The sequence below is a fragment of the Pituophis catenifer genome, unplaced genomic scaffold (genome assembly GCF_029215685.1).
Source record: "Pituophis catenifer annectens isolate HBS135680 unplaced genomic scaffold, rPitCat1.0.hap2 SCAF_3, whole genome shotgun sequence".
Taxonomy (NCBI): Eukaryota; Metazoa; Chordata; class Lepidosauria; order Squamata; family Colubridae; genus Pituophis; species Pituophis catenifer.
In genome coordinates, this window is record NW_027256883.1 from 49,626,194 (window position 1) to 49,760,360 (window position 134,167).

Below are 134,167 nucleotides of genomic sequence, written 5' to 3' on the forward strand. Positions count from 1 at the left end.
GGAACAGCTGGCCTTCAGAAATCATGGGTGCTTCATCACTGGAGGTTTTTAAAAAGAGACTAGACAGTCACTTATCTGAAATGGTATAGGTTCTCCTGCTTGAGCAGGGAGCTGGACTAGAGGACCTTCAAGGTCACTTCCAGATTCTATTCTATTCTATTCTATTCTATTCTATTCTATTCTATTCTATTCTATTCTATTCTATTCCATTCCATTCCATTCCATTCCATTCCATTCCATTCCATTCCATTCTATTTGTGTTGACAGCAACAATAGATGAATACATAAAAGGATAATGGACAAAAGTTAATTTCTAATAATTTTTTAAGCTTTTAAGAACACAATCAATGAAAATCCAGAGTAAATTAGCATTTTGGGGTTCATATACAGTAGCCTGCATATGAACCCAAAAATTCATAAACAGTATGTGGTGGCAGCCCAAAAAGCCAATGCAATCCTAGGTTGCATTAACAAAGGGATAGAATCAAGATCACATGATGTGTTAGTAGCACTTTATAAAGCCTTAGTAAGACCTTATTTAGAATGCTGCATCCAGTTTTGGTCACCATATTATTTTAAAAAAATGTTAGGACTCTGGAAAGAGTACAGAAAAGAGCAACCAAGATGATTAGGGGTCTGGAGGCTAAAACATACAAAGAGCAATTGCAGGAATTGGGTATGTCTAGCCAAGTGAAATAGGGATGGGGTGGCTCAGTGGCTAAGATGCTGAGCTTGTCGATAGAAAGGTCGGCAGTTCAGCAGTTCGAATTCCTAGTGCCATGTAATGGGGTGAGCTCCCGTTACTTGTCCCAGCTTCTGCCAACCTAGCAGTTCGAAAGCACATAAAAAATGCAAGTAGAAAAATAGGGACCACCTTTGGTGGGAAGGTAACAGCGTTCCATGCACCTTTGGTGTTTAGTCATGCCAGCCACATGACCATGGAGATGTCTTCGGACAGCGCAGGCTCTTCGGCTTTGAAACAGAGATGAGCACTGCCCCCTAGAGTCGGGAATGACTAGCACATATGTGCGAGGGGAACCTTTACCTTTTAGCCAAGTGAAAAGAAGGACTAGAGGTGACATGAGAGCAGTGTTCCAATATTTGAGGGGTTGCCACAAAGAAGAGGCGGTCAACCTATTTTCCAAAGCACCGGAAGGCAAGATAAGAAACAATGGATGGAACCTAATTAAGGAGAGAAGCAACCTAGAACTAATTTTCCTAACAGTGGGAAAAATTAACCAGTGGAAGGACTTACCTTCAGAAGTTGTGGGTGCTTCATCACCGGAGGCTTTTAAGAAGAAAACAGCCACTTGTCTGGAATTGTGCAGGGTCCCCTACTTAAACAGGTGTTTGGAATAGAAGACCTCCAAGATCTCTTCCAACTCTGTTATTCTGCCTGCTACTGCAAGCATATGGAGGCAGAGAGATTTCCTTCTTACTTTGAATTATTATTTTTTTCTACCAAGTGGTTACTATTGCACAATATATTTAATAAGGTTTTCATTTCTAAGAAGCTTCCTCTCACCTGCTCTAATGTTTACTCAAGAGATTTTTTGAACTATCATTTTATAACCATAATTGCTAAAGTTTTTCAATCTGTTTATAGCTAAACACGTTTGTGGAACACTTCACCTTGTTGGACTCTGCTTTATTCATTTTGCTTGCAGATTATACCAGATCTTTTGACAAACCATTTTTCTTAACTGATTTCTTTGTTGATTTAAAAAAAAAAATAAAAAGATGAAAATGTCACTGCACAAAAAGGAAGACAGACGAAATCAAGTCGTCAGTAATAAATAACAAAGCTTTTACTTAAAAGTTGCTTAGAGGACACTTGAACAAACAAACCCAAGCTTTCGGAAAAGAAACGAAATAATCTTTCCTTTTAAACTGACAGTATTTCGTTCCAGCAGTGTTTGAAATTTGGTTGCTACCCACTTTTTTCCCCCATAGAATGACAGAGAAAGCAAGTGGAGGATCAAATGGATTAGACACCGAGCAAAGCACTTTGGGGACGGAAAATGTTTGAAGCCAAACCACAGACCACATTTGTCAAGCTCTTAAGAAATAAAAATGAAGGATCAAAGCTGGAGCCTTTGACAAATATTAACATTTGTCACCTACAATTACTTTTGATGTACTTCTTTTTAAATTTGATAAAGGCAGCCAAGTTCTAAAAAAAAGGGGGAAAAGGAATCTTTGCACCTTCAGAAAAATAATATAACAGCAATATCACTAAAGCAAGGAATCTAAAATGAAGATAAGGAACTCTGAAAACTCCTTCCACCCCAAATTTAGCCATTGATTCATACATTTCATGAAAGCCACATCTCTGAGCCTAGAGCTATCCAAAGGTATGGGATTTGAAGTACAGCAAATCTTACTTACTTACTTACTTACTTATTTATTTATTTATTTATTTATTTACAAGTACAAGGAAACAAGTAACAGTATAGACATAGACATGGACACAAGGAAAAAAATTGGCACAAATAAAAGGATATAAATAGGCAAAACATAGCCATAAACACATAGAATGATTACAGATAAATGGGGACAGTAGGACAGGGTGATAATTATTCAATAATGATTGAGAATGACCAACGTAAAGTTTCTCAATAAGATTTTTAAGGATTTTTTTGTTTTTTCTAACTCTCCAATATCTTCTTTAATTAATAACAATTAATTAAATTAATTAATTAATAACAATTTAATTAATTAATAACAATGCAACCTTTTGCATTTCTACTCAGAAATAAAAATTTCTACTCAAAAGAGTTCAAAGAGACTCATTCTTTATATGCTTATATAAGATGGTAGCCTCCCAGTGCCATCATAGAGACAAAACACAAATTACACAATTTCATACACAGAGTGTAGCTGATTTTAAAAAGACATTTTGTGGGTGCTCTATCTGGATCAGGATTACTGTGTATGACTTGGGAAGGCTTAAAGTTATTTTTCCCATCTGAATTTCATACACAGTTTCTGTGCTGTGGGAGATCATTTTTCTATTTTTAAGCTCAGAGGAGAGAATTTATAAATTAAACTAGTTTAGGAAAGGGCTACTCCCCCCACCTGCATAGTCATCCTGATCCAGATATCTCCACAAGCAACCATTGCACTAATAAAATCCTTAGAATAAATGTACAGTCTGTGAATTAAAATTCCTGAGTACATGTACTAGGATTAAATGCAGTAGTCAATTACTGAACTGTTGATCTGATTAATATACTTTGACTACATCATAAATGCATTTATTCTCCAGTAAATATTTTGATAATACTCATTTTGTTGCTTATCACACACACATGATGTTTAATAATTTGGCCACAGCAATTTTTATCATGAGCCTGCTTAACCTGCACATATGTTCAATATCTATGCTGTACATCTACACGTGAATATCTTGTTTTGTCTAATATTCCGAGCATCTGAATGCTATAGGCTTTTCACAAGGCTGTTAGATCAATGAACTTACAGTATTTTGTACTTGTATATTACAGTCATCATGTTTAATATCAAGACCAACTTCCTTTATAAAAAAAAACAAAGTAAGATACACTCCCAGTAGACAGTTCTTTCTGTTTCTAAGATGAAAAGCTAAACGGAAAAAAAAAGTTATTTCAGTCAATTGAGTATTTGTGGTTGGGCAGACTGAATATGAAGCAGAAAGATAGATAATTTCTAGGCTCAGAGATGTGCCTCAGCTTCGACCGGCTGGGCGCCAGTTCTATTTTCCTCACCCTCTCAATCAGGTGATTTTCAAGCCAATGCTGACATCCAGAGCAGCAGAAATCCAATTAGAAGACTGGGCTCTGCTCCTTGTTTTATGAGCAACTTGATCCATACTGAAGGATTTACAATATATGGTCTAGTTCCTAGGCATGGCTCTGCATTCGGTGAGATGCATAATGGCAACAATAGCTCAGCTTTAATTTAAGAAATCAAGTCCTTGTCAAGGGTGGTAAATCATCTTTAAAACAAACACTCTTAAAGTTTTCAAGATAAAGGTCATTCCCTTGTAATGATGTGGTAAGATGGAATGCCATGAGGAACTGGGCAGGGATTCAAAGCAGTAAAATCACATTAGGTAAGATTATAGTGGCCTCTTGTTGCTGGGATTTCGGAGAATGTTGGCACCAGGATGACATGCCAGATTATCTTTAACAGGACAAGTGTGTCCAATACATATTCTCACCTTCACTTTTAAAAAATCTAACAATATAGCCTTGGGGCCTTTCTAACCTTTCACTGCAGAATTAAATTGTGAAGAAGGGACTGATGAGGGCTGATCGGAGTTGATTAGATAAACAAAAGGGAATTCTGAAGCACTCTATTAATTGTAATGCCATTTCAAATGCTGCTGGATTGTTGTGAGCTGCTTTTGATCGTATCTGGAGGATAGTTTTTAAGTCAATGCAATATGTACTATTGCTGAAATCTTCATCATGACCCAGTGGAATAGATATTTCAACAATGTGTTATGAATGTTATAAAGTATGAAAGTGCAGGAAAACGCTTGGGAAAGTCATTAGGACTTTCAAGAACATCAACAAGGGATTTTTGTTGTTGTTAATGGAATTTCAGGTTTAAAAAAAAAAGGAGGGGAGATTAAATTCTACAGTGATGGCCACACCATCTTGCCCTTTCTGACCTGACTCCGTAGACATGACTATTTTCTTTAGTGATGTGTCTGAAGACATGATTTTGAGTGTGCTACTATAATGAACCAAATTATTAAAGCAATGTGTCCATAATGCTTGTTTTCCCCCCCCTAGATTCTCAGAAAAACTTGAAAGAAGTATGCCTGCTCCAATTAAGCAGCAGTTGTAATTGCCAATGTTTGTAATATCTCTGGCTAGTCAAATCAGTCTCCTTAAAAACTCTTTTTGACAAAGGCAGCATCTTACTTATTCTGAAAGACAAATATTTTTCCAGTAAAATAGGAAACAATTTTAACAGCTCTTCCTCACTACTTTACTTATTGTATTCATTTGGGTATGTTCAATAGGCAATGATACAGACAGATGTTTGTATTACATAGGATCAGGGGTGGATTCTACTTGCCTTTACTACCGGTTCCCAACAGGGCTGCGCATGCGCTCTCGCTTTGCTTGCGCACATGTGCGTTCTTCTGCACATGTGCAGAAGCATTTTGGTGACATCAGAGTCAGTGGGCAGGGCCTCCCGCCGGTTTTACTACCAGTTCTATAGAACCGGTGTGAACCCGGGGCAACCCACCACTGGATAGGATCCAATGCTAGAGAATTCCAACCAGGACCAACATTTTTCTATATTTTATCTTTCCATCTCATAGGTGATTGATTTGCAAGTAAATAAAGTTGTAGGATCACCTATAACTGGCCTTTCAAGCCTCTCTGTTGCCTTGCATGTATATGACATGTTCTGCCCATTTGTATTTTCATTTGTGTGCCATCGTTAAGGTTAGCTGTGGAGCAAATTTATGTATTCCACATTTTCTGAGAGAAATCTTTATTATCTACTTTTCCCTTACACACTGTGTTAATCACAGTTTCTTCTCTTTCAGCTTTGTCAGGCTCCACACTCTGTAGCTGTAGGTCACTTGATGATTTAACTATGGCGTTGATGGTGTTGATTCTTCCTTTAGTTTTTTCACCTGTTGGAAGATTGGTTATATGAGGTTAAAATTGAACGTGTGCTGTTATTCAGCATGATACTTCTTGGTCAACTGTCTGGGTGGCATTGATCTCTTGGCCAAGGTGGATGTAAGAATTTATATTTTCTATTGGCTCATGATATGGTTTTATTTCATGGCATGGGTAGAACTGGTTTTGCAAGCTTTGGATCGTTTTTTGTTGATCTTCAGGCTGACTGCTCTCCTTACCATATTGAACTCATGAGAAAACTCTTTGGTTTTGGACATGGTGGCTGATTTCCTCTCCTACCTCACATTTCCTGGCTCTTTTTGACTTTATGTTTTTCCCCATTATTACCAATTTCTGCCCTAAGCAGCACCAGCTTTTCTTCTGTCCTTCAAAAATCTTTATATTGTGACACCTTCCTTGGGATATCACTTGGTCCTCCTTTTGAATCTCAGACTTTGTCAGTCTAGCAGTCCAATCTATGAAGATTTTTCTTCTTCTATAACATGGCAACTCATTTTCTAATCATTAGGCAGGAATGGGATATGATATAATTGGTGCTACATTTGATCCAGTGTGAATTTGACACTGATATTTTTTTCCTTTTAAATTTGGAAAGGCACTCTATAATCTATATACAATAGAAATTTTATCTGATTTGTGACCTCAGTGCTTATAATTTTTAAATACTGAAATAAAGCCAGTGTGATCGTGTTATTAACGACCTCTCTTTTTGTTCAGATTCCTTTATTAATATTTGACTGATTCTGGATGTAATCTTGTGCCAGCTTGCTTCCAAGTAAACATAGAGGTGATTTTGAATGAGTTCTTTATCTATATTTTTCTTACTGAAAAGCTGAAAGGAAAGCAGTGGAGTAAGTACTTAGAGCATACTGGTGGTTAAAACTGGTTGTACAGGTTTATGTGTCTATCCCTGCACAATGTTGCCCTTGTAAAGCTTTGTACTATAACAGGTGAACTTGGATTGCCCTTGTAGTGCAAAGTTTATTTCCTGGGCATCCCATTAAAATGGTTTCTTAGACTATTGTAAATGATAAATCAATAAATAGGAGTTGTAAGAAGATGTGATTTAAAATTATTTTCTTCAAGGCAGGGAAAATAATTATAAAAGCACTCAGAAGCAAATAGCTTGAAGGAAGTCTCTGAGTATTTGCTTACACCTAGAGAGACAGAATACAGTGAAAACTGTGCTAAAAGATTATTTTCCATTTAAAAATAATGGTTTATAGTAGAAGAGGTGTTATGAAAGTTGGACCATGAAAAAATAGATAAGAGGAAAATCGACTTGCTTGAACTGTAGTATTGGAGAAAGTTCCTGAGCATTGCTTGGATGACAAAAGCGACAAAGGAACAAGTTTTTATCTTCTTGTAAATTGACCTGACATCCTTGATGGTGAGATAGGTGACATATAAATTTAATAAAATAAATAAATATTACCCACAGATCTTGCTTATACAAGTAGTCCTCATTTAATGAGCACAATTTGGATTGGCAACTTGTTCATTAAGTGAAGCAATTCCTAAGTGAAATTGCAGCAATGTTTTTCTCTTGCTTTTGCTTTCTTTTGTTTTTATAGACTTTGAAGGTCATAATGTGAGAACTGGTCACAAAGTTACTTTTTCATCACTATTGTAATAGTGAATGGTTGCTAAAATGGCAGTCACTAAATGAGGATTACTTCTAGTAAGAAATACAAGGTACCTATTTTATGCATTGGGAGCATGCTTTTTAATTCTTAAAAAATCTTGGAAGATGTATTTATTTATTTGAGAAATGGCTTCCCACATTTTGGTGCAAATGAAGTCATTGATTAAAATATACTGCTCAAAAAAAATAAAGGGAACACAAGGAGAAGACATCTGAGATCTGAATGAATGAAATAGCCTTATTAAATACTTTGTTCTTTACATACAGTAGTTTATACACTGCTCAAAAAACTAAAGGGAACACAAAACTACTGCATGTAATGAATGAAGTATTTAATAAGGCTATTTCATTCATTCAGATCTCGGATGTCTTCTGCTTGTGTTCCCTTTATTTTTTTGAGCAGTGTATATTCTTTTCTAATCATCCTGGTAATTTCAAAAGGGATCTGTTCTGTGAGATTTGATGGGATTGAGAAGAAAGCCAATTCATCCTCCTCATGGAACTCATTTTATGTATCAATACATTGTACTTCTCCTGTGTTTTTTAAACTAAGAGATTGGTTGATTTCTTTTTGAAGACATGTAAATAAAATTTATTCACTGTTGGTTGAATTTGCCCAATTACAGCTAATCATCTTTTCCAAAGATGATTATCTAATAATGAATGAGCAGGGCAGGAAAAAAGAAAATGTTTGAGAAATTATTTCATTACGGCCTTGCCAACTTTTTTGGAGATTTTGCATTTATGGTTGGAGTAAGCTAGTTTTAAGACAGCCTATTTCAATAGTTGCAGGGGAAAACTATGCAGGAAATTTTGGAAAAATAATGATGCAGACCAGTAAAAGAAAAAGTGGAAGTTAAATGTGTACATGATATCAATGAATGATAAATAACTAAAAATGAAAAACAATCAATGCTACCTCAAATGACGGGGTTGCTTCTACTTCATTAAGGTAGTAATGGTGTGGTACTTTCTGAAATGGCTTTCCTAGATTCAACTATAATGTAAAATTACTGCCCTAAAAACAGAACATGGTTGAGAAAGTGCTGCAACTTCGATTACAATTTGCAATAGAGAAAATTGATTATCTGGACCTCTTTTACTCAGGGTTCCAACCAAGGTATAAAATGGAAACAATATTGATTTCCTTCATTGAGGCTTGGATGGAGATAATATGTGCCTCCTGATATTTGATTTCTCAGTAGTATTTGGTACAATTGACCATTGTATCTTTCTGGATACTTCCAAGGGCTATGGGTTGTTGGCATGATTTTATAATGGTTCTGCTCCTTTAGTGAGACCTACTTTGATGTGTTTTTTAAAGACACCAAGCTAGAATTTGGAAGACTACAAGATCTAGTCCTACCTGGATGTAATGGTATCTAGCAATGATCTTGGAAGACAGAAAGGAGAGCTGCAGTCTGGACAACTGGCATGTAAAAGATAGCTCACTGAAGGGAAGAGAGCATAGGAAACATTTCAGAAGATTTTTGGACAGTAAAATAAAAGGAGAGAAATACTTTCAGACTTGCAAGATTCTGTTAATTTAACCTTACAATAAACCGGCTGCTAGTATTTCTGGTTGTGCTTCTTATCAGGACTACCTTGCAGGGCTAAGACTCAGGCATGAAACTAGCTTGATAAATTTGAACCAGTCATTCTTTGTTAGCTCTAGAGAGAATGCAATGGCAAACGACATCAGCAAATAGTTGCCAAGAAAACTGAATGGATTTGTCAATGTGGTTGCCAGAGGTCAACTCTGACTTGAAGACATAAATGGCAAAAAAATAAAATAAATGGTTATAGTGGTAGAGGAAAGGAAATGAGTGTTCCTTTTTCATTGTTGCATGGCTGAGTTATCTCACCTTTACTCTTTAATATCTACTGTATATTAAACTAATTGGAGAATTCATCTTTTGGTTCAGAATGAGTTTTCATCAACGTGCTGATGATACCCAGCTGTACTTCTCCACCAAGGCAAGATTGGAGATGCTGTGGAAGCCTTAACACAGAATCCAAATGCTAGGGGATTTGGATGAGTACAAACAAACTGCAATTGAGCCCCAACAAGAAAGAGCTTCTGTTTATTAAAAAATCATATGGTTCTCTGCTTCAGTTTTATCTCTGGATGAGTGGCACTTCCCTGAAGAAGCAAGTCCATAATTTAAGAGCTCTCCTAAACTCATTGGTAATGCTGGATTTGCTGTGAAAACCTTGGTTGGGAGGCTTCTGTTCTCAGCTTCAGTAGGTGAACTAGTTACAGCACAATCTACAATTGAAGGCCCTGACAATTCATTATGCCTATCATTACTAGATGATTGAAATACTTCTTAAATGAGATTGCATTGAAAACTACTCTGGAACTGAAATTCCTGCAAAATTAGCAGCCCACGTGTAAGGAAAAAGAGCTGTCGTGGCCACATTGCACCTGTGATAAGTTTCCAAGTGAAAGGGGCCTGCTTTATGCATAGTTGGCTTGTTCACTATTCCATCTGTTCCTGAGATAAAAGTGCTGGAAGCCTGAAAAAGCCAAGGATGGGAGCAACTTCTATGGTGGCTCCCATCCCTGAGGAACAACTTCATCCAAAGATTGGTTGGCATCTATCTTGGCATCCTACTAGAAAAGTTTGGACTAACAGATGGTTTTGACTTATAACTCACTGGAATGTATAGTTGGTGCTATGGATGCCACCTCTATTATTTTATTATCCAAATAATTTTAATATTCAATTCTAGAAGTTGAATAGGATTTTATTGGTTCTATTTGCACTGTAAATTGATGATAACCACAGATTCTGAGCATATGCTGTGATGAACCAATCAAGAGAGCTCTTGAGTTATTTTATTTTATTTTATTTTATTTTATTTATTATTCAAATTTCTATACCGCCCTTCTCCTTTCGGACTCAGGGCGGTAAACAGCCAAGATAAAAACATCTATACATAAAATCACAGTTAAAAATAAAGTTAAAATAATTTATAAATTTGGCCCACAATTTAAAACTTGTCAATTAAGATCAATATTAAAATTTTAAAACTAACCCTAAAATCAAGACAGACCGGCTAACTGAAAAAAATAAGTTTTTAGGGCCCGACGAAAAATCCGGAGGTCGGAGATCACTCCTATCTCTGGGGGTAGATTGTTCCATAGGGTAGGTGCCACCACAGAGAAGGCTCTCCTCCTGGGGGTCGTCAGCCGGCATTGTCTGGCCGACGGCACCCTAAGGAGGCCCTCTCTGTGGGAGCGAACCGGCCGGTGGGAGGCTATTGGTGGCAGAAGGCGGTCCCGTAAGTACCCTGGCCCTAAGCCATGGAGCGCTTTAAAGGTGATCACCAACACCTTGAAGCGCACCCGGAAGTCCACCGGAAGCCAATGCAGCTCGCGCAGGAGAGGAGTCACATGGGAGCGCCCTGTCGCTCCCATAATCCCCCGCGCAGCCACATTCTGCACCAGTTGGAGCCTCCGGGTGTACCCCAAGGGGAGCCCCATGTAGAGAGCGTTACAATAGTCCAGACGAGAAGTGACGAGTGCTTGAGTGACCGTGCGTAGGGAGTCCCGGTCCAGAAAGGGGTGCAACTGGTGTATCAGGCGAACCTGACAAAAAGCCCCACTGGCCACAGCTGTCATATGCCCTTCTAAAGACAGACGCGCATCCAGGAGGACACCCAAGTTGCGGGCCCTCTCCGTGGGGGCCAATGATTCGCCCCCAATAACCAGCGATGGCGTCAGCTGGCTATACCCGGACGCCGGCAGCCACAGCCACTCGGTCTTGGAAGGGTTGAGTCGAAGCCTGTTTCTCCCCATCCAGACCCGCACGGCCTCCAGGCACTGGGACATCACTTCCAAGGCATCATTGGGATGGTCTGGGGTGGAAATGTACAGCTGAGTATCATCAGCGTACTGATGGAACTCCACCCCAAAACCACGGATGATCTCACCCAGCGGCTTCACATAAATGTTGAACAGAAGGGGCGAGAGGACTGACCCTTGCGACACCCCACAAACAAGGTGCTTTGGGATCAACCGCTGCCCCCCTGTCAACACGGATTGCGACCGGTCGGAGAGATAGGAGGAGAACCACCACAAAACGGTGCCCCCCACTCCCAGTCCCTCCAGCCGGCGCAACATGATACCATGGTCGATGGTATCAAAAGCCGCTGAGAGGTCTAATAGGACCAGGATAAAGGAATAACCCCTATCCCGGGCCCTCCAGAGATCATCCACCAACGCGACCAATGCCGTTTCCGTGCTGTACCCAGGTCTGAAGCCGGACTGGAGCGGATCCAGATAGATAGCTTCATCCAGGTACGGGGGAAGCTGTCGCGCCACCACACTCTCAACAACCTTCGCAATAAAGCGAAGGTTGGAGACTGGATTAGAGTTAGCCAAAACAGCCAGATCCAGGGATGGCTTCTTGAGGAGAGGCCTCACCACCGCCTCTTTCAAGGCGGCCGGCAGGACACCCTCGCTCAAAGACAGCATGACATGCCCCCAGAGGACCACACTCTTTGAAAAGGATACAAATAGCAATTGCGTGCACAGGAAAAGTGTGCAAAACATTTCAGATTCAGACTGTTGGAAGCACAAAATACTTCATTTTGAGTTCAAAATAGTTACTTAGTCCAAATGTTTGCAGAACTGTTTTGAGTTTGGAACCCATCCAGAATGATCGGAGCAGCCTGCATTGAACAAAAAATAATTCTTTTTAACTCAAAACAGTAGTACAAGACATTTATGTTCAAAATCTGTATCTTGTCTTTTCAGGCATGAAGAAGTGTTCAGAGGAGAATAATTACAATTGCCCAGTCACAAGGCATTGCAGTGACAAAATGAATATGTTATTTCCAGACCAGAAGTACTTCCAAAAGGAAAAATATATATTGTAAAGTGGAGCAATCAATGAACCAATGAACATAAAACTCATTAAATGAACATGAATTTCAGCAAATATGGCATGCTTTTAACAAATAATATACAGCAGATAATTTTTATCTCATCCAAATCTACCTAGCTACTTTAGGCATGTAATCCAGTCTGAAAACACTGGAACACCTTCTTATCTTTAATATATTTACACTCCCATTTTACAGATAGGGGACTACTAGAGAGAACACAAGTTGTATTTGGTTGAAATAATCACTGAATGGAAATGATTTGTGAATGCTTGCTGGAGAGAAGAAAATAAAGATCCAATGGCAGCTTTAACATTTTAATAGATCCTTGAATTTTTTTTTAAGTTGATATGCTCAGGGAAGTGACAAATTCTGACATATCTATACAAAAGCTATAGAAACGCTTTGGGGAAATAACCAACAAGAGCATTTTGTTCACCTTTTCTTCACATATATGGGTTCTGCCTGCTTCTCTTTAAGTTTTTAAACTTAAAGTTCCCTTAACCTGCTCATTCAGGTTATGAGCAAAATTCTCTATGGATAACTGTTTTCACAAAAAAGTCACAAATAAAAGGAAGAAAAAGAGAAAAGAGAAAGAAAAGCTGCTTTAAGAGGCATTTGCAAAACTGGACAAGAATTTCCCAACCAGCTTGCATGTCTGAAAAGATAAGCTCTGGTCAACTGAGCCCCAATTCTTCTGTCTCCACTTTGTGATATGTTTTATGATCTCAGACACAGCAGATTGTTAGCCTGCAATGTTTGGAAATAGTAGATGATTAAACCTTCTGGCCAGGTGTAAATGCAACCTTTGTCTTCCTCAAGCTGTGTGAGAATCACCTCCCTTCTCAAAATTCCCACCTGGCATTGGCACCTTGAGCCTTAGAAAATAACCCCATCATATTGGGAAAATCTAACTTTACGATATTTCTAATTTATTAATGTATCAGTTTGGATTGTTCTGAGATTCAGGAAAAGTGCTGAACAAACCACTGGAAAAAAAATACAAAGAATGTGCCCTCGGAGTTGTGTATCCCCTCCTCCACTAGGGAATTTTGTTCCAGGTAAATAATAAAAAGTGTAATGATTTACTAGGCTTTTAAAGTGAACTGAAGGTAAGTTTGCATTGCTTCTCCATCTGAATATTCACTCTACCCCCTTCCCCCCAGCCCCATATACACGTCCATCTTTGTCATATGACATTCTCTTCCTAATCTTAATGTATTTTTGTTCCTTAAGAATTTGGCAACATTTAGAATGTTACCTTGGGAGTCACAAAACAATGATGTTGTTTCATACAGAAATGTTGACATAGACGATGCAGAGTAGTTGCATGTGTCTGTGTCAGGTCTCTTTCATTTCAGCCTTCAGGTACCTTTAGAAGTTGCATGGCAGAAAGATCTTTGTTACTTTTTTCCCCCTCCTTGAAGTAGGAAATTCAGTTTTGGGAATATTGCATTTCTTGGAACTGCCTTGTCAAGATTGGAGTTGTACATGAGGAGCCCTGATTGTAGTGTTGGAGATGAATCAAAAAGAGAAGGACTGGCAACATCATTTTTGATATGATAGGATAGCGATCTCTTTCGGGGATGTTCTCTTTGAATACAAGCATATGAAAGAAATAAGGTTTTACCAGTAGAGATATGGGTATTCTGTGTCCAAGTCCCATCTCTGGCTTTGAAAGCAATTTCCAGAATATAGGGTGCCAACATTATCGTTCTTATATTGGGGTGGCTTTAAAGGACAGTTTGTAGCTTGCCTTTTAAATGACATTCAAAGCCCACAAGTCTTACAAGATAATCTGCGTTAGTTATGCCCTTTTTATACTTGTCCTTTTCATCTTTCAGTTTATCAGAGTTCTTTGTGCAGCCATGCTGGTTTCTTTTGCAATCTATTTTTCTTCTTCATTGGAATTGTGCTAGACTGGGCTTTTATAATCTCATTTTTCAAAGTTTCTCAAGCTTCTTGGGTTGTTTTCCCCTTGAGGATTCTCATCCATGGAATCCTTCCCAAGCTCTCTTTACGTTTATTGAAATCAGCTTGCTTAAAGACTCTAGTTTGACTTTGTTCTGTTACTTGTGCTTGCATAATGTTGAATTCTAAAATTGTATGGTCACTCCCTGTCAAGTTTCTTGTGATTTCTATCATTTCTTCTCTGTTAGTGAGAATTAAGTCCAGTATGTCTGACCTTCTAGTTCCCTTCTCTACCTTTTGGGAGAAAAAGTTGTCTGCTAGGTTTGTCAGGAATCTGTTTGATCTTCCACTAGGTGCAGAGTTTTTCTCCCAGTTGATCTCAGGGTAATTAAAGTCCTCCATAACTATTGTGGTGTGCTTCCTACATATCTTAGTTAACTGATTAGCAAAAAGTTCATTTATTTCCTCTGTTTGGTTGGTGCCTTGTAGTATATGCCTATGACAATGTCATTCTTTTTTCATTTTATAGTGCAAATGCATTGAAGATGGTTTTCATCATTGTTCTGTTGTGTTTCTGTAGAGATGTAGTTATTTCTTATATATAGTGCAACTCCACCTCCTCTTTTATTAAGTTTGTTTTTTTTAAACAATTTAAATGGTTCTAGCTGTATATTCCATTCATGGGTTTCATCCCACCAAAGTTTCTGAAATGGCAACAATATCATATTTACCCTCATACCCTCATGTACTTGGATTTTTAATTCATCCTGTTTATTCATCAAAATTTTGTGCATTGGTATATAGACATTTGAGTCCTTTTTCACTGGACCCTATGTTTATTTTCTGGCAAAACTGATTTGTGTCTGAGTTCCCCAGACTCAGTGTTTTAAATCTTCTGTGTTTTAAATCTAGAGTATCTGATTAAGTTCCCTCACTGAACATCTCTCTTATTTCCTCTGCAAATGAATATTTGAACGAGCCAGTCCCTCCAAACAGTCAGTATTACAAGGTTTAATTTCATATCTGAAAGAGTAAAAGAAGGATTGCCTCACATGGAAAACAATAGAAGCAAATGAGACCACTCTTAAAATGGCTAGCTGAAAGCAGACGCAAAATGGCTCCATGTTATATTTAGGCCACAATTTCCATTCTTTGTAGGACAATAACCTTATTAATTGTTAAACGATCCTTGTGAATGTTCATAGCTGAGAGAAATATATTTTATGCTATCTCAACAACCAACTGGGCATTTAGCCATGAGAGGTGATGGCAGTTGCAACGCAACATGAGTTTTTCATCTCCTCCAATTCTGCAATTTAGCTCCAAGTTTTTAATCTATTATTTCCAAGTAAGCAAAGCAAAACTAGGCAAATCTGAATGCTGAAAGCTGTCAGCTACATGAGCAATGTCAGTGGGAGGACCAAATATCACAGAGTTGACAGCCTGTCAGAGTCAGAGGATATATTTTGGCCCAGTAGTCAAGTTAGTGAACGTTCTCTACAGTTCATTGTGTCCTTGGCTCTTGTGATAGGAGTGAGGACATTCAAGGGAGCCAAGCCCTCCAGCTGAACTAGGCAGAGCATCCGTATATATCTTTATTCCCTTCCATATAGCTTTTCTTTTCCCTTCAAAAATGCACACCCAAAACTTTTCTACTTTTCTCCCTTCTTCCTTCCCAAATCACTTTTGCTTTATTCTTAAGGGGCTTATATACATGAGTTTAAACATTTGGTTTTTCATTTTGTCTTGGCAGTAGTACAAGATGCTGGGAGTTGTGCCATGCTTTCACTCCCAGTGAATGAAAAACGTGCATCATCCTGATAAGAGGGTGACTGTGGAACCCTGGAAGGGAAGCCAAACCGAGCCTGCATGCCCTAGGCTATCCTGGTTTGTGAGTAAAGAACAAATCCTAATATATCAAGCTGACAAGGTTTTCTTACAAGTTTAATGGCAGTTTTCCTTCTGGAACATACAGCAGCAATGAGATTCTTTGATACATTCTAGTTTGTTGTTTTTGTTTTTAGTTTACTTTATTGTCATTGCACCTCGTATAACAAAATTAAATGCCATCTTCAGTGTACATTATACATTAAAAAAAACCCACATTCTTCACATTCTACACAATTGAGTTGAAAACCCCTGATATTGCATTAATATTGCACTATACAGTAGAATTCAATATACGGTAGTTACCGCTCTGGGATAGAAGCTGTTTTTCAACCTATTTGTCCTTATTTTTATTGTCCTGTACCGTCTACCAGATAGTAATAGTTCAAAAAAAAGGTGCCCAGAATGAGATGGATCTTTAAGAATGTTTTGAACTTTCTTAAGGCAGCGGGAGCTATAAAGCTCTTCCAAAGAGGAAGCAAAAGACTGAAGAAGACCATCTTTTCTGTGGTTCCCATGGAAGTTGGTCACATGGCTTCCCTAGTCACCTAGACTAGGAATTAGGCTTGAAGAACATACTCCAGGATGCTTTAAGTAGGAATAGCAAATAAAATCTCAACAGCAGCAAAAAACAGCATTAAGAATGCACTTAATGACCAATACTATATCTCTTAGGGCTGAGGTTTTTGTTTTGATTCTTTTAATATTGCTAATATAATTGTTTTCATATAATCCTGTTTAGGCACAAGAAGAAGCCAGCAATCCCTATGAAGCGAAGTTATTCATCAAAGGCACTCATGCTTTTCAGGAGCTGGTATCTGGTGTCTTCCGGGCTACTTGTTCCCAACAGCATTCACTGTGAATGGACGAGAACCAGGGGTGGGCTGCAGGGGGTTCACAGCAGTGGTGGGTTGCCCCCGGTTCACACCGGTTCTATAGAACTGGTAGTAAAACCGGCGGGAGGGTCCGCCCACTGACCCTGATGACATGAAAATGTTTCTGCACTTGCACAGAAGAGCGCACGTGCATGTTTGCGAAGTGCGTGCGCACACGCGGCCCCATTGCGAACCAGTAGTAAAGGTAAGTAGAACCCACCCCTGGTTCACAGGGGTTCACGAGAACCTCTAGTAAAATTCTGTGCTGTTTGGAGAACCCCCAAATCCCATTCCTGGCTGGCCTCGCCTACCCCACCCCGCCTCTCCCAGGAGTCCTCATGCAGCCCATTTTCATGCAGGTAAGTGGAGGGCATGTGCAGAGGCTCAGGGAGGGGGAAAATGGGCCTACAGGAAGCTTGGGAAGGCCAGAAACAGGTCCTTTTCCAGCCTCCAGAGGGCTTCCGGAGCCTGGGGAGGCCGTTTTTGCTCTCCTGGAGGCTCGAGGAAAGCCTCTGCAGCTGAGGAAGGGCAAAAACACCATCACCGCACCCTGGTGTAGGAGGCAGACTAGGCCACACACACCATGGCCATGCCCACCCAGTAACCAGGCAGAGACCCCCTTGCTAAAATTTTTGAAACCCACCCCTGACGAGGACCCCAGTTCACAGGTGAAAACCTTATCTGACTTTTATATACATGTTTATATCCTGCTTGTCATGACACATAAGTGGCAGCCATCTTAAATACTGACCACAAAGGAATATTGTTCTCCAAATTATAGCATTTTGAAAGGGAGAAGAAACAAAGTTGCATTTACAAACAAAATTATATTACTTCTGAATTCAATAAAGATCAAAGTACTTGAATGTAAAAAAAAAAAGAGTACAGAGTACAAGGCTATTTTTTATTTAATTTAGTAAACATATTTTAGTTAAAATAACCAGTTTAATTAAATAATTAAAAGAATCAGACATAACAAATACAAAAATATAATGATTGCATTTATTTGTTAGATATATTTCTCAGCTTTCATTGAGCAACAGTGTGGCACACTGCATTGCTTCTACCCATTTTTCCCTCAGAACAACATCATCCTTCACTAGTAGGTTGCGCTGAGAGAGAGTGACTGATCCAAAGTCACTTAGAGATCTTTCATGGCTGATGTGGGCTAAAACTTGGGTTTTCCTAGTCTCAGTCCAACATTTTATAGACAATTTAGATACCATAGACCATAAATTCTGTTGACTTCTAATAAATCACAAACAAATAAAATTATGTTTCTTGGGGTGGGGAGATGGCTATGGAAAGTTTCACAGGAATCCTTGAACTCTCTGAATTTTTATTGAATTGTTATATATTATTGGTAAATTAATCTTCCTGCATGCTTTTTTCAGTGGTTGCTGTTTGTGATGTGGGTGCATGTGGATTCCCCCCTGAGTCTTTTTTTTAATGTTTGTCACTTGCTAAAAGTAGCATTTTTTTTCTTCAAAGATTCAACTTTTTGAGAAGACTTTGTTCACAGCTAAGTAGGGGGGAGGGTTAAATACAGAAATAGTTTAAATATGAGAACAATCTTATAAAAGTATCTTACTCTTTATTAGAACTATCAAAGGAAAACATTTACTAGAGTACGCAATCTGGTAATGCGGGCTTTTTAAATATATATATATATATATATATATATATATATATATATATATATATGCATATTCTTTCTAGCCAGGTTTTACCTATGTAAACTTAGTTGTTCTTCAGCCCTAGGTTCTGTGAAATCTCATTGTGAGATTTGTGAATGAGAACTTGTGAATGAGATTTCACAGAACCTAGGGCTGAAGAACAACTAAGTTTACATAGGTAAAACCTGGCTAGAAAGAATATGCACATAAAAGCCTATGAAAAAAGAAAAAAAAAGATACATATATATATATATATATATATATATATATATATATATATATATATATATATATATATATATAACAGCATTTGAGAGTTGCTGTTAAAAATATGAAAGTAGTAAAAAAATCAACATTATTATAAATACCATGCAGCTTGTAAATGCCATTATCAGTGTTACATGGTTTTGGTAAATAAATTCAACAATAAATCTCTGGAGAATGCATTATTGTTCATATAATATTGAGACTGCATATACCAATATTGCCTACATCAATATTGCCAGTGGAGATGAAGCATAAGCAAATAGATAAATGTTTGGGGATGGGGGAATAAATGGAATTCAATTCCAGATTAGGCATACTGAATTTAAGATGGCACTTGCAAAAAGACATTGTGAAAGAAATAGTCCATAATGTTTACATGAAACTCAAGAGCGAAGAGTAATCTGGAGCAAAGTGCAACATCTAGATCAAAGCATTATTTGAAAATAGAGCTACATGGAACAGTGATGCAGTTTGGAAAGTCAATAGATCTCTTAATACACTAAATACATTGCTGTAATGTGAGAGTACTAACTATTCTTTAAATTATTAATTCAAATTGAACATGAAAATTCTTCCTGTTGCTTTTTCCAAAAAGGATGGCAATTTTAATATGACAGTCCTCTCCTCCCCTCAAAAAACTCCCCTCATTATCTGCTCTCAACTAATTTAATATAGCCCTCCTATTTTAATGGTAAATTATCTGGAGAAAAATCACCGCTGCTTTTTACAGTCTTAACAAATGTCAGAAAATGGTAATTTATGTGAAAACTTAGGTCAGAATTAAAGACCCCAATCAAAATAATTAGAATATGCTTAACATAATGCAACAAAGAATATTAGAATGAATGAATTTATTGGAATGAATGAATGAATAAATGAGAAGACTGAAGACACAACTGATAAAAAAGTAAACAGAAAAGAGTGTATTGTTTCAAACAGAGCACCCAAAGTGCCAGATCTGCTGTAACATTTCATAGGCTTCTTTGTCTTCACTGAGGACATTTTTAAAAAGCATCTCCCAATATAAGAATAGCCAAGCTACTGAGCTGAACTTTTTAGTATTATCCTATAATTTCATAACTTTTGAAGAAGGGAGATTCTCATTTCATTTCCAGGCATTTTAGTTCTTACTTTATTGCCTTGAAATTGTGTTGCCTAACTGACTCATAATAATACTTCCAAGATATTGATTTCTGCAAAAAATCAGTAGTTGTCTTTAAGACTGCAACCTTGGAAAGATATCATTTGCTCCTGCAAGCAGAGTAGCAACAAGTCAGGCAAGGTCAGACATCTGCTACTTTCCCTACTTCTTATCCATAATGTTGCAATTATCAAGGTTTTACTGCTCACGAGCATCACCAAAACCTTGAAGATGATACAGGCTGACCAATTTTCTCTTCTAGTCATAACAACTATTCAGCTGCTGCAAGGTGAGGAATGCAATGCTGTTCTAACCAAACCAATATTTACTTCAATTTGAATGCTTGCTCCTCTGCTCTATATCTGAGTCAGAGGCACAAATGCTCAGATTAAGAACAAATACAAAAACCAAGACCTTATACAAATACTTCTAGCCATTTCATTACATTCTGATTTATTTTACTTTTGATGATCCATCAAAGAAGGGAAGAGATAGACTCACACAGACACACACACACAAACAACACGTGTTGTAAATTCTTTAACGTAACATTTATTGCAATCTTTAAACATGACTGTTTCTTGTGCCTTCCTCAATTTCTGAAAAGGAAAAGTGTGGCATCACTATCAAGAATGCTTTGTATGTCAGATTTTCTCAGTAAAACACAATTCAGTCTGGAGTGAGTGAATTCTGTATTAGTTCAATCTTCTCTTTCCTGTAACGTATTTTGTTGCCACAAATACACATCACACATAATTGGGGGGGGGGGGAATTACCACTGAGAAAACTGATCTATATTTGTCATAATGTTTTTCCCCCTCCTTCCTCTTTTCTTCTCTCTGTCCGATCCACTTATTCTGCTGAAATTCTGTTCGTATGTTATTAAATTATCAAAGAATCTTATGTGGGACATAAGTGAGTTAGAAGCAACATTGTTTTTCTTTCTCTCTTCATTCTTCTTATTTCTTTAAATCTGTGTTTTCAAACTTGGCAACTTTAAGGTGAGTGGACTTCAGCCCCCAGAGTTCCCTAGCCAGTGAGGCTGGGAGTTGAAGTTAAAGAGTCCAATTTTGAAAAACACTGATGTAAAGGAATTCTCACTACTAAAATCAATGAAAAACCAGTTTGAGCATGTGTCACTGTTCAGAAAGATAAAATCTAGTAAAACTGTGGCCTTTCTGCCACGTGTCCTCTTGTGGGATCCTTGGTGCTCTCTGAGTTTAGTTGTTTGCTTGCAGAAATTTTGTCACCAGACTAAGTATCATCTTCAGTGCTTGAAAGGAATGGGGTTTGAAAGAACCAAGCACAGAGATTATCAAGGACTCCGTAGTTTAACCCCGAACTACATATATTCTCTTCCATTGGTACATATTCTTTTCCTCGTTGAGTATTGGAGAGAATTTGCATTAGAGGACCTTGTGCACACCGGAAGAAGATTCTAAGGTCAAATTCCCACCCCCCTCCAAGTTCAGAATATTTTCAGCCTCACAACAGAGGCACCATCCTATAACTTTCTTAAGAGATCATACGATTAGGTTCCAAGGCTCCATAAATTGATCCTCTACTTAAGGTTTAGGGCCATTTATTTGAATTGTGTATCTTAGTCCCAAACTTACAAAAGGAAACAAACACCAAGTTTAAAGTTAATAAAACTTCATGAAATCTAAAAGTGTTTAAAATACATTAATTGTGCAGTGCGCCCACATCTCAGTTCATATTTTTTGGTTCACTCTAACTCCTAAGCAAATAAGTAAATTAACTTAGCAGAAAACTAACAGGAGCTTTTTACATTTCTGATAAAATGAAAAAGAGAAAGAGGAGAACACAGCAGAATGACAGTTAATCTACTTGCATTTGGAAAAAATCTGTCAGTGTTTTCCTTTCTACGTAAAACTTGGTTGGTTTGGGTGTTCAATACCACTCTGTACAAAGGACTTATAGCCTTCTGTTTCAATGGCTTATTGACATAAGGTGGGGTTTGGGGCTTCTGCAGTAGAGGCAACTTCCTGTCACAGTTTCTAATAGTCATAAATCAGAACAATGGGGCTGCCTTTTTGTTCATAACACTAAGTATCAGGAGGAAATTTTTGAAGACCTTCACAGAGGAAAATAAAAGTAGTTAACCATAGCCATCATAATAATTCCTTCTAATAGTGCTTGAATTAATTTTCAAAATTAGAATTCATCTGAAGTTCTTTTCTTTCTTTTATGCAACTATCACCAAGCTAGCCAGTCAATACTCAGAAAGTGTATCAGACATAATAATTCCATTTTATAAAGAAAATTTAGTAGCTGGGTTCACACACCATTCAAAGCTATAATCTGATTTATTTGGTTCAATTCAGTACGATAAGTGAATTCAATCTTTATAACTTTATAAACTACGGTTTATGTTTTAGTGTTATATGAACCAGGCTACTGTAATATATTCAATAAATAACAAACCATGTAAATTATTATTTATTTATTAAATGAATAGTATATGCTGCTCATCTCCTTGATAAGATGATTCTGTGTGGTAATAAAAGGAAATAAAAATGTGAATTAGTGTCTCCATCATATTACATTTCCTTTCCTTCTCTTCTTTTCAAATGGTACCAGCAATGTCAAGATACTTTGAAGTTAATTCTAATTTTTTCAGATTGCTCCTCATACCACAAATAATGGAAATTATTTTCAAGTTGCTTTAAATAAATACTACTAAACCACTCATATTACACGACAAAAGAGAAACATCTGAAGAATCCATTGATTTGGTCAATTTTGGTAAGTAACTTTCATAGACAATGGTTTTTAAGTGCTATAATTTTATGTATTTATATGTTTGTAAATATTTTAGCAATATTTTTAAGGAGAGTACTTTCTACTGACTTTGCATGTTTTTTTTTAAACAGCTAATCTCAGATATAAAAAGAGCATTTCTTACCCACTAGATCTTGGAAGAAACAGCATCAAAGAGTTTGAAACTTGAGTGTATGTGAAAGGCAATACCAATTTGATGAATTTTCATTACTTGAACATAGATTTCAGTTCCAAGTTAGGAGAAATGTATGGGTAGTAAAAGCAGATTGATATATTGATCAACTCTTAATGAAGGTCATTTTTTTTCCTTGCTGGAGATTTTAAAGAATTCCAGAATTCCTGCAACAAACAGTATGAGCTAGTCAGATGCATGACCTACAAAATGTTGCTGAATTACTGCTCCCAGTGTTAAGATGGCTGATGGTTGTAAATTTGACATTTTGAGAGTCATGAGTCCTCTACGCCTGGTATAAACAAAGTCCCCTCGAAAATACGTTTTTGAGGAGACATAGGCTTGCAGAGATGTGATCATGAAGTCATTATACACCAGCCAAGGTTTATTTCAGATACAGAAGGTCTCCATTCTGTAGGTCTTCAGTACATGTACTGCATCTGAATGGCTTCTTTATTGGTTTCATTAAATGAATAAATTCTGGGGAGCATTACTTTATATATGGAAAGATTTTTCCATTGAAATTAATAGCAACTCACCCTCTGCCAAAACAAGAATTCTTCTGTACATCTGATATCTCAGTTTGTGAACTAAGGATATTAAGTTCAGAATCAATGTAAAAGACCTTTATTGTTTATATATAATAGCTAAATATTCAACTGCTGTGAGTTAAGACATTCATGAGAACAGCTAAATTTGCTCTAATATTGTGTGTTTGTGTCCATGTTTGTCTATAGTTATAGCTATATTTATTCCATGCTGAGAGTCACCTATGGTGAAATGGACAGTTACAGTATATAAATCTGATTAATAAATAAATACTTGCTGTGTACAATTGAATTATAATTTTTTTTTGCACAAGAGTTAATTCACCTTGTTTTTAAATTTAACCTTTCCTTTTAACATAAAGGTGAAATAAAATTTAGCCCAAAATCTGGCCTGAAAATTCCCTGTAAAGTGTGTATTGAAGGAAAACAATGGAGTATCTTAATCTGAGGTGGGGGCAGGACTGTGATCCAACATTGAGTTACTATGGTATTCAGACAGTTCTATCTTCTTCTTTTGTAATGCCAGTATCAGCCTGCATATATACATGATTGGTGCTTCCTTGTGAGCTGAAACCCTCCACTATTATGCCTCCATGCAATCTATAAAGGGAAAATCTCTAATGTACACCCCCTTTTTTCTTTTTTACTTTCTCCCCTCACCTCTGCTAGCCAAGCTCTGTCTGTACCCAGGAATAAGAAGCTCTTGGAGTGTTTCAGCACTCTGTCTTTCTCCACTGGGTAAATAGACAACCAAAATATTCAGGCATCTTGGCCTTTTAGTGACCCTTCACCTGACCTATCCCTAGTCACTCTCACCAACAGTTTTATTTATCTTGGGTCCTTGGTGCTCTCAATGCTGAGGCATCACCTTCTCTGGCTGCATCTCCCAGTTCCACTGCAGCTATTTGCCAGTTACAGCTGAAAGGTATACAGTCAGTTATATGAGAAAAACAATGTTGAGTTTCCACTGCTGCCTTTGATATTCCTGTGGGAAGATGATAGCAATTCCAATGTGGCCAGGACCCTTAAGCCCTTCCATCTGTACTACTCCTCTCACTGCCAAGCCATTATCTCTGTTATCACGGCTTCTGATTAGGAGGCTGTTTCCCTCTCACTTAACACACAGAATGCATACTCCAGGGAAATCCTAGTGCAGTAGCTGGGTTTCCCAGCACAATAAGTGAATGCCTCCATTAAAATAGCCTTCTTGTAGCCTCCCAAGATGATGCCTTGTCCTGGGATGAGATCAGAAACAGTGAAAGTATGATTTCATGGCTCAAGCTACAATTCAAAGAAAGGATTACTCACAGTTAGAGAAATGCACAAAAGATACTAAATCAGTCCAGAAGCTGAAAAGTAAACAAGTCCAGATCCAATCAGTGTTTCAGAGAACAAAGGCAAGAGAGTGATATCAGGTTATATTGATATACTATCAGTGAGGCTTCAAAACAACCAGTAGACTTTGTTTCCATTAATGAATTATCCATAGAAAGAGAATTTCATATTAGAATCTATAGCAATCCTTCCTCAGAATTTAATCCTGATCTGTCTTTAAGGCCATCCAGGTGTATTAAGTTAATAGCATTTACTCAACTGTGGCCTCCAAAACTCGATCTGGCTTCACACTCCGCTTCGTAAGCTTATATTTTCATGCCTCTTGCTTTCTGATGCCTAACCAAACGGGAGCATCAATCATGTGGCCTTGTACTGGTAAGTTTAGATCCTGGGCCATTGGAAATTCATTTTGGTCCAAATTTGTGGTGAGGGTCCATCTGGTGCAGAGGATCAATGGATCACTTTACCCTGTTTTCCCTTCTAAAAAGTATTCCTCAGAGGTGTCACCCAAACTAAAAGTCTAAGTTAACTAGATATTTTTTATAAACCTGTATGTATATTATTCTATATTATTTATGTATTAATTATTTATACATATTACATTTATTTATTTATTATTCATATACATATATATTATTAAGTATATTATTATATATTACTGTATATTATTTTTTTATACCCCTGTATGACCTCCCTTCAAAATGGGGGTAGCACTTTCTTTTTAAATAATAATTTTATTATACTACTATTTAAATGTTTCCTTCAATGAATAAAAATGGGACATGTCTTATAAAGTTGTCATTTAGTTGTCGGAACAGCTTCCTGTAATAAAAGTACAGGGCAACATAGACCCCAAATTCTAGTATTTTTGCAACATTACATTGATCTGAGTTATTTATGTGAAGAAAGGATCAGTTGTCTTCAGTAACCTGGAGGGCTGCTGCAAACATCCAGATGATCCCTAGAGGGCTAGAGTTATCCTCAACTCTTTATTGGAATCTAGTGGTCATCTAGGTTTTTGAAGCCCAAATTTTGTATCTTTAGTGTAATATAAGCTAGCTCTATGATATTAGCTAGAAGAAAAAGATGCTTTCCTTTCATTACAGTGGGTGCTTTACAGAGGTGGTATTCAGCAGGTTCTGATCAGTTCTGGAGAACTGATAGCAGAAATTTTGACTAGTTCGGTGAACCGGTAAATACCATCTCTGACTGGCCCCGCCCCCATCTATTATCTGCCTCCTAAGTCCCAGTTGATCGAGAGGAAATGGAAATTTTGCAATAACCTTCCCCTGGAGTGGGGAGGGAATGGAGATTTTATAGTATCATTCCCCTGCCACTCCCACCAAACCACACCCCACCCACCAAGCCATGCCAACCAAGCTACGCCACGCCACGCCTGCCATGCCACGCCCACCAAGCCATGCCTACAGAACCGCTAGTAAAAAAAATTTGAATCCCACCACTGGTGCTTTATCAGAGAATGCTTAAAACAATAACTCAGGGTTCATTTTCTTACTTTAAAAAGAAATCAATATGCATGTGATCCTGAATACATGTATATTAAAAATCCACTGTAGTGTAGCTGTTGGTTCACATGAGTACATGACAATCATATTGAACCACAATAACTAATCTAAGTGTATGATACTGGATTGGTTATTGTAAAAAATCACAGAGAGGACCTTGGGAAAATTAGGCAGAGACCATAATGCCTGCAGAAACAGAAGTATATTTTAGGCCAGGGCAACAGGGAAAGTGTGAGAAAGAGGCTCTTTTCTAATTCATAAAGTGTAAGGGGGGAAGAAGAAGAGGAGAAGTCAGTCAGGCTTTTATATTATTTTATATGTTTTATATTTCTATAGCCTCTGTCAATAAAATAGAGTTCTGATTTGTGGAGTCGGTTGTCATGGCTTACCTCACAGGGCTGACACATCATTTGCCTCTAATACAGAAATGCTCTTTTTAAGTCCTCAAAAGCCTCTTTCAAGCTAGTTTATTACAGATATATAAGATGTCAAACCCCTTCATCCACATCAGCCTATGATTATGGAAATGGTGCTCAGAAATACCCCATGGGGAAAAATATTATTGTGTTTCATAAATGACCAGAGGACTCCCTGTCGATGTTTTGGCAAATGTATGGATTTTTCAAATAGTATACTAAGGAAATGAATGGTCAATATTCATGTCTGAAAAAGTGAATTTATCAAAGAGAGGCTTGGGCCATGGAAGACTGCCTATTCTTTCTGCATACTTTCCATATTCTATAGCCTCTAGAGTAGAGTTGCCACTTCATATCGCATGCTACCCACTATCCATAGATCTCCAACAGAGAGCAGCTTTAGCTTTACTTACTCTGTGTAAAGATAAGAGGGCAGGGAGGGAATATCATGTCAGGGAATGTCTGTTGTCTAAATAGTGACTAGAAACATCCCATCTCAAATACAGGCCCATTATCAAGCCCAGCTTAAATAAACTTCACTGTGCATTCAGTGATCAACCTCCCTCAGAGCTGCCGGCTCCATTCATCACTGCCACCTTTTCAAAGTGACTCAGTGATGGCTCATGATCATTAACCTAGTAATGGTGTGCTTTACATTAAAGTGAAGGCACATCAAACAACAGGCCCTTCCTATGCATAAGGTAACTAAATGATAGAATAGACATTCCCAGGCTAACAACATACAGATGCTAACAAAAAAAAAAAAAAACAAAAAACAAGGAATGGACAATAATGATTTGGAGACAGCAGACGTGCCTGCTATTTATGCCATTGTTTTCCTTGTTAGTATTATAATAATCGATTTTCTAGGTGAAAATCAGGATATGTAAGATTGATTTTGACAAGCATGCTGGGGATCAACCTCTTTATGAAACAATATCAATAATACGTTTCTTATGTTTATAACTGACATAGGTCCAATAATCTAATAATGTTAATTATATCAAAGCTGAGGTCTAAAGAGCACCAAAAACTTTTCTAAAGCATTTCTATACACATATAATTCCTAATTTAAATTTCTGAATCCAATTTCATTCTTTGCAACAAATACTCTTTCAACTGGTCTATAATTGATCAACAGCAGTGGAAGGCAGGGAGTTATTACAGATTGGGAGATGCATAGAATAGCTCAAAGCACACATTCCAGTAGAGAGAAGTTCTTTGAGGATGGGCTCCAGCACAAGTCTGAAAGCTCAGAAGACTAAGCCTCTGGTCCCGGTGACCGACCCAGACTGGATCTTGCAACATTTTCCTGGGAATTTGCCTTCATTTGTGAGACTGAACTATCCTCAAAATATTCTGAAAGATATGTTAGTGGCTTTGAATCTCTTCTAAACCTACCAAGCATATCTGCATATTCAAGATCCTTGTAGAGCGCTGTAGTTATCACCCTACTAACTGCATGTAACATTTAAATAAAATACATATCCTAGTTAACATTGATCCAAGATTCAGTGAGTATGGGATAATCATCCTGGGGAAGTTGTGTAACAGATTTGAGTTGTACTGTATAAAATGCTAGTAGAAATGGTAACACTGGTAATAATAGGGAATTAACTAGCAACCTTTTAGCTGAAAAGAAATCCTTATTTCAATACTTTGCAGATCAGCAATAATACTGACAAGTTTTCATTATGATAAGGAAGAAACAACCATCTCTGGAGAGAAGGAATGAGAAAGAAAGAAAATGTATGTGGAAGAAAGAGAGAAAGTGCTTTGCTTCTTGTTCTTCAACATATTTGCTGTGCATATAAACGTTTGTGAGTGAAAGATTCACTTAAATGTCTTTAGATCGATCCAGATAGCTAGCAGCTTGAAGGTTGGCAGCAAGATTTCAAATTAATTTTGTGCTGTAACATTCATATAATGCAAGCCAAATGTGAAATCAACAAAAAGGGAGAAAAAATAGAGGCATTAAAGGAAAACATTCTGAAGTAAACAGATGGGCCTTACGTTCACTAGAAGGAAACATTTTGATCTCAGTGTGATTAATAATTAAAATATATTACTGTGTGTGATAAGATGACATAATAGTAAGGTCAGCTTCCACAGGTCATTTCCAGCAAATTCAAAGCTACAACAGGCTTGTGAATCAATAAGTGGCAATACAAAAGTCAGTAAAGTTATTGAGCACATCCATATCCTCCACCATATTGCTTGTAGCCTAAACTGTGGTGGCATTAAAAAGAAACAATGCAATCCTAAAGGAGGGAGGGGGGCTGGTTTGCCTCAACTAAGAGAGGAGAGGATTGGGCACACTTAAGTTGGCTTCTCTTGTGCAGGCCTTTTATGGGAGGCCTTCATGCTGTTCCATGTCTCAGATGCAGCATTTGAATTAGGCCAGCAATCTGGCACACATTGCTGTGAGCAGAACACGAATTGGTTGGGATTAGCTTTCCATTTAAGCTTTTGGCCACAGCCGTGTCTCGTAATGTGTCTGCCACAATAGGGGGTTTGTTCTCAGCAGGGGAGGAACTGCAAAACCGAGTGGGCTGGAGTTGTTTGTTTGTATTGTAGCACTCCGATATTTATTTCATTTCCCGCTCTCAACTTTCCATGGATTAAACCTCGCTTAAACAATATAGCCCACTTTGGCATTTGAGGTTCGGTTTAAAACAGCAATAAAGTTCTTAATTTCCTAAGAAATCCTCTTCCTTCCTCTTCATCCCTCACCACACCTAGAGTTTCTTTGGATTCGACCAGCCAGTCACCCACAAAGCATCTTCAAAGCAGGACTGGTATGGAAATTTCCCTACTCCTTTCATCAATATAGAACAGTCTGAAAGTTCTAGATAGCATCTGAAATTGAACCTGTCAGCCTTCCCCAGTCTGGCACTCTCCAAGTTGGAGGGCTTGAACTTCCAGAATTCCACAACCAGTGTGGTCATAGCTGAGAATTCTTGGAGGGCATCAAGGTTGGAGAGGACTAATCTAAATGGCTTTTCTTCCACTCAAGGCCCATCTGACTAAATTATTTCTTATATGTGTAGAAGTGGAAAAATTCCAAACGTAACATCTTTATTTTAGAAAGTTGCAGCAACCATTAGTACTGGACTTGTCAGAATCATGATCCTGGCCGTAGTTAAGAATAGAGTCACTTGCATCTCTGCCAAAGTTATTTACGTTGCTTTTCTACATGGTGGCTGGTTGCTTCACATGCTAGATTAAATGTGCATTATACCCATGAAACAATTGTTTCCAAAATGCCCTTATACCATGTTTCCCTGAAAATAAGAGCTCCCCGCATAATAAGCCCAATCGGGCTTTTGAGCGCATGCACTAAAATAAGCCCTCCCAAAAAATAAACCCGCCCCGAAAATAAGCCCGCCCCAAAAATATTTAAGTGCATGCGCAGCCGGTCCCCGCCATTTCCTCTGGTTAGGGTTAGGGAGACAAAGCTAGAAATCAGGTAAGACGGCAAGAAGAGCCCCGTCTTGCTCCACACATCCCAAAATAATAAGACCTCCCTGAAAATAAGCCCAAAAAATATAAGACAGGGTCTTATTTTTGGGAAAACTTGGTAATCTAGCAAATATATTTATGAGCATATGACTTGACAGGCTTCCTAACCTGGTGTTTACAGACTCATACAAATGACTATGATTCCCACTGCCCCATACTGGCTGAGGTTGAAATTTGTAGACCCAACACATTAGACAGAGAGGAAAAAGCACAGCAGTAGAGTAATCAAGAGACAGAAAGGGATCAAGGTGGGAGAAATAAGAGCATCAGCAGAAGGAAATGGAAATGATATAAACATCTTTGCTGAATTTAAAATCATGCTAGAGATCTTGATGAAACTCTATCCATAACTCTAGCAGAGAGAAGATGACCCATCTCTGGAACAACCATTGACCAAACGCATAAAGTTTCTTACTCCACAGAGATAGTCTTTTTTCTTACTTCTAACAGGTAAGGAGTTATATACATAATTACATTATAAAAATGAAACCACCCTCTTTTTGTCTCATCTGATGGAAGACACACTGCCTTTATTGTTTCCTAACTACTTCTAGTAATTCTACCACAGCCAATACTTGGCAGAACATCAGGGTACTGCTTTCCACAAATGATCAAATACGACTCCTGAGTGAACATCCAAAAGAATGGAAGGATTAAAACAAAAAGAATGAAACCTCCTCTGTATGAGCAGGTGACCTAAGCTCATGATACTCCCTTATATGTCATTTTACAAGGACAACATCATGTTATAAATGCAACTATTGTTAACCCAAGCAACCACCACTGTAGAGAATGTGAGGAGAGGAAATTGTGAAATAGCTCAATTGAGTCTTATTGTTTTGATGTTCACTCATCGATGTAATTTAAAAAAAAAAAAAAGATCTTGGTCTAGATGAACATGAGCTGTTTTATTGAAGTGGGTGCCCTTACCGAATCCACCTGCAATTCTCAGAGCTTTTACCAAGCAGATACAACCACAATAGTGAGTTTTCTAAAAGAATCCCTTGTTACTTTTTCATGGTGGCACAAACATGCCACAATAACAATTTTTTTCTGCCACGTCCACATGATGTTGTCTACTTTATCCTCAACTCTTATCTGAGCCAAATTGGGTCATCCTTAGCTGTTCCAATTTTCCAATAGAGCTTCCTGTTTTCTCCTGGCATAATTTTTGCCATGGACATAATCTGGCAGACAACACCAATAAGGATCTAGCAAAATCCTACTGGCCACTTTATGCTCCTGCAGGAATGATCCCACACTCCTATCACTGAGAACTGTCTTCCATGGCCATTTTGGCTAGGCTGCAGGAGAGACTAGACCCCTAGATTCTGGAGAGTAATATCTCATTGGCGTTTTCCAATGTAATTGTAAGGTCTTAAGTGAGCTCCTTGCAAACACAAATTTAGTACAGGGTTTTAGCACTCTTTTAAAAGTGCATTAAACCTCCATCAAGAAACAGCCTGACTGACGGGTTATGAGTGTGGAACAGATATCAGGAGATTTCCTTCCTGCTTGATCCCAAGCCCCTCCTCTATATCTGCAACCTGTCAAATACACTATTATTGGATATGGTTTTAATGCTTTTTCAGAAGCACAGACCTATGTTCAGAAGGAACCCAACTGATAGATCATAGGAAGGCTTGCACCAAGCAGGAGCACTAAGAACTCCCTCCTCTTCATCTCCCATACTGTTCCATACTTGAAACCTGTTACAGTAGAAGGGAAGATAGTGAGAACACCACCATAGAAGAGGATATCTCCCATACCCTTCTGTGCCTCAGACCTCTTAGTCAGGTAGTTTTCCAGATGATGAAACCCACCATTCTAAGAAGTCAACTACCATAGCCCTGCTCAAGCCACATTAGGAAAAGTGATGGGTAATTCTTTCCTTTTATAAAAATTAACATACTTAAAAATGAAAACAGAGGTGGGGGGAAAGAAACGGAGAGAAGAAAAAAGGGAAAGAAAAGGAAGATGAAGTATGGATTTGCATATATGGCAAGACACAATAAATGCAGATACGAAAAATGTTCAGTTGGACCCAGATACCATGCTTGATCATGCAAGATGGTGCTTTTGAGCCAAAAAGCAGACCCTACAACTGCAGGAAAAAACGCTAGGATGATAATGATGATGATTAATAGGCATAAACCAAGTCAATTTCCATGTATGACTGGTATGGTGCAAGGAACTATTTAGGAACTTCTTAGGGTACAATTGTTCACGCTTGCTTAGGCAAGCTATCCTATGTGAATATGGTAGGATATTACAGCACTGAAGTTAAACAAAATCTAGAACTGATTTACCACCTTTCATGGCTTGACATCCTTCAGGTGTTTTGGTATAACAACTCCCACAATTTCCTTCTTGCATGTCAGCTAGGAATTCTGGGAGTTGCTGTCCTATCACAAAGGGAAGAGTGATCTATAGCAGGGGTCTCCAATCTTGGCAACTTTAAGACTTGTGGACTTCAACTCCCAGTTGAAGCTGGCTGAGGAATTCTTGGAGTTGAAGTCCACAAGTCTTAAAGTTGCCAAGGTTGGAGATCCCTGATCTATAGCATGTTAATTGGGGGGCGGAGAGAAACAACAATTCTTTCAGAGCATTCTCTATAAGAAACTCCTTGGTGGGTTTATTTTTGATTAAGATATTTCTGTCCCACCTTTCCAGTTCATATCCCAAAATGCTTAAGCTGGCTACGGTTCCCTAGTTGTATAAAACATGAAATAAATAGCAAATTGTCTCTCAACCCTTGGAAGCAGTGTACAGCAAACGACTTCTTGCCAAGAAAACCACAGGGACTCATCCATGCAGTCACCATGAGTCAACAGTGATATGAAGTCTTCCCCCAAAAAACCCAAACCATAGAGCACATAAAAAAGGGAAGGATTTTGATTGTAACTGACACCTTGAGGTTTTCATTCCCAGAATTAAAAACAGATCATTAACACATAAGTAAAAGTATCATCAGGAAAGCAATGGACAAATCAAAAGATGAAAAAAAAAAACAGGTAGAAGGTTTTTTTTAATTAAGTTTTTCTTTTCAGCTATGAATTGTTGCCACAAGAGAAAGAAAGTAAGCAGATGGATAGATGGAGAGGCAGACATTGTCAAAGGAAAAAGATAATATAGTCCCAGAACCACCATAGGGAAAAACACAATGATCTCCTATGTGAAACAGATTCCAGTGCAAATCATAACTAGATAACCACTACCACCTGTCTCCAAGGCCCCCTGTCCTCAAGCTATTCAGGATGTTAAAGTAAGCATCCAACACAGGAACAGTCTTCGGATAATGTAGTGAGTCAAATTCTAGATAAAGAATGAAACAGGAGCATAATGCTAGACATTTCTCTGACTGCACCTGCTATCTCTGTGTACGTATCCAAGCAACATTTTTTCCTGGACTTCTGGGAACATGAAGTAAAACAGCCATCACTGCACATGCATGATACATAGATGGCCTAGGGAAGCTTTTGAAGCAGCTGCACCATAGGTTGTGACCACCTTACAATTTCCAGGACCAGTGTTTTGTTCTCACTCATGGCTTCTGTGAAGTATAGATCAGCCCAAGTTTCCACATCATTAAAGAAGTCACAAAAGTTCAATATTAAATGTAAATATGGCAACCAGCTGAGATAAAGCAATGAGTTGAGTCTAGCATGGGGTTGTCAAACCCACGGCCCGTGGGTAGGATGCATCACGCATTGGCCACGCCCACACCCGGTTTAACGAAGGGGGGGGAAGTCCCGATACAACATGTGATGCCGCTGTGACGACATGAGTTTGACACCCCTGGTCTAGCAGCTTGGATAAATCTTCTCATGAACGCAGTAAGAAAACAAGAGCCAGTGAATATTAATATCAACCTTGTGTCATCTAAAGCAATAGTATTTCTATGAACCTAGAACACAGCTTTATCAGTCCTCATAAATATTGATTGAATATACACAGATAAGGTCTGTTTAAACTGTCATCATTGTGATAACACATATACACAGAGACAGTCTTGAGTCTTAGTCATGGCTCCTGCTTAAAAAGATTCTCTAAAAAGTGCAGGCCTCATGAAGTATGTGTCATTTAAAGCATTCAGAGCTTCTGTGCCTGATTTGCATGGAGGGATATGGGTGGGAAAGTGGGAAGGGTTGTTGAGAATGTATGTGTTGTACATGTTTGTGGCACCAGCTTTATAGGTCAGTCTCTTTAGAGTGAATTTTGCTCTACTAAAGGTAAATCAGATAGATAGGTCCTTTTGGTAAACTTCATTCATAATGGATCAGCAAATATGGACAATTTTAAACAGCATAATCAATATTAATGCCTAATAGATCAAAACAGTCACATTTGTCCTCATATCAGTGGAAAGGACAGAGGACGGAAAAGGAACCTTGAAACATCCAATTTTCTTTCTTTTCAAGTTCCTGCTCAAAATCAAATTTCAGTATAACAGGGCTTGGGAATGTGTGTCTGTATTCCATTCTGTATAGTATCATTGTTGACCTAGGAATACTTGAATGCTCAATTTTTCAAATCTAGTGATTACAGTGACACCAAATGGTACTGAAGGGTAAAGACTCATCCAAGAGCTGCAGTTCAGTAATACACTTTTGAGAGATCCTGACTCTTGCTCAGAAAACATGGGATAGGTACTATTGAACATTGGCACAATGGAACAACCAAGAATTTTCTTCTCCTGTCCTCCACACCCAACCATTCATAGCCTGTAATGGGAGATAGACCCAGAAACACTTTGCTGCAAATTCCATCATGAAGACTATATATTTATGGCCTGATTCTGCTAAAGGTTGCATGGCAAAACTGATGGGATTGCCCTCGATAATTTCCACTTTTTGAATTAAAAAAAGGCAGGGGAACCTGTTTATGCCATTAGTCTGAAGAACTATGCAGCCCAGGCCACACATTTAGACTGTTTGTTCTATACTATTTCTATTTCCTTTAGTAAAAAATCATTTTTACTTTTTTGTGCAGGCAGACAAGCAGGGTATTTTTGTAAGTTTCATATTGTTGCTTAAAGTCAGAGAATAAGGATATTTCCCCAGGGTAATTTTTAAAATCCCCTGCCAATTTTAACCATTTTTATTTATGTTCTCCTTACCTATCTATTCAAGACATTGAAATGAATAAAATTATCTTAATAAACAATGCTTCTATTTTTCTTTAAATATCAAAAGGAAGATATAATTTTTAGAATGGCTTTAATGAAAATATAAATTTATGACACTTAAGTAGCAAAATATTAAAAATGAAAATTCTGAAGGAACAAAACAGGGGCAAGAGCACCAAAAATATAGGAAACTGAAAATGTTTTGAAAGAAAGCTGCTTTTTATTGATATGGAAAGGATAGGTTTGGAAAGCTTATAGGAACTTGATGACTCCAAGAGAGTAGGCTAATGCCATTCCCTGAATATTTATGGAGATTCTCAGTCATCCAGGTCATGGTTGTCTCAAAGGTGCTTTTTCAAAAGGCAACTGGACTTCATTTTCCTTGAAAATGTTTTGCTTCTCATTCTTGCATGAGAAGGAAAAACCAAGTCCAGTTGCTTTTTGAAAAAGGACCTTTGGGACATTATCCAGATAGCAAAAAGACATTGCAAGTTACCAGTAAGTTTGTCCTCATTGCATATTACCTCCAGTTCTAAGATGCCCGGAAAGAAAATCACCTCATCAGTGTTTTTACAAAAGAACACGCAGCCTAAAAGTCATTATCTTATGAGTTTTCAAAACCTACTTCAAGGCAAAGAATAGTCTCCTGAACAGTTTTGCCTGTGACGAATTGCCCACCTGATGAAATCAAGAACTCCCTCCCCTTTTTCTTGGCCCAGATGCAAAAGATGGAGCCCCATATTGAAGAGGAAGATCTCACTTTATTGGAACAATGATTGTCGAGTTCTAACTTACAAAGAAAGAGAAACAGAGAACAGAAAGAAAAATCTTATATGAGGATTTTGAGTTGTGGCAAGGGAAATTCTAGGGCTCTGATTTACTCTCAGGATCTTGAACCATGCAGGAAAAACTGGATAAGTTTGGCTGTGTAATGAGAGCAGTTTTTTTGTTAAGAAACTGTGCCTTGCATGAGCGTGCAGACATTGGAAATAACAATTTTTTTTCCTTCTTAACCTTCCGCCGTGAATTGAAAACCTGGCTATTTATGTCCCCCGGTCTGAACTGACGGGGTAATATATTTTAATTTTTTAAAAAAACTTTTTTATTTTTTGTGTATATTTGTTGTTTTTAACAGTCGCTTGGTCAATTGTCGTTGTGAGCCGCCCTGAGTCCTTGGAGATAGGGTGGCATACAAATTTTATAAAATAAATAAATAAATAAATAAATAAATAAATAAATAAATAAATAAATAAGAAATATTGATGGATTAAGTGCTTATCTCCAAATTACTTTGTGCAATTTCTTTTTAGATTTGTCTTAGTTGGTTGCTTGGGAATGGTTCTTCACTGTCTCTAATCAATTTCATTTTATCCTTGTAAGTGGTGAGCAACTTTCCTTTGCTAAATTCCTTTGGATCTGTCAGGATGATGTCAGGTGAGGAACTGAACCTGCTCCCTGCCTGTTATGTTTGCAAGCAATGAAGAGGGGTCCTAGAAGGAAATTTCTATCTGATTTCAGCCACTATACTCTACTGCTGCCACTTTATGAAATACTTTCTCCCATAGAAGTATGTGCAGCTGGTCACCTTGCTGCAGTTTCAGAAACAGCAGACATCAAACACCAAAACTCTTTCAACATGCTTTAGATCAGTGTTTCTCAGGGCGCTGGACGATGTGTGGATTTCAACTCCCAGAATTCCCCAGCCAGCTCTGCTGGGAGTTGAAGTCCACACATCGTCCAGCGCCCAAGGTTGAGAAACACTGCTTTAGATCCTAGTTGACTAGTTGTGGGCACCTATCATGGCTTTTATTTGGGGTTATCTCTGTTTATGATTATTTTTTACATTGTTGTGATTTACTTATTACGTTTTTAATTTTCTTTTTGATATATTCTGCTAAGAATCCTTTAGGTTATGCAGAGTGTTTAATAAACAAATCCATCCACAAGTGGCCTGATAAGCATGTAGTTTCACATGTGAAAGATCTTGTAAGTAAAGGCTTCTTTTGCATATCATTTGCCAAGGAGTAAAAAAAATAGAGGGAAATAGAATTGCTATGGAATTAGAATAATCTGTAAAAGGAAACCAGGCCACCAAAGAACACAATGGCTGGACCCCATCAAAGCTGATACCAGCCAGAGCATAGAAAAGCTCAGAGAAGTTCTGCAAGATCAGAAGATGTGGAAAGACCTGGACCACAGAATTGCCAAGAATAGGACATGACTGGACATCATCATCATCATCATCATCATCATCATCATCATCATCATCATCATCATCATGGATAATCTAACAAAAACAGTACTAGAAGGAAGGCGATTGAATTAAATAAAATACACAAGAAACATTGTACTGATTATCCTGGCTGATAGGAGAAATGAAGAACTTAACATTTTTCAGCTTTGGAAAAGCAACATGGACAAATTTATTCAAGAAATTAGCTCAATGTTTTGCATTGATAGGATTTATCTTGGCACTGGAGTGCACTACTGCTCTCTAGTGGATAATATCACTAAATGCATAGAGTCATGGACGTTATTGAGTAATCCTGATCCTTCAGTCAAACTTAATCAAGTTCTCAGTATGTAGGAATGACATTTGGTTTTAGCCTTGATAACAGATTTTTCAGAGTCAGGTTTTGCAATGGGATGCATATGCACTAGCAGGCACCAAGATTGGACAAAGTAAGTTTGTGGAAAGAACAGCATTATAGTCCTCATGAAATTTGAGAAATAGCTTAATGAACAATCCTTATTAATCAAGAACAAGATTCAATCTCTGAAAAAAAGCACCAAGAAGCCTGGCACATTTTCATACTAAAGCTACGGTACATTTATTAATGGTCTTTAATTTCTACTGTGGTGTTATTTGATCTTGCTCTATCTTCTATAGTTTAAAAGTATTTCCAATTTAGATATGCAGTAGCTAAGTTATTCTATAATATTAGCCAAAAAGAGTTAAGAATTTCCAGTACCTCTTTGTTGCCAGCTTGGGGTCATATGGTATGGTGACCCTATTTGATGCTCAAAAGGCATGTAGGAGTATCCAGTGGAAATCACCTCATTTAAATGGACCTTGCCCATTAGCATTACAAACCTGAATGATTTCTGCTTTTAAACACAGCACTGTTCTCAGCACTGCTCTCTAAACCATCCGAGTTTCTCTTTTCAGTGGGCAGATTCAATCTGCAGAAGCAGAGCACCACACAAGAACCTTGTTTTGCAAATTAATAAGGATACCCTTGAAGCTTGTAGATATTCATAACATGAGAATGGATCAATATTTGCAAGCAATGAAGTTTGGTTCATATTGCTAAAGTCATATGCAGTGGATAAAATGCCAGTTCTTAAAATCTAATTCCCGAGGCAATAAAATTTGTTTAAGAGTTCATAATCAAGTCTAACAATAATGAAAGTTAACTTTCTAACAAGCCATGCTTGTTAGTGGTTTAATAAAAACTTGAGGACTAGCATAAATTCTTGCAACTAAGCTATAATTACTTAGTTGTTGCATTTAAACTGATGATGATGAGGGGCTGAGGAACCAAGAGATCTTGGTCATGGCTATGACATGTTGTGGAGTGGAACTCCTCTCCCCTAATTAAAATAAGCTTCAAAGCCTTTATTTGGCCAAGGAAGTACTAATATGATTACTGCATGCTTTTCTTCCAAAGATAAACAGGAACCTCAGGGTGAAGATTAATCTTTTCTTCCTGTCTGAATTTCTCAATTCAAATTATGCTTTTTCCATAGAAAAATGCTATGTCTAGCTTGATGTTTCATCTTTCTATTCAAATGAACATAGGACAATCAGGTAATAATTTTTTGATATTCAGTTTACCATATTGGTTTAGCACCTTTATTCTTTTTAAAGATCTACAACCTTAATTAGTATGTCAAATGCATACTTTTGCTTTTGCTTTTAAGATACTAGTATATGGGCTTCAACTCCCAGAATACCCCAGCTAGCTGTAGCTTACTGAAAAATATGATAGGGAAAACAGCTGAGAATGGCTTCAAGAATTCTTTCCAACCTCTTTATCAGGGAAGTTTTAGAGATGTATTTACTGATGGATCGACATATAGGTAGTCCTTTAAGTTTCAAGCAAAAGATAAAATACCAAAAACAAACCCAGGAGGGGTTAGAAAAGGAGGTTAATGAACAGGAAATATCAGGAGTGCAAGGATAAGAAAAACTTGAAGAGGTCACTAAGTGAAACTTTGATTGTGCTTACGATCTTATTTTCCTTTGCTTTACAGACCTGCAAAGATAATAAATGAGAGAATTGTAAAAAAAATTCATCGTTAATGGTTGCTAAATGTGGTAATTGCTAAACAAGGACTAAATAAATTATATGAAAATAAGTTGGACATACAAGTAGTAACTGATAGTCTTCTTTTAAAAAAAATTCTGATTAATATTTTTGTTATTTTCCTTGCATTTATTGGCTGTGTGGAACAATGTATTGTTTTCATGACAGGATCACATTAACTATAGTAAAGGGAAAATCTATGTTTTATCAGTTATTTTAGGATACACGTACTTGCCTTGGCTTTTTTCCCCTAAGGATCAGAATGACACAAGAGCAAGTAAAACCACAGTGGAATATTGTTTCCAGGAATTTTCAATAGTCTCAGGTAAATCATTAAAATAGCAGATGAGAAGTATAGCGGCCTAGAGGTGAAGATGCTCGCCTCCCATGTTTCTCTATCAGGGCGCAAAGAGAAAATATCTGCTGCGAACTTCACGTGTCAAGAAGGGCATCCGGCCAGTAAATGCTCAACTCCATTCAGTTGCCCCGACTTCACTCCGAATAAAGCAATTAAAGGGTCATAAAAATAATAATAATAATAATAATAATAATAATAATAATAATAATAATAATAATAATAATAATAATAATAATAATAATAATAATTTTATTTCTATACCGCCCTTCTCCCGAAGGACTCAGGGCGGTGTACAGCCAATTTAAAAACACAAGACACAACAATGATTAAAAATTAAAATAATTAAATAGATTTGGCCGATTTAAAACCCCAAAAATTTAAAATACCCCAATTTAAAATTATTATGTTGATAGCCCGGCCTGGCGGAACAACAGGGTCTTCAATGTGCAACGAAACACCTGGAGGTCTGAGATCTCACGTATTTCTGGGGGCAGTTCATTCCACAGGGCTGGGGCTCCCACAGAGAAGGCCCTCCCCCTGGGTGTCGCCAGCCGACATAACTTGGCTGATGGCACCCTGAAGAGACCCTCTCTGTGGGAGCGGACTGGTCGGTGGGAGGCTATTGGTGGCAGAAGACGGTCTCGAAGGTACCGGGTCCTATGCCATGGAGCGCTTTAAAGGTGGTAACCAACACCTTGAATCGCACCCAGAAGACCACCGGGAGCCAGTGCAGCTGCCCGGGTGGTTGTCGTGCCACCACACTCTCAACAACCTTCGCCACAAAACGAAGGTTGGAGACCGGACGGTAGTTAGCTAATTCAGCCGGGTCCAGGGAAGGCTTCTTGAGGAGGGGCCTCACCACCGCCTCTTTCAAGGCGGCGGGAAAGGCACCCTCACTCAGAGAAGCAGTTATAATCCCCTGGAGCCAGCCTCGTGTAACCTCCCGGGAGGCCAGTACCAACCAGGAGGGACACGGGTCCAATAAACATGTGGCGGCACTAATCCTACCCAGAACCCTGTCCACATCCTCGGGAGCCACAGGATCAAACTCCTCCCAGATAATATTCTCAAGACCTGCCCCTGTCTCCTCCCCTGTACTCATCCAATCGGAGTCCAAGCCATCCCGAATCCGAGCGACTTTATCATGCAGAAATTGCACAAAATCCTCAGCGCGGCCCTGCAAGGGATCCTCCCGCACTCCCCCCCGAAGAAGGGAGTGGATCACCCTAAATAGGGCGGCTGGGCAGTTCTCTGCAGATGCGATAAGAGCAGAGAAATGGTTAGATTTCGCCGCTTTTATCGCCACTAGGTAGGTCTTGATATAAGACCTCACCTGTGTCCGGTCGGAATCGGATTGACTAGTCCTCCAAATGCTCTCTAGGCGTCTTTTCCGATGCTTCATCTCTCTCAGCTCCTCGGCGAACCAAGGAGCCAATTGAGATCGGCATCGGGTCAGAGGCCGCAAAGGCACGACGCGGTCCAAAGCTCCGGCGGGCGCACTCTCCCAGGCGGCCACCAGCTCTTCAGTCGAGTCGTGTGCCAGAGTCCCAGGAAATGGCCCAAGCTCCATCAGGAACCTTTCGGGGTCCATCAGGCGCCTGGGACGGAACCATTTGGTCAGTTGTCTCCCTGCGGCGGGGGAAAGCGGTAGGAAAGTCTAAGTGAAGGAGCGAATGATCTGTCCATGACAAGGGTTTGATATCTAGGTCCCCTCTACCAAGATCATTCAACCACTGACCAGAGACAAAAATCAGGTCCAGAGTGTGTCCCCCTATGTGAGTTGGGCCTTGAACTAACTGGGTCAGGTCCATGGCCGTCATGGAAGCCATGAACTCCCGAGCCGCCTCTGACGCCTCACCCGCAGACGGAAGGTTGAAATCCCCCATGACAATAAGTCTGGGGGTGTCAACCGCCACCCCGGCAATGACGTCGAGTAGCTCGGGCAGGGTCGCTGCCACGTGGCAGGGAGCCAGGTACGCAGTCAGCAAACCCATCTGCAACCCACGGCCCCACTTCACAAAGAGGGACTCACATCCGGCTATCTGAGGAACAGTGGTCTCCCTCAGACACTCCCTAATAATCACCGCCACTCCCCCACCCCTCCCCTGGGCCCTTGGCTGATGAAATGCACGGAAACCTGGTGGGCACATTTCAACAAGGGGAACCCCCCCCTTGGCCCAACCAGGTCTCCGTAATACCTGCCAAGTCCGCACCCCCCTCTAAAATAAGATCACAAATGAGGGGGGCTTTATTAACGACCGACCTGGCATTACACATCAGCCGCGGACCCTGGGCCTGAGACTCTGCACAACCCAGGACACGAGTCGCGCATTGGGGGCCGGGGTGCGTAATTGCTTGTAAACAGCGTGTGCGCATCCCCAGCACATGATATGGCCCCTGCGCCCATCATACCTGCCCCTCCCACTCATTGTTTCAATTACACAGCCCTTCCTATCGTCCCCCTGCTCCCCGGTTAAATTTCCTTGCACGACCCCTCTGTTGCAGCCAATCGACCCATCACCCCGCTCAGTTGCTATCTGAACCCCCCCGGGTCCACTTTTACACCCCCTCCCTTCCTCCCGGGTCCCCTTAAAATTTTGGTTAAAAATTTAGCTAAAAAACCCCTCAACCCCCTTCTCGCACCATGCCACCTCTCGGCGTTCCAAAGCCCATCATTAAGGTAGGCCCTCGATAGAGTGGAGGGCCAAACCTGCGAGAGGGGGGGTTCTCGCAGTGCACATAGCTCTGCCGAGTACATCAAGTAAGATCAGAATGGGAAAGCAGTTTGGTAGGGTCCACAGAGTCCTAGGGCAGAAGGTCTTTATATAAGCAGCAACCCGGAATCCCCTGCTCTCTCACAGCAGCGGAAGGAGTTGGTTTATACAGTCAGCGGGAGAAAAGTTTTTCCCAGCCACCCTCTCACAGTGGCCGGCCAGATGTCCAAAGGCAAGGAATTTGATGGTATCATCCCTTCTGATAAAAGATGGTTCAAACAGCCAACTTCCCTCAGGGTCCACAAAATACTGTCCAAATCCCCATCTGCCGGGAGTTTTGATGGAAATGATTCAATTAGATTTAATATGATTTGATTTGAAGCGGGGTACAAATAAAGCTACCCAGTAGTTGCCCAGTAATTCCGTAGGAGGATAGATGTATACACAAGGGAGGAGAGGGGGGGGGAGGAAGGCTTACTCCCAGGCTGATAACAGGGCCAGAAAGGGGAGGAGGAGGGGGAGGAGAGGCCACCCATGGAGGCCCCATCCCAGAGCCATCCACCGGACTCTCCAACCCCAGATCTTTCCATCCCCTCTCGTCATTTCAGCCATATCATGCCTCCGTTGGCGACCTCCACTACGCCTCTCCGCCAGCATCGAACGTCCAACAACTTCCACCTCACCCTTTTTCGCAGCCATCTTTATCCAGCTAAACATCCCCTCCCAATCGCTGCACAGCGGCTGCCATTGCCGCCGCAACTCCACCGCCAGTGCCAGAACGCCCTCAAGAAAAAAAGTCATTGAAATAGCAGCACCTTCCCTCTCTATGTCAAGTAACAGATTTATATATGGCAGCCTATATGTGTATGTTACGAATTGCATGTGTGGGAAATGAGTTCGCCTTGTTGCTTTCCACTATACATTGTACACCAAAGAAATAAAAACTGAAACTCCTAGTAAGCACATTGCACTTTTCCCACATTAGCTATGAAATAGTGCCAGGCACTTTGTAAGGTTTTGCTGGTTCTCCCTTTCAGTTCCAATATACACAGCTGCAAAAAAGCATTGGCACAGCGTAAAGCAATTCTTAAAATGAGGGGTAATTATGCCCAAGAAGACAATTTGGGCATATCCGAGTGATTATATGTAATGAAGCATTTGGTAATAGCTTGTTTGTGAATTGAAGACTCACCGTTTATGAGTTTGGGACTGCTCCTACTGAGATGTAAAATAAGAGAATTGGAGCTTTTTTTGTGAGCCTGGGAAAAAGGATAATGGGGTCAAACAGTTTAAGAACCATGGTTGTTAAGCACTGGAGTTGGCACATCACATCTTGAAGGAAGCACACTATGTTCCACATCAAACATACCTTGATTGTTCTGCTGCCATTTAGTTTACTGTCAGAATTATAATATATATTTATAACATAGTTTGATTTGGCTAGCCATTTCAACTTTCAACTTGCATTTTAATAAAAGTAAAAATTCAAATCCAACATCTAGTTTCATATGTTTTAACAATTAGATGCATTATACAAATGTTAATGAAATGTATTTAACTACTTAACTAAGGAATCTCAAGCAACCTCTTGCTTGAACATTATTAGCTTAACATAATTATCATGCAAATTAAAAGTTAAGATTTAATATGAGTCATATGTTCTATTTGAGGTCAATATAGCACTTATCATTCTTTCCAATACTGAACATCTTACATGCATTATTGTTTTTTCTTCCATTTGATTGTGTTTGATTCTTAGACACTGCATGAAGAAGCATGTTTTCTTCTGCCTTCTCAATATTAACAGGGAGAGAGCCATCCTAACAATATTCCAGAAACTGGGGTAGGACTGGATATAGACAGTAAGTCTGTAAGCAACAAGAAATCTGGCTACTGAATCTTTGGTAATTATCCTTTGAGGGGGGGAAATATTACTTTTATTATTCAACACATTATGCTATGTTTAGCATATTTCCTAACATAAACTTGATGTCCCAAATCGATTCAAAAAAATGTTTATATTTAGATATTTGATATCTCTGAATTCTTTTATAAATAAATACCAGTCTAAAAAATATTTCTGTATATATGCATCCTAATGTCTGTGGAAATAATTAACTTCAAAAGACTATTATGCAAGTCAGGAATGAATTTCCCAATCAAAACAAAAAGCATGTTCTAAAAATGTATAGTTTTGAGCATATTTGACAGAAAGTGAACGTAAAACAATTACAGCTATGTTGGTTCATGGGAAAAAAATAACCAAATTCTGTAGTTGGGGTAAATATTTTTTATTGCAACCAAAATGCCATAAAAGGATATGCAAATGCTTGAGTTCTCCAGAACTTTTTTTCAGATAAGATGTTACAAAAAAAAAATAGGAAAGAGAAGCAAGAAAATTCAAAAATTAAGCTGCATGTTTTAGATATGAGATCTATACTTCATATGAAATTATAGATTAAATGGCAAATAATAATGGTGCCATGTGGCATCTAATATTCAGAATGAAAAAAATGATTTTTCTACCTCTTTCCCAAGCCCAGCTGTGAAAAAATTCCCAATCAAATCCTGGCAAGGGCTATGAAGGAACAGCAATAAAGAAATATTATAGTCATTATAACCGCCAACTTAAAACAGTGATTTCTGTTTGGTTTGTTCACTGATTTAACAGATTTATACTTCATTCCCAAACCAATTTCTTTGCTTTTATGCTTCCTTTTAAACTGATATAATTAAGTTCCAAAAGGCCAATAATTTTAAAGCAGCTAAAAGAAGGTTAGGCTGCAAAACCATGTCATTCTTATCAATGTTTATTAAGAATTAAGCATAATATACTCAAAAGGATTTATTCCAAGTATTCCAAATTTGTATGTATGCAAATTTCATAATTATACCAATACAGAAATCTGGATATCTGGCAATTCCAAAAGTTAAGTGTTAAAACACTTTCATTAGCAAAAATATTGTCAATATAGGAGACATTTTATTAAATGAATCTCTACAATTATATATTGGTGTAGTGTTCTAAAGTATATCAGGAAAGGATAACTAAAAAAAAAACCCTTCCCTCCAAGTATTGCAGAAATAGACAAACGTCATTTCTGGAGAGGGCAGAGCCAAAATATTAAGCCCAGAGATATTTTAGCAGGGAGATGCTGAAAACAGTATGTTAGTGTAACCCTAACAGAGGAATAACGTGCCTATTCTCAAGCTTATATGTTTTAAGAAAAAGAAATTTTTAAAAATGAAAATTAGAGATTCAGAGAGGCTCCAGGGCCAGGAAAAGTTGGTATAATACATGATCAACATTGCTACAATGCAATCTGCAGACATTTGCAGTAGCTGCAGCAACTAAGCATACAAAAAAAAAAAAAATATCCCACAACCTTGGCAAAGATTGGTAATTTCACCAAATAGCAAATAATCCCACAAGCAATTTTCTTAAATAATGTTTGTATTAGTTAAGAGGAAAAGCAATCATATGCTTATAAGAATCCACTGGTGATAAATACAAGAACTGGCACTTTTGTCAGTTACAAATGTAAAAATCATGCATCATCTTTAGAAAGTAATTTAATATTTGGTGTTCCAAGTATATCATACTACAGAGTATTCAAAACAAATTGTTTTCTTATGTCCTTCCACATTTCTATTAAAATGAAGATATTAACGGAATTACCTCAAATTCCAGAGGGATTGATAGTAAAGGCAGATGACAAATATTGTGACATTTGCAAAAATAATGAATATTCTAGCTACAGTTGTTATATAATCTTGATATATATTTGCTTTTTGCAAAGTAGTTAACTAGACTTAGTATAATTTTTAACTAATTCAATATTCATTGACTTAAAACAAAATCTAAATATGACAAATTATGGCTGTAACCCTGTAGCCAGAATACCTCTTTAAAACAATAACTACCCAAATAATACGATGTATTTTGTCATTGTCCTAAACATTAGTTCATCAGGTGAGATTCAAAATAGCCTTCAAGCATAAGAGTTTGCTTGTGCAGTTCTCTTTTTATTACTAGTAACAACCTGTATTGTTTTCAAACACATCCGGAATTTCCCTGAGTTCTGGAGAAAGTATTTCTGATAGAAAATTATAGGAGGATCAATCTGTCATGAGAATGCATGCTAAATTACTTTTGCTCTCCTTTTTCTTCAAAAAAACAAAGAAACCCACTGATCATGCAGAATTACCAGCTTTCAGATTTTAAAGGCAATATGTAATACTGAAATGCTATTTAGTTATTATGTCAAATGTTTTAATTCCTCAACTTAGCTAGATTCTAGGATTTAGCTTGTTGTTGTAGTTTGACCGACATTATTACTATGAAAATTAGAAAATTAAAAATATTTGTACACAAAAGCAACTGACAATATAAAAATTAATATCATTGAAATTAAGAGTCTCTACGTGTAAAACAGAAATGCCAAGCTAGAAAATCAGGATTATCCCTTTAACATAAAGGGGTTCTGGAGAAGATATAAACAAACTGTGTTGATAAGTAATCCAATCTTACTTTAAATTTCTTCATGGTAGAAGTTGACTGTGCAAATAATAATCTGTGTTGTAGACATCAGCATTTACAATGTAACTCTTCCTGTAATGCTAGACATATCTTTACAACTACCTTTCATACCAATTTATGGGGATCCAAAAAGAAAAATGTAGTAATAATGTCACAAGCATAAGTCACTTGACATTTTAATACAAAAGAATTCTTCGTTCAATAGCCTTTCGACAGATAGGACATTCACTCATTCGATCCCCACAAAGCTGACAGGTTCCATGACCGCAGAGAAAGATCATATTCTTCAGGCGGTCCAAGCATACAGGGCACATGGTCTGTAAGAGAGAAACAAAGAAATAAATGTTTCCTTGGCTAGAACAATCATCAACTATAATAGTTAATCTTGTACACATATTTCCAGAAAACTCAAACTGCAGAAACAAATGGCAAATACTAAGGAGAGTTAACATCATTCTACCTAAAAGTAGTTTAGCTTATATTTAATACACTATTTTAATATATTATTATACAGAACTTAGAGAACTATCAAATAAGAAATCACCTAATGAAGGACTCACATTATACCATGGCGGTTACAACTGCTGAAGGTGACTATGCACTAAAGCAGAAATGGGCAGAGAGAATGAGGGATAAATAGATATGGGCATTATCATGATGGATACTTCCCCAAGCAGTAGCATCACGGTAGAACTTCCTCACTTCCCTAGTTCAAAAGAAATAGAGTTGAATTTAACACTGCTGTCTATTACGGCTTCAAAGGAAAGCCTCACAAGCCGTCTATTTTTTATAATATTTCAGATTGGTTTATTTCAAGAAAGTCAGTCAACGTTTTTATGTATGACAATAAGGTACGATGAAAGAACACTCTCCAGAATTGTTTTTTAATCTCAGGCAAAAATATAGTATTTACTGACTTTATACTTTGAAAGTAGGTATTTGCAAAGATATTTGTCCATGTAAAATAACATTTAAGATTTAATGGAAATAATGCCTCAAATCATTTACCTTTAATCTTGCATATCAACTGTACTTACACATGCAAGTTCTACTTTTTAAATTTATGTCACACTATGCTTTTCTGAGATTTAGTTTATATTTCTGTATATTTTATTCAAAAATAGTCAGGAAAACATGTTATATAAATAATATATATTTATTTACCCATTGAGTTAGTGTTGACTCCTGGCGACTGCCTGCACAAATCCCTGATGTTTTACGGAATCTAATAAATTTGAAGCATATTTTTCCCTCAATATGTGTATTATTTGAATTTTTCATTATGTAGCACTTACCCTGAAAATACTCACATAATAGTTTTCTAACAAAGTATATTATTGTCATATTTGATTTAATTTACCTGTTCCTTTATGTCTTGCAACTGCTGCTGTAATTTCTGCACATCAGCATTGACATTAGTATTATCCTTATCCTTCTGCATTACAGGAATGTTTCCACTTGCTAAATAATGCACAGAGGAGGAAATAATGACAGACAATGCTTCAAGAATCATCATCATCACCATCTTCATCCAAAGTTACTTAAAATGTTGATCTAGCCTAGTTGATATATTTCCATTTGTGAATTTTAACAGCTTTTTTAAAGCTGATCATTACAAAAAGCACAAATATATGTATCCATCCTACATACTAATCTTCTGAATTCTGAACTTTACCATCAGAATTCAGCTTCAATGTGTGAATTTAAACAAATCACTAGAAAAAGCCAATATTCATAATTGAGCTTTAAGTAGATAAATCTTTATTTTATGTATTTGTTAGATTTATATACAGCTTTCCTCCTCTTTTTTCCTATTGCAACAACCTGTGGGATACAGTTTGTTGACAAAGAATCATTGGTCCAAATGTCACCCAGTGAGCTTCTATAAATAAAGATGGATTTGAACTTGAGTCTCCCCAATGCCAGCCCAGCATCTTAATTACTGCTCTATATTGGCAATGTCTTCTAATCACTATCACTTCTTTGGAAATGATACATAAAGAAACAGTTCATGCATTTTTCTTATGAGGAAAGGCTGAAGGGTGTGAAGCTCTATATCCAAAGTGTTAGAGAAAAAAATGTAAACTCAAATGCCTTCATGCATTGCTTTTCAGTTTCTCAAAGTTATTAGGATTTAGATTCAACAGCCCTTTGATTTATAGGTTTCTTACTTAAGAATTAAGAATCAAATTCCAAAGACTTCTGGCAAAAACACTAATATAGTTGCAGCTATCATGTATACATTCCATTATTGTTATTATTATGAAGAAGAAAAAAGGTAAGTTTTATACAAAGGGAAACAAGAATTTACTACAGTAAATTTGTGGAATAATAAACAACTCACTAATGTCATCAATGGTATCTTCGGTACCTTTCCCACCACAGCACATAATAAAAGGAACTCTTCGTTCTACCACTGCCCGACATTGCACACATTTTTTCATAAGGCTGGCACAATCTGTAAAGAAAAAAATTAAAACTAGTATGCCTTAATCAAACTTAAATTCAACTTTAATAGATAGAAAAAAATAAGTGAGAAACAATCTTAGGGAAAGAACTGAAGATAAAGGTCTTTGCCAAATATAGCAAACTCGAAAATCAGCTTTTATATAATAACCACCTAATGTCAAATCAATTTAAATAACTTGCTGGATTCCTCTTAAGAAACAACTGTTTACGTACTTTCACAAGCACACATGTGTCCACAAGGCTGAAAGAGTACTGCAGCTTTTTTATCTGAGCATACAACACATTCTTCAATCTGTAAAAACAAAATTAAAGTAACTTTATAGCATTTAGTTCTTCAATTAAATGCTTGTTAGCTTGATATCTATTCTGGATGAAGTGGTAGGAAGACCTATTAAAGATAACATCTGGCATGTAGAAAGACAAATTTTCCTGATGAATCAATATTGTTTCTGCAAAACTAACTTTGCAGTAGTTTCAAAAATGATAAAGAGAAGATGATCTGTTACACACTGTATGTTTCCATGCTTTAAAAAGTGCCTCATTGAAGTTTCCTGAATAAACAGTAAAAGCAGTATGAGTGATGGATCGATAACTAGTTCAAGAGAATGAATCAAGTGACAATATTCAAAGTTGGGTAAGTTCCCCAAATCCCACATAAGGCCCATCACTTTTCACTTGCTCATTGCTTATTTAGAATTAGGAAAAAAACAGTAAGGCAGGAAAATTTGCAAATTACCGAGGAAAGAAAAAGAGCTCCAATGTTTTAAACCCCATCTAGGTGAACTAACAACACACTTACAAATATGGTTCAATGTACATATATGCATACACATCCCTGTATATACTACTGTATACAGGTAGTTCTTGACTTATACCATTTGTTTAGTGACTATTCAAAGTTACAACAGCATTGAAAAAAGTGACTTATAACTGATCCTTGCATTTATGACCATAGCATTCACTTAGTCACATGATCAAAATTTGGTCGCTTGGCAGCCAGACAGGGAAGGCATATTGCAGATCCTGTCAGTTAAAGAATTCCAACTGGTGGGGTCTAGAAAGGCAGCCTTCTCTACCAATGCCCTTGCCCTGTGGAATATTCTCTCTTTGGAGGTCAGGTAAGCCCTGACTCTTCTGGCTTTCCAAAAAGAAGTCAAAACAGGGCTCTGACTCTGAGGGGCTGACTGGTGCCCTGACAGCCCTCCTTCGCCTTTTAACTTATTTAACGAAGTTTAATCATCCTTGTCTCCTTTTCAAGTTAGAGAAGTTTTACCTAATTTTAATGATTTTATATGAAAAATCAGAAAATCTGTGAAGATACATTTATCAAACAATTACAATTATCCCAACATGAACCTTCTATATGTAGAGACACAAAATCAGCAAAAAACAAGGAATTATTATTGCTTTTGCTTAGAACCTGGTTGTCATTTTGAGAAATGGGATGCTGAACCAGATGTTCTGGTTTCACTAAATTAGGACTACACATTCTAGATTTAATAGAATACATCATTAAATAAGATTATGGAGAGAAATACTGTTGTAAAGATAATTAATTCCTTCTGACAAAAGAGTTTAAACTATGAACAACTGGAATATCTGCTCTTTGTTTAAGCATTTGCTATAAGCTTTATTTTAAAGGTAAGGCATTACCCAATATTTGACCGTATTGAAATTATGAAAAAAATTAAGCACACACCTTTGTTCTTGATTGAACATGCTCTTTGCAAATGAGGCATTTCTTGACTCTTGGTGAACACAAGGAACAAGTAGCAATGTGCCCACATGGACCAAATAAAGTATCTCTCTTCATATCAGAACATACCATACATTCTTCTAGGGTTTCGGAATCATTGCTGATCATAGAAGGACTCCGGGAACCAACCTGTCCACTAAACACAAGCCTACATTCAGATATTTATGTACACATTGAATATAATATCCAAAACTCAGAGTATTATTAACATTTGTAATTATAAATTCAGGAAAATAACAATATGATCCTTTCTGACAATCTTACAGAAAGCATTTTAGAAGATGATGACTGAGTTTGCAAATTTATCTGCCGACTTGGAAGCATATTTGGTGAGGTCAATAGGACTTTACATCTTATTTGTAAACTGAGTTGCAGTTATCACCTGGCTCAGTTAAAACAACCAAATTACTCTGAAGATACAACATAAAACTACATAAAACTGCTTATACAACATCCTTAACTTGACAGAGAAATAAATCCTTGAGTTTTTCTGTTACATATTTAATTGTAACAGAAATAATGTGCTAAGGCATAAAAAAAACCTAATATAGATTCAAACTAATCAAAGCTTAGTATGCTGTATGAATGAAGCTGTTAGTTCTTTAACTTGGTCAGCATAAAAACAAAAATATAAATTTAAAGTATAATGAATAAAATATGTTCCTTTTTTTAAAAAAAGGGGGTTGATCAAATAAAGACATGTATGTATGTATGTATGTATGTATGTATGTATGTATGTATGAGCCATGGTGGCGCAGTGGTTAGAATGCAGTACTGCAGACTACTTCTGCTGACTGCCAGCTGCCTGCAATTTGGCAGTTCAAATCTTACCAGGCTCAAGGTTGACTCAGCCTTCCATCCTTGAGGTTGGTAAAATGAGGATCCAGATTGTTGGGGGCAATATGCTGACTCTGTAAACCGCTTAGAGAGGGCTGTAAAGCACTGTGAAGCGGTATATAAGTACTATTGCTATAAATATAGCAGAATTTGCCAGGGGAAATGTTTCCCATTTAATTTATACAACAATCATTCTAGTATGACAAGCTGTCTATTGACCAGAATGACAACAATTTAAGTAATTAAAATAGCCGTGAGGTAACTATAATTAAATTTAACCCAGGTTAAAGTAAAGCACTATCTACCTAATCTGTACAAAATAGACTATGTAGTGAAATGTAAGTATTGTAGAGTACTTCCTTGTAATACAAACCTGATTTTTTCTTTGTGGCATTTAGCCAATGCTTTACAGAGGCTAGGATCAGGACATAAGTCAAGGGGTGACTGACCCTTCTTGTTACGAATACCAAGGTCAGCTCCATTGGCTGCCAGGAAACAGGCAATAGATGCTGCACTTTTCTTCTCTGCTCCCTGAGTACCCAATCCCATTATCAACTGAAAGAAAGTAAAAAAGCAACTTCTTTGAATTTGTATTCAAATATTCAATTTGAATATTTGAATATTTGTATTCAAATATTTAGATACCTAAAATATCATCAAACAGCAAATAAAAATAATACGGTACCTATGTGCAGGTATAACTACTAGTAATAGGTTTTAGTAAATGCAGTTCTAGAATGCAATGTTGTACAAAATTAAGATATCTTTAATCTGGATTTCCTTATTTCTTTTGGGTCTCTAGGTACTTTTGGAAAAGTGCGACTGACATGCCAACACTCTCACAACATACTTATCATGTGGAAGGAATAACAAATTTTTGTTTCAACAGAACAGACAAGTAAATTTGCCCAAATAATTTCTAAATAATTTCTTCCAAAATTATGTCTTTCAATATTTGTTACCTTCCAATAGGATGATAAATCCCAAACATTACAAAATGTATATTTGCAATGAAGGAGGACTGCTAAAAGATGCAAAATAGTTCCACAATTTTTCCTCATCAAACACACACCTTCTGACTCTTTGGGTTGCATATGCATACCGTATTTCCCCCCTTTCTTCTATTGCTTTCCTCACTCTTTTTCTTTTCTCCTATGCCTGCTTCTCTCCCCCGCCCCCCCCGTCTGTTCTTTCTACTTTTCCCATTGTCTATCATCAGTCCACCACAAGCCCCCACCATCTTTTTTCTTCCATTTTACTTTCGGCTGGTTGGCTGGCTGGCTGGCTGGAAAAAGAACTGTGACCTCTGGGTCCGAGCAATGCTCTCCATGTAAGCCCTAATATAATTTGGCAAAAAAAAGAGAAAAACCATGCCTGCTAAGACTGAAGATCTGAAATTTCAAAACAAAGGTTATTAAACACTAGAGAAAGGTAAGAGCAGAAGAGAAGGAGGAGGTGCTGATCTAATTTATGCTGAAAAATCTTAAATCTTATATTAACCTTTTATGCATTTTTCTCCTGCCAGCCCTTTGTCTGAAAGAGTCCTTTGTCTGAGAGTTTTCCTCATAGTCCAGACCACAAAACCCAATTTATGGATGCTAATACTACTTTTATTATAAGATTACAAAAAACCTTGCAAGTCTGAATGAGTCTCTTCCCCCCTCTGCCTTTACATTCAAGAAAACTAAGGGGGGGGGTTGTCAAATTACATCCCTGCTTTGGACTCAGATTTCTCTTATCTGAGCACTGTATTGATTACAAGCTGTTCTTCCTGATCTTCAAAGTTATTTTCACAATTACAACAATTCTGACATTGTTGTTTAAAATTCAGCAACTAATCTTCCTGCTAACACTACTATAATATTAATGCAACATTAATATTGAAGAGCCTTGGTACTACAGAGGTTTAATGCACCCTGTTATTAACACAGCTGCCTGCAATTTCTGCAGGTTCGATTCTTACCAGGCTCAAGGTTGACTCAGCCTTCCATCCTTTCTAAGGTAGGTTAAATGAGGACCCAGTTGTGGGGGCAATAAGCTGACTTTGTATAAATATACAAAAAAAAAGGATGAAGGCTATTGCTGAGCACATTGTAAGCCGCCCTGAGTCTCCGGAGAAGGGCGGCATATAAATCAAATTAAAAAAAAAACAAAAAAAAAAACATTTCTCTGCAATCCTTTTTAATAACTCTACTTTTAAACTAGTTATTGAATAAAAAGGAGTCAATAATAATAATAATAAATGTATATGCTGCTTGATCCCATAGATATTTTTTGCAACAGAGATGTCATCACACGTACTAAATACTTACAATTTACACATATGTATACACACACAAAACAAACTGCAAATGTTTTAGATCACCTCTATTCAAATTAACTTCTTTAACTATAGGTATTAATGTTTAAAGATATCAAAATTCAATTAAATGAAATTGAAACATTTAAAAAAATTTAGTATAGCTTTTGCCATATACACATCCAGGTTTATTGTGGTATCAAATAGTATTTACTTACTGGCACAGAATCTTTAAATAACTGTTTTCAGAGAACAGAAAGCAGACCAAAGCAAAAGAGCCTTTACAGCAGGGGTGTCAAACTCACAGCGCCACATTATCATCACATGACGTATCACAACTTTTCCCCCCTTTGTTAAACCAGGGGTGGGAGTGACCAGCGCGTGACACATCTAGCTCTCAGGCTGGAGTTTGACATCCCTGCTTTACAGCCTACTGGAAAGACAAAATTTAACAGAGAAGAACCAAAACAGTTTTCTTACTGTATTCTTGGAGGGCTCCCAAGCTGTATCTACCTTGCCCACATCTTGCATGTCTTGGAGCTGGCGAAGCTGCGACAAAGTATGATGTCGCAGGGCCTCATGCAGGGGAGTATCTCCATCTTTATCCTGAATATCCAATTTAGCACCTGCACGAACTAGAAGCTGAAAGCAAATAAAAATTTCAAGATTTTGAATATTTTTTGCAATAAATAGAAATACATTTATTAAAAACACATTGAAAATTAAAAACAGCTCATAAACTTAGCTATTCAAGGCTATTATAACAGTTTCTTCTTAGATTTTGCAGCCTATACTTAAATTTTTCTTTTACTCTTATTTTCATCGATTGATATGCTCACTGAATATAAATTAGTAAATCATGGTTAAAAGAGTAAGTAGATAACAATGGATATCCAAAAAGGAAATTGCTCCAATACTCTTATTATTGTAAATACATGAAAAATTACCGACATGATCAATGCAATTTTCCACAGATATGTTGGTATAATGCAGGGGTGAAATGCTCCCGGTTTGGACCGGATTGCCCGATCCAGTAGCGATGGCGGCGGGTGATTCGGAGAACTGGTAGCAAAAATCCCTGCGCCCCCTCCCATGCCCAGCTGAGCCGCACGATCATCAGAGGCTTTTTTTTTAACTTTTAAAAGCATTTTTTCTACAACCTCTTCCGATGAAAAAATGCTTTTAAAAGTAAAAAAAAAGCCTCTGATGATCGCGCGGCTCAGCTGGGATCATCAGAGGCTTTTCAAAGCATTTTTTTCTGCAACCTCTTGGCCGAAGAGGTGGTTAAAAAAATGCTTTGAAAAGTCTCTGACGATCCCAGCTGAGTTCCTGATCAGCAGAGTGGCATTTTTAAAAGAGCCTCTCTGACGATCCCAGCTGAGTTCCTGATCGGCAAGGAGGCTTTTCAAAGCATTAGAAAAAATGCTTTGAAAAGTTTTTTTTTAAAAAAAAGTTGGCCACCCCCACCATCACATTACCCCCCCACACCAAGCCACGCCCACAGAGCCGGTAGTAACAGATTTTACATTTCACCCCCGGTATAATGGTATTATATGCAAAAACATTCAGAAACAAACTCAAAGAATATGGCAAGCAGATTTTAATAATGACATTGAACCAACCTCTATTTTATAATCGGTATCCTGCAGCGTATATTTAATCCATATTCCAACCACTGCATTCCTCGCTCTCTTGATTTTCCAGATCCTTCTAATAATTTGGTTCTTCCTCTATGTTCATTTTCCATCCTCTTCTCTCTTACCATGATTATTACTTTTCCCTACTCAATCTCTATATTGTGGTTTTCCCCCCACTCAATCTCTATATTGTGGTTATTGAGTAATAGAATTTACTCATATATCTCATATGCATGGTGGATTAAATCAGAAATAAAATAAGCAGTGTGTTTGATTTTTGATCAATATTTTATATATTGATAATATATTTAAAAATAATTTAAGCATAATATATAAATGGAAAAGCAACCAGACTATCATTTATACAGACCACATTTCCTATTAACTTCTCTGGAAGGAAAATAAGAGCATGAAAATGGAGAGAAATTCTCTTATTGCATAATCCTTTTAGAAATCTATTTAGAAATACACCGTACTACAGTAGTATAGTTGAGAAGTACATTCTTATGGTGCATTATTATTGCCTTACCCGCACTATTTGAGTGTGCTGTCTTTCAACAGCAAGGTGCAGTGCAGTTTGTTGATTTACATTCTGAATATCCAAGTTAGCTGTGCCCTGAAAGAGAAATCCCAAATGTTACTCATATTAATTGAACTGAACTATCAGGGTAACTTGCGAAAGAAAGTATATGATAGCATAATTAAAAATACTAGACTATTATTTCTCCACTGTTAAAACCAACTAAAAAAATGTTATATATTTTATGAAACTGAATTAATTTTTATATTTTTTCTATTTTGCACTTATCAATATTTTCCACGAATCAATATTTGATATGGAAAGTTTATGAAATGTTTCATTAGTTGTTTTCAAAATTTAAGAAGAATTTGATCTACTGAAATAACTTAATATTTTTCACAGTACAGCCACTCTTTGTTTAGGGATACCTCATTTAGTGATCACTCAGAAATATGATGCAAAATCATTTTCTGACCAGTGCCTACACTTACCAACGAATTTTAGAACCTGACAACAAAAGCTTTCAGTGTGAAGCAGATTAAGGTCTGATCAGTTCGGGGCAGCAGTAGCAGCTGGTGGGAGAGTTCTAATAAACTAATTAAGTTTATAGGGCTAAGCTTGTTCACTTGAGGTTAGTACTTTTTAGGGAAGCACTACTTTGTGGAGGAAAGCAGCATGGGAAGAAATACATTGTTTAAGCAATCTCTCTGCTCTGCAAGGACACAAAAGGCTGTGTGTGTGAAAAAAATGAAAAGAAGGGGGGAAATGGGTCAGGCACAGGACACTATATGAGATAACTTTATCTAAATGAGAAGCAACCAGTGATCTTTGCAGCAACTCTCTCTCTGTCACATGTTTGTCTAGTGACCATTTACACCTGCGTGATCATTTATTACCATAGCAATTTAAGGAATAGATTTTGGTTATTAAATAAGGAGATGGTGTATACAGTACTGAGACAATTTATGTATAAGAATTTATGAGTGGACATAATCAACTTACCTCTCTGGTCAACTCAAACAATAGCTCAAACATTTGCTCTGGCTTAGAACAAAATATAGCTTCTGAATGAAAAACTAATTAATAGTATACATTAAACTAATATGCCATCTGACTCTGAACAACTTTGGCAGTTGAAATTACAATAAAATCAATAAAACATAAAAAAGAAAGATAAAAGATAGCAAGTGTTATGGAACAAGGGTTTTCACTTCACTCTGGGTGAAGAGGGCTCTTTTAAACAACAGCAAAATGAGGGACAGAGGTGGGGAATTCAAATCACAAGGGGAGACTTGTTCTAGAGGGCAGACACCACCATCGGGAAGGTGTATTTTTTAAAATACGTTTATTAAGAATTTTAATTACAATTATAAAAACTAATACAAACTAAACTTAGAGAAAGAGAAGAGAATGGGGAAAAAATAAATAGTGCAGGAAAAAAAAATATAAAGTGATTTCCAACTTTCATCACAAGTAAAAACAAACTTAACAAATCTTCACTCTAGAAGGTTAAATAGGTAATTCTTCATTCCATATTCCATATTCCATAAAATATCCCCATTTCTATCCTGAAAGTTCATAAAGGATTGTCAGAACATTGCAAAAAATGACTTATTTTAACCTTGATCAAATAAATCAACTTTATATTCCTTCCTTTTTCTTTTAACAGTCTTAATTTACATCAAACAAATATTGTCAAAGAAGTTTTCTCTTTAATTCTTTATTCTATTACATAGATCTCTTCAAATTTTTAACAAGCCTCTTTTGTAGATCCAATAAGAAAATATTTTCCAAGTCATTCTCTTGGTTTAGCATTTGTAGCTCCCTTTTAATTTTTAAAACTTCAGTCAGTTTCTTTTGTATATCTAGGTTCAATTTCATAATATTATTTCTAGCCAATTTTTCTAATTAATTAAGCTCCTTTATTTTATTTTTGTCTCCTAGGATACTAAGCCCCCTAAATAACTAACCATCCAATTTATGATTATTATACCCACACATTATGTCTCATATTTTGATGAGAAACCATTTATGAACATTGTTCAAGTATGATTTCCAATTATGTATCAATTAAAGGGTCATGCCAACCAGATTACAATTACGCAGCTTGCTAATCAGACTGTCATGGGATACTCTGTCACATACTCTGCTTAAATTAAGACATATTATGCCTGTAGCTTTCCCAAAATCTAAACTGCCTGACCAAAAATGTGATTAATTAAATTGGACATGATTGAATGGAAGGAAATAAACCCAATACAGTTCATTTGGTAATCTAGGATGCAATTTATATGACTTAAATTCATTCAAAATAAATGGGCATTCTATAGCTATTTTTTATCAGTAACAAGTTTCAATTCTATCAATTCATCTGGCTTTTCCTACATGCTGTTTTGTTGGAGAAGAGTGAGCGTAGTGACTGAATGGCTCAATTTTCTTATTTTATCTTGGTTACTGGCTGTTATTTTGTCATTATCCTAAGCTTAGTGGCTGGTATATTGTTCTATTTTCCTTTATTTTATTTTGAACATAGTTGGACTTTATTCATTCATTATATTTTCAACTTGCTTTAACCTAGATACTTTCTATAGAATAACATATTTGCTCAGAAATAAATGAAATTTATTTCTGAGCAAATATGGATATTATAAGGTTCAGTGTTCTTTTCTTTGAATAAACTATATATTTCAATTATTTAACTAAGGGATTCATCTCACAAAAGTGGCTATATAAATTAGAAAAAAAGAAATATATGCAACTCCAAAATCTCAATAAATTATCCAAGTACAAGATAAGATAGCTGATTATATTAAAGCTTAGTTTCTGGAAACCTGTGCTACCCCCACTTTGCTATCCCTAAGAGAATCAGTAGTAACACAATAAATGTCTTAATAATTAATTTTAAAAAGTACCTTTATCTGGATGTAAAAAATGGATTGTAAGCAAATGTATGCATCTATTTGTAACAAATAATACATTCATTCTTTCTGGCATGAAATCAATTAATAGGAAATTTTACCTGATGCACCAAAAGTTCTGCTACTTCTACATGATTATTAAGTGCTGCCAAATGCAAAGCAGTGTATCCGTCATCTTTTTTTTCATCTACAATCCATGGTCTTGGAAGCTTAGACAGTAACACTCTCATTGCACTGAAACAGACAAAAATGTAAAGGATTATATCAGTATTAACTTCTAGAAGGAATACAATTTTCCATTTAAGTGTAATGTCCCAAAACTCAGTGATTATATTGCCAGGAGTTTTTATTATTACTGAAAAACTGGTTTTATATGACATACTATCCATTCTATTAAACCTTAACATTCTTTCTCAATTAGATAATGTAATGAAATCCATGTTAGCTATTCTAGTAATCCATGTCCAGTTCTTCTGAGTTTTATTCATATTGTCTTATACATCACTATAAAAGTATGTTAGTTTACTATATTTTCAGTACTAATACCTATTTTACAATCATTAATAGGGTAATGATTTAATTCTCTTGAACGTAATAGGGCTTACTTCTGAGAAAATGAATGTATAATTTTATAAGAAAATGCATTTTTCCAACTATCCTACTCAGTTTGCCACATGCAATATATACAGATATTTATGACTGCTTAGTTTCCATGAGTGGGCAGCCTAGAAATCAGAGAAATAAATAAATAAAATCTAGAAATGGTATGCTTTGAAAATGGGAAGGAAGTCTCTATTTTCAACACTATCCTGTATCTCACATTTATTTACTCTTCCCCCTTGCCTCAAATATCATTACTTCATGTTTGAAAATTATGTTCCTGCAGTTCATACACCACCTGCTGTGCTTCAATCTACCATGCTGACATTACATACTTTCTTTCTCCAATTATATATGAATGGAATTTTGTATCGGAATTCATAATGGCAATATGAGGTGTTGTACGTTTGTGTAGCTTGGGGGGGGCGGTCTGTATAACAAGTATGATGTGTGTGTACTTTTGTGCAGCTTGGGGAATGTGTTTGTTTCAATCTTCCCCTCTTAAAAACTTAATTTACCCTTCAAAACTATTCTTTTTAAAAGGCAACTTCAAATGCTTTTAAGTCTTCCTTTCTTTGCCAGACATTATATAAATCTTTTCACATTGATCACAATATAAGAGTTGGAAAAACTGAGGACCAGAAAACCTTGGTATAGTTTACTGTTTAAATATATTTATATCCTATCTCAAAAACATTTTTCAAGGTAGTTTACAGATAATTAAAACCCACAAATAGATTCATTAGAAAGATTTTTGAAAGCTATCAAATAGTCTTTTTTTTTTTAAAAAAAAAAAACAAAGTTAATGGAACAATAAACACAGTGGGGAGGGGAGACTCAAATACCTACCACCCAATGTATCAATTCCATATATGGAGTGCCATAAAACAAATCCTTTCACTAGTAGCCATTTAAATAATGAAAATATGGGCATTGCTACATAGATTTATCAAGATAAGGTAGGTTTATGAAAAAAAATACAAATCTAGAGATACATCTATCGTAGATATAAAATATTCTTTCTGGGTGGTTATTTAAAGATACTTAACAGAGGGATCCAATTACTTACACTCTCTCATGAGCGATGGACTACTAACTTCTGTATCTTACCAATCATCAGCTCTCCACAAAAAGAGCAATTAAAGTTATACATTTGTAGAATGTTTTACAGATCTTATTGTTATTGTTATTGACATTTTGTCAAGATAGAACACAAACCACATTTAATGTACAAATGAAATTAGAAAAATTCAAAAAATGTTTTTTTAAAGACGAGCACATTAATGTTAATATACACATATTCCTAAAATATGCTGTAGTTTTCTAAAATAAAATGCAAGTTGTAAGTTAAAATTTCAATTGTCAATTTAAAGTTAAAACTAAGAACATAGTTTCTGCCATCCTGATTATTAAAAAGGTTTGATTCTTTACTCCATAGTGTATTTAATTATTTTTCTACAAAAGTTTTCTAAAGTTTTTGAAATGGTACTTCATTCTGAATTTCCTCTTACTATCTTGCTTTTATTTCTAGAAGAATAAACACAGTGACTGAGATATCAGAATTTGAACATCAGTGAAAAAAAATTATAAAAACTTAAATTGAAACATGCAACCCAATTTAATTTGATATCACAGATATAGAGACTGAGTAGTAAAACTGCAGGATGAGCCATCAACAGGCAGAATAAAAGACAGAGGCACCGTTTGTTCCTGGAACAGCAACCAACAGTTGAGATACTATTTTTTGCAATGGTTGACTAAATATGGTCAGGGAAGAGAGAGGCAAAAGACAGCCTGGGAGTGGATGTTTCAAATGCCTGGCTGCCTATAAAGCTGAAATAGTTTTGCTAGAGCCCTGAGTAGCAAATGGATTCATGCTAAACAGCATGCATGTGGAAGTCCTGACCTCAAGAGCAGTGTTTGACCTCTAAAAATGAAAAATAACTACAAGCAACCTGTCTGGGAACTAAAATTCAAGCATGAAGAAATCATGTCCTCTATCTATGGAGAAAGAAACAATACTTGCTTGAGAAAGGGGGATGGATGAAGTTGTATGCTGGTTTTTTTTAATTTTTTATAATCTCATGAACATTTTTGAATTATTTTCAATTATCTAAACAAGATGAGATTATCCTTCTTCTTTGGGTTTTTCTAGCATCTACCTTGGATATTTGTGTTTTCTGTCCAGCAGGTTCAAGAAACTTAGTTCTATGCACAACACCTAAATGGTTAGGAAAACACAACAGATACCTTGTAAGATATGTGCTCATATTTTAATTATACTTGCTTTATAGTGAAATATGTATTCATTTTCACCTCTCTATTGCTTCCCCCCTCCCACATAATGAAGAGCTGAATCAGCGATAGAGTGAACATTCAAGATGAGATGGCTGCTGCTGATGTCTCTCTCTAGGTCATCCTACTGCAAATGCTGCATGATAAGCTTACAGGTAATAGAGCATTAGAAGACCTGAATTATTCTACAGATTTAAAGGATTAATATCTGCATGTATTTTTTTTAATAATTTGTGTATTTTTTATATTAATCTCAATTGCAGTTTAACATACTACTAGTGTGCTTAAATATCAAGTATTTCTAGTGTAAAGTGTTAATATGGGAAACAATCAGCTTTGAGTAATATCATAGCTTAATACTGTTGGACAAGAAATCTTGTCAATTATATTTTAAGTATTATATCTACTAATAAGTTAGCATTTCAAAAAATATTAATTTTGCAGAAATGCATTACCCCATTGTTACTTTTACATTACCGGTATATTCTGGATCCATTCCATTATATATAAAAGGATAGGATAAGGCATGAGTTAGTAATAAAGTACTTTTACTAAGAGATTAAAAATATAATTTTACAGCATGAGCAATATAATTTAAATTTGAAACAAGCAAGTTGTAATTGTTCTGCTGCATTGCTGTTTCTTCTTGTAGAATTGTGCTAGCTACTGCTAGTCTCTGATTTGCTCTCTATCAGCTGCACTAGGTTTTTCTCTTGAGCTGCAGAAACTGAACAACTGGTTTTCTTTGACATGATGAACTGGGGCTTTTTTCCCTAATTTTTGAAAATGTGTAAGTAATGGATGAATGTTGTTGTTCTGATTTTAAACATACTTTACAAAAGGATTTATGTATCATTTAAAATGAATTCTCTACATTTTTTTTTAATCTAATTTTTTTGCAACCTGATATTGGGGTTTTGTCTTATGATTAATACGAACCCAAAGATAAACTACAGTATCAGCCAACTAAACCTGTGAAGATATATGAGCTACTAAATTTACAACAATTTTGACATGAAAAAGTACATTTTAATACGAACTTTTCTAATTTGAAAATGTTCTGCAAAAACTAGTTCACATTGGTTTGAATTAAAAGTAAACGCCAAATCTTCACATTTGCAACTTATTTTCTTTCTTGGAATATAATCAGCTATTTATTCATCTATATTCTCATTAATTATAAAATACAACAATTAAGATTCTTCCCAAAAGCATACATCGTTACAAAATAATCATTTTTTTCCACTTCACCAGATACTAATATAAATATGATAAAATATGAGTGAAGACCAATGATAATGCAAGCTCAGAGTGGAATACAAGAATACATATTACCATTTCATGGAGGTATTTTGTATAATCAAACTTTGGTGAAATCATGCTGTTCACCAGACTTAATAGCCAATAAAAAGCAACAGAAACTTAAAAAGTACCTGAATCTTCATGAAAGAACAATGAATGTGTTTTAAATTATTGTACAAGTAAAATATAGAAAGGTGTTAATTCTTAGTAATAAGGCCAGATGCTAAGAAACAAGAGCAAAAATGTGTTTTTAAAATTCACCAGGAACAACTATTTTATACTTTAGGCTAAAAAGGGGACGAAATATGGTTCAGTTTTATCCAGCAGATAGCAGCTATGAAAACCTGCCCAGAGCACATACTTCTTTATGTACCCATATGAACATACAATATTATGGAATGTAAAGAAGTATGTACTTTTGGCAGGAGTGAACAACCAGTAAAAGAAAAATAAACTATATTTCACGTGAAAGACATGGCTTTTTAAAGTGAAGATAACATGTAAAAGGATCAAATGAATATTAGCATAGAAGAACATACTGGAGCGAGGAGAGAAATAATGGGACAATTGTTTAAAGAACTGATAATAACAGTATTGCTCAATCATTTATTTATTTGTTTTAATTCAAAACCTAAATAAAAACACCTACAACGCAACATACAATGCAACAGCAAACAAAACCAATTACAGAATGATTTCTGGATCATAATTTTGAAGACCACAATAAGTATTGCTTCTGAACCTTAAACAAACCTCCCAATGTGATCTCTTATCTAACCATCCACATTAATATTAAAATGATCAATCAAGAATATTTCTTAGAATATGAACCTGTGAACATAAAATATGGTTAAACATAAAATATGGTTCAAAAAGTAGGCTTTTTCATGTATGCTAAAATGAACGTAAAATATTACGACAAAGACTTTTCTCTCTGTTTTTCTACCTAACTTTTCCATTAGAAATCCACCAAGCATTTATTGGCACATTGGCACCTTCGTTGCATTTGGCACAAACGTATGTGTCTAAAATTGCCTTGTTTCCACTGAAGATTCAGTGCAAGAGTTTATTAACTCTTGACTTTATCTCAGTTTTGGAGGAGGGGGAAGCATTATGTACTCTTGCATGTTTTATTTATTTTTATCCTAACTTTATTATTTTTTATAAGTAACTCAAGACAGCAACCACACATAATACACCTTTCTCTTCCTATTTTTCCCCCAACAACAACACTGTCAGGTGGATTAGACTCTTAGTAACTTGGTCCCTAGCCTGGTGTTTTAACCACTGGAGTAAATTGGTTAAAGATAAAGAATTAATTATACACACATACACATGCACTGAGCTAGCACAGGCAAAGTGGGACTCTATAATCACTCCATGCCTTTAATTTTTCCATTTGCAAGCATGTCAATAGAATTTAATTGGCTTGATGTACAAGGAATGTGTTGCACCACTGAGCTGAAGCAGGGCCAGGAATTTGCTCTTTTAGCATCTTTTCAGGGACATAATTAGTCTACTGGCTGCTTAAAGCCCCTATTTTATTTCATTTTATGAAAAAAATCTGTGGGGAATTGTGCCTCTATTTGGCAGTGCTAGCCTGTGAGATATTAGAGCCTCAAAAAGAAGAAGAGATTGCTTGCAACACATGGCTTTCTCACCTATTTGAAACCATTGCTGCAGCTGGAAATAAAAAAGGATGAATTAAATAAAGTTCCTCGTTATATTAAATGTACATTAGTCAAAATTAAATCTGAATAGTATATCATATTTATTTAACAAATATAGTATTATGTTTGATAGGGAAAATATTATTGTATTCTGTAACTGCCAAGGCAACCTTCACCCGCCTTTAAATGTTCAAAGTATAAGGATTTTTTTTGCCAGATGGTAACAGCACACATGCTAGAATGTGTGTGGATTAGACAATTTTGTATTTTCTTTTTTCTAACATGGTTCCTTTTTGTTTACTTTGCTTTGGTCTACGACTTAAAAGATGTTGTAGCAAGCAAATATCAATAACCTATATGTCAGAGTAAGTCTATATTTTGAAAGTTTATTTCATCAGATGAAAAGTAAATCAGCTTAAATTTGGCAATCTTTTCATTCCTATCTGCAAAATTAATTAAGATGTTTTTTAAGGTAGAATATTTTTATTTCATTCTGTTCAGAGAATTGTACAGCTAAAAGGTCAGCATTCCCATTATTTAATATTAACCTAATTATTTTTAGGAGAAAATCAATACTGTTTAGGTAAATCTTGTTTTTAAAATATCTCATTATTTTAAAAAGAATTTATTTTAATCCCTCATGTTTAGTTACATGGAAGTTTTATTGGTTATACAAAGAATATTAGTATGTAAAATATATAATTTTCTGTCTGAAAATTCAAAGTAGGCTAAATGGGATTAAACTTTATAGTATATGACACCTAGGCTCTTAGGTGTTAGTTCTTAAGAATTTAACAATACATTTGTTATTTAAACAGCAACTATTTTTTTTCTGCAAATAAATTGTTCTACACCTTCACTAAACAACTAATTATAATTCATTGAGTAAATGTGCAAAGCAGAATATTGGTATTGTCATTAACACATTTTATTCTATAATCAACAGATTGATGATCAGAGAACAGCCTTCATTAGCAACAAAGTTGGCAAACCTGTCTGAATTCTATGAAGCACTGCCTATTTCTAATAATAAGTCATCTGAGCAATAAATTAAATATTAACTTCTGTAGGGTCACATTTTAAAAACGATGATGGTTTATAAAGTGAATAACATACTTTGTACTTTTGCCCAAAACATAATTATACAGCAGCACTAAAGCAAGCCTTAGATAGAATGATGTATGCAGCTTTATAAAAACAAATCTTAATACTTCTTTGAACATTGTCAGTCATGCTAAAATGTCACCTCCCTTACTTATGTCAGCTGCTGAATTCTAACTAAGTACAAACTGAACTCTGGACATCTGCTGACACAGTTGAAATTCAGACATCTCAACCATTTGACTGACAAGGATAACAGATGCTGACATTATCAAATGCTGCTATACTTCTTTCCATGGTCACTTTTTGCCCTGATATAGCCAGTACATGAAAACTGTTGCAATCTAAAAGAATACTTGAACAGCTGGACCAGTGCAGTCCCATATTACTGACAAAAATAGATAAGAGTTTTAAATGTTCAAGTTTTATATATGATAAATTTCTATTAAATCCTAAGCATAAACATACTGAATATTTAGAGAAATCTTTCTTTGCAATAAAAAATTTCATATAAGTTATGCATTATTACAGCCCAAATTAATCTTACCCCAATTTAGCATGGCTTAAAGTTCACAGGTCTTCAAATAAGATGCTGTTCTACACTTAAAAATGAATCCCATTTTATTAACTAAAACATATGCATATTAAATTATATGCTGAAGTATGATAACTATATGCCAAAAATGATGAAATCGTTTTTCAAAAACAGATGTAGATAGAGTATGTATAGAACTAACCTGTTAACAGAAAAAATCTTTCAAAATAAAACTCATTCTGGAAATATTAACCAGAGTTATACTTGAGAACAATTATAAAAACCTTGTGACACAGTTCTCTAATTCTTTTCAGTAAATGTCTGTAAAAATATATTCACATTCTCACCCAAGAAACGCAAATAACTAAGAAGGAGAAATTACTGCAAGCCATAACTGTTTTCTTCAATGGCTTAGGTTTAAGTTTATTTTTTCTACTTTTAATAATATAAAAATGAAGCATTATAAACAAAAATTAAAAGTATGGGAGTATATGATTCCCCATATCTGATATTTATTTAATGGAAAACAGCTGTATGTTTCCTAAACTTCAATTTATTTATTTACTGAATTTCTATGGGCACCCATCTCATACAGATGGTTCTGGGCATCTAACAATTAAAATAGGACTAAAACCAGAGTAAAAAAGAAGTACAATTGAAATTAGAAACAACATAAATAACATAACATAGCAGCGGAGAACACTCCTGACATCACACCTTCATTACAACCATGGCCAAGAAACTGGCTTACCCATACAATCAGGGTCCCAGGCTTGATGGCAAAACTAGGTTTTCAATGCTTTGCTTAAGCTGGTAAAATGGAATCAAATCACATGTTTAATGGATTTGGTCCCCTTCAACCAGCTGTAGCTATGTATTGATCACTACAGGACAAGTGCTTTTATCAACTGGTTTTTAATAATAGGAATATTAAAAAGGGAAACTTATACAAAACTGACCATCAGAACCTATTCTGGGAAGGTTAACATAACTTTGTTCCTTTTCTTTTTTTCCAAGTCATGTTTGATTCCTGAGGATTTTATAGATGCATTCATTTGGTTTTCTTGGCAAGAATACTGAAGTGGTTTGCTATTACTTTCTTCCAGTTTTGACTTTTCATTGTAGCCTACAGTACAGCTATTTCTTAGCCATTATCTATCCAAATAATAAGTTGGTTTGATTTTGCTTAGCTGAATTACTAGATACTATGCTTCCAAAAGAAAAAATATGAATCGAACATGTACTGTAGGAATTTTACTCTGTGAAGACTCCTCTTCTGTATTCTGAACTGACTGGAGCAGAAGCTAATGTAATTTCAGCACTGGTGATGGAACATAATCTTCTACCTGAACTTTAAGAATTTTGGAACTAATTAGACAGCTGGTATGGCATGAACAGTTTTGCTATCAACAGAGGAAATAACCTGGAACACAGAAGGAAGACTTAGATCGGAACTGCTGTTGGTGGTCTACATTCACTCCAGAATTCACCACCTAAGGTGACTATCTGCAAAGGCTGAAGCTGCCAAGGGCAGAAGTATAGTTTTAAAAAATAAGATTGTATCCAAACACTGTTCAGACACTCTTAGAATGGGCAGGAAAAACTGTTTATCACATAGGGTGAGGGAAAAAAAGAGACAAAAAAATTAAACCCTGAACCTGACATATTAACATAGTTGGATTAATAAAAACTGCAGTAGTTGATCTTTGTTATTAGGGCAACATATTTTTCAATAAAAGCATTTTATGTATTTGAACTTTGTTCTTGAATCTTCCACTGCTAGGCTCATGACTGCATGTTTGCTTTCCTAGATATTCATTTCCATGCCCAGGATGAAACTATAACAAGAACTGGCCATTCTCAGGTTAGATAAAACCATTATATAAACAATGAATGATATTTCACAATCTCAAGTACAGGAAGAAAATGTTCAAATTTCTCTAGATGCAAAAAAGCAGAAGGAAAAACTCTAGAATTTAAATGGAGGAAGAGGGAGAGAAGGAGGAGGCAGCGATCTATGTTCTGTAGTATATAGATTTTCTCCACATGTGGCTTTTATCTTTCTGCAATAAAATAGTTTATCTTGCACTGTTGTATTTGTGAGTTTATGGGGTTGTTTGTAGAGTCAATATTTATTGCTGTGCCTGCCATTAAATCTAGTACCATCTAGCATACATTAGTAACTTAAGAAATCAAAATACTATTTCCTCAAAAGACCCACCAGAAAATAAGCCCTAGCATGATTTTTTCAGGATGCTTGTAATATAAGCCCTACCCCAAAAATAAGCCCGTTAAAATTGTCAGCCAGACTGACGCATTTAGTACCATATTTCCCCGAAAATAATACCTAACAGGAAAATAAGCCTTAATGTGCCTTTTGGAGCAAAAATTAATATAACAACTGGTTGTATTATCGTAGAAACAGAGGTATGAGGTAGTGATCACTAAGTGAAAGAGTTTTTAAAAGAGAAAAATTTATCGTTCCCTATTAGCTATAGTAGTTTAGGGGCAATCTTCAGATTTAAATGCAATTTGTCTAAAAATAACAGATACAGAATGAAATTAGGTAAGAGAATTATATTTATGTTTTACTGTTCATTTTTGGAATTTTGGGTTAGACTTTGGATCTTTTCCCTTATGGCACACAGATGGGATCTCATAGACAATGTTTTTATCATCTACAGAAGCTAAAGATACAGTTAAAGCTGATTCTTCACTTTCTGCATATGCAACAAAATAAAGAATTAAATTAGTATCAACTAGAAATAGGGTGACAAAAATATATTCAACATCTTTTTTTTCCATTAAATTAACATTGTCCTAAAACATAAATTAAGCTAGTGTCTGAATAAAAATACCATTAAATTACAAGACGTCAGTGAATTACTATTGGATAATGTATTTTCCCATCTATTACTTTGTAGTTTTCAACCCAATTCTGAAGGTCAGTTTTGAATTAATATGCTAACCCCAATCTAAAAAGACGTGCTGCCAAATAGATATACACACCTTTGATTCTACTACTTCCTTTCATAATTGAGATATCTGTGGAAGACATTTTTTCATCCAAATATAGAACTACAGGTTTCTGACTATTAGCATTACGTCGTTAACAACATTCACATTAACCATTACAGAATGATTAAGTGGCAAATGTACTAGCCAAAGCTCTGGCCCATGGTATGCCAAAGATTAAGTATGCATCCAAACAACAATGAACACCATTTTCAGACATTGCAAATCACATATTGTTAACTATGGTTTCTAATAGATTTATTAAAGTGATATTAACTTACAAAAAGTAGTGCCAATTCTGAGAACAGGCACATATTCTTCTGGTAGTGCACAGTATTCAAATTCAGAATTGAAAAGGTGCTTTAAATTTGGCATGATCATCTCACTGAAACTTTCAGTGGCATTTTAAAAGTTGGGTCTTTTCCTGGCCTCGAAGCATGCCCAAATTATGCTACTGACAAGTACAACAGACATGTACATGCTAAATCCAATATACTTTTCTCACTTTGGAACTGAATACCCTTAATTGCTATTGTCTTAATCAGGTAGTATACCAACTTTTGGTATACATTAGTCAATTAGGAGAGAAACATGGGTAGAATTTCAAAATGAACAGATAGTTAATGATTACAGAATATTACTTTAAAAATTCAGCCAATAACCCTCTTTATGCATTCATTTCCATTCACTTTTGGGCAAGAGCAATTTTAGTTACAATGACTTACCAGCTGGTGATGACATAAATTATAGCTTGTAAACTTAATTACAAGTTTTGGATTATCATAGGCTGATTGAAAATTAAGCTTTTTAAAAAGTAGTCAGATCTAAAGAGAGTCCATGGCTGAAATCAGAAAATGTATGATGTGATAATGTGCTTCACAGGCACAAGAAGAATGTTAGTGAATTGGGCCAGTGGCCTGTCCAGTCCAGCACTCTGTATAGAGTGACCAATTAGATGCATTAGACCAAACATGGATAGGACAGTGATAGTCCTATACTGTTGTTGCTTCTCAGATAAATAGTATCAAGGTTCAGAAGACAGGATCTAAGACCTGAAAAAAATACCAGGGCTGTAAGCTGGTCTAGAAAGTCAAAAAACATCCCAGAGGAAGAGGCTCAGAATTCAATTTTGAATTCATCAGGAGTCAAGCTCAATTCAAGGGCATCTTTATCTTATCTGCAATCGCAAAAGAACCAAACAGCCAACAAGAATAGTAGCTACTGATGGAATTTATTTCAATGCTTTTCTCTTACCATTTTTAAAACTAAGTCACCCATCATGTCTGATGGCAGCAAATTCCAAAGTTTAACCATAAGGCTTGGGCAAAGCCTTTAAAAGAGAGGCTTCATAACATGCATAAGCCCATATGAAGCATTTATTCACAAATCATTAAAGAAGCCATAAGGTTTGCAAGGCTCATGCAGCTGCTTCGAAAGAGGCAAAAGCAAAGCCAAGTGGTTTGTGTATGACCACACATATGGAAATAGACAAGAGCAGCTGCACAAGCTTTGCAAGCATGCTTTAGCAATTTGAAAAGAAAGGCTTTGTATACATGTCCACATGTTAGAAGCACTTCTTTAAAGGCTTTTCACAGTTCTGTTAATTATTCATTCCGTAAAGTAGTCAGTAGTGTGAGGGGAGAGGGGAAACGACAAGGGAGAGAATATCAGATAAAAGCCCCACTCCTTTTCTTCCTATGTTGCAATTCTTGTCACGTATCCAAAGAGGCGTAGCTTGTAGCACAACTACAATATTTTAACAGAAAGACAAAGATCCTGTGGAGGTGCTAAAGGTGGTGCTTTGTTTTATTAGGCTTAAACATCCTCCATAATTAGTTTCAATGGGCGATTCTGAGTTTTAACATCACAACAGAAAAAGCAAAATGTTATACTGCTTCGGTTGGCTTTGACTTTGCATAATTGGTTTGTAACCTGTGTGTATTAATTATAATATCAGCATTGTTATTCCGCAAGCTTTTATCCCATTCCTCTGCCCAATTTAAACAGCATGCCTCAAATTCACTTCTTAGTCTGTTAGTAAGAAAGCTGATGGGGTAGAACTTGGGCATGTATTTGTTGTCACAATGCTACTTCACATTAAATTTGCATGTTCACATTTTTTTTCTCTAGTCTTAATTTTTGCAAAATAAAGTAAATGTAATTCTAGATTGCGCCATGATGCTTTTACAGATTATAGTTGCATGAGAACAAACACCTGATTGCACACAAAACAATTAATTATATGAATAATTTAGTATAACCTGCATTTGTTCAAATACTCACTACATCAATTCTATAGTGTTCAATGCTATAATTTTAATACCTCAACTACTGAGCTATAGAAAAATTAATGTTAAAACTCTTTTGAATTAATTTTAACATTTTTACTATAACACTATGCTTATCAAACATTAGAAGGCAGTAAACCTATACAATACCTTGGATTTCCCCTTAATGCAGCATGATGAAGAGCATTAAATCCATTGTTATTTGTAATAGTAACATCTGCTCCAGCTTCCAGGAGGACTGCTAAAATGTCATCACGCTTTTTGCTTATTGCGTCATGCAGAGGAGTATCACCCTCAGAATCCTAAAAATAAATATTAGTCAATTTATATCAATTTATCTCCCTCCCTAACCAGAAATTTGCCTTAGCCGGTTGTTCCGATTCTGCACAATTTGGAGAACTGGCAAATTGGACCACCGGCTGGCCCTGTCCCCGCCCGTTTTTTGGTCCATTTTCAGGCTGTTTTTCCAGCCAAAATCGGCCTGAAAACGGCCCAAAAAACGGCCTGAAAATGGACCAAAAAAGCTGGCTGTTAAAGTAAGAGAAGCCGGGTGAGCCAGACCTAGACGTGTACTGGGTCCCCTCGTCCCAGAAGCAGCAACCTCATACTCTTCCCCTCTCTGCTAACCCCTTCTTCACACGAGATTACCTAGCAATGGAGACTGAGAGGGAGAAGGGGATGGCATTTCTATGTGGCACTCTCCCCTCAATGCTAGTGGCCACTGCTCCTTTCTCCCTTGAGCGCATGGGCGATCCCATGCGAAGAAGGGGGATAGCAGAGAGGGGAGAGTGCAAGGTTGCTGCTGGGATGAGTAACCTGGTAAGCATCTTACCCAGCTTCTCTTCCTCTTGCAGCCAGCTTTCTCAGTCTAGCTTGACACAGTCTCTCTCTCTCTCTCTCTCTCTCTCTCTCTCTCTCTCTCTCTCTCTCTCTCTCTCTCTCTCTCACACACACACACACACACACACACACACACGTAGGATCTGTCTTTCCTCCAGCCCCCCCGCCTTCACCGGAGACCCCTGGATTCCCTCCCCAACCCTGCCTGTCCCCATACAGGTACCACCCACACAAGTGACATAGAGTTGGCCACGCCCACTTAGTCACATGAGCCACCCATCAACTCCCACCCATCAATGCCCACCCAGCCAGTAATTATGGCAGAGAACCGGTTGTTAAAAAATTTGGAGCCCACCACTATCCCTAACTACATATCAAACTTCAAGAAAAAAATAGCTACATATGAAAAAAATAGTTGATGTTTGGACAGAATACATCTGTATAATTTTGAATTGACTTGATCTTAAATTAGCACAATCCTCTGTGTAAATGTTAAGATGCCTTATACCATGAAAGGCATCAATTCAATGCTGTTTCCCCTAAGCACAGAGATATTATATTACAGATGGAGGAAAAGAATTGCCCTAAAATATTTTAAGCTTACTCAGTAATAATATCTTAAAATACAAGTGATTTAATATACCTTTTATCACTGACTATATAAACTAAGATTGATATGGAATGCTGATGAAGCATATTTCTGGCAAATAATCCCAATAGAAGGGGAAAGGCTATTGTTTCAGGCCATAAACTGTAGAGCTAGCCTCAAGCACAGAAACTATCAGACAGAACACCTACAGAAAATATTTATGGGTATGATCTATCAGTGCAATAAGAATACAGATGTCTTGAAAGCAATTTCAGAGAAAGTTCATTTGATGCTGCCTTTTCGAATAGAAAGAAAAATGCCACTTTAGTATCCCAATAAAAAACAATGTAAAAAAATCAAATTAACATACAACACAATAAATTTCTATAGAAATAGACAGTTTAACTAAATAAATGTCCCCCATCTATGCAAAAGAAAACCCAGCAAAGTTCATTTAAAAAGAAATATCTTGATATAAGAATGTAATAAGAGCTTTGCTGAATTTAGCCAACAGCATATTTAGCTAGACACCCTGTTCTTTTATTAAGTTCTCCAGTCCCTCTTGACAAACATCTGCATCAATAGCTATTGGGTGGTAGCAAAGGCAGGTAAAACGGAAACAGACCAACAGTGTCACAAAACTAAAGGACCACAAAAGTATTCCTGTTTACAATGGTGTGCTTTTCTATTTAGAAATAATTGTTCCTCAGATTTTATAGAAACCAAAAGCACTGCTCTTAGTTTATTCATCTACATCACATCTAATCTACCATCACCTTCAGTATATTCAACGCTTCCATACATCCTGATAAGAAGGATGGAAAGCTAAACATTACCATGTTCTGATATTACACTCCAAATTATAACTTGGAGGCTAACCCTATTTAATATTTCAAATTTATGTACGTATGAAAAAATGCTCAAATTGCGTTCATAATAAATAAATAAAAAGTAAACAGCAAGTTAAATTACCTGGAGACTAGGATGGCAACCAAAGTCCAGTAATGTCTTCACAACTTGGAGATGACCTTTATTCACAGCAATATGAAGTGGTGTCTGTCTACGCTTATTGCGAGCATTGAGATCTGCACTGCCTCTATGTAAAACTTCTATCACAGCTCCTTCATCACCAAAGGCTGCATGATGAACAGCCCTGTCTCCATCTTTGTCCTAAATAATTAAAATTCAGCTGCATAATATTTTTGTTCTACAATTTAATGGGAGACTTTTAAATTGTTGTATATAGTTAATAAAAGGATGCAATGATATAAAGCATCAATAGTAGATGATGTGGGTGTATAGTTCTACTTCACATTGAGACAGAATTAACATATAAAATAGCAACAACAATAGCACTTAGACTTGTATACCGCTTCATAGTGCTTTACTCTGTAAGCGGTTTACAGAGTCAGCATATTGTCCCCAACAATTTGGGTCCTCATTTTACCGACCTCGGAAGGATAGAAGGCTGAGTCAACCTTGAGGTGGTGAGGATCAAACTCCTTGCAGTGAACTGAATTAGACAGCAATACTGCATTCTAACCACTGCACCACCATGGCCACTGCACCATCATGGCTCCTAGCAACTTATTTTGCTGTTAAATATTAGTTACAAGTCATAGCCAATTGTTTATAAGAGAGGAACTTTACTTATGAACTGCTGTATTAATAACTTCTAATACTTCCTGGATGCAATCTTCAACCTACTCAATAACTCAATTTCTAGTGCAAAGAACCATCCATGGTACAGCAGTAGTATAATCTGTAAATTCCAAGTTTCTTCCCCTTTATAGGAAAATATCTATTAATCTCAATTCAGCAAAATTGGTTCAAGTAACCATAGTTAATTGGTTAACTAGTTGAGTGAGTATACCTGCATTTTATTGTCCTGACTTTATTTTACACAAGGGAATGATTTTCTTTTTAAAAGTACGAAATCCTTAAATAACCCTAAAATAAGACCACTGACTATTACCAAATTAAATCAAATGAAAGGGACCCATTCAATAAGCTAGTTAAATAATTATGTAACTAGCAATAAAAGAAATATCTTAGAAACAATAATTCATAACAATATTAGGCAATTTTGTTTTAAAATATTTAACTAATATTTTAAAATATAATACAGACATTTATAATTTATAATGTATAATAAATGCATTTTACTAAGCATTGTTAAACATTTAAGCTTTCAGATACCTCTGCTTCTACATCCACATTCTGTTTCAGAAGCAATTTCAAAATGTCAACATGTCCATTTTGACTTGCAGCTTGCATAGCAGTGTGTCCAGCGCATTGTCCATTCACCTAAAATATATTAATAAAATCAAAGTTTAAAATGAGACATTAATAATATAGCCCTGCTCATTAATAGCAGTATAATGTCAAGAATAAACAGTTAAAAGACAACATACTTACATTGTAAAAAATAACTTTTTGAGATCTGATCAATTGTTTTTCCAAATTATCTTTAATTTACTAAGTATAATAATGGAGCAAACATATCTTAGATCTATTAAAATATTTTAGGTTTATTCATACTGCCATAAATTATGAAAGAAAGACAGGATACGAACACATGAAGTATTAAAATATTAGTTTTAAAAAACTGAATTGGAAAAAAATTATCTGGGTGGCAAGTTGAGGATAATTTGAGAAGATTGGAGTAATTATCTGTTTTTCTAAACTTTATATCACTCCAAAGCAAAATAATTATTTAGAAGACATGATGTAATGTACACAATGTAAACATCTTAGAAGGCTAATTTTTGAAACATTTGAAGCAAAACAGTGCATTCAAAAAGCAATGAACCAAATGTTAAAGTGGGTAAGTCTTCCTATTTTTAAGCATAATTAACTTCCTATTTGCAACAGTAAAGATTGCGAAAGAAAAGTCTATCTTTATTTTGATTACAAAATGTTTTATCTTTCCAAGAACCTCTATTTATTGATCAGAAACTCTTAATTCCCCTTATTAGGAATGATATAATTAAATACTCACATCCACATCAGGTCTTTTAAGCAAATCTTCCACTTTTGCTACATCTCCATTAGCAGCTGCTTTAACTAGCTCCTCATTAAGATCCCCAGATTCTTGAGTTTCAAATAATTTCTTCAGTAACTGGGACAATCTCTCTGTGAATATTAAGTGAAACAATTAATATTACCAGGTGTATAGTATCTGAATGTGGTGTTGCATTTAAACAAAATATTTTTTATTTAATACAAATGTAACAATCAATCAATATTCCAATATTATTTGAAGTTGCTTTAACATTTGCTCTTGTCTAGATCATGACTGCATACTAACATTTCCTACAATGGAAACATTATGGTGAAGTAGATATTCATGACTCTACCAAGATCAAGCTTAAATGTTATTTATCATCTGCTAGATAATGAAGGTTAGAAAGTTATTCCTGTTACAGGAAACGATAACAAAATACAAAGACTTACAATAGAGGCAATAGAAAGCAAAGGTAGTACCAATAGTAATAGGCGCCTTGGGTGCTATCTCAAAACAATTGGAGCACCACTTGAATACCATCAGCATTGACAAATTCACCATCAGTCAATTGCAAAAGCAGCTTTACTTGGAACAGTTTACATCTTGCAGCAAAAATGCCAAATCCAGTCTGAACATCTGGGTGACTTATGCAATGAACCATTATAAAGAGAATAGTGCTCAACACTGTCCATATATACATCCAAGATATTGAAATGGATTTTGGACTTGACAAATGTGCTATCCTCACCGTTAAAATGTCAAAAAGTAATGAAAACTGAAGGAACCAAAATGCCCTATAGAAATAACCTCAAGAGTCTGGATGAAGACCTGGGCATCCTTCAAGCTGATACTATCAAGCATACCAAGTCCAGAAAAAGGTTAGAAGTGAATACATCAAAAGAGTGAATAAGATCTTAAAGTCCAAACTCAAGTGGAGAAAATACTATCAAGGCAATTGACACCTGGGCGTTTCCAGTCATTAGATACACAACTGGAATAATGGACTGGACTCAAGCAGAACTATAAGCCCTGGAAAGGAAGACCCCAAAAATAATGACAATAAATCATGCTCTTCATCTTTGTAGTGATATTGACAGATTCTATTTACCAAGCAAAATAGGTGAACATGGGATGTTGGAAATACATCAGGTGGTTAAAGAAGAAAAAAGACTATCTCAAGGACAGTGAAGAAGATGCACTGAAGTTATACCAGGAAGGCTTTTGAGTACTAGAGAGACCAAACTACAAGAAAGACTAAATGAAGAACAGAAAACAGATATGGGAAGACAAAATAGCAGGCAAAGCAGATAGTAACAACACCTGGCAATGGTTAAGAGCAGAAAAACTGAAGAAAGAGGCAGAGGAGCTAATTCTAGCTGTACAAGACCAAACCTTAAGAACAAATGCATACAAAACCAGAATTGAAAAGACAGCAAGTACCAACTCTGCAAAGAAGCTGAAGAAACAATGGATCACCTGGTTACCTGCTATTAGACGACTTCACAGACTGACTACAAACAAAGCATGACAAAATAATAAAAATGATGCAGTGGAAGTTTTCCAAGAAATACCATTTGTGGACAAGCAAGAACTGATGGGATCATAAAATATAGAAAGTTATAGAAAATGAAGAAGCTAAATTGCTCTTTACTTTAGAACTTTAGAATTCAAACAGACAGGGACCTGCCACATAACACCCCAGACTTAATAACTATTGATAAGAAAGACAAAAAAGTCTGGATAGTGGACGTGGCAGTATCTGGAGATAGAACTGAACCAACTAGAGAAGATAACAAAATACAAAGACCTGCAATTAGAAATAGAACAACTATGGCAAAAGAAACCAAAGGTAGTACCAATAGTAATAGGCACCTTGGATGCAATCCTAAAACAACTTGAACATCATCAGCATTGACAAATTCACCATCAGTCAATTGCAAAAGGCAGCTTTACTTAGAACAGTTTACATCCTGGGACAATACCTCTCACACTATCAAACATTAACATTTGCTTATCTCAGTCCTTTGGAAGAACTGAATAAAAATGTCAAACCCAGTCTGAACATCTAGTTGACTATGCGATCAACCATTAATATAATATTGCTAGGGGAGTGGGGAAAGTAAAGTTACAGAAATCTGTGAAGAATAAAAATGAAAATAGCAAACAAAAGGTAGGTATAATAAAACTTAAAACACTTTATCATTTGAACAATTACTGTACAATAGGAATAAAGTTGTTGAATAAAAACTGATGGAGCCAAAAGGACAGAAAACAGAATATGTCACCCTTCTGTAATAATAGCCCTTTTTTTTTGTCTGCAGATCCAGAGACAAGCCCATTCAGGTAACTGGTTTTGAAAATGAGAACATAGTGCAATTGGCGTCCGATGCGTTGTACTATGCTGTGGCTTTGTGGGTTTTATGTTCATTGGTTCCTTTTGTTCCATATTTAATTATCCGTTAGTTGACCAAGGCTGCAATTTGAGTCAGGAGGTCATGTAAATTGGTTAAATAAATAAATAAAATCATAATTCATGTATCTAACAAAATATCCAAGAGTAGGCTGCACACTGTATTTTAGAACTATTCTAAATGAAAGTGCTCTTAAAAGACAACAACAAAAATTTAAAACTAAGCAACATAGCTGACTATAAAATTTCAATTTCTTTAGTATTTGTTAGCTTCTAACTTACCGCCAGATGCATTGCTTATAGCTGATCCTGCTGATGCTACCTTTGACACAGCAGCGGGATTATATGTCCAAGACGTTCCACAAACCTCTACTTTTAAGTCACTATCCGAGTAGATCTGCTGGACCCTTCCAACTTTACCTAGGGTCTAGATTAAAGAAAACCAATATTATTTATAATATTTTATTTATAAAATCACCATTTTATATGGATATCTTATTCTATATTCCAATAAAGTTCTGTGAATGTTGACCTAATAATGAATGACTGCAGATCAATCATTGGTATGTAAAAAAATAAGCTCATTTCTATTATCATTTCAATAAAATATTTTTATTATTTTCAATAAATTCAGTAATCAAATAATCCAACTCATTTTAGCTAAGTGATCTTCTACTGCAGAGTTCCCCAACCTGTGGGCCACAGCCCACTACTGGGCCGTGAGGGGTTTGCAACTGGGCCATGGAAACAGCCAGCGAGCCCATGCGCATGCACATCCTCACTTGCGCGAGCAACGAGCAAGTGCTGTGTGCGCACTCCATTTGTGTGGCACGTGTGTGCCTTTTGGGCAAATGGAGCTGTGTGTGCTTGTCGGCCACTTGCACAAACCACCCCACCCCCCCGCCAGTCCACAAAGCTAGAAAGTTGGGGAAATCTGTTCTACCAGATGATTTTCACATTTTTAAGATACTAGAAATTCATTTTTAAGATTATACAAATGTCTAATGCTAGAAGATAAAACAAGATATAGTTGAGAGAATGAATGTTATACAGATAGTCCTCAACCTACGGCCACAATTAAGCCCCAAATTTATGCTGCTAAGCAAGATAGTGAATTTTGCCCCATTTTACAATATTTTTTGCCACAGTTGTTAAGTGAACCATTGCAGTTAGTAACATGGTTAATTGAATGTGGCTTCTCCATGACTTTCCTTGTCAGAAGGTTGCAAAAGACGATCACATGACCCTGGGGCACAGCAAACCATCATAAATATGAACTAGTTGCCAAGCATCCAAATTTTGATCTCCTGACCTCGGGAACATTACAATGGTTTTAAGTGTGAAAAACAGTCATAAGTCACTTTTTTCAGAGCCATTGAAACTTCGAACGGATGAATGTAAGTTGAGGACTATCTGTGATTCATATTCAATAATATTCATAGTCAATACTCAATAATGCTTAAAAAATAGGTAGACTTAATATTTCCTTCAAACTTCATTCCAAGTTCATAACTACCCGTGTTTCCCCAGAAATAAGACCGGGTCTTATTTTCTTTTGGGGCCCAAAGAAACACTAGGGCTTATTTTCGGGGTGTCTTATTTCCCACCCCCCATGTACAGGAGGCCCACTTTTTCTGCTTGTTCGCAGTGGGGCAGGAGGCCATGTGGCACACTAGTGCTGCTGAGGCGAGGCAGGAGAAATGGATCTGCCCCATGCACCCCACACTGGCTTATCTCAGGGCCCTCACAGCTAAGCCACGTCCTGACACCTGCCTTGCTTCATGGCCATGGAACCAACACACTTTTTGGTCTCCTGCTTCATTGTGGCCCCAAGCAAGCAGAAAAAGTGGGCTGGCAGCCATGTAAGCTTCTGCTGCACATGGTTGCTGGTGCTGTCACCATGAGGCAGGTGTTAGGGTGTGGATGGCCTGGCTATGGGGGCCCTGAGGTAAGCTGCTGCAGGGTGCATGGAGCAGCTCCACCACCACCCCGCCTCCACGGCACTTTGAGCAACCAGACGGCTCTTAAGTGGGGCTTATTTTGGAGGTAGGTCTTATATTAGATGCACGTATAAAAACATGCTAGGTCTTATTTTCAGGCTAGGTCTTATTTTCAGGGAAACAGGGTATTGCTTACTTGTGTCATAATGGTAACTGCTGGAATAAACTATCCAAGCAGAAAGTCATTTCGTCCCTATTGATTCATTATACCTGATTATCAATAAGATTTATTCAGAAAGAGAAACCTGTTTCCAATGGACATAATTTACATAATTTTCTAAAATTTCACTGTCATTCATTGAAGGATTTCACTTCAGTCCTGAAATAAATTTATCCACATTTTAATTTCAAATTACATAACAACAAATATATTTATATAAACTTACAGGAAGCATTGCTTCAGCCCATTCACCATGTCCCCTTTGAAGCAACTTAATTCTTTCTAAGTCATAACAAACTTGGACAAGATCACCCACTTGAAATTGTGAAGCACCACCTTCAGCACCTTGCACACCATCTCCACTTCGGACAACATTGGCTTTAGTAAGAACAGCAGGGTTAAAGGTCCATCTAAAAAGTAAAAGTAACATTATTATGGCAAATGATTTTATAGTTTTATGAAAGCATAACTATTCACTATTGCTCAGTTTTGCCCCCCATTTGCAAAAGATGCTTGATTCTGAAATATTATAACAATGCTTTTAGGATACAGATTATTAGCTGAAGTGAGAATGATTCAAGGATTTTTTTAAAATCAAGTGATTTAATGGTAATCCAGTAATTTACAAGCCAGTTACATTAAGGTTTATTCTAAGTAGACCTACTGATATACTAGTAAATATCAAGTACGTAGTAGAATAAATCTTATTAAAGAAGAATCGTGATAGTTCTCAAGACAGGCTTACAAATCTTTCAAAGCACGATTAACTATGCAGTTAGGGTGAACTGACAGATAAGACTGACAGATATTTGAACTTTCAAAAACTTTTCACAACTTTTATTAAAGCAAATTTAATAGTCACGGACAAAAGAAAACGTTTTACAAAATGTTTCAGAAAAAAAGCGTAGGTTAAGAATAAATAGACTGATGGATGTAAGAAACAGAGCTGATGTTGCAAAAATATGTTTGTACTTGAGCTGATATTAATTTGCTTCTCAATTATCAGGTAGTTGACAACAAATACCAAGCTAACAACAACAATAAGCAGCAACAGCAACAGTAGCAAAAGTGTAAAAGAATGTATAGTTAGACTTGGTAAAGGAATGAACCATTAAGGGAGGAGAAATATCAACTCAGTCCTGAGAAAAAGGAAAACACAGGAAAAAAGCTCAGATTAATTCTGCCTTGATTTTGTTTAGTATAAAATAGGGCTGAAAGAAAATCTGAGAGGCTTTTAAAATTCTGTAATTATATCCTATAACAATAAAGTAGCATTCCTGAAATCCCTCTGATGTCTGTTTCTTGATCTTAATCTACTTCAAAAGGCCTGAATAAAAAAGTATTTCAAACCTGGAGAATGGAAATTAAAATTGCAAATATAATTCAATATAAACTAGAGGGAAAAAACAGTATCATAATTTTATACAGAATGTACTGTATACAGACATAAAATAGCATCTTGGATTGTAATGACTGACTAGCAAAGGGATTTTAAGCTGTAAAACGTAACTAGGAAAACACTGACTAAATGTGTGACAACTGTGAAAAAAGATAAATTCATATTAAGTATTATAGGTATTTTCAGAATTCAATGTAGTCTTTTCCAACTTAAAAAGAAACTTAACAAATTTGTTTTGACCTTACCAGAGCTGTTTTTGTTTCAAGTTGGAACATTCTGGAAAAGTTTGCTATGAGTTCAGAGTGAATTGTTTTAAATCTGAAATAATTGTCTGAACTCAAAAAAGTGTCCCTACTGAAAACATTTTGCACATCTCATCTAATAATAATTAAGAAAATGATTTTAAAATATATAACTGCCAATATCACGGTATCACAAAATACACAGAAAAGAAAGGTCAAAGCAAATGTTTTTAGAATGAGAGCAATTTAACAAACTAATTGAACAGAAGGGTGATAGGATATGTTTAAACAGAAGCAAGAGAGCCTTGTGGAAGAAGCAGATAAATTTGGATTTCTGCATGAAGCAGGAGATTGGAATCAAGGGTCTAAACGGCTCCTTCCAACTCCATGACCAAGACACTAAAGATCTTCCCTCGGATGAAACATTGGAAATGTGGGAATTAAGCAAATTACTGTAATAAGTTGTGAAGAAAGTCAGAAAGAAAAAAAAAAACTTTTTCTCACAATACTGGAAAGCAAGATCATCCTTTAAAGCTAAATGGAAAAGGGTTTTAAGAAAAACACAATAACAAAGAAGTAATTATATCATTCAATGGCATAAGACAACCCACAGGCATCTATTTGGCCACTATAGAAAACACAATGCTGGATAAACCTTTGATTTGATTCAGCATGTCTTTTAATTTAGTCTGATATTTGAAAAATAAAACTGCTCATATATTTTTAAGAATATAGTCATAAATCAGATTTTTAAGTACTCTAAGATAAAACTGTCTAAAGGTATAGAAAAATGTTTCCTTGTTCCATGTAGTATGATCTCAACAAAAACTTGTTTATTACTAGAGGGAGGAGAATGAACTGTACAAAGAATTAAGAATACTGCTGCTAACAGTTTAACCTGGAAAGTCTTTGTGTACCCAATGCCTATAGGTTAAGGAACTGCACAGATTTTCAGGCTGAAGCTATGAAAGTGCTGTTAGACTGTAGCAGGAAACAGAAATAGATCAAATATTCTTAAACAAAGACAATTGGGAGTTGGGTAGTTTTCTTTACAAAAGTATTTGGAAAGGGATGAAAATAGTATTCCAGTTTGAACTGTTGGTTAAGTAGTGCTCTTGACTAAAACCAACCTTACTTTATCATACTGTTAAAGAGGTTCTAAGCTAAATGTTTTAAAGAGATATTTCTCCAGTCAAGGTAAACAGCAAATGTACAGTTTTACAAAAATAATCCTTATTGTATATATAAGGCAAAACTAATGAAGATACTTTTAATAATTATAATTTTGTTGCAAGACATAAGAAATGGACAAATGACACAGAATGCAGAGTGGAGAATCTAAAGATATTTAGATATATGTGCTGTATTAATTATTATATGCCTGAAAATCCTATTTGAGGGGGGTAATTTAAAGGATCTAATCTGTGCATAAAACATATCAAAAGAAATAAATGATGAATGTGTCCCATTCTTATTTGTTATAGTATTTTGATGTGTTTATAACAAAAGTAATGCAGATTACTCATGGAATATAGATTTTTTACCCTGCTATTAATTAGTGGAAAAATTTCCTAGTAATACTATACACCACAGATGTCAAACTCGATTGCATCACATGACGTATTGCAAGGCTGCCAGTTTGACACCCCTGCAATATAGGGCAATGAATATAAAATAAAGCCCATGGCATATACATGAAAGTCACATTATCAATATGAATTAGTATTTCCATTCTTATTTAGAGATCTTGCATGACACAACAATAAATATAAAACACTAATTAAAAACTTGCATAATAAGAATGATTTGTTTTATAAAAAAACAAATTAATATACCTATTCCCACTTGGATATTGTACAACAATGTCATGGTCTTCATCTATTCCACAAACTGTGCCAGTAGTTGTTAAGGTTTCAAACATTCCATCAGTCCATCCTCCATGCCCATGTTGCAATGACTGAACAATTTCTAAGTCAAGATCAATGTTCACTAAATCACCAATCTGTAAACCACCAGGATTTCGGTTGCCATTCTGTTCTCCTAAAGTTAAGAATTTAAAGAGAATGTATGTTTTGGAAATTTCATCCATAAAACATAATTCACATATAATAGGATACATTGCTATTTTAGCAGTCTAATCTCAGTAATGTAGAAACATAGCAGCATTACATAACTAAAAGTGAAATCAGGGAATAGTATTACCACTTCATTTAACAAACTTATGCAATTATAGTCTGGAAAAATACGATAAATATTAAGTAAAATGTTCTCTGGGCGACACATAATGATCTATCTTTGCATACGATTGCTCTAAAGCAGGGGTGTCAAACTCAAGGCCTGCGAGCCGGATCTAGCCTGCAGGGTGATTAAATCTGGCCTGCAGGGCCAGCCTGGAAATATCAAAAGGACTGGCCTGCAGTGCCTCTGCTGGCCAAAACGGGCTGCACGGAGGACTCGCAGGGCTTCCACACGGCCCGTTTTTGGCCTGCAGAGTGTTGCTGGAGGCCGTTCAGGCCGAAAATGGACCATGCAGGGGCCTTGTGGGGCCTCCGCGCGCCCTGTTTAGTTGACAGGGTGCTGCAGGAGGTGTCCATCCCATCTCCCCCTGCTCCCCCCCCCGGCCAGTCCACAGAGAACTACAATGCTGATCCAGCCCTCAAAGAAATCCAGTTTGACTCCCCTGCTCTAAAGGATTCTGAATTCTACAGTGAAAGAAGACAAACTAAATCTGCCTGATGACCTGGAGGGGAAAGGTGCAGATAATCAGGTTCTTCTCTTTTCCTTAGTATGAAAGAAATAAATATAGTGGCATAATGACAGACACTTTTTGTTAGGAGGCACCAGCATCAGGAGAAAGGGCAGGCTTGGAATCACTTTAAAGAAGTAGAATTTAGCAGCTCCAAATAAGTTCATAGTAAAATTACCCCACATTCTCATCAGATGCTAGATTCTGGCTGTATAAGTAATGAAACATTGCCTTTCTAATTCTTATATATAATTTCAGAGGACGTTTAATTTGCAGCCTTGCTCTTCTGCATTCCTTGGCAGGGAGTCCAGCAATCACTGTATTTGTGAATCCCAATAAACAATACTCACTTATTACATTTACCTCCAAGAGTTATAGTTCCTTACATAAGCAGGCATTTTTCTTATAACCACTGTTATTAATGTCATCAATCATCTATTAAATTGCCTACACATATATCCCTTTAGCTTTATGCACCAAGTATCAGAATTCAGATTCTGTATCTTACCAAGCACAGGACAGTGGTCTCGATAGAAGGATCCTCCTTTTGAATCCTGGACACATTTAAGGTCTGACTAGAAGAAATAAAAATTCATAGAGAGAATTTAACTCTGAACCAATATATGCATCATAAGATTGAGACATTTATTATGACTTGATAAATGGTACTTTTAAAGCTTTCAATAATTCATAAAGAAATAACAGACTGATACTTTCCTATAGATGTTAAGTGTATTCTAAACTGTAGATACTATCTAGTAATTAGACTCTGGTTTTAAGTGGGCACTCATACCGCCATTAAAATTCTGGAGACTAAAAATCACAGTATGTTTCCTCAGATGTAAGTCTGATTATTTTAAGTGAAGCTTATTACCAGTAAACATGTAAGGAATTGTAGCATAACCTTTTGCCCTATTTGTTAAGGGCAAACAAAAAAAAATAGGAAATTCTGCCATTTATTCTGTAGTAAATCTGTACAAACTATTTGGAAAAGGACTGTTTTAAATTAATTCTCTAGCCTTGCAATTATAATTTGGGATACAGCCATATGAGCTGTGGTGGCGCAGTGGTTAGAATGCAGTATTGCAGGCTACTTCTGCTGATTGCCAGCCACCAGAATTTTGGTAGTTCAAGTCTCACTGGCTCAAGGCTGACTCAGCTTTCTCTGTACACATTCAACAAATAGAAAGCCTTGTCTAACTTAGGCACATTCATCTCTTATAAAATCAGTGACAATGCTGAATCACAGTTTCCCCAAACATTTGGGAACATGTGTGTTTGCAAAGTCAAATAAAAATGCATAAAATAAGACAGTCTTGCAAGCTTATAGTGAGTGAATGAATGAATGAATGAATAAATAAATAGTCTAAAGAGTATCTCTAGTTAATATACCTAGCAACAAATTCTAAGTTTCTCTTGTCTAATTGTTCTTGCCATGCCTAATCCAAATACAGATATCTGGTTCTATCTCTGAAGCAATACCCATTGGACAAAGGTCATTCAAGGCATATATACTAAAGAAGGAAGCAAACAGGAAGAAAGCTGAGTTTTAATTTGTATCAACTGCAACTCAGGGAGCAAAGGGACAAGTGGCGTATACTCCAACCAGGTGCTGCTACAAAGAACTCTGTTTCTTTTCTATCAAGAGACAAAAGTCCCAGAAATGTAAACTGGCATATGCAAGATGCAAAGAATAATGTCTTCTCCTTTGAATAATCTAAATACAACAATCTTAAAAACCAGTAAATGGTACTTCCAAAGTTCATAACTATACCACACAAGACAGAACCTCTGCATTTGCACCCGGCAATTTGGTAACAAGAGCAAAGGAAAAAATCAAAGCATGGGAGGAAAGTATGTACATGCATGGAACTCAGTAAGCTATTTTTAACAAGTAAACTATAGTTATGCTTGAACATGCACACCATGAATTTTGAATGTAAAACTTTTCAAAAAGTGATTTTAAAATCAACGAAGCACTTTGGCTGATTGTGCTCTGTTTCTGTTGCAAGACTAACACTGATGGTGATAAAAGCTTATTTATACTAATCCATAATTTTGAACAAAGTACACTTCTCCCAACATTTGCATCACACTATTTTATTACCAAACAGAAAATGGGAGGTTCTTGCATCCTGATTACAGTATCAATTTGTATAAAGACAACAAGCTCCAATAAAATCAATTTTCATAAGAAATGAATAATTTTACTAATGCTAAAAAATGCCCATTAACAAGTATGTTCATGTTATGTAATGATTGCAGAAATAATGTACATGTGAAATAAAACAAAAGAAAATGTTAGCTGTAGCCCTAACATCACTGAAATCAAGATAACTCAAGCAAAAAAAATAATGAACATAATGCATTGTTTCATGAATAATCCAAATATTTTACTACCTAAAAGATGGAAATAAACACAGAACTGATTTACAGCAATCTCTACTATTAAAGATATTAGCTTCATTTTATAGAAATGTCACCTATTTAAAACAGGAAATATTATAAAGAGAAAGAAGCCAGCTTAAAAATTAGCCTGAAATCAGACTGATGCATATGTATTAGTTATCCCTATAGCTGTAGGAACAATGAAGCGCCTAACAGCATACAAACTGACAGAAGGATAACACAAAAGAAAATAGCACAGCACAGGCCATTGTTATTACTTCAACATGAAATACTTCAGTTCTTTATATTGTTTTACTTCTTACCATGCCCTCAAAGCCAACTCTGTAAAGGTTTTTAGCTCCATTGTCCCATAAAACATATGCTGCACTATGTGGACTTGATGCACTCCAGTCTTGGATTTCAGTTACCTAGCAAAATAAAAAGGATACATGTTTACTACCAAAAATTAAAAAAAAAAAAAAATCATGATCATCCCACAATTGGCAAGAATCTTTGTTATTTTTCTAAAAACATTGAATTGGTTATACCCCAAAAGTCTGCTAATAAATTACAATACAAACCATCATTAAAACAACAACAACAAAGAACTATAAAAAGAAAACCATTGAAATAGTATTTGAATAATATTCTATGCCTTTGCACCAATGATTAAAAATATGAGGGACCAATGGAATTCTCCAAAGACTAGCAGGTAAAACAGAGACATCCCTCCTATTTTCCACATCAATTCCTTGTATTGAGTCATTTAGAAAGGACCCAATTCACTTAAACATGGTGCCCCAAGTCTTGTCTGGCAAGCTATTAGAAGAATATTATGGTTATAATCAGCAAACACTATAGTAATCAAAAACACAAAAGCAGGAATGCACTCTTTATCTATTCCCTAACAGTCATCTGACAAGGTAAATACATAAACTTCTATCTTATAGCCAAAAAAACAAGACTGCAATGTGACCCACAACTACCTATGGGTTGCAAGGCCAAAGCCTAATCAAACTAGCTTAAGGTCAGTAAGGTTCAGTGAGTCTACTCTTATTTTTTAAAAGCAGTTATCACTATTGCTTCTTTTTAAGCATTAATATTTTCTATTAGTATTATATATTTTTACAGTATACGATTTAGGTAATGAAGCCGCACTCAAAACTTGGTAACAAAGAGTTGTATTTTTTGGAGGTCATGTTTTTCAAGTGGTCTGCTCATAAGTTAAAAAGTAATAGATAAAAATTTACACTACATAATCAAAAATAAGCCAACCATAATATTCAAGAAATCCATTGAATCAGGGCTGTCAAACTCCTGGCCCATGGGCCAGATGCATCATATGTTTGCCATGCCCATGCCCAGTTTAGCGAAGGGAAAAAAAGTCCCAATACATCACATGACGCCACTGTGATGTGAGTTTGACACCCCTGCACTAAACATTATGTCATTAAGTTCTCTGAGGAAGATTGATTAGCATCTTTATCAAGAAAGAAGTATTACAGGTCATCATTGATGCAAATGATTCTGCCATAAAATACCTGTTAGAAATATACTATAGTCTGGTTTTATCATACCCATTATGAATTTTTACTACCTGTTCACCAAATAATTTTATTACACCATCACCTCAGTATACTACAGTATTATTACACTGTCAGTGAGTCACACCAGGATGAGTCAGTAAACATATATTTATATTTTAAAGGCATAGAGAACAGATAAAGGCTGCTAGTTAGAAGGAAAATCCAAAAAAAAAAAAAAAATCACACATTCATTGTTAACAGAAGCCTCCACTAATAGGAACACATAATAAATATATTCTGCCACTAGCCATGAACTGTCCAGCAAACAGTAATGGTACTCTGAACTCTTACTTTGCCCCTGCGTCCATTGCCACCATCCTGATCTTCCCATTGCCAATCAACTCCTCGTACCACCCTGGCACCTGTAAAGATTCCTCTTGCAGTAATTTTCTTTGATTTACGGCGAGATTCCAGTAATACCCTAAGATTTAATATTAATAATAGGTTAAAGAGATGCCCAATCAAAAATAAGTTATTTAAAAATATTTGTTGCCAAAATCTAAAACTTGCTTTAATGTAAAACAGTACATTTCAGTTTTACATTAGTAAACATTTTAGATGCAGGAATTTTTCTAAATAATATAGTTTTAAATTAATCATATTTGCTACCTTTCACTTCCAGGTGTGGTTATTCTGTAAAAGCGGTGTCTTAGATGATGTTTATCCCCATGATAACATACTGTGCATAAATCATAATTTGTACATTCCGCACATTTCCATCGAATACCAATTATTGGTTGCTGGCGACAAGTATCGCACATAGTCCCATCATGTTTAATACCTATAAATAGATATACAACTAACATAGTATTTTAAACAGAACATATGAAAGCAAACACAAAAACACAGTGTCTAGGCATTGAGTATATTATTATAATTTCAATTACTTTTCAAACCACACCCTATAATGCCCACATTATTCAATTTAATCACACAATAGCTTCAGGTACTAATTATGTCAAATGATCAAATATGAATGTATATAAAATACTGGGTCTATAATTACATATTTAAAACAATCCAATCTGTCAAGATAGGCAAATTCGCTACTCTTTACATATTAGAACTGACCAAACTTCAGTATCATTAAAATCTATATACAAATCCATTATAAAAACAGTCCATGGTTCTAGATACTATAACTTAAAAAAGAATATAGTTACTATAAATTAAATGGGCATTTCTCTTCCTGGCATAGAAAGAGAAAGAAAAAAACTGTAATCTCACAAAAGAATAGAACTAGGAGTCAATGAAAGAAATTAACAAGAAAAAGGAACAGGACAGCATCCCTAAAAGGGCAACTATGTCAGTTTGCTGTTTGAATCTGAATTATTCTCAGACTCATATGTACTAATTAATAAGTTACAAGAAATCTTCAACATCATTAGGTGAGTTCCATTATTATGTTGCCTTCCCTTCTATTTCAAAATTTAGAGCAGCGCCTACCAAACACAAATGCCTTATTGAATCTAATGCATCATTGAACTAGTCTGGCATTTCCTACTATTTCATATATTTTTAATTTCAAGAGAAATTACATAATTTCCAAATCAGCATTTTCCCCTACAGTTAAACTTTTCTAAGCAAATAGGTTATAATCTTCTAGGAACAGAAACATTGAATCCCTACATTTGTTATATTGAATTATGATTGATGAATTTGTTTTTACTGTGGCTGCTATGTGTTTTTAGTTTTTCTGTTTTCTTTTAATATTACTAGCCACCCAGAGTTATGAATTTGAGATAGGCAGTCATATAAATTGAAATAAATGTGTTTGTATAATAAGCATATTTTGTAATAACTAAAACATTTAAGGTTTATTTCAGTCAATATATACGTGTTTAAATGATAAAGCCAACAGACAGTTCAAACTTTTTCCCACTAAACATGAATGTGGTATTTTTTTTAAAGGCAACATTCCAATTTAGAAATTGTATCAATACAAAGTCCATATTTAAATTAACTTTTTGGGAAATGTTTTTATCTCAAACAATAAAATGGAAAATTATGTTACATCAAGTTTCAGTTTTTTACTAGATCAAACAAAATAATTGCCAATTTTAGGATATATTTTTAATATTACATAACAAAGAATACCTTATTGAAAATATGCAAATAATAATAAAAAGGGCAGTCCTGTATCTACATATAGGTTCTTCCATCCTTAGTTCTGGATGGGGCTGCACTACCTGACAGACCTCTTGTGCAATCTGGGGGTCCTCCTAGACCACGGGTGTCAAACTCGCCACATCTTGTTGCTGTCATATGACATTTTGTGACATTTTCCCCATTTGTGGAGCTGGGGTGGGCGTGGCCTGCATGTGATGCATCCGGCCTGAGAGCCTCCGTTTGTCACCCCTGTCCTAGATTCATAGCTCCTGCTCAAACAGCAGATGGCAACCATGGTTAAGACAGTCTTTGCACCCCTTCGAGGATGTGTGCGCCAACTACACCTATTCTTCGACCACAATGCTGTTAGTAACAGTATCTCATACCCTTGTAACCTCTTATCTAGATTATTGAAACATGCTCTACATGGGGCTGATCCTGAAGAGCATTCAGAAACTGGTAAAGAACTGGAACAGAATATGACTGCACAGGTGGTAAATGTTGCCAGATTTATGGCACGTGTAACACCACTACTACTGGAATGCCTTTACTGGTATGTTTCCAGGTGTAATTCAAAGTGCTAGTTGACGCCTTTAAAGCCCTACATGGCTTGGGACCGGGTTACTTGAGAGACTACCTTTTCCCAAGAATCTCTACTTGTCCAATTCAATTTAGCATATTAGACATGCTGCAGATCCTGTCAGCCAAACAGTGTTGGCTGGTAGGGACTAGAAGATGGCCATTGTCTGCAGCAGCCTCTGATTTGTGGAAATATCAGAGGATATTCAACTCAAGACATTAGAATGGCCCCAACCCTATTAGCCTTCATAAAGCTCTAAAAATCTAGCTGAGTTCCTGAGCTTGGGGTACTGAAAGTGCTAAGTGCCCCATTTCCTGGCTTTATTGTTAGCTGGCCTAGTATCTCTGCTAGAATGCATGTTTATTTTGGATAAATATTTATTTTATTTTCTATTGTTTTTGTTTTAAAAGGTTAATATTGTTGCATATTTTTTGAATTGTAAGCTGCCTAAAGTCATTGATGGGTGGCTATATAAATTGAATAAATAAAATATCAGAAGTGTCATTAATTCAGTAACAACTGATTTCTAAGAATCTTATATTTTTCATATTACAATAATTATTTGAGAAAATAAGGCCGTTAACAATCCACATTTCCTCACTGTTGTAAAGCAGCAATATAAATATAAATTTATTTCTCTGTTGCTGAATATGCTACAATGGGCATCTTCTCCAAGACTAAATGTATCTTAAGCATTGGGATAAAACTTTCCAAACTTGGATCAAAAACTATTTTTTTAAAAAATGAGTAACTCACAGTGACATAACGACTTTGTTACGAAGACAAAAGGAAAAAGAACTCTTCCAATATTTTAACTTCAACACTATACTTTTTTTAAAAGGATGCTGAAATTGTCTCTTGAAAAAAAGCATGACTACATTTGCAAGATGAAAGATGCTTTGCAGTACTCCTTCAGAAAAACCTTTTTATATTTATCCAAGTCAAAGTTGCAAAACCCAATCATACATCCTGTGTATGTGTGTCCCATAGAATAAAGGGGGTGTTTTCCCATTAAACTGAACTGAAGAAACTCCAAATCTTACTAAGAAGTTCCAATTGAACTAACTTCTTACATGGAAATTAACCTCCAAAGGGGCAAACCTAGACATGTAGGATTTAACCCCCATTACTTGAAGGCAGAAGAGGGGGACGGCTCTCCATCACCTGCATTTTCAATTGGGTCAATTTCGTTACACCTCTTTCCTTTCCTATTAAGCGCGTTTTGATCCTTTTTAACATTTTCTGTCCCGACTACCGACTGAGCTCTTAACGTCCCTGTGCAACTTTTGGCCATGGGCTTCCCCGTTCACGCCCCCCTCTTAAGCAGGGAGTTCCTTAACTATGATTAGGAGCCCTGCGGACAAACAAGGCCTCGACTGAGAGTCGCCAACAACCCTCGGCCGCTCTTGGGAAACTCCGAGTGGTGTCCCGACGGCGCCGACAGTCGCGCCGGCGGCAGGGAAGACTCGCCGGGCCCTAAAAAGGGTCCAAACCTTCACACTTCTCCCCCAAGACCGCCCGCCCCCCACCCACCCCCGCGGGACGCGCCCCGGCTCTCCGGCTTCCCTCTCACCTGTGGGCGCGCTGTCGAGGATGCGCAGGTCATAGGCTCCCGAGCAGCGGTAATTGGCGGCCGTGCCGTTGTCCCAGACCACCACCACCTCCTCGGGGCTTTCGAAACTGCGCACGGTGCCCACATGGCCCTCGCCGCCATCCTGCTTGCCCCATTTCCAGTCGGGGCCCCTCACGACGCGGGCACCGACGCCCTCCACCATCACTCGGTTGTTCCTCGAATTGCTCATTGTTACTCAGCTCGCCGGGGCGTCCCTCGCGGTGCAGCGACGAGGCCGGGAGAGTCGCTGACGCCAATAACGGGGAAACCGAGGCCGTAGGGGATGCCTTCCCAGAAACGCCGGAACAACAAAAGACCTGAAAAGGGAAGCCAGACAGCCAGCCGACCGGCCGGCCGGTCTCCTCCCGCGGGGTGGATGGGATGCGGCCTCCGCCAGCGGAGCGCAGCGTTCACGACGTACAGCCTTTTCCCCTCCCACAACACCCCTCCCCCCTCAAATGGTGTCGCCCAACCCGGAGAAGCTGGCCGCGCTTTATGCAGGTTCGAAAGGGGAGGGGGCGAACCTGACGCTTCGGCTGCTACATCCGGGCACTACAGCGATATCGCCATCCCGGCCGCGGTAGTGGAGGTAGGACGCACGGGGCTCTCCTGCGCATGTGCCGATCCTGCAACCGGAGAAAGGAAGGGCCCCATTCAGAACAAAGGAAGCGAGAGACTCCTTAGGGACCTCTAGGGAAACCAGTAGTGTATTGCATCGCTTAGGGCCGAACTTCTGGATTTGCAATGGGGGCGAATGGGGGCGGGGGCTGTGCGAAATGTGGCTGCACCTGAAAGTTCTCTCAAGCCTAAAGAAGAGCCCGATGAGTCAGGCCGGCAACAAGAGCAAGGACAACTGGAGGGCAATAGCTTTCCCGCTATCGCACGCAAGCAGCTTTTCTGCCGGCGTTCCTTTCAGGACCGTTCTTAGTTAAATCGTTCGGTCAAGACGCTTTGTGACCAGGTGGCTGTGATTATCTCAGGATTGTCAGTAACTACTCCTTTGAGTTGTTGGAAGCTCATCTGTGTGTTACAGGGGAATACATCTAATTACCTTGCCTTCTCTTGGCTGCTTTTTCGATGCAACGTTTTCTCCCACGATTCTATAGCCTTCTCATCTTGTGTTTAGAATGAGTGCTGATGAGTGCTTCGGTGACAATCTGATTTTATTTCATTTCATATTAGATTTTCTTTCTGTCCAAAGTATTCTCAATAATCTTCTTCCAACAGTTCTAAAGCAATGGGATCTTTCTGAGTATCAGGCTTCCACAACCTTACTTTACAACTGGGAAAACCATAGATTGACAAACATATTGGTCAATGTGATGTGTCTACCTTTAACTCTTTTAGCCATGACATTATTTTTCCAATTAGCAGAGCTGGCTTTTATATATTCAGCATGCCTTTAACATTTTGAGGCTATGAAGATAAAGACTACTGTTACTACAACTTTTACTCAGCCTTTTTGCTTTGCACTAGCACTAGCTGTTAATCTTTTTTTAAGGTAAAAGGTAAAAGTTCCCCTTGCACATATGTGCTAGTCGTTCCCTACTCTAGGAGGCGGTGCTCATCTCCGTTTCAAAGCCGAAGAGCCAACGCTGTCTGAAGAGTCTCCGTGGTCATGTGGCCGGCATGACTAAACACCAAAGGCGCACGGAACGCTGTTTCCTTCCCCCCAAAGGCGGTCCCTATTTTTCTACTTGCATTTTTTACGTGCTTTCGAACTGCTAGGTTGGTAGAAACTGGGACAAGTAACAGAGCTCACCCCGTTACACGGCACTAGGGATTTGCACCGCTGAACTGCCAACCTTTCGATCAACAAGTTCAGCGTCTTAGCCACTGAGCCACCACATCATTTTTTTAAACAGAGTAGTTAATTGGTCTTTCACTATTCTGTAAGTTTCAGGCTTGTATTGTTACTTTTAATGTCATGAAGTAGTTTGTACCTTTCCATGAAATGTTATGAACTGTTCTTTATGTATAGTCACAGAAAACCTAACATTATAGATATGGTTTATAACTCTTTTCAATACTCTTTACTAGCAACATTTGAAAAACATTTTAATGTTTTTTGAAAATATAACTTTGTTTCAGCAAAAGCAAAAAAAAATAATAATCATGCAGCTTCTTAAACATTTTGACTCATGTCTATGGACTAGCAACTATGTACTGGAAAATTAAAATGTTAAGTTGAATAAAATGTGTAAATTAGTAACTACCCTGTTTTCCCCAAAATAAGACATCCCCTGATAATAAGCCCAATCGGGCTTTTTAGCGCATGGCAATAAGGCCAAGCGCTTATTTCAGGGTTCAAAAAAATATAAGACAGGGTCTTATTTTTGGGGAAACACGGTATTTAGTCAGAATACAATTGCATACTGTACAAAGTTGTTCCAGTGATCTTATACAAGGATAACTGATAATGTTATAATTGTTCAGTACATTAGCACCTGTAATAGGACAGCCTAGCTGTCAACAGGGATGATGAGAAGACATCAGCAGGTTATCCAGAAGAGCTCCTAGTCTTAACCAGACTAGAGCTGCCTCAGCAACCACAAAAAAATGGATGATATTATCTTCAACACACCCATGACCATCCAAAAAACAGTCTGGGTTTATCTTTTCCTGCTCCAGTTTTAAAGTGATATCTTTCAGCTCTTGCAGCATAAAACATGTGGAATTGTATCCAATGTACTGTTCACAGTTAATAGTAGGGGTAGGGCTCTGTCCTTCTCACACTGGCCCCTGAGGCTGCTGCACGCATATTCTCTATCCATCCTTGGTCAGAAATTTTCAGGGACACTTGCAAACAACAATGGAAGATTGGGGCAAAGAGGTCTCTCTCCCACTTCTCTTGCCAATCCTGCTAGCAGACCCTATTTTTGGCACACACAATGAAACATAACTAATGACACAGGCTCAGTTTACAAAAAACATTGGGCTGAAACACATGGTAGTTGGTTTGTAGCTTAATGTATTGTACAACAGTAGTCTATCTTTTGCAGTTTATTACAATTCTTTTTTACACCAGATGATTCTCTTTATTTTCATTTTCTAATTATATTTTATATTGGTTTTGAATGATTTTATATTTATTCCAGTTGGAGTATTAATCATTTTTGTTTATTGTGGCGTGCCATTCAATGCTATTAAATTACTAAACAATTCTAATAGAGATAATAAATGAGGTAAATATTTATTGGCAGGATACATATTATATATTCAGATCATTCCAAGTTCAATCCATAGAATTTCAAGTAGAAATTTGTATCTGCCTAAGCATTGGAAAAGTGCCTGCCAGTTAAAAATAGACAGTATAGGTCTTGGTACTATGAACTTGGTTAATAAGGCTATTTCCTATAGTTAATTTATTTATTTGTTAAGCAATTTATTAATTCTACTACCCATATTCAGTGTTATTCAATGCACACTGTGGGCAGAAGGTGGGGGAAAATTCTGATGCCATAGGATAATCTTCTAACCTGCTTAAAGTCTGTAGAGATTCTCAGTCATCCAGGTCATGGTTGTCCCAAAGGTGCTTTTTCAGGAGGCAATTGAACTTTGTATTTTCTTGTGGATCTGGAAGCTGCTTGTTTGCTTCTATGAAAAGTATAGATGGACCTATTTGATAACAGTCCTGTTAGTTTAAAAATATCAATATTATTGGAAATGGCTTTCAGTGATAGTGGAGCAGTATATTTTGCTTGCCCATGGCATCTTGCAAGTATTTGCTTATAATAATGAACTTATTATAAAACTAGTTGTAGTAATGGATAGAAGCTCTGCACTGGTATTATTCATAGTCTTCTGAACAAAGGCCAGCATGATTATGGCCAGATTGCTAGGACAACAGAAAGATGTTTCATATATAAAACAACTACCAGTATTATGTACTAACTTTTGAATCGGATAAAAATTATGACACAGAACCAACTTCTTTTAAACACAATTGTAATATTTATGTTTAAGACTACATTTGAACTACATTCAGGGTGCCATCAGCCAAGTTATGTCGGCTGGCGACGCCCAGGGGGAGGGCCTTCTCTGTGGGAGCCCCAGCCCTGTGGAATGAACTGCCCCCGGAAATACGTAAGATCTCCGACCTCCGGGTGTTTCGCTGCGCTCTGAAGACCCTGTTGTTCCGCCAGGCCGGACTATCAATACAATAGTTTTAAATTGGGGTATTTAAATTTATTGGGGTTTTAAATTTGAGCCATTTATTTAATTATTTTAAATTTTATATCATTGTTTTGTTTGTGTTTTTAAATAGGCTGTACACCGCCCTGAGTCCTTCGGGAGAAGGGCGGTATAGAAATAAAATTATTATTATTATTATTATTATTATTATTATTATTATTATTATTATTATTATTATTATTATTATTATTATTATTATTATTATGAACTACTGGTGTTCTCAGAACACATAGTAAGATCTAGGGGACTTTGGTTGCTCTCTGAAAAACAGAATAACAAAGTTGGAAGGGACCTTGAAGGTCTTCTAGTCCAACACCCTGCTCAAGCACAGACCATATACCATTCCAGACAAGTGGCTGTCCAGTCTCTTCTGAAAGACCTCCAGTGATGAAGCACCCACAAGGCACCTTCCGAAGGCACGTCGTTCCACTTGTTAATTGTTCTCAATGTTAAGAAATTTCTTCTTAGTTCTAGATTGCTTCTCTCCTTCATTAATTTCCATCCATTATTTCTTGTCTGGCCTTCTGGTGCTTTGAAAAATAAGCTGACAGACCTCTTCTTTGTGGCATATCCTCAAATATTGGGACACTGCTATCATGTCACCTCTAGTCCTTCTTTTCACTAGACTAAACAAATGCAATTCCTGAAGAAGGATTAAAGCAACAGGAGACTGGTAAAGTCCAAAAACAATGGCAAACAATGCTTTATTTTTTTAAAAAATAAATATATTCACATTTTTATATCCCTCATCTCACCCAAGTGAGTCTGTTGCCTATAATGTTGCCAAGAAAACTGCAGGGAGGTGTAGTCAACAGGCGAAATTTAAATTCTCCGTTTAGCATACTTCACTAATGACAAACAATGCTGTTGAAAACCAAAGAACGTTTAGTTGCAAAACTATCTACCATTCCTCTTTTCTTTTTCTTTTTCTACGCCCGGGATTCCTATAGCGTCTCGCCCTCGCCCTCCCCGCCGCCGAGCTAAGGGAAGGAGGAACGGGGGCGGAGTAGCCTGGCCTATTATCCTATAGAGAAACGGGAGCTGCGGTAGAATTAAAGCAACCCTTGTACTGTTGCAGCCGGCAGCTGGGCCGGTTTCGGAGACCGCCATCCTTACCGTTGCAACCATCTCTCTCCCTTACCTCGGCGTTGTAATGTAAAGTGGGGCCGCGATTTCCTCGTCTAGAAATGAACTTAGAAGAGCTATCGGTGTACTTGGAAAGTAGGGAGGGCCTGTTAGCCTCGGGGATCGGCTGGTCTCTGGTGCTGTGCTTTGGAGCGGCGTATGTCTGCTATTATCTCAGGACGATCGCAAAGGTAAGGCTTTCGGTTTTCTCTCGCCCTGCAATCGTGGTCCGGGAAACCCACCTGATGGCGGTCAGAAAGTGGGCAAAGGCCAAACGACTCTCGTCGCCAGGCTCTGACCCACTTCGAAAGGGACAAGTTATCCATAGTTATGAGCTAGGCCCCGAGGGCAACAAACGGTTTGGATCTCGGCGTCTGAGAAAGCCACAGGCGCTTTAGGAGAGAGAAAGCAAGGGGCGATTTCCCCTTCCACATTTTAAATGAATGAAACGAAAGCCGGCTTGCTTTTTTGGTTTGTTTATCCTGTGTAACGTGGTGCCTCGGTGGTTGCGCAGGATACACTGCAGAGGAACCCGGCGCCAGCTTGTGGAAAGGGGAGGGCAAACGACCACGCAGGCAGAAAATCCAGGATAAGGACTGAAATAAATGGAATGCATTGTCCTCTCTTACTACAGTATTAACACTTTGAAATAAGGCCCCTCATTCATTGGTCTCAGATGTTTGGGGAGTGGCAACTCCCAGAATTTTAGCCAGAGGAAATGGCAGCAGTTTTATTCAGAGGACATCAGACAGAACAGCTTAAAAACTGTGTTTTTTGTGTGAGGTCTAGCTCTCCTATTCCTATGTAGCAAGCCAAAGGAATAAATTATTATTCATAGTAATATTACCCTCTTTGTCACTTTTAGCTATTCTCAACTCTTTTGCTGGGCAAGGTGAATGGTTGTGGGAATGAATTATTAGCCGTGCTAATTAAGTCTTAAATCACGGTCGAAAATATTTGATTTTGCTTATCCTGCATTTTGTAAAAAAAATAAAATAAAAATGCTGTTTGGAACAAAGGTACCCAAATTATAATACTTCTTGGCAGCAAAACTATTATGTGGGAGAGAAATTCTGAAAAGTCAAGATGGCAGACACAACTCTGCAATTGCAGCAGCTGCCATATTTACCTTTTTGATCCCTTCCACTCCAGCAAATGTCCCTCTAGTAAACATAAAATAAGATGATTTAAAACAATCTTCCATTTTCTTCTAAAATTAAGAGTCTTGATCTGGATGATCCTGCCTATAACAGGAGCCAATTAAATGTTTCCAAGTAGCCCCTAAGGAAGGCATTAAGATCATATCGCTCATCCGTAAGTGACTGTGGCTTCTCTGAGTCTAGAAGGAGTATATGACCATTATGATTGGTAGCTATTAATAGTTGGCCTTTAAACAGTTTTTCCCCAACCCATCCTCCTGCAATCTAATTTTCTGTTAACCTTAAATATTAGGTAGCATTCCATGGTTTCTGAGCCAGGCAGTTTTTCACTGGCCAAGTTCACTGTATTCTCTGGGGACCTGTGGTTCACAGTCAAGTAGATGTGGTTGGGCTGAGATCTTTGTCAAAATCCAAGCTGGATAAAAGAAGATGAGGCTGATCGTCTGCCAGCATGCTCAAGAAAATTTGAGATGTTGGACAGCTCCCTTTGGGTTGCTATTTGCAGTTCTCCCTGATTGACTGATTAATCTGTTCAGCTCATAATAAATGTGGGCAGCATACAGTTAAAAACAAACCCATTACAATAAAAGAAGGTGTTTGCCTGCAGGCCAGTGTAGCCAGTACATTCAATACATTCTCTCAGAAGGCATGTATTTCCCAGTACAGTATCTTAGAAAGAACAGGGCCACTAGAGCATATTTAAAAGATAGCAGGATCAGAGCTACTTTAAAGTCCTTTCCCATCCCATCCCCACTACCCTTAGGCACTGGGATAAGTATTCGGCCTTATTACTTGGTTGATGCAGGGTTGAGATACAAACTTGGGTATCATCAACATATTTATGATACTGACCCTCTGGTGATGAATGACCTCACCCACTGGCTTCAAGTTAAACAAGAGAGGCAAATTGTGGGCCTCAGGCTCAGTCTTTCTATACTGGAAAAACACCATGACTGATGGTATGTAATGTCAAGGAGAACCAAGACAATAGGGCTGCTCCCATCTCAGCCCTGCTAGAGGTCATCAATAAGTAGAAAGAAGCTTGAAACCTGACTAAAAGGAGTCAAATAATCTCCTTCCTCTGAGGCTCTCTGAAGTTGCAATCTAGTTACATCAACATTGCTGCAAAAAAAATGCATTAAAATTACAAAAGGATAATGTGGAAGGCATCTGGATTCTTATGTAGGTTAACAGAATTTGCACTGTGACTCAGATTACAAGCACACATACTGGAAGAGCAAGGGTTGTTTTAAAAGCCCTTTCTCAATTATTGTCTTGAGTAAAATGTCTCCTTTGTCTTCTGCAATGTAGGGGAAAATGGAGTGAATCATTATTAAGACTTCGCTTATGTGTCCACAGATGTCGGTAACAGCCCTACATGCAAGAAAATAAAGGAGAAGATATTGAAATTCTTCCCTTAGAAAAACAGGCTGTGACTTAACTTAATATAAATCTTTCTCTGCATATTACACATTCCTAGGATTAAGGATCTTGGAATTTTTCAATTTCTAATTCCTTCCTTCTATGTGCCTGGTGCAGTCTTGGATATGTAAGAATCATGTAAGATAGTACATTAAGATATTTTACAATACCCACAGTTGCCATATTCTGTTAATCTCTCTCTCTCTCTCTCTCTCACACACACACACACACACACAATTATCTTTTATTTGTCCTATGTACATGGAACCTAAATAATGGTACATTCTTGGAAAATGTGTACTGTTACCAATACATCAGTTATGTACATAATTGCTTTACTTGCTGTACTATTCCTTTTTTTGAGCCTGTTGAGCTTTGTAGATATAGATTCGTTGTCTGTAAATTTAAAAACGTTTTGGTATTGGGCATAAGGGACATAATCCAAACTGCATCCTTACAGGCAATTATTTCTGAAATTTGCAAAATGTTACCCTGCTTTGCTTCTGTTTATTTCAATGGGGACTTCAGCAAATTTCTTTACAATATTGCACTTCTGATTTGTTATTCCCAGTGCATCTCAGATCTGTTTCCAGAACAGCAACTTCATTGTGCCTCCCTGTAAATTTTCTCTAATATTGTCTGATGTTTTCTCCTTCCTAAATGTCTTTCTAGAAACCTCAGCTGATAACTGGCAATGAGAACTTGTGCCAATTTCTGCAGGACCAATGCCCGGTGTTGACAGAAATATACTACCCCACTGTATGGTGCTGGGAAGGCCATTTGCAAACACTTCTACGCCCTTTCATTACATCTAAACCAAACGTGCAGTATAGGAAGTAAGTGCTGTTTTCTTTCCTACACAGCTGTTCGTTCCAGAAACTATAGCAGTGATGGCTAACCTTTTCTGGACTGAGTGCCCAAAGTGTGCGTGTGTGTGCGTGAAAGCGCACACACGCACCCAAACCCCCAAAATGCAATGCATGCATGGGCCCCGCGCATGCACCCCATGCATGCATGTGCAACTCCTGCATGCGCCTGCCCCCCGCACGCGCCCCAGGCCCCCAAACATGCACACTCGGCCATGCATGTGTCCCATCCCCAGGCATGCACGCACAGGCCCCCCGTATGCGCCCTGCCCCCACGCATGCATGGCAGAGACCCAAAGACCAGTTGGTTGGCGGGAGGCGCACGTGCATCTGCAGCGGAGCTGAACGGGGATGACAGCTTGCATGCCATCAGAGAGGCACTGCATGCCACCTCTGGCATGTGTGCCATAGGTTCGCCATTCCGGAACTATAGGAATGTCCATTCTATATGTGTATGCTTAAGATTTAAGTGTATGCTTAAATCTTTCTTCCGTTCCTTCCTTCTATCCTATATTTAATTATTTCCCTTTATGTGAGAAATTTCTTTTCTGTCACTTTACAAATGCAAAGACATGGCAACTTTTGGAGCAAATCTGGGAACTGATTGAGGGGGCTCATGTGCACTCTTACATTGAATAGGGGCCTGGTTTTACACTGCATTTCTGTAAAGCTTTTTAATGTTGTTGTTTTTCTCAGTGAACTTGTTACAGCTACAGATGGAGGACAGATTTTCCTGGACTGGTTTGATAATGACAATAGCATACAGTACCCTGATTCCAGCACCAGACCTACTATCGTATTGCTGCCTGGCCTCACAGGAACAAGCAAGGAATCATATATTCTTCATATGATTCAACAGAGCAAAACACTGGGATACAGGTATAATAATTTGCCCTTGACATTTCTGTCGTAATCCTGTTCGTGCAATGGAAACTCTGATTGTCTATAATAGATGCAAGGAATTGGAGACAATTTCCACCCCCGATTATGCTTTTAAATGCATGATAAACCCACAAATATTTATGGGCCCTTTTGGAAAAGGTTCCCGGCAGTGATGACACAAAATAGCAAATTCAGCTTCAGGAGAACTAGGCCACATCAGAGATCCTGTTCAATGTAGAGGTTAAGGTACAAGGTTAGAAGTGGTGAAATATGTTACAAATAAAATTAAATAAAGGGATAATGAGCTAAACAAATAGGAAACTGGCATTTCCATAGAATCTTGGAAATTGAGTGAGATTCCTTGGCTTTCATTATGAAAGGCCATCTTGTTCTCAAGCCCTTTAAAATTTTAAAATAAAAGGCCACATCCTACTTATACACATTTTTCCATATCCATCTCTTGCCCCTAGGCATTCTTGTAAAGATGCTACATCTGTAGCCTCCTTAGAAGCAATTCCCATAGAGTTCTCTGGAGTATGAATCCTGAGGATATAAAGAAAGCAAACCTAGTCAGCAATCCTGATAAACCATGCTGTATCAACTGAGATTAGTTGTAGAACATGGTAGCTTGCCATCATACATAGTGTTGGATGAGAAAATAGTTTTTGCATTTCTTTGTTTAGGGCTACTGTACCTGGACAATAAGAAATTTTAATACTCTCATCTAGTAACTATATGGATTTTTACAACCCAGATCTTAGAGTTCTAATGTTAGAGCCCTCCTCAGTATTTATTCTGACAGGACAGATATACTAGGACTCATTCAAAAACAAAACAAAAAGTAACATGCATGTAAAATAGCCATGGGATATCTGCAACTGTGCTTTTTTGTGTTGCTTACAGTCCTTAAAAAGTTCTTATGGAACTTCACACTTGTAGTTTGCTCCCATTCCTCTGCATGGAAATCTCCTTGTGTTCCATCATCCTAATTCAAAGCATGGATTACTTGCATGTTTGTGAAGGAATGTCATATCTGCTTTAACAGGCAAGATACTTTTTTAGAAATATGCTCTGGTAGGAGACTTTTGATAAAATAGATTTTCCCTGCCTCATTGTGACTTTACCAAGAATCAGTCAGGCCCAGGCCAACAGCATTGGGTTCTGGAAAAATGGAGACTCTCCCAATAGAATGGTAGGTGGAAGCCAGCCACAGGCAAATTGTCTCCTGACATGGTAGCATGGTGGCTGCTTTGCGTGTGCCTTGGACAGGCGTGGTTTTCAAATCCACTCATAAACTGTGTATTAGCCAGTACACAATTCATAGGGTTTTCAGTTGAGCCAGTCGAACCAAAGGCTAACACAGGCCCATGTTATCTAAAGGGAGGATCAAACTGATAAGGTCGTTGTCCTAAGTCAGTTTTTACTGAGTATTGAATACTACTGTTTTATGAAATAATAGAAAATACTTGTAGCTCGGATTTTCGATTTTGGCAGTGATTTGCTCTCCAAAGATTGTTTCAATTTAGTTTCTGAACATTTTGTGACCAGACTAGGTAACACAATCAGCAGGATTTTCTTGTCCTATTCCTCTTTAGTTTATAAATGTCTTGTGTGCCAGTGCGGTCAGTTGGAATAGGACAAGAAAATCCTGCTGATAATGTTACCAAGTCTGGTAACAAAATGTTCAGAAACTAAATTGAAACTGCTGTTTTATTACCAGATCATTTTGTCACGTCAATAAGCTTCATCTTGTGAAGTTTTTTCCTCCTCCATGCCATTTTGCAGGAATCCATCTGCAATGTTATTTAGAGCTGTGTGCAGGGGATCTTCAAAGTGAATTAGCCTGGAGTCAAATCCCAGGTTTTTCAGCAGCTGAATTCTCATCTTATAAATCTCACCACAAGTCCATGTATTTCTTCAGTGTACTTTATTCTTATTCTAAGTTTCCTCTCATCTATAAACCAATGACCTTTGGGGGCCCTTCACCCTCATTCTGCTTATCAGCCAGCTTCTTACCATACTTCTAATGCCTCCTTCCTGCCCCCACCCTTCCCAGCAAAACAGCTATAGGTTTGCAAGACCTTTTCATGTATTGTCTCTATCCAAACCCTCATTGCCTACAATTGTGGTTTGGGCTGGCCATCCCAACTCCACTCTTACCTCTTTCCTTCCACCTCCTGGCCTAAAATGCTCATCCCTTCATCCATCTTAAGGACCTGCTTGGCTTTTGCCTACGAGGGTGATTCCAACTTTGTTCCCTAGCATTGTTTTCGAGAGACTTAAAGATTATAGTTTGCTGCAAACATCAACTGGATTGCTCCCATACAAAAACATTGTGATTGTTTGGGGTTCAGACATACTGAAAGGCAGAGAGAGATATAAATTAACAACAGCAGGCAAATTAAGAAGAGAAGGGCAAAATGATGAGGCATGGCATTCTGGGTGCAAAGACTGTTAGTATTCTCAGTCTGAAGCCCACTTGCACCATGGAATTGATCTTTTATTAGTAAAGAGGCATTTGCCACCCTTACTCCACTATAGGTATTACACTACAACATAAACTGCATTTTTCAGTGAGAGTTGAAAGTACCTCATCACCTTCATCAAAATTGGCTGCAGCATGTGCACCAGTGGCAAACACGTTAATGAGGAAGTCAGCTATTCCCTTCTTCCCGATCCAGATTTTCAGCCTTCTTCCTGTTCTTATCTATATGGCTACAGATGATGTAGTTTGGGCTACAGGAAAAAAATTTGGCAGATAACAAAAAATGTACATCTGTGGAAAATACATGTTTTTATTCCTTGTTTTGAATCTTTTGGCAAATCAAAAAATACCAATTGAAACAGCTTTCAGATATGTGGCTCTTCACTTCCAAGAATATTCAAATGAACAGTTCTGGTAAACAGTGCTCTTTGTTTGTCTTTTAAAGGTGTGTGGTTTTTAACTATCGAGGAATTGCTGGTGAAAATCTCTTGGTAAGAATTGCTCTTAAATAAAGTAAGAACATTGAGCAAATGTAATGTAGTGAGCATAACTGAAAGAACGTAACAATTCTTTACGTGTTGAAAAACTTAATTCCTTGGTGGTTATTCTAATTTTATTTTTATTTATAAAATTTTGAAACCACCCATCTCCCTCAGAGGGACTCTGGGTAGTATATAAATTGAAAAAAATGACAAGTATGATTAAGAAATGTTAAAAGTGAATTAACAAGTGGGAAGAGAATGTTCAGGGCATTAATCATCCCCACAGCTGTGTGTTCCTCTCTGAGCCTTAAACAAGTGAAAGGCCAGGAGAGTAAGATCCCACCTCACCTTTTGTGGGGGCAATGTTCCAGAGAATGGAGGCAATGGCAGAGAAGGTTCTCTTCCTGGACCCCGCCAGTTGGAATTCTTTAGCTGATGGGGTCTGCAATATTTCTTCCCTGCCTGACTGATGTAGTGGGATGAAGACAGTTCCATGAGTAGACTAGCCCATGTGATTCTTTAAAGATCATAACCAACACACTGAATTGGACCAGGAAGCAAACTAGCACCCAATTTAGCTTGCATAGCAAAGGTGTTACACGCATCATTCTTTGGAAAGTCAGAATTGTACCAGTTGAAACTTCCAGATACTTTTAAAGGATAGCCCCGTGTAGAGCATATTGCAATAGTCCAAATGGGAGATGACCAGGTATGAGTGATGGAGCAGAGAGCCTCCCTATTTAAGAATATAGTACAAAATAGGAAGAAAAATAGTGCCATTGAAATAACAAATTGCATTACTTAAAACATGAAGGATGAAGATATGGATTAAATGTATTGCTAAACAGAATACATTTAAAATGTGAAGGATGAAAAAATGAGTAAGTGACAAATTTATCATTACACCCGTACAGAACATTGCCAGATTTGGAGACAATAATTCAGGTTTCCAAGTTTGCAAATTAAATTGAAGCACTAATTCCATTTAATACTATGTTCCTTAAGCTTTCTCAGAAAGAAGGCAAAAATCTCTCCTTACATATACTGCATTCCTTTAGGCTGCATCTGCTAACGCTAATGTGTAATATAAAATGTAAGATCTGGTAATTGTCAAAATATGGAGCAGAAGAAAACAATGGTGAAATAGGATTGGCATCGAGGACTAGCATTTTCAGCCAGTTGCCAAGCTTTAAATGAATTAAGGCAACTCTCTATTCTCTCTGCCTTTGCTGATGTTTCCACTTCGTTGCTTACTTCCCCAGAAGAAAAGGGCAGAAGGCAAAGACTCCTCATCACTGCCACAGATTAATTATTTATTCAAGAAACAGCAGCTGCACCTTCAGGGCAATGGGATGGAAAGCCCAGGCTCCATGTCACCCAGAGGAGGGACGAATTGCCTTTGCTGCTCACCAGCTGGGTGACATGCAACAGCTGTTCCTCATGCCTTTGCCTGCTCTCTGGGAATAGAGTAGTAGTTACGAGACCTGCTAGTTTTCTCTGCAATTAACAAGATGATGAGAGAGAAATCACCATATCCTAGGAGGAAATTCACCAGGAGGCAAGAGAAATCTACCAAAGGCACCTAACTAACAGCATTCCCTCAACCCTTGTTTTTACTGAACTATAGTTTATTCTGAGAGTCCAGCAGTTAGAAGAGCAAGGCATGAATATAAATAAAATTTATGTCTCACCTTTTGAAATAGATTTGTAGAAAGCACAGGGATCAGCAGAAGACTGAGGGTTCTCAGTCCGATAAGCAACCATTTTAGGTAGTAGGAAGGATTTAATATATTTTACTATAATCTGCAAATTTTAATTGACTTTGTTTTCATCATCTCCATGTGCCATAAATCATTTATTATATTGTTCGTATCTCCGCAACCTATCAGGGACCCAGACTTAAGCTTGAAGGAGTTCCTTTGTTTGCAAGGCAAATGAGGATAAAATAAGTTTTTGCAAGGACAGGATGCTTGCAGCGAGTGTCATATTTACAATTTTGAAGAATTTAACTTGTACTGTACTTTAGATTTTGATTTATCTTGCTAAATTGGAGTTGTAGGAGTTTCCATTGCAGACTTGAAAATTTTCAGTTTTCTTGAGCACATCTCATTATATTGTTCGAAATTTTTAATTTATAGCATGCAAGACAAAATGCAGCACCTGGATCTCGTCCAAAAATTGCCTAAATACTATGACTGGTATTATTTAATCTTCAATGTAGTTGAAAGGAAGCCTATTAAATGCATGGGGAGCAATCATATGACCTATGTTTAAGTTTAGTACAATTTAAATTCAATCAGTGAGAGCCAATTTAGCGTAGTGGTTAAGGCATTAGGCTAGACCAGAGGTCTTCAAACTTGGCAGCTTTAAGACTTGTGGACTTCAACTCCCAGAATTCTCCAGCCAGCATAGCATCGAGAATTCGGGAGTTGAAGTCCACAAGTCTTAAAGCTGCCAAGTTTGAAGACCTCTGGGCTAGACACTTTGAATTCTAGGCCCCTCTGGGTGACCTTGGGCCAGTCACTTCCTCTCAGTCCTAGACAGGTGGCAGTGGCAGACCACTTTGAAAAACCTTGCCAAGAACACTGCAGGGACTTGTCCAGGCAGCCTCCAAGAATCGGATACAATTGAACAGAAGAATATATATATGCCAAGTAAGGGTATGGCTAGCTGATGAGAGCTAAATAGCTTGAAATAGATCTATACTAGTCTCCCTTTATTTCTTTATCAGCAAAATATAAATTTTAGATGATAGATAGATAGATAGATAGATAGATAGATAGATAGATAGATAGATAAAAAGATAGATATTTTATAGTAGCCTTCAGCAAACGACATAAAAAGCTAAGTGGTCTGGGTTTAAAAGGACTGCGTGTTCCTGACCTAGGGAAATATATTTAGCTCAGGCAAGATGTATGCGGTTTTGTTTAGACTAGCAGAACGATGTAGGAATCCATGATATCCGAAGTCCAATGAATTGCTCTCACTTCAGTTCTCTGAGCATTTAGTTTTGCAGCACACCAACCACTACATAAATGTATGCTTTTAAAAATATAGGTTGGTTGGAAGCCCAGCAAATGCTAAAATGATAGTGTAAGTATAGGTAGACTTTGATTTAGGACCTCTACTGAGCCCAAAATTTCTGTTGTTAAATGAGACAGTTGTTAAGTGAGTTTTGCCTCATTTTCTTACCAGTTAAGGGAATCACTGCAATTGTTAAGTTAGTAACACGGTTGTAAAGTGAATCTGACTTCTTCACTGACTTTGTCAGAAGGCCACAAAAGGTGATCACATGACCCCAGGACTCTGCAGTCGTCATAAATATGAGCCAGTTGACAAGCATTCAAATGTTGATTGTGTGACCATGAGGATATTGCAATGGTTGTATTAAAAATGGTCATGAGTCACTTTTTTTAGTGCCATTATAACCAAAGTTATAATGGCACTGAAAAGTGACTCATGACCATTTGATAACAGTTGCTAAATGAACAGTTAGAACAGTTGCTAAGCGAAAGGTAATAAATCAAGGATTACCTGTACAGTGCATCACATTAGAAACTGCAGGTCTAACTTCAGATAAATGTGTTTGGATTAGTCTCCATCCAAATATGTAATACATGAGAGTTAGGGCAGCAATTTTTATTGAAAGAGGCATTTCTTTTATAATGTGAATTATGACAGTTTTAAGATGAAAATTAACACGTTGAATCATCCCTAAACATTAACTAGGAATCAAATGTGAAGTTCTTCACCGAAATTAGGTCCCTTCCAATTTTTTGCTCCTGATCTAAAATATCAATAGAGATTTTAGAGGTAGCCATGTGTAGAGAATGATTAGCCAGCCTGGACATTGTAGAATTTCACATATATCACAGTTATCAGGTGTCTTGTCTCTGGAAATGATTATAGGGGGTAAAGCAAACTTCAGTTGATGAAAAGCTTAACCACTTAAAGTTTATTTACAATCATAGTTCAAAATATAATGTACTGCAGTATAATCAAATAAAGCAAAATTGCTTGAAGGAATAGAGAGAGATACAAGTTTGGAAAAATATAGTAATAGAATTATAGATCATCCAGACAGAATTAAATTACCCAGCAGTCAGTTATCAACCTCAGGCCTTCTCTTAGCAATTATAATCAAAGTAAATGGGGTAACTTCTGCTAACAACAATCAAACATTCCTACAAAGAGGTATATCTAGGTGATAGATAAAACTTTATTGTGATACGTGATCAATAAAACAAATCTGTTTATTTTGTGTTCTTTACATTTGGTTTGTAAAGTCATTTGTCCATACATTTTACTGTATATATCTATGTTTGTACAGGTAGTCCTTGACTGTTTGAAGTTACAGCAGCACTGAAAAAAGTGACTTATGATCATTTTTCATACAACTGTTGCAGCACCCCCATTGTCATGTGATCAAAATTCAGACACTTGGGAACTGTCTCATATTCATGACCATTGCAGTGTCCCAGGGTCATGTGATCACCTTTTGTGACCTTCTGACAAGCAAAGTCAATGGGAAAACCAGATTCACTTAACAACCGGCAAGAAAAGTCATAAAATGGAGCAAAATTCACTTAAATGTCTCACTTAGCAACACAAATTTTGGGCTCAATTGTAGTTGTATGTCAAAGACTACCTATATATACTTTCATTCATTTCTATATTCATTATTCAATATTCATTATTTCATTGTGAAATAAGTTTATCCCATCATTGGTTAATAGAGATACTGTATCTGTATAATTCTTTTGTGTATTGCACAAAATCTAGCACAGAACTTCAGTGCAAACCCTGTTCTCTTTGGATATTGGTCTTCTATTGCAAGTTAGATAATATGCACCACATCTTTCTGAGAACTGAGCTAGTAGACAATATTTTCACAGTGTAAGGTACATCTCTATAATACAAACAAGGCAGCAACGTACTAATGACCATTTGAAGTTCATCATCTCCACATGGACACCATTGATTAGAGCATGGCACTCTCCTTAAACTTTGTTCAGAAGGAATGATGCAATTATATTTTAGTGAATTCACATGAAGGCTCTTCTCTAGCTTGTATCTATGAAAATTGTGTATTGCTGCTATGAATATGATCAGAGTATATTCGTGTTTGGCAGTGAATTCTGCATAATTTAAACATCAACATCTTAATTTATTGTTTAATTATCTCTAAGCTTTTATATATCTAGATTAGGGGTGTCAAACTTGTGGCCCGCGGGCCGGACGTGTCACGCTCTGGCCATGCCCACCCCCATTTTAGCGAAGGGAAAAAGTCACCATACGTCATATGACGATGTGATGCCGCGACTTTGACATCCCTGATCTAGAGGGATGATAGTTTATAAATCCAAATCAACAGAGTTTTTTCCTGTATTACTTTGCTCCAGGATAATTGGTAGTTAGTTATCCAACAATATCAGTGGCGTTAGCTCAGATGGGGAAAATATTCAAGTAGTAATTTAAACTGTGAAGCCAGGTTTGTGTTTTATTAATATGTGAAACTAGTGTATACATTGAATAGCCTTCCATGTTTAGTTTGATAGCTTCAAAGTATTTATAATACATTATTTTCAGTCATTGGATTTTCTGTCTCTTTTGAAATAAATATAGAAAAATATATAGTGATAGACCAAGTATTTTTTTAAAATTGTATCTCGGAAGCAAAAAACTATTTTAACTGGATTTTGAAATTATTATAAATGTTAACATTAAAATTTCATTCTAAAGTAGAGGCATTTATAACCTATGAATATGCAGAATTTAATGCATAATTGCATACAGTCAGATTGATCTTGAAAAAATAATCAAGGCAGGTGTTACAGTTAAGAATCCATAAGTGAACAGATGCATTATCTCTTTTTTTAAAATAGTCCCTGTTAAAACAAATTATAAATAATGCTTAAGGAAGACTTTGCACAATTACTTTAGGAGGGTACTTTAATTACTTTTAAGTGGGGCTGAATATAGATTATTCCTTTAAAAAAGCAGTATAATCTATAATTTTACAGCAATTCTATTTGCCATTTATGGACAGCCGTTTCAGAAAGGGATGTTGGATGACATTAAAAGACAAGTAATTTGCTCAATTACCAATTACTAATGAACTAAAATTCATGTTTTGATCTGACTCAAGATACAAACTGATTATATAGTTTATTCTCCTTTAGGCTCATCCCCACGTCTCAAACTCTGTTTCTTCCTCTGAAATTTCTAGTACTAATATCTTTCATCATCATTCATTTATATGCCTCTGTCTCTACCTTCCTTAACTCCTTCCTTTTAGTCCTCCATCTCTCTTCTTCCTCAGGTCAAATCACATCATAATAAAGCATAACAAAATACTTAAGATATAACAGCTCAAGTATCAACTTTCCCAACTTCAGTTCTGCCATTTGCAGCCTAAATGAAGGAGTTTAGTTATTGCAATGACTTTAAAATATCACTACGTTAACTCATAGCTATTTGCTGAAAATTGTATTTCAAATTTCAGCTCAGCCTGGATTTGTAGCTTAAGGTGTCCATAAAGGACTGAACTGTCCTCTGGGCCTCTCAGATGTTTCTACTTTGATTTAATTGCTACCTTGTAAAATAAATGATGCATAAATACATCAGGGAGTGTAAAAGATATCCAGCTGGTTCAGGGATTGTTTCTGACAGTTCGGTCCTTCAGCTTTCTAATTGAAAAATAAGAGAAACTCATTCCAGTTTGTTTTATGAGTTGATTTTATATTGAGTTAATGAGCATGCAGCATTTTGAACCTTCAAATAAAAGCTCATTAGATAAATATTAAGAATTGTATTATGCTTTAGTAGGTTATAAAATTAAATGTGGCAAACTCATTTAACAAAGCAAGTAGGGTAGATCTGGGCTGCTTCAAGTGAAAGCCTTGATCATCTACGAAAGGAGTATCATAGATAGAAATCTCGTCTGTCCTAGGGTAAGATAACTATAGTGCAGTCCTTTCCATTGTGTCTGGGCATTTGTGCCTTGTTAGTAGTCACTGTATCTGACATATGTATCTACAACTGGGTTAAGTTGCAAATGTCCAAAGTAAATGATATACATGCATTTTTTGAACAACTACACTGAGTTAGGCTCATGTAATGTATTAAGCCAGTATTTCTCAACCTTGGTAGCTTGAAGATGGGTGGACTTCAACTCCCAGAATCCCGCAGCCAGCAGCAGCGCTGCTGGGGGATTCTGGGAATTGAAATCCACCCATCTTCAAGCTTCCAAGGTTGAGAAACACTGTATTAAGCTAATATCAAACAAATCATACGATGCTTTGGATGATTCTTGAATCTATGCCTTCTTGCATAACCAAGATTAGATCTATTTATATTTATATTTATTAGCACATAATTGACAGAAATTTACTAATGGCAGAAGATTTATTTTTCATCTTTCTTATCCTGTAGTTATCTAGACGTTTGAGAGAATCCTTGAGAGCAGCTCATGAGGCAGCACAGGAAATGCAGGGAAAGGAAGGAATCAGCAAACATTTCTCTGTGGAATGACAACCCTCAACCTTCTAAAATGTCATTAGAGCTACCATATATCAGTATACTGCATGTATCGCACTCAATAGCATCCTGCTTTGCTTCAGTTTTACTTAAAGTTAATATAAATGATGAGTGTACTGTTTCTCATTTTGGGGCTCTTTGTAGACACCAAGAACATACTGTGCTGCTAATACAGAGGATCTGGAAACAATTATTGATTATATCCATAAATTATATGCGTCAGCTGCACTGATGGCAGCAGGTGTTTCTATGGGAGGGTAAGTATTTTTGTAATGGAAGTCCCAAAATTGTACATGTATAATATTGGGGAATAACTTGATTCTGAAGAAGGCTATTTCCCCACACTCACTACAATCTTAGTGACATTTTATGACAAGCATATAAAAGCTCATTAGATAAATATAAAGAATTGTTTTATCACATTCTTTCCTTTAGAGGAGTACTATATAAGCTGACCAAAGGAAGTCACAAAAATCCTCATGAGCAATTTCCACTGGTGGAATCAAATCCTAAAACACAACTTAGTATGAAATTCAAATGTGAACACGTTGATACTAAAAATAGTTAATATTATATTACTAATATTCTACTGTTATTTCAACCTTGCTAACAGAGCAAACATATACTGGAAAATGCCTAGACTGGGTCTTTTTTAGAAACAGCATAGAATGGTATGGCAGATATACCAGCCTTTCAATATATGATGTGGATTTCTGGATCCAACTTATTGATTCAATGCAACCTTTTGAGTTCCAAATTTGAAAACTGGCAATGTTCACCATTGAACCTGTGTCATAGGTTACAAAAGATAGTGCAAATATTTGGGATAGGTACAAATACTTTGTGAGGTAATTTTTTTTTCAGACTTCTGTTTCTCTCCTGTTTATAGCATGCTTCTTTTAAACTATTTGGGCAAAACTGGGAAAAAAACACCATTAAAAGCAGCTGCAGTTTTTTCAGCAGGATGGAATGCTTTTGAATCTGCAGAGTCACTGGAAAAACCAGTAAATTTGCTTCTTTTTAATTATTATTTAACCAGCTGTCTAAAGTCTTCAGTTACTAGGTAAGTGAAAGCCAAGTACATTTTGAAAAAAAATGTTACGTTAGTATGGAATTCAATTCCAGTGAAAAATACGTTGTGTAAAGAATCAATTTCACCTAAGATCATTTGCCTACACTCTTAGATTGGTGTCTATTGCCCTATCCATGTAGAACATTATGTTGGAAGTTAGGGAGAAAAAGTCCTTTCTGATAGAAGTCTGCTACAGTAATATCTGATTCCAACCTCAATTCAGAATTGAATTCTTTAGGTGACTGTAGTCAGGCCATCATTTCAGTTTTTGCCTTAATATGCAGATGTTAAGATTCTGAAGATTAGTGGTTTCTCATCATTGTTTCCCCAGCAAAAGGAACCGAGGAAGGAAGAACCAGTTTTAGTCTCATAACTTTTTCCCCAAATTTTTAATTAGTTTATCAAAATATAAAATACAAAGAAAATTGAAAATAGTGGGAAAGTAGGGGAGGAAAAAGTGTAGGGGAAAGGGGAAAGAAAAACACCGACTTCTGACACTCTTTAGTGCAGTAGAATAATATAACATACAGACTCAACTCTTTACTTTTACATAATAATATATACTAGCCAGTTCTATAACAACAAACCTATCTAATCAGCAACACCCAAACTCAAAGTTTCAGTCTTTTTCATCTCAATCAGAAAGCCCAGAAATGAGTTTTAGTCTCATAACTGAATATCTTATTCTTGGGAGAGATCAAAACTTTTACCTTTAACTTATTTCTCTGAAACATTCCGGGATCTTCAATATTGCAATAATGCTGCTGCCGACCAGAATTTCAATAAATAACATGTAGTGTGGTACAGGATAGCAATTGAGCTATTTATTGTTGAACTGACATACATGAGTACCATTTTATGGCATGGAGCACAATATCTTTCAGACATCCAGTGATTACATCCTCAAGGTGAATTGAACCAAAGTTATACATTTTCAGGCACTATAATTTTATGTCTTCATGCACAATTTATCCATGATTTATTTACTAAATTAGCATTTTTCCTGAATTCATTGGTCACAGTTGCTTGAACTACAAGCTAGACAATCAATATGTAGACTAGAACATTGTGCAAATTCAGATTTGTTTGACAGCTTTTAATTTGGTTTCTGTATTTTTTTTTATAGACATCGGCAAGTATTTGATAAGCTATTTAACATGAATCTTGTAATGAAGGTATGAGTGAATCATTTGTTTCTAAACTTAATTTTTTATTAATGCAGATGTAAGTTCATAATTTTAATTCCATATTTCAGGCTAAGACTCTTAGGGAATTTGACAAACAGTTTACCACAGTCATGTTTGGCTATCCCTCAATTGAAGCTTACTATGAAGATGCCAGTCCATGTCATAAACTGAAGAAAATTGGAATTCCAGTGTTGTGCTTAAATTCCCTGGATGATGCATTCTCACCAAATCATGGCAAGTTTTATTTTTTGTTCTCTTATGATGCTCTTGATCGATCTCGAATTGACTGTCCTTAGAAATAAATTTGCATTGTATAATTGAAAAATCTTTACAGAGTAAGGCAGCAATGCAATAGGATATGGATGTGCCAACACAAAGATTGCCAAGTTTTGTTTCAATTAAAAGTATTTTATAAACTATACTTTATAGCCTTGTTTAAAAAGAGAAGTTTTACGTAATAGTTTATATCCTTACTTAAAAGGAGGGATTTGATATAACTTCTTGGAATCCAGTTTTTGATCCAGATGCAAAGTAGCCAATTATCATTCCTAATTTCTAGTCTTGTAATCCAAAAGAATGTTTAGATATTGTATATTTTTTAAAATTATATAAAAATTTGTTATGACCAGTACATATCTTTTATTAATCTGTATCCTACATCCAAAATAGAATGCACTTAAGTAAATCATTAAGTTCCAGTACTTGCAAATAATTTTATGAGAGTATTAAAATATTCTTTTTCTTTCCCCGCTACCCTGTTTTATTTTTTCAGCTATACCAGTGGAAATTGCAAAACAAAATACTAATATAGCTTTGATCCTTACTTCCTATGGAGGCCATATTGGTTTTCTGGAAGGACTGTGGCCAAGAAAGTGCACGTATATGGACAGAATCTTCAAACAATTTGTTCAAGCTGTGTTTGAGCATGGGAGAAAAATTGTTACTCTCTAGCAATTTATCCAAATGATGGTTGCAGCACAGTGGTCAGAGTAATTAACCTTAATGCAGATACTTAACACTTAATCAACCAGAAAATGAAGAAAATCCATGATTCAGAGCAAAATATGATTTTGCTTAAATATTTTTGCAGTATTATTGTTTTTGTCTCATATGCCTTTTAAAATATAATTAAAAGCACTCAAAATTGCACTTATCTAAAATAATTTTTTTTTAAAAAAAATTTTTGATTTATATGCCGCCCTTCTCCGGAGACTCAGGGCGGCTTACAATGCGTTAAGCAATAGCCTTCATACTTTTGTATATTTACAATTAGATATTACTCAGGTGTTTTAATTTCAATAATTCAAATGTAGGAATCAGACATTTGATTACTTGTTCTAATGCACTTTATGTTCACAAATATTTGAGAGCACAGGAACAGCTTCTATGTGAGCTCAGGCAATGGCTAGGATATGCTAAATACATATTTTAAAAAGTAATAAAAATAACAGTTCAAGAAGCCATAGATTGTAGCAGTTATTGATTTTTGCATCTGTTGCACAATTACATTGTCAACTCTATGTTTAAATCTTTTAAGTTGTTCTAGGTGTCTTATTTTTAAAATTGTTATTAAATTATAACATTTATATTTATACCAGGTATTTTATCTTAAAATGCAGAACAGAAATAAACTGCTTTTTAAAAAAACAAGAGCTAATTCTTACTTTTATAATTCATGCATTTAAGGCTTACATTGTTTTGTGTGATCGTGATGGGTAAAATATGGTTTATATGAAGACAATTTAGCTTTTCTTTGAATAAGAGTTGACAGGAACAAAGCAGTACTGTAAACAGTTTGACTCCCACTGGATTTTTTCTAGCTCTCAGTCCTTATGTTTGGGACTTTACAATGAACTACAAAATATTTACAACATCTTCAGGAAAAAGAAGAGGTAATTCTTTATAATTTTAGGAGGTCATTGAAACTGACTACCGTTGCTTCCTCCCAAAATGTTTTTATAATGTTTAGTGGGTTAAAGCACATGATACTGAAAAGCCATGTCAGAATTAAAGGGGGAGTTAACTCTAGTTGGCATTGGATGAATTAGATTCCTCTACTTATTCCCATCTTTCATTCATCATTCTAATAAAATCTTGAAACTGTTCAAAACCTGGTTCTATTATCGGCTTTTCCATTGTAGAAGACAAAACATTGGTGAGGATGAAAACTGAATGTATGTTGTAAAATCAAGCAGGGATTTGGAGTTATGATTTCCTAAAATGAATTACAAGCTCATAATAAGAAAAAAAAATCAGAAACAGAAGGTTATCTGAAAGGCTTCAAGAAGGAATATTTTAAAATACTGTAGTTGTAACTACATTCCATTCCCTGAGTCTCATTTCTGAATTTCCCCCTAAAATAAACATATCATTTGTTAGATGCAATATGACACACTCTTATTTACATTTATTAATTAGAATGCATATACAACATTCTTACCTTAGCTCAGAAGTGTAGTTGAAATCTGAGTTTTCTCAGTGAAAGAGTTGAGTTTAAACTAGGATGAGAGTTTATTTTGGGCTGGGGAAAAATCCATTGGTAATGTCCAAAAGCAGTATTATAGTAAATCACAAATTCAAATTTCTCAGAATTGTCAGGTAAGATATATTAGACGAACTTAATCAAAAAATTCTATAAGGAGAAGTATTCTTAATTGCTTATTTTTTTTCCTTCAAGGAGTTAACCATACTTTTATCAATTAATATTGGACAAGTTAACTTCCAAGTCCAAGTAGTTATCTTGCAACCCCAAGGAAGTGGCCTGCTCTGCTCTTTTTTGTGGCTTGTTTTCAAGAGAAGTGTCTTTTACTTTGAGCTCAATTCCTGCTGATTTCATGCCCCTCTCCCATTTCCTTTACAGTTCTCTAATTTCCTGGTGAGTGTCTTTCCCGTCTGAATATTAACCAGATCTGGCCTGTTTGCTTTTTTGAGATCACTTACCAAGATTCATAAAAACTGGTACTATACTGTATATTTTTAATCTTTCAAATTATGTTTTATCCTATTCAGCTTGTAGATAGAACTATTACATTCCACTTTTGATAGTTAACATTTTCCAATGTATCCCATACATTGCAAGTTTTCATTTTTATTCTTATCACATTCATTTTTATCATTCTTTCCCTCTAACTTGCAATTTGGCAATGGTGAGATTGACAGACACCACAACCAGCAGGAAGGTGAAGTGGTTGCCAAATCGCAATCACATGACTGCAGGAGTGCTGGGACAACCAGAACTTCTGGGCTGGCTGTTAAGTCCCCCTTATTCACAGCCTTCGTAATTTTGAACCGTTGACAAACACATGGCCACTAACTGAGAACTGCATGTAAATTTACTTTTTAAAAAATCAATTTTCATATTTTTTCCATGAAAGACCGCCTTAATTACGGTAGTACCATTTGTACATACAAGTTAAACAACTAAAGAACACAAGAGATTTAAAAAATAAATTTAACTAAAGAACACAATAGAGATTTTAAAAAAAATAAATCTAAAAAACACAATATTTTAAAAAAATCTAAACATTTTAAAAAAAAGAATCTAAAGAACACAATAGAGATTTTAAAAAAATAAATCTAACTAAAGAACACAAGAGATTTTAAATAAATCTAACTAAAGAACACAATAGATTAAAAAAAATAAATCTAACTAAAGAACACAATAGAGATTTAAAAAACTAAATCTAAAGAACACAATAGAGATTTTTTAAAAAATAAATCTAAAGGACAGCTTTCTGAAATAAAGGCCGTATGGCATTCCAATCATAGTACATCATATTGTATCATTATTTAATATTTCTTTGCGGCAAACCAGCGCTCGCACCTTGCTTAAGTCACGTTAGTCAGAAGCAGGAAGCTGAAACATTCCGAAGAAAACTGAGCATGCTCCGTAAGAGCCCTGACTGTAAACAGAACGACATTAACTCCTTTTGAAGAACTCTATGGTTCTCCAAGCGGCACTAGGCGCTTTTAATCACCTGCGCATGTGCAACAGCTACTTTCACAACTCCTTTCTCGGAAATCCGGTTCTGGCGTCACTGTTATTTAAGGAGACAAGCGAGTCTGTCAGGTGTCAGCTGGTCGCGTTCTCGGGCGGAAACTTTGTTGGTGTAAAGAGGGAGAGAAAAATGGCAATCGCTGACACACTTCTGGTTCCTCAGTGCAGAGCTTTGGGAAAAGAATATTTTGCCGAATTTCAAATGTGATGGTTGCCGCTGTTGATCTTTCAGTAAGGTAGTAAAACAGAAACAAAGCGGATCGATTTAAATAACATTGGGCATTTATCATAAGGATTCGATTTCATTGATTTATAGTAGGGGTCCCCAAACTTGGCCACTTTAAGACTGGTGGACTTCAATTCCCAGAATTCTCTAGCCAGCTATGCTGGAGAATTCTGGGAATTGAAGTCCACCAGTCTTAAAGCGGCCAAGTTTGAAGACCTCTGATTTATAGCAAGAGAGATACTAGTAAACTTTAGTAACACTCCTTATTATTAGTAACCCTACAGTGTGCCAAGCAATGTTTTTAATCCTATGAACAGCCGCCCGACCCTCAACGACTTTTCCCTGCAGATTTGGTAGGTGTGAAGTGGACAGAGACAACTTGTCGGCGCTGGTTAAGACTGTAATGCAAGTCGTGGGGATTTATTTATTTATTTTTTGACATTTTCATTTATTCTAATTTTCCACCGAGGTGAAACTTTAGGTAGTATACAGAGATATTTTTTACTATAAATATTACTTATTACTATAACCAGGAGCCTGAGTGGCATAGGAGGCTGATGCCTCCTACTAAGGCAGCATTTAACATCCAGCTGCCTGCAATTACTGCGAGTTCAATTCGCACCAGGCTCAAGGTTGATTCAGCCTTCCATCCTTTCTAAGGTGGGTAAAATGAGCACCCGGTTTGTGGGGGCAATAAGATGACTTTGTATAAAATATACAAAAGTATGAAGGCTATTGCTTAACGCATTGTAAACCGCCTTGAGTCTCCGGAGAGCATATAAAAATAAATAAAAATAAAAATAAATAAATAAATAAAACCATGTTCCCACCACCCATTTCCTTCCACTTATGACTGTATGACTGTAATTTTGTTGCATGTATCCTTATGATTTATATTGATATTGTTTCCTGATTGCTTATTTGTACCCTATGACTATCATTAAGTGATGTACCTTATGATTCTTGATGAACGTATCTTTTCTTTTATGTACACTGAGAGCGTATGCTCCAAGACAAATTCCTTGGGTGTCCAATCACACTTGGCCAATAAAAAATTCTATTCTATTCTACTGTAACCATGTTGCTTGTATCTTTCAATTACATTGCTTTTATTTGTTTCCTAGTACGATTTGATAGCGTATTAGTAACCTTGACTATCACTAAGTGTTGCATCTTTTTATTCTCGATGAGTGTATTTTATTCTCCTTATGTACACTGAGACCATATACACCTGAGAAAAATTCCTTCTGTGTCCAATCCCATTTGGCCAATAAAGAATTCTATTCTATTCTATCATCATCTTCTATATGATTCTATCTATTCTATCATAATATTCTATATGAATCCATTAACGAGGAAGGCTGTGAAATTTGATCAGTGAATGTTTTGGAGGACTTTGATGTCATCCGAGTTTTCTGCCTGCTTTGTTTTTTTTGTTTTTTTTGTTTTTTTGGTCATCTAATGGTCGTCGGATTATTCATTCATTCATTCATTTATTTATTTAATTTTTTTTTGCATTCCAGACTGAGGGCCCTAAATAGATTATACATGGGAACCTTTTCTTGCGGATCGCTTTTCTTGCTTTCCTAACTCTTCCTTGGCATAAAAGCAAAAGTGTCGTAAAGGGGGCGAAGCAAACCTGCTCTTTAGGGCAGGGGTCTCCAACCTTGGCAACTTTAAGCCTGGAGGACTTCAACTCCCAGAATTCCCCAGCCAGCAAAGCTGGCTGGGGAATTCTGGGAATTGAAGTCCTCCAGGCTTAAAGTTGCCAAGGTTGGAGACCCCTGCTTTAGGGAACTGCAACAGTCTCTCGCGTCCCAATGAGCGGGAGAGGCGTGATTTATAAAAGGTTTGCGGCTTTTTAAAACACCCCGGTCTCCTTCCCCCCCTCCCCCCACCGGCTCCTTCCCCGCATATGGGAGACCTCGAAACCTTCAACAGACAACCGGAAATCCATCTCGGCAAAGCGAATTTCAGGCTCGACTCCGCCCCACCCCGCCCCCACCCGCCCCCACCCCCGCAGCCCCAGCGCCGCCTCAATCCGGATGCGCGAGGCGTTCCGTTTCGCCTCTTCGTTCTTTCGTGCCGGCCGGGTGACATGGGGAGTTTGACGCGGCGCTGACACGAAACGGTCGCTTCCCCCGGCTACTTTGTTTCTTGCGCCCTCCCGCCTCCTTTGTGGGGCTCCCTTGGCCCAGGTGAGGCCTGCCGGTGGTAAAAGGTGGGCTCGCTTATTATAGTGGACGAGGAGGGGCGGAGGGAAAAAGTGTGTGTGTGGGGGGGGGGACGGACAGAGGAGGCCTTGCCGCGCCCGGCTCAGTTACTCCCTTCTCGCCCCTCCGTTAATGCCCGGTAAGCGGCGGGGCTAATGATTGAAGGGCCTCGGCGTTGAGCAACCCGCCTTTGCGGAGGTGGGGGGGGGGGTCCTTGGTGCTCTCTGAGCTTGGTGGCTTTCTCGCAGACGTACCGATGAGGTTACCTAGTTCGGTAATGAAACGTCTGTGAGAAAAAACCATTTTACACAATATTGGGCTACACAGGAAAGGGGGGCACCCAAAGGCAGGCCGAGCCACCCACCCTGTGGCTTCTCCTCCTCCTCCTCCTCCTCCTCCAGCCTCTCCAACAAAGGGAGAAGAAAACATTTGTGGCTGAGGGTTGGGACTCCTTGGTGCTCTCTGAGCTTGGTGGTTTTTCTCCCAGACGTTTCGTTACCGAACTAGGTAACTTCATCAGTGCGTCTGGGAGAAAAACCGCCAAGTTCAGAGAACACCAAGGACCCCCCTGCAGTCCCAACCCTCAGCCACAAATGTTTTCTTCTGCCTTTGCTGGAGAGGCTGGAGGAGGAGGAGAAGCCACGGGGTGGGTAGCTTGGCCTGCCTTTGGATTCCCCCAGTTTCCGGTGTAGCCCAATATTGTGAAAAATGCCACTTTCTGAGGAAAATCTGTCAAGGATTCCCCTTTGGGGTCCTCAGACCATCGGGGTTTCCTAACTGATGTTTCAAGGCAGGGTTGAAATCCAGCAGGTTCTGATAGGTTCTGAAGAACCGGTAGCGGAAATTTTGAGCAGTTCAGAGAACCGGCAAATAGACTGGGGTGGGAATGGAGATTTTGCAATATCCTTCCCCCAGGAGTGGGGAGGGAATAGGGATTTTGCAGTATCCTTCCCCCAGGAGTGGGGAGGGAATGGAGATTTTGCAATATCCTTCCCCCAGGAGTGGGGAGGGAATGGGGATTTTGCAGTATCCTTCCCTTGCCACGCCCACAGAACCAGTAGTAAAAAAAAAAATTGAATTTCACCACTGTTTCAAGGTGAGGTTTTTGAGGCATGTTGCGTTACTCGGTTTGCTTTTCATATGGGATTGTAGGGTTAATCTCTGGTCCTTGTTTTAATCATAGCTTGTTACACTAATGTGAAGTCATAAACCATGGCTGCAGCCAGAGTGGTTGGTGTGTGCACATTCTGCTAAGTTCAAACCCCAAATGGCTTAACTTGACACTAGCATTAGAAATTCATGCTTCCTGGCTCTTCTCCTGGCCCCTGGAAGCAGTTCAAATGTTATTCTATCCTGTGGTTTGTGGAGGTGCAAAACCATGTATTTTGATGATTTAAGGCAGACATTAAGAAGGCTTTTAAAGCTAATTTCTGCTGTGGGTTGTTGTTGATTTCAAACTGTTCTTGCTTACCTTGGCCTAAACAATGTGATTTTCTCTGCCATGGGATTGTGCTTTGTTTTCTCTGTAATATGCACTGTTCTACTTTAATAATAAGCCCAAACCTTACATACACTCTGAAATTGTATTACTGGTTCTCCATGATAAATGTGTAAGTTAATAAGTGTTCTGTAACCTGGCTAAATTTTCTAGGTATTTTACATAGTGTAAAATATGTGGAACCTGTGTATAATATGAGAAAGTGGCAGTGTAAAATGTAGGTAGCATCTTTATATGACCCTCACCCTAGATTATTATCCAATATACACAAAATTGGAGTGTAGCCAATTCTACATGTGTTGCATCAGTTATTCCCAGATTCTTACTCATTATTATATTAAACAGTTTACTATAGTAGTAGTATTGGCTTCAAAGTCTTAAATTTTCCTCCATTCCTTCAGTCCCATACTAATTTGCTTTAGGATTAATTGAAAACAAAATGGGTAAAAGAAGACTGCCTTTCAGCTAGAACTTCTTGGGAAAAAGAATAAGTTGAGTAATATGTGCATTAAATGTATAATGTCTGTGTGATGTACTTAATCATGAAAAGACTTTTCATAGATGCAACTGTCTGATATTAGTTGATTTAGTATCCAAGTCAACTGTTGTCACAACCAAGCAAAGGAGTTTAGAATAAGCTTAAATTGGAAATATGTTACGAAGGCTTAAAATGGAAGACAGTCAGTAGATAATTAGAGGCTCTTCTCACCATAATTGGGATACCTCTGAGGTTTTTTTTTTAGTTTATGAAATGCACATAGATCTTCGTTTCTTGGTAATGAAAGTTTCCAAGTTACAGAGAAACTTACAGAACATTCAGGGGATGTATATATTTCTTTAGTGTATTGAGCACAAATACATTAAATCTCTGTTTGTTGCTGTTAAATGAGTAAGAAAAGTTGTTTATTTTTTTCTCCAGATCTCATATAATGGCAAAATTACAGGGATTTAAAAGTAATTTCTGGGCTCATAAGCCTACTTAGAGGATGATGTAAAGTAAAAAAAGTAGATTTATGACCCTGATAATGTTAGATATACAGAAATGAACCATAACTGTTAGTATGCTGGTTTTTCATGATATGTGCAATTTAATCTTCACTGACATTAGAATATTGTAGGAAAAGCAAGATAAAGAACAATATGAACATCAAAGGATGAAATCTGACATATAATCCAGATGTTTTCGAAGTATATGTTGCATGCCTTAAAAATTCCAATGAAACAATTTTTTAATTAGACATCTGTGCTCAAAATTAGTGGCACTTCCACTAATATTTTATTGTTCCTGTGTTTACAGGATATATATAATGCTCTCTTTGGATGTAAATTCATAAGGAATGCATTTTTCACAGATCACTACACTTCTACTGAAGCAGAATTCGCTTACAAAACTGTACTTGTGAGTAAACCACGTCAACATGTTAAGCTTCTCATTTAAAATGTATTTTTCAAGCGTATAGTTATAACTGAATATCCTTTTCTTTCAGAAATGGCAGCACAGAAAAGGAAATCTGTGCTGGTAGAATCCTCTGCTAAGCGCCGGAAATTGAATAAAAGTAATAAATCAGTTTCTACTAGCAAAGAAAGAAAACTACAGGATGCTAAATGCATATCAAATAAGAAAGCAGTGCCGAAGAAAGAAGTGCCCCAACACTCTGCCACAACTAACAGGTCAGCTGTCAATAAGTTTATAAATAGAGCTTCTCTGCAATCTTCCCAAAATAAACAAGCGCAAAGGAACTCCAAACAGACTTTAAATGAGTTAAAGAAGAAAACATGTAAAATGGTGTGCATGAAAAGGACATCCTTAACATCTTTAGGTAAATTATGTCCTGCACAGACATCTCTGAAATCTTCCAAACTAAAGCATGCTAATTCTCTGAATTTTTCAAAATCTTCTTCCAAAATCTGTTCTAGGGGGAAGAGAAAATGCAACATTATCAAAAATAAAACTTCTTATGAAAACAAGAAACCGAATAAATCATCTGTAGATTCTAAAACACGTTCTACTGAAGCTCGGTGTAAAAGACATCCAGTCCGGTGTGGTAAAACAAGTCATAAAAACCTGCATTCGAAATCACGGCCGATCAAAGAAAATACCAAAAGAATTACAAAATCTGGAAAATATATTAATAGTGGTAACTTAGAGGTTCAGAATTCTAAAACCCCTTCTCTAAAAAAAACTGCTTCTCAGAACAGTGAAGCAAGATGGATTAAAACATCAAGTGAAAAGCCTTGTGATACTGACTACAGAATGATAGGCAAAAAATCAGTGGGCACGGATTCTGCCAAAACTGTCAGAATTAGGCAAGAACAATTACCTGTCAAACAAACTAAGAAAGTATCTCAGAAGGAGACAGTGCAGGACCTTCCAAAGTCACAACATAGTGTTTCACATGGGCATCAAACTAGAAGATCGCCAAGATTGCAGCAGTCATCTGATGTTTCTACAATATCTTTGAGAAGCAGAAAAGTTAAAGAAACACGTGCTTCTGTTACAAAGCAACGTAATCCGATGAAAAAGCTGGTACCGCAACTTAAACATGAAAAGTTGAAACACGTCCATCAGAAACCAGGAAAGTCTGTGGAAGACAATGATAATCAAACTAAAAGAAGAAAAATATCAGATAATAAGAAAGCAGGTTGTTTCTCCCCCAAAAAACATGAAGTGGCTTCTGAAATCAGTGATTCAACTACATCTCAAGATAAGCCAAGAGAACTGAGAAATAATTTTGAAAGTAATAAAGAATCTGAAAAGGAAGTTGCCAACACAATTTCCTGTCCTATAAATTCAGCTTGCAGTATAGTAAGCAAAGCAAAGTCAAAGCACAAAAATGGAAAAATCAGTGTAAAAGCAGATAGAGTTTTGCCAGTAGAACCTATTTGCCAACAAGAGGATGTGGTAAAATCCAAAAAGATTAGCATTCTTGAACTGTGTGAAGAAATTGCAGGCGAAATTGAATCGGACACAGTAGAGGTAAAAAGAATTTCTACTAATCCTGACTATGGAAAAGAGGTGGAAAAAAATCCAGTGCTGGAATTGCCACAGGACATAGTATTAAATGATGAGAAAACTAACCAGAACTCTCAATGTAAACGATTTTTTCCCAGCAGAAAAGGGATGTCTGTCAAATGTACTGTAAATGGCAGACATAGCACAGTGAACAAAAGTTCTAAGTGGACCAAAATAAAATTAACTAAGGTCAATCATGTGAGCCATAGTATCTCAAGTATTCCAAAGCTTGATGTTTTAAAATGTAATAATCCTGAGGAACAACAAGCAAGAACTGTAGAAATACACCTTCCAGAAGTTCCAAGGAAATTGTTTGGAAACAATGATAGGACAATATGTGAACAGAAGTTAAGTACATCTGATTTTGAAGGAATCCATATTAAAGATAGAATGCTACATGCTGAACAGTCCACTGTACAGAAGATAGAGAATGGTTTGTCTGAGGCAAAACATTGTCCTGGGCCAACACCAGATAAGGTAAATATTTTGTAATTTTGTGATATAACAGTATGTCTTTGTATTTTATTGTGGAATTAGTTTGTTTCATGGGACAATACGATTTACTTTAAGGATGAGTATAATGCAGTGCATTCTGTTTAAAATAATCCATTATATCTATCATGCATGTATCATTATTTATTACATCATTTATCACTCATGCCCTAATAATTTTGCAGCTTGACTATTGCAACACACTTACATGGGGCTGAACTTGGAGACCACCAAGAAGTTTCAAATCATCCAGAATAGAGTGGCATAAGCAATTATGGGCATGTCTTGGTAATCCCCATGTAACACCTCTGCTTTGTAAGTTGTACTGGTTGCATCCAGTGCAATCATCTTGCTTCTGGGTGTGATTCAAGGTACTGGTTGCTATCTATAAAACCTTACATGGCATCAGAACTGATTACTTGAGGGACTGCCTCTCTCTCATTGTATCCGTCTGACCATTTTCATCTTACAGGGTTGGCATGCTCTGGGTTCCTTCAATTAAATAGTATCATTGAGTGGGACCCTGGAAGTATGCCTTTTCTGTAACAGTGCTTGTGCTTTGGAAGATCCAGATTGCGTGCCCCCCCCCTTTCATCTGCTGATGTCCAGAAGAGCGGTGAAGACCTAGCTCTTCACCCAGGCTTTTGGCAAGGGAAAGTGACTCCATCTGATCTCTCACGAGCAGGGTAGCACTAAGAGGCAATACATTACTAAAAGCTAACTGTAAAAAGATGGTTTGAAATGTTTTGTCTACATTTTTTCATATAGGTAACTGAGTATCACGGGAAAGACAGCTAAGTTCAACACAATATAAGTTGAGCTATCTTTTAGATTTGAGATATTTTCTTTGCTAGTTCATTGGGAGCTAGAGATATCTCTAAAATAGTTTTTTGTCCATGTACTACAGAGTTACCCTGTTTCCATCAAAATAAGACATCCCCTGATAATAAGCCCATTCAGGCTTTTCAGCACATGGCAATAAGGCCAAGCGTTTATTTCAGGGTTCAAAAAAATATGACATGGTCTTATTTTTGGGGAAACACGGTATTTACAATACCTCATGAAGCCATAGGTGGTATATGCAAACATAGCTATATACCAAACATAGCTATATACCAATATGATTTACTAAGATTATAGAGTGCTTCAAAGGATGAAAAGTTTATAATGTTAACATGTTTTCTGCAACCTCTTAAAGCAGCTTCATCTTTCTTAGAGCCTGTTTAGATACCCATTGCAGTGCTGTGTGATCTTAGGGAAAGGGACATTTAGTTTACATTGAATCCAAATATATGTTCCTGAATGCTCCAAAGCACCTTTTTGCTTTGAATCAGAAGCTCTGCACAACCCTAAGATTCCTTGAAGATTGAAAGTATTGTTTTAGAATTTCTAAATTCTTTATACGTTTGCACAAAGACTCAAGAAAACTGGTTAATATTCTCATGAGATAAATTACCTCTAGCCCAGTTATTGCATCAGTCCTTATAATTTATTGCATCTCATCTAGACAGCTCAATTATACAAACCTGGTAGAAGTTTATTAAAGTGAACAGGAACAAAAATTCAAATTTTTGAATTGGTAAGATCTGTTGTATGTTTGAATAAATGATTCTTATATGTATATCTTTAGAGTTTCAATTCAGAGTTCACTACACCACCAGAAAATACTTCAGTGAAAATAATTTCAGAACAAGCATCAGTAGTGAAGCAAGTAAAAAGAGAGACAACAGAAATCAAACTTCAAGGTAAACTTCAAATTATATTTCATATTAAAGCATCTTTAATTATGGATAAAGTAATTGATAGTTTAAATTCAAGTTTATGTATTATGATATATTTAAAAAACTATGGCTAAATAATCATGGAATATGAACTTAGAAGAAAGCAAGGGTAATCAGATGAAACTTTATTTCCATTAATAGGATAACCTGTGCTTAGAGGATTGCTAACAGTAGACCATAAGGCTTATCATCAAAATGCAAAGTGAGGCTACTTATAGCTTTTTTTGAACTAATCTTACCATTGGCAATTAAATTTAACTGATTTGCTAATATATTGACCACAGTTTACATAACCGTAAGCCAGAATTTGTTTTATCATCATATTTTCAATATGTTGTTCAATATGTTCAATATGTTCAATATGTCAGAATGAATTAGATTCATATCAACACCCAGGGCAAAATGTACCGAACCATATCATTGATCAACTTGGTATCAATTTTATTGCAGACAGGCAAAGTAATCAGTACTTGTTGAATCAATTCTTGGGGGGGGGGGGGTCTTTAGCTTCAAGAAGAAAACCGATCAGACAAACTAAACAGGAATAAGATGGGATTCTAGATTTAGACCCAGTGACTCTAATATAATACAGGCATTAAATTGCTGCTGGAAGTAATGCATAGTTACATGATTTATAAACTAGTAAAAACATGGTGCTGCTCTACTCTCCCTAGTCAAAACTGAAATATTGAGGATTTTTTTTTTAATGAAACCATCTTATTGGTTTGGCTTTCACAACTGCTATCTCTTGGGCAGTGTTGAGCTACAGGGTTTAGTGCCATAGTCTAGACAACAGCCTAGTCAGTCCCTGCACAGTTGCTGTGGTCTGCATAGTATTCCATATTGCTCCTAAAGATGTCAGCTTATAGTTGTCAATGAAAGTAAGGAAATCTGTTGCCTAGATCACATTCATTAAACCCTGAAGCCCAATGTTGCTCTTTTGTATACTCTTTGTGTATATAATATAAGACAACTATACTCTGTTACATTAAATATGCAATTCATAATCTATTTAACCTGTGTAGCTCTAAATCACATGGTGTGTGCCTTTCATTATATTTGTTTACGAGTTCAGCTTATGCACTCATAGGTAATATAAAACTGAAGGAGAACTTGGCTAAAGATAATAATCCCCCCAAGTAGTCTCTATTATATATTCATTGATAAATATGAAGTAATATGGAGTCCTTGGTTGTCTTTGAGTTTGGTTGTTTGATTACAGATGTTTCAAACAAACATCCAAGTTTAGGAACGCCAAGGACTCCAAGTTAAACTCTGAGCTACATATATTCTCTTCTAATGCAGTAACAAATTGATTTATTGATAGATCCAGTTGGTAAACACTTGGTTCAGATTCCTGATAATAAAACCTCTGAGATAAATGAGAGCAGGTACAGTATTTTTAAAAAATATTTTATATTTTCTTATATTTTATGCTGCAATCTTTTACAAGTTTGTACTAAATTTGCCAGTCAGTTGTTAAGAAATATCCAAGTATTATCAACTCAGACTTAACATTCTTTCTTTAATATTCCCTTTTCTAAGGATACACCTTAGCTTCGGCTCAACTGGCCAAATAAACAGACACCTTAATCTCAGGCTGCTCTTGCTAAAGGGCAGATCTCTTTGAAATGAGATGTTTGGGTGAAGAAACACACAGACCTGGCATCTCTGGTTAGGTAGAATAAGGGATGTGGCCCTGAATGAGCTCTGGGTTACATATCCTACATCTGCCATGATGCCAAAGTTCAGAAGAAAGGCTAGCAGCAATTTTGGAGAGAGACTAGTGGGCCCAGCAGGACTGCACTGTAGATAATGGTTGCAAAGAATGATAAGTGTGACTGTTGGTCTCTTCCCAGTTATTGATCCTGAACACTTCCCTGGTTTGTTAGAGGAGTCAAGAGAGATGAAACAGGTGGGGAAAAAACTCCTAGTATAACAGTGCTACAATACCAAAACTCAGTACAATCCAGTGATGGTTCTCAACATGGGTTGAGTGTCTGATTCTCAACATGTTGAGAATCAGTCACTGAATGGCAAAATGTGAATACTTCTGTATTATAATGGCATCTGGACTGTCTGCAGATGCTATGAGTGCTGTTGTGCAGGAGCTCTGCTTGTACCAAAAGGAGTTGTTTCAGTCAGTTCTGGGAGGAAAATTATCAAATCACAGGGTCACCTGTCACACTGAAGTGTCGGTGTACTATTGATACTCAGTTGTATAACCATCAAGGCCAAGATAGGGATACTATTAAAATCTTGAACACAAGCAGATACAAGATTAAGTCTGGTAAGAAAAGATATTGTTTGTTAGTAAGTAAGTTAGTTCTAGGAACTTAAGTTCCAGTGATTGTACTGCCCCTGCAGGAGCAGATCTTGGATTTACAGATCCTGCTGGAGAAGCAGGTGGAAGCTCTGGTAGGGAGACAGTGTACCAGTTACAGCCCTACTTGAGCTGGAAAAACTTGGCTGTTGTAGCTTCTATTCTAGTTCTTGTGAGATTTGCACTATTACAATGCATCATATGCTTGTTAATTTTGAAGATAATCTCCAAGCTGCATCAGATTATGGCAGCCAGGATGTTAGAAGGAGATACCTATGTTACAGCCACACCAATGTTGGCTGCCCGTAGGCTTCCAAGCTCCGTTCAGACAGTTAATTATTACCTAAAAGCCCTACACAGTACAACTCCAGTCACATCAGAGGTCATTTTAACCAGCATGATTCTGCCTGTCTTGTATAGTTGAACAGGAGGGGATCCATCCCACTGAACATAAAACAGGTGTGGACTAGGTAGCAGGACTGTTCCACAGTAGCTCTTGTCCTTGGAAGTACATTGCCCCCAGATAACTGTCTGTCTGTCTGTAAAACTTCTGACACTTCATAAGACATCGAAAACTTTACTTTTAAAACAGAAATTTAATACCTAACAATTTTCTTTGTGTAACTGTCAGTAATATAAGTTAATGAATTTGTGCTGTTTTTATTGTTAGGGGCTCAACTTTTCTACATTGCCTGACTCTTGTGAGAAGGCAGTATTAAAATGAAATAAGCAAATATTCAGTAGAGACTTTTAAAAAGCTGTGACTTTTGCACCTAATAGATAAGGAGAGTTTCTGCATGTTTTTGTTTTATTGTTGCTGTTATTATTACTTTGAGAACATTTGCTCCATATAGCCTCCTTTTTGATGCTGAAATGAAGCAGGAACAGAATTGTTGTTCAAATAGGAAAATATCCCTCTATCCTGAAGAAAAAGGAAGGCATAGTTCCTTTCAACTTCCATCTTATAGATATCTAAATAAAATACAGGTAGTCTTTGACTTAGAACCATAACTGAGCCCAAAATTTCTATTGTTAAGTAAGATATTTGTTAAGTGAGTTTTGCCCTATTTTATGACCTTTCTTGCCACAGTTGTTAAGTGAATCACTGCAGTCGATAAATTAGTAACCCGGTTGTTAGGTGAATCTGGCTTCTCCATTGACTTTGCTTGTCAGAAGGTCACAAAAGGTGATCGGTTGACCTTAGGACACAGCAACGGTCATAAATATGAACCAGTTGCCAAGCATCTGAATTTTGATCACATGGTCATGGGGATGCTGCAAAGGATGTGACTGAAAAATGGTCATAAGTCACTTTTTTCAGTGCTGTTTTAACTTTGAACGGGCACTAAACAAATTGTTGTAAGTCAAGGCCTAGCTGTAATTGCTTCCATTTATGAAATAAGAAGGATTGGTGATGGAGTATGTGGAGTATGTCTTTTTTTCCTTTTGCTAGGAGCATATGTCATACCATCATGCAAACACCACATCTCAACAGATTAGGTTCACTTTAAAAAATTTTTAAAACCCAGCATGATAAGACAGGGTTCTTGAACATCCTAAACAAAAATTTATTCTTTGCGGACAATCAAGCTATTTGCAAGGATATTTGCAACCTTTTTCAGCTCAGAAAGGGATTGGCCTATTCGTTTACAAACTTTGCTTGCTGTAAAATGTGAGAAACATTTTTTTGACAGAAGCATAGCTAACTTATTTGATTGTCTTTCTTCCAGGAGCTTAAGATGTCTTGTATTGCACTCTGTTCTACCTGGATTTAATATTAATTCAGTTGAATTGTGTGGAAGGGAAATACATTTTTATTATAATACATACATAAGCAGTAACTTTTGTGAATTATTTTTATTCATAAAGGGCATCTGTGCCAAAGACTCCATTAACAACAAAATGTGGTGGCTTTCTTACATCTGAAGAACATATTCAAAAATTAAAAGAAGCTGCAAAAGATGGCGATAAACAGCTAATCAT

At 36.9% G+C, this 134,167-nt stretch overlaps 3 protein-coding genes and 1 long non-coding RNA gene across 8 annotated transcripts in view; 3 read left to right on the forward strand and 1 right to left on the reverse strand.

Moving 5' to 3' along the window:
- Positions 1–46,332: 46,332 nt before the first annotated feature.
- On the reverse strand, positions 46,333–95,317 carry MIB1 (MIB E3 ubiquitin protein ligase 1). 4 transcript variants are annotated; one of them, XR_011600217.1, is made up of 24 exons: positions 95,279–95,317; positions 94,189–94,853; positions 90,536–90,707; positions 90,218–90,347; positions 88,664–88,768; positions 86,461–86,527; positions 85,042–85,246; positions 81,792–81,975; positions 79,688–79,832; positions 76,990–77,123; positions 76,188–76,295; positions 74,961–75,158; positions 72,710–72,861; positions 59,855–59,987; positions 56,845–56,931; positions 55,159–55,320; positions 52,753–52,934; positions 51,486–51,678; positions 50,000–50,078; positions 49,662–49,775; positions 48,678–48,778; positions 48,482–48,542; positions 47,878–48,023; positions 47,555–47,634 (listed from the first exon to the last, which is right to left on the reverse strand). XR_011600217.1 is itself a non-coding variant. In XM_070940593.1 (22 exons), the coding sequence occupies exons 2-22, from the start codon at positions 94,415–94,417 to the stop codon at positions 47,494–47,496; spliced, it is 3,021 nt and encodes a 1,006-aa protein (XP_070796694.1). In that variant the 5' UTR covers positions 94,418–94,853; positions 95,279–95,315; the 3' UTR covers positions 46,333–47,493. The 4 variants fall into 4 exon arrangements, 1 of the variants encoding a protein (XP_070796694.1); XR_011600218.1 differs by lacking the exon at positions 47,878–48,023 and having other exon boundaries at positions 47,554–47,634; XR_011600216.1 differs by lacking the exon at positions 48,482–48,542.
- Positions 62,225–69,054, forward strand: LOC139314751 (uncharacterized). The gene is made up of 3 exons (XR_011600219.1): positions 62,225–62,606; positions 62,704–62,803; positions 68,274–69,054. It is a non-coding gene; the product is annotated as an uncharacterized lncRNA (long non-coding RNA).
- Positions 95,318–99,473: 4,156 nt separating the features above from the next.
- Positions 99,474–118,270, forward strand: ABHD3 (abhydrolase domain containing 3, phospholipase). The gene is made up of 9 exons (XM_070942347.1): positions 99,474–99,737; positions 102,801–102,964; positions 103,691–103,873; positions 106,807–106,852; positions 114,527–114,639; positions 115,272–115,445; positions 116,581–116,629; positions 116,710–116,875; positions 117,414–118,270. Exons 1-9 carry the CDS (start codon positions 99,609–99,611, stop codon positions 117,590–117,592), a joined length of 1,203 nt encoding a protein of 400 aa, XP_070798448.1. The 5' UTR covers positions 99,474–99,608; the 3' UTR covers positions 117,593–118,270.
- Positions 118,271–122,909: 4,639 nt separating this feature from the next.
- The window catches only part of ESCO1 (establishment of sister chromatid cohesion N-acetyltransferase 1), a 21,534-nt gene continuing 10,276 nt past the window's right edge, over positions 122,910–134,167 (forward strand). The window contains exons 1-7 of one of the 2 annotated variants that reach the window (XM_070940595.1): positions 122,910–123,085; positions 125,873–125,974; positions 126,063–126,246; positions 126,493–128,065; positions 129,711–129,825; positions 131,189–131,252; positions 134,054–134,167. The exon at positions 134,054–134,167 is cut by the window's right edge and continues 1 nt beyond it. In XM_070940595.1, coding sequence (XP_070796696.1) covers positions 126,065–126,246; positions 126,493–128,065; positions 129,711–129,825; positions 131,189–131,252; positions 134,054–134,167 — 2,048 coding nt within the window. In that variant the 5' untranslated portion in view covers positions 122,910–123,085; positions 125,873–125,974; positions 126,063–126,064. Of the gene's footprint in view, positions 123,086–125,872; positions 125,975–126,062; positions 128,066–129,710; positions 129,826–131,188; positions 131,253–134,053 lie in introns of both variants that reach the window. The other variant, XM_070940594.1, reaches the window with a different exon arrangement.

Coding starts and splice junctions, on each gene's coding strand:
- ABHD3 (XM_070942347.1), top strand. CDS start 99,609: ATGAACTTAGAAGAGCTATCGGTGTACTTGGAAAGTAGGGAGGGCCTG. Junction 99,738..102,800: donor ATCTCAGGACGATCGCAAAG/GTAAGGCTTTCG, acceptor ATGTCTTTCTAG/AAACCTCAGCTGATAACTGG. Junction 102,965..103,690: donor CCAAACGTGCAGTATAGGAA/GTAAGTGCTGTT, acceptor TGTTTTTCTCAG/TGAACTTGTTACAGCTACAG.
- MIB1 (XM_070940593.1), bottom strand. CDS start 94,417: ATGAGCAATTCGAGGAACAACCGAGTGATGGTGGAGGGCGTCGGTGCC. Junction 51,679..52,752: donor TGCCACAAAGAAAAAATCAG/GTTTGTATTACA, acceptor GCTTGTGTTTAG/TGGACAGGTTGGTTCCCGGA. Junction 49,776..49,999: donor ACACATGTGTGCTTGTGAAA/GTACGTAAACAG, acceptor TTTTCTTTACAG/ATTGTGCCAGCCTTATGAAA.